At 32.5% G+C, this 144,179-nt stretch overlaps 6 protein-coding genes across 7 annotated transcripts; 1 reads left to right on the top strand and 5 right to left on the bottom strand.

Annotated features, from left to right (window-relative positions):
* Nucleotides 1–2,297: 2,297 nt before the first annotated feature.
* Nucleotides 2,298–19,904, bottom strand: LOC132725476 (uncharacterized; the record flags this gene model as incomplete). Its single annotated transcript, XM_060710615.1, is given in 4 exon segments — nt 2,298–2,502; nt 3,620–3,780; nt 14,818–15,259; nt 19,596–19,904. Coding segments are annotated over 2 exon segments (358 nt in total), but the record flags the coding sequence as incomplete, so codon positions are not given.
* A 2,988-nt stretch (nt 19,905–22,892) lies between these two features.
* Nucleotides 22,893–34,942, bottom strand: LOC132725467 (uncharacterized). Its single transcript, XM_060710598.1, has 7 exons — nt 34,102–34,942; nt 29,811–29,951; nt 28,879–29,010; nt 27,956–28,288; nt 26,918–27,727; nt 26,171–26,426; nt 22,893–24,292 (listed from the first exon to the last, which is right to left on the bottom strand). Exons 1-7 carry the CDS (start codon nt 34,385–34,387, stop codon nt 24,100–24,102), a joined length of 2,151 nt encoding a protein of 716 aa, XP_060566581.1. The 5' UTR covers nt 34,388–34,942; the 3' UTR covers nt 22,893–24,099.
* A 1,011-nt stretch (nt 34,943–35,953) lies between these two features.
* LOC132725468 (calmodulin-beta-like) lies at nt 35,954–54,084 on the bottom strand. Of its 2 annotated transcripts, XM_060710599.1 has the most exons (6): nt 53,924–54,084; nt 45,324–45,648; nt 42,146–42,289; nt 41,672–41,847; nt 37,753–37,816; nt 35,954–37,478 (listed from the first exon to the last, which is right to left on the bottom strand). In XM_060710599.1, exons 1-6 carry the CDS (start codon nt 53,924–53,926, stop codon nt 37,450–37,452), a joined length of 741 nt encoding a protein of 246 aa, XP_060566582.1. In that variant the 5' UTR covers nt 53,927–54,084; the 3' UTR covers nt 35,954–37,449. The 2 variants fall into 2 exon arrangements, with proteins under 2 accessions (XP_060566582.1, XP_060566583.1); XM_060710600.1 differs by lacking the exons at nt 45,324–45,648; nt 53,924–54,084 and adding an exon at nt 44,527–44,675.
* Nucleotides 54,085–63,421: 9,337 nt separating this feature from the next.
* On the bottom strand, nt 63,422–103,130 carry LOC132725469 (large neutral amino acids transporter small subunit 2-like). The gene is made up of 12 exons (XM_060710602.1): nt 102,859–103,130; nt 88,669–88,827; nt 83,116–83,251; nt 71,320–71,445; nt 70,153–70,261; nt 69,027–69,071; nt 68,048–68,171; nt 67,232–67,335; nt 66,601–66,697; nt 65,754–65,903; nt 65,130–65,307; nt 63,422–64,646 (listed from the first exon to the last, which is right to left on the bottom strand). Exons 1-12 carry the CDS (start codon nt 103,051–103,053, stop codon nt 64,588–64,590), a joined length of 1,482 nt encoding a protein of 493 aa, XP_060566585.1. The 5' UTR covers nt 103,054–103,130; the 3' UTR covers nt 63,422–64,587.
* A 3,403-nt stretch (nt 103,131–106,533) lies between these two features.
* LOC132725471 (Y+L amino acid transporter 2-like) lies at nt 106,534–133,315 on the top strand. The gene is made up of 10 exons (XM_060710604.1): nt 106,534–107,291; nt 116,327–116,452; nt 118,101–118,203; nt 121,458–121,502; nt 125,022–125,145; nt 126,911–127,014; nt 127,779–127,875; nt 129,127–129,276; nt 131,892–132,069; nt 133,145–133,315. The coding sequence occupies exons 1-10, from the start codon at nt 106,829–106,831 to the stop codon at nt 133,207–133,209; spliced, it is 1,455 nt and encodes a 484-aa protein (XP_060566587.1). The 5' UTR covers nt 106,534–106,828; the 3' UTR covers nt 133,210–133,315.
* LOC132725470 (zinc finger protein 862-like) lies at nt 112,183–116,161 on the bottom strand. Its single transcript, XM_060710603.1, has 2 exons — nt 116,051–116,161; nt 112,183–115,126 (listed from the first exon to the last, which is right to left on the bottom strand). Exons 1-2 carry the CDS (start codon nt 116,082–116,084, stop codon nt 113,337–113,339), a joined length of 1,824 nt encoding a protein of 607 aa, XP_060566586.1. The 5' UTR covers nt 116,085–116,161; the 3' UTR covers nt 112,183–113,336.
* Nucleotides 133,316–144,179: the final 10,864 nt, after the last annotated feature.

Here is a 144,179-nt window from a genome sequence, read left to right on the forward strand (position 1 = left end):
CAAAAAAATAACACTGAGCCGTGTAATATCAAATCCCATCAAAAGTTCATTTGATATATTATAATAACAACCAATTCAGCATTCGTCCTGTAGACAAAAAAAGTGAAATATTTGATCTTGAAATAATTGAATACAAAATAAGTATTTTCTATCTCTTAACATATGAACTTTAACTTTCTTTTAATGTATATGTATGCTAATGGAAACTGTGCGTGAAACTTACTATTTTGTTTTCGTGTAACTTACTATCCAGAAATTGTTCGTTTTACTTACTATACATTTGCAAAGAACATTTGTAGGATACAGACCTTCGAAAATATATTTTATATGAACTTCTACGATAACAGATGTCAATAAAATGATTGATTTTGTGTCTTAAGTGCAGAAAGTAAGTTTATTTTCATTTATTTTGGTACCAAATTATATCGCTTCGTGCGAATTACTATCGCTAAATGTGCAATTTTCACACAATTCAAACAATGTTCTCAAAAACCACAAAACGTAGGATAATGCACTTTGTATTGTCATTTGAAGAAAATTAACGCGCATATGATACCCTAGGTTTTGTTTTGATTTAAGAAACGTTTGTCACCTTAATTTAACATAAAAAGGTACTTACCGGGGCTCAGCAGTCGCCATTTTCTCGTGGGTATTACTATACAAAGTCACGTGATTCCCCCCCCCCGTGTGCATTGTAGCGTAGCGAGTGCAGCAATAAGTTTTATATTTTTTAAAACATGAATTGTAACTGGCATACTCACGTATGCAGTATCGAAATTAATAAGAGTCTAGTATAATACATGTTATGATAATACACGTTTAAATAAAAAAAATTCTTCAAAGCGGCTTAGTTTACGGTTTTTTATATATATGCTGGGATTCACAAATATTCATTTCATTTGGAATTTAAAAACGGTTACAATTCAACTTGATACTCCGCGCACCGGTTACGCTACGGCCATCACACAAATCACGTGATGATGGTCTTATCACAGGATTGTTTCAAGATGGCGGATATGCCAAAGAAATCGTTGAACAATTGTTTTATCAATATTATATCTTGAGCTTTGGTGTCTAGTCGATATGATTAGAAAAAAAGTCATTCTTGTTAAGTGTAGAACCGTAATTATTAATTACGTAAATTATTTCTTTTCGAAATTTGGAAATAAATGGTGCGATATAAAGACTATTTACATAATATTTATGTTTCCGGAATAAGTTTTTGTTTAAGTTCACATCTGACACATTACGGTCTTGACACATAAGCAAATCTGTGATTGCTTTTTAAAAAAAAATCAAACTTTGAAACAAAATCATATCGTCAAATTCTTGACTGCCTGAGATCTAATTCTGTTAGGGGAGATCAGTGTGTGGAGGTTGATATCGTGTCAGAATCGAAACAACGCACTTTCGACCCCACCCCCTCTTTTAGGCCTCAAATGGTGAAAAAATGTCCTATTTGGGGCCAAAACATATGCTTTCGTTTGAAAAATGTTGCTAAAAAGTGAGCATTTTTTTCGGCGCCGCCCCCATCCAAAAGATACATCAGCGGGTTGCCAGAAGGGAGAGGTGCCCCCTTCTGTTTTGGGGGGCCTGAAGGGGGGCGGTAGTTCCCCTCATCGCCAAGAAAATTTCGGACTTGTGAGAGGCTAAAAATTACCCCAGATCGATCATAAGGTAACGTGTAACCAACACTGAAAAGCCTTTGACTCTATCACAATCCCTTGAGAAGTTGCAGCACTTAAAAATAAATTTTGATGGAAAAATCAGGGCAAAATAGTGATTTTTGGCAATTTTGAGATGTCCCCTCGTTGCCTTGGTAACAGGAAATTTAAGATTGAGAATGTCGTTACAAAGGCAATGGTCCAGTCAACATTTGTGCCAAGTTTGATTAGCATTGAAGCATTTTTCATAGTTTCATAGCAGTTTGAACTTGTAACAGGAGGCTTTTCAATGAAAACGGCCATATTTCACAATATGCTCATGAGAGAAATGGTTAAATAGATAATATATGATGACTTTGAGTTTAATACCATTAAATCATTAGTGACCGACATTTCCAGCTAGATAATTTATATTTCACAATCAAAAAACATGTCAAGGTAGGAGGCATTTATCAACAGCGAAAAATATTGTAATAGCCTACTTTAACCCATTTATGTAAAAGTTGATATTAATCGATAATTATGCGTGGAGATGTTGTTTAAAGACATATATTCACGACGAATGATGGGCAACTAACAACAGACAGATTGCAGTCACAGAAGTGCTCGGGTGAGCTGAACACATTGACTTACCACGTTTATGCTTGATATACCATAGCTCTGCAAGCCGACCCTCCATCTCGTTTGTGTCCTGTCCATTCTCTGAACAAACGATCAGTTCTAGCAGTTCAGTCTGCCAAGTCTTTCTTAGACGCTCCTTAAAATCCGTGTAACCTTTAGCACCTTTGGATATAACTATTTTCAATAGTGTGTCATTCTTATCAGTAAGGTCCTTATCCTGCAATATATGTTCATTACATTATCAATACGTTTGGAAAGTCAACGTTTAATGTCAAAATTGTGGTGTACTGAAGAAGAAAAAACAAGAGCGAACGGCATTTCAGAGATTTAAACGGCTTATTGCAAGTATCGTTTATGATTTGTCTTCTTTTTTATTTAAGTTCTAATTTAGAAAATCGATCTATATAGTTCCGTGTTCAGCTGAATAAGGATAATAATAGAGTGACGCACCGGTCCAAATGTTACAGTGTAAAAGGTATCATATTGGAGAAGTTATCATTAGCCAGTCAGATTTGCGGTATACTTTTCAAATATCAAACAATATAACAACTGTCAGCGTAACGCACTTGATAAGGATCTTATCAGTCTAATTGTTTCTGGTTAAGATGCAACATTACGGCCGGTATATATTTCGCATAATCAAAATCTTATTTAAACTTGTTTTTCCTTGCATTACATTTAAATGCCTGCCTTTGTTACACGTTGAAGAATTTATAAAGTAACTTCGTCGTAATGCTGGTTGTTAATGCATTGTTTTACCTTTCCAATCGATTGTTAAAAACTGTTTGTGTACGCATAAAATGAAACATCTCTTCCACATTATCATGGGCAAAAGTAGGAGTGTTAGAGACTTGCAGTGATCTAAGCTGTTGAGAAAACTTTATTAAATCCGGTTAATTCCCCCCCCCCCCACAAAGTGAACGACGATTTGTTGAATATGCATCATGGTTTAAAAAGGAACAACAAATAAATAAACAAACAAACAAACAAAAACACTTAAATGAATAAGAACATAAAACTTACGGGCGTAAGATTGTCTTACAAAGCCCTTTATTTGTCAAAGCAGAAATGGTAAAAAATAATAACGAATGTAATAAATGTAACGCGACATGATTAGCAAAGAAAGCTGTATCTAGAAAATTTCGCAATCATTTGAGATGGTTTTGCAGTGATACCAAAATCGTCATATTTTCCAGTGATATATTATATTAGTTGTAGGCATGAAATAAGATTATTCCTCGAATGCCTGCCTCAGTTATTATACTACAATCAATAATTCAAGTAAAGAATTATTGTCACCCAAACATCTGCTTTCAAACTACTTAATATCGTACCTTGATACTATTTCTTTCTGTGTCGGTGAGTAATACAAAGTCTGTTTTACAATCAATTACGGGATCAGGATGCATATACTTCCTGAGTGCATCGTAATTTCTATTTATGACTTGACGTCCTATATGCATTTCAATATCAGAAGACTCTGCCATCTCCAGTCCTTAAATAAAGATAAATAATTCATTTATTAAATACTCTACATAATCATAATACAGTATGTGTTAATTTTAACAGTATACGTGTATAGGAAATATATCGCATTAAAAATGATCCAAATTACGGTACAAAATATATTCTTATCTTTCTTATCTATCTTTAATCTATACCTGACTCGATATAAAAGATAAGATAATACAAGACAATTTGTTTATTTGGGTCTTTTGTACAAACGTTTAAAAATATAACGAAGTTATGAAAGAAAAAACGTAAACAATACAAATGTTAAATTGTTTCGAGAGACTAAGAAAATGTTCATAAACAAGAGGGCCGTGATGGCCCTAGATCGCTCACCTGACCCATCAAACTCATCAGAACAATTACCTAGACAAGCATTCTGACCAAGTTTCATGACAGGTGAGTCAAAAAATGTGACCACTAAGAGTGTTAACAAAGATTATCCATATTTGAGCAGTGTGACCTAGTTTTTTACCCAGGTGACCCATATTCGAACTTGACATAGAAATCATCAAAACAAACTTTCAGATCAAATTATCAGGATACTTGGATCAAAACAGTAGCCACTAGTGTGTTAACAAGATTTTTCTATTTTTAGCTCAGGTGACCTAGTTTTTCATCCGACATGACCCATGTTCGAACTCATCCGAGCAATGACCTAGAAAAGCATCCTGACCAAGTTTGATGATAATTTAGTCAAAAATGTGACCACTAGAATGTTAACAAGGTTTTTCCATATTTGGGCAATGTGACCTAGTTTTTCATTTGAGATAACCCATGTTCGAACTCATCCAAGCTATCAACGAGATAAGCATCCTGGCAAAGTTTGATGATGATTGAGGCATAAATGTGACCGCTAGAGTGTTAACGAACAAGTGTGGACGGACGACAGACGACGGACATTCAACGATCCTAAAAGCTCACCCTGAGCAAGCTCAAATCATCGTAGACATGTTTCCTCTATTTCATTTTGGCAATATAACAGTTAAAGTGATTAAGTATTTTGTATGGAAGTCAAACGACCGCATACTCGTTGTTTGCTACTTTTATGACACTTTCAAAATAAGAGCTACTTTTTCAGGTCACAATCTCTTAAATTATTATGTTATCGTAATAATACTCATATTTCCCTTTTTCTTAAATTAATATTCGTATCGTAGGCATAATGTGCCTTTGAATTCACATAAAAATATGAACATTTCTAGTCCATGCCCTAGTATTAGGCTTTAGAATCTTTACCTGTGCGTCCTTGGACAATGAATCAATCAATATTCAATATGTTTCAATGACCATACACTTTGAGATAAAAAAACGATCGGCAATATTATCACACTATATCATTACACCATTATATCATTTGTGCTTTTTTGGAAAACCTGTGAAACTATTTCACGCACTGTCCTTGGATTATTTATGTGTAGTGGTATAAAATAGAATAGTATGAAAAGTAACTAGAAGAATATGAGTCTCTGATTGTAGCTGCAGTGATTCTTCTTATATTCTAAATCATCTTTTGATACTTCTTTCAACATTTCTACAGAAAGAAATATTCTTAATTTTTGTTATGAAAACAATCCATTCAATATGATATTAAATTATGAACCAAAAGAAATCTTCCCGGGTTGTAATTGTGAGGCGTTTATAAACATTCAAAAGTTATAGATTACAGTGATCTATAAAAAATAACAAATTTCTATAACAAGTACATGTACTTATTTTAATTTACTTCTTTTGAAATAATTTCATTTATATTTATAGTTTATGTGGTTGTAGAGGGGGGGAGGCTTAGGTAACGGGTACTTGTTATACGAGGAAGCTAAGGATCCTACACATCTGGTTAAATCCAGTTGCTTTTCTGTTTTCTGTTTGGTTTTTAATATTATTTTAACTGTCCTTGGAGTCATAATTCTATAGGCAATAAAATTCAAACATGTCTAGACTTCTCTATTTATATACTAAACATACAAGCCAAAACGTCAATCAACGAGGATATTATATTTCTGTTTTGCTTAACTACTAGTACTTTATAAGATATTATGATTTTAAAGTCAGTTATTCAATATGAGTGGTTAAATATTACGACATTAATCATTCAGAAGGAGTTCTTTGTATACGTTGCTTCATTTGGAAACTGCTTTTTGAAAATCGATGTTTAATGCTTGTATATTTTATATTTCATTTTTATTTTTTTATATTATTTTACAGTACTAGGAGTCGACCTGCTGCAAATTAATTGTCGTATGGTCCTTTCACATGTAGGGATTTGCTGTTTATGCATGTAAGGACATAAAACATGCGCCATGATAAATAAATAAACAAGATAAACAATTTCTGGCGCAAGCCAAGAGAAATATTTATATCAAAGTGCGCATGCGTGAGGTGATTTTTCCGGGAAGTTGGTAAAAACGGAGGCCCGGCATGCAAATTATGTCGAAATGAAATATAAGAAATTAGTTGTTATAATGAGATGATGAAATGGAATGATATAGAAATGATATAATACATAAAAACGATATTAAGGATATTAAGAAAACACGAATATCGACCACATGACATACTTCCCCACTTTGAGGAATGTCGCCCCGACATTCATAAAATATTAAAGAGGAAGGGCTTGAATCAGACATTGCAAGTAGTAAGCTTAAATCATAAAGTAACTAAACTACTAGGTATTACATAACTAAATCTAAATACTGAAGGCAATTACAACCTGTGTGCAAATATATAATACCCGGGCAAAAAACCTTAAACTCAAGCATGCTCCACGAAAATACCGTATGCCGTGAATCGAGAAAAATATATGTCACACGGAAACAAAATTTTAATTTATCAGTAGAACTGTGAATTCATTGAAGAGGTGCATTCTAAACAATAAATCCTTTATTTTTAAAGTACTGTAAAGTATATTTATAAATTATCAAGGTAAAATATATGGTACATAGTATAAAACATAAAACGGAACACATCAGGTACCGAACAAAGCCCAACTTCAAAGCCTAGCGTTTAGGGCACACACTTTTTATTACTTGGGGGCCATATGCCGCTTTTCATGGAATGGCACGGAAGTGTCACATTGAAGGTTCCATGATAATCGCCGAATTAACACATCTGCGGATGTTTCTAAATTCAAATTTTTACTATATCATGTTTAAATGTTGAATTCTGCTTAAGCCGGTGCTAGGGGGCGTGGACGATAACTTGCACTTTCCAGTACCGTCCATGAACAGGCTCAATCAAACCGAGCCTGCAACATTTTCAATTTTGTTGTGTTGGACTTTCTTTAGGGATTCTGTTTTTCTCTATTTTTTGAGTGCTTCAATCTTCTCAGGATCTGTCTTCACACCATCAGCACTAACAATGTGACCCAAATACTGGACTTGCAGCTTAAAGAATTCACACTTGGACCCTTAAAGTTTAACATTGTGCATCTCAAGACGTTGAAAGACAGACTGAAGGCGACGGAAATGAGAATCAATAGAATCAGAAAAGATGATAATGTCATCGAGATAAGTCAAACAGTCACGAAGGTGAAGTTCGCCCATACAACGGTCCATTAGACGCTGAAACGTTGCAGGGGCATTGGTCAGACCAAAGCCATTCTGTTGCACTCATAGAATCCGAGAGGCCCAACACTAAAGGCAGTCTTTTGCTTATCAGATTCTTTGACTGGGACCTGCCAATAACCTGAGTGAAGGTCGAGTTTAGAGAAGATAGTAGAATCAATGAGAGAATCAATAGTTTCGTCGAAGCGAGGAAGGGCATAAGCATCCTTGATTGTACGGTTGATCAGTTTCCGGTAATCGATACAAAAACGCAAAGACCCGTCCTTTTTTTCCTTGCTAACACAACATTAGAAGAAAAAGGGACTCTTGGACTCACGGATCGCTCCTGCCCGAAATCATGTCTCGTAAATGCTCACGTACCTCCTTAAACATCCCTGGTGGTATTCGGCGATACGGGTCTTTAGAAGGTGTGGGATCAGACAGATTGATTTCATGTTCGACCAAGTCAGTAGAACCAAGATCAGTAGGCCCAGAGGAGAAAATATGTTCCCACTGACTGAAGAAGGAAGTCACCTTAAACTTCTGTTCAGAAGTTAAAGTTTCAGTGGGAATAGAAATACCAAGGTCATTAAGAGTCTTGTCTGAATTGTGGGATTTATCAGCAACGCCCTCTGAAGGATCAATGGTGCGAACAACAGACACATCATGTAAATTACAAAGAGTCATTCTTGGATAAATGGCGATAGATCTAGCAGTCAAGTTACAAACACGTACTGGAACCCTGCAAAAAGAACTACCAGGTTGTAATTTAACCAATCTAGGGCACACATTCAACATAAGAGGATCAGTAGACTCTGTAACACCAGAAGACATTTTGCCAATATGTCTCACCTTTCCCTCAAGTGTTGTTGTTTCGAAAGGCTTAACAATGATAGTCTAATGATGAAGAAGAGTAACAGGTTTGGTGACAATGTCAGGCAAGGAAGATATGATGTCAGAAAGTGGAGATGATGTTGACTCTGTTCCTGATGACTTCAAAACGTTCAAAATGTTGGTGCCTATTATCAAAGGGACTCTGCAGGAGTATTCTGTGTCTGGAACAATCAGAATAGGACTGAAAAAGATTGTGATGAAAGACAAATATCAAGAACTGAATATCCAAGATATGGTACCTTAGACTCATTAGCAGAAGAAATATCCAACATAAAATCGAACAACTGTGACATGACAGGCTGGGGCTTTAAAGATTTGAAGAATGAAATTCCAATAGATGAAATCATAGAGCCAGTATCTATCAAAGCTATAGTAGAAGTACCATTTATAAGAATTTCAGATTCATAAGAAGAGCCAACAAGAGGAAATGAAGAAGCAGGGTCATTAGAAGGGGAAGTATGACCTCTCATCTGCCCTGCGATGGAGGTCGACTAGTTTAAAGGACTGGCAGAGGTTTTGACTTACTGAGTGGAAGATCTCTCTTGTTTTAAACCCTTGAGTTCTCGATACTAGACAGCCTGGATTCCATGCCTTCCATCTGCTTAGAAAGGGCCCTTATTACCTGAAGAAGTTTACTATCTAGAGTAGTGACACACTGCTGTGCAGGAACAGACTCATTAGGAGTATTAGAAGTAGTAACAGAAATATTGGCCTGAGGTTGCCTGCCTAGAGGAAAGATGGACAGCTAACAAGGAAAAGCGTAAGTCTTCCTCAATGGCTGTCAACTCTTTACGAAGATTATTGAAGTTGAGGTCCTTCCGAAAAAGAAATCTAGAGGCATTCTTAAGCTGTATATCACGAAGGCCTGACCACAACCTACCCCGCAACATCTCATCCTTGGACATGCTATCAAGATTGCAAGGTATCCTGCTTAGCAACCTCTCCAGACGCAAACTATAATCAGCAACAGACTTATCCACCTTCTGCTGTTCATTATAAAACTGTTTCTTCAACATTTCAGTTGAATGAACATTACCATAAATGCCATCTAACTCATTCAAGATCTCATGAACAGTGGCATTTTCACCTAAAGAACACCTCCGTCACTGCCTTTCAATGATTTACGAATGGCCTCCCTGATGGTAAATGGTGGATAATTACCCTTATTTATGTCACAATTGACATCATAGCGCCATATCTCAAACATTGACGAGTTGTATTTCCCATCTCCTGAAAAAGAAGGTAACTCAGGGATACGGCTAAGTACCAAATCCCTATTTGTCACAAAAGACAAGTATGGTTGAGGGTTAGGCATGGATGGAGGAATGCTATAAACAGGTGGAGGAAAGTGGACCTGATGTGTATTCTATATGTTCTGCTGATATGTTCCCGGATAGGAGTAGGTGTAACATCAAATGTATGACTTGAGTGTATTGTATGAGGTGTACTTGCCATCACATTTACTTGAAACTTACCAGATTTCTGTAACTGTTTAGCAAAAAATTCCAGATTTGCATCTGAATAGTCTATGGACTGAGTTGTACCATCTTCCATGATGAAGTGAAAAAAATTGATTGGGCAAAATACAAAATGAATGTTACTTGAAATTAAAGATTTGAAATGGCCCCAAAATGTACGCCATACACTATAAAAAGTGATTTACATCAGTAACCAGTTTAGGTCTATATCGATGTAATAAAAAACAAACAATAGAAATAAAACAATTTTATTTCAAGAGAAAAACACAAAGACTAGAAAATAATCATTCAACTTTATTCAAATTATGGCCCACACAGTGTACCATACATTACACACAAAATTCCAAAGTCACATGAACAGTATATTTATCTTAAAGTAGATTAGATCAAAGTTTGTCAAACAATAGATCTAATAAAACTGATATTCAGTCTCTATTATAAAGCAGTAATAAATTCAACTGAATAATATTCAGTGCTTAACTTACTTAATAAATAACTTATTACAGACACGCTACAGGTAACAAGTCTATAAAATTCTATTCATGTGAGGTGCACAGACCCTTGTTAAGTGACTTGCTATAGTGTATAAATTTCAACTAATTTATGGTAATTGCAAGAGACACACAGGCTTGTGAAATTATATGCAGGAATTCTGTATAACAAACAATGTTCAGTCCAGTACTCTATACAATATCAGAAAAAAAAAATCCCAAAGACCTTACTTACATAGATTATTTATAAATTTACCTGCTCAGGCACAGACTCAACTTAATAGAAGTACACACAAAGCTAACCGAATAAATAAATGTGTAAAGTTTCCTATCTCCTGATTAAGACAATTATTTAAATGCTAAATGTTTAATTTTTAGCTCATAAAGTAAAATAATATACCTATCAACAGACTTTTTATAATGACTAAATGAGAAGAACCCAAATTATCAACTTTTCAACTGTGATACTGAATAAATATTTCAAACCTACCTGTATACTTTATTTATATTTAGCATTATTTACTCACAAGTCAACTACAATATTCTGTTCCTACAATAAATGCTAAACTATCCAATCTACATGCTTACTTCAGGCAAAGTTCTGGTTCAAGCCCTGGTTTTAATAAATAATAATACTATTATTATTATTATAGGTACAATAAGTAATCAGGTACAATAAGTTATCAGGATAGGATATGAAATAATTCAGCTGTTGGATATATAATATCTAGGGTAATATTGGATTTATTGCAGTAAATGAACAATACCAGACTGGATGGAAATAATTTCAAATAGGGACAGGTGTAATATACTAGTTATTCAGACCTAGATGAAAGATAAAAGAGACAGAGTGTTAGCTCACCAACCACCTGATAGTTAAATGCTGTGTCTACATGTCTGTGAACTGTATCAATCTTCAAAATGCCAGCAACAGGATAAAAATCAATGTCACAGAAGCCTGAAGTACAAGGCTTTGTGGAATTCGACGTAAAATATACAAAGTCAAATATAAATATACATGTATATCTATGGTTCAAAACAAAAATTGATTTTCACATGTAGATCTTGATCAAGATTTTACACCGCTCAAAAAAGATAAATGAAAAAATCAACCTAGATCTACATTTTTCAATATCTATAAAGGCACTATAAATTAAAATTAATAAGACACTTTATCCAAAATATAAGGAATGGTAGCCGTACGGGTAGTAAGGCTAGCCAAAAATTTTACCGTACGTGAGTCACGACGACTACAGGGCCCCAAATGTATTGGCTAAATCGAAGCATTTTTAAAATTTATTGGAAGTGAAAAGATTTTTTTTAGTCTTTAAGCGAGGATTTTAACCAAGAAACAGCAATTGTCTTCGTATGTTTTAGAGATAAATCGCCTTGTTGGCTACAGTAAAAAAGTACTTTGTCATCTCAAGACGTTGGGGAAAAAAAGCGTTTGGTCGCAGTTATATAACATCAATTGAAATAGTTTTTTGTCATCTCAAGGCGTTGGGAAAAAATAGCGTTTGGTCGCAGTTAAATAACATCAATTGAAATAGCTTACAAAATTCGATGATAATCCTTTTTTGTTTCATTAACTTTAAATTATTGACACCTTTAAAATGAAACAAAAAAAACGAAAATTATTGTTGTTAGGCTCTGATAATTGCGTCAATTACCGACGGTATAGAAGTTTGTTAATATAAGGAAAGTTTACATGTTCCGTGAAACGCACTTTAAAATTATATTGTCAGTCCCTGGGTAGACTTTAAGTATGGCTAATTAATTGATTGTGCTTTTATGTTCGATATTTATCTTGTGTATTTAAAAATTATACAATTATTTTGCTTTTCATCGTTTTTTTTTTTTTTTTTTTTTTTTCAATGTTCTTCTTATTTAATCCACTCTGATCATTATTTATTATAAAAAATTCATCTTTCATACAAATAAAACAACAAATCATAATCATGAGGCACAAAATAACATATGCATGTTCGACTTCCATATAATGTTGAAAAGTGCCGTACGGCTATACAATACAGCGAGTCCTGGCTAGTCAAACGCTAGAACTTTTAAATCTGGTTCCTTTTGAAGTTAGCGTTTTAAATATATCTAGAACGCCTGCCTTAAAAGGAACCAGATTTGGCTGCAGACATTTTCAGCAATTGCGACATGAAATATCTAGAACGCCTATCTCCAACGGCACTAGATTTGACTGGAGACATTATCAAAGATTGCCACATTTAATATCTAGAAGGCCTGCTTCAAAAGAAACCAAATCTAGAACTCATTTTTCTAGAGGCAACATATTTGACTGGAGACATTGTCAAAATGAATGCCACATTTAATATCAAGAATGCATATCTCTATATGTTCCAGATTTGGTATGATATCTTATCATAGATTGCTCATGAAATATGTAGAACGACTATATCCACTGGCACCAGATTTGGATGGAGACATTGTAAAAGATTGCCACATGTTATATCTTAAACGCCAGTCCATATAGGTACCATATTTGGCTGGAGACACTGTCATAAATTGCCACAGGAAATATCAGGAAGGGAAATCTCAAAATGTACCAGATTACACTGGAGAAAGTGTGAAAGAGTGGCACGTGTTATATCTAAATTGCCAGTCTCTACATGTACCGGATTTGGCTTCAGACAATTTCAGAGATTGCCATAGAAAATATCTGGAACGCCTATCTCTTAAGGCACTAGGGTTGACTGGAGAAAGTGTCAAAAATTGCCACATTTATTATCAAGAACGCATATCTCTACATATACCAGATTTGGCTCGAGACATTATCATAGATTGCTCATGAAATATAGAGAACGTCTATCTCTACAGGTACCAGATAGGACTGGAGATATTGTCAAAGACTGTCACATTCAGTATCGGGGACGCATATCTATATATATATCTACCAGATTTGACTGGAAACATTGTCGAAGATTGCTACATGAAATATCTAAAACGCCTGTCTCAAAAGGTACCAGATAAGTCTATTTCCACTAATTCAAGGGCAATAATTCTGTCAATACTGATATGACATTATGCTAGTAAATAATTCTATTATTTATAATGAAAACATGACAATACAAAGATGAATTTATAGTTTATTGAAACCATCTAATCGGCATACATGTATATTTTGCAAAACCTGAAAAAGTAGTTTGCGACACAAACTTACACTGCAGCTATATTTGCGACACATACACTGCAGCTATATTTGAGACACAAACTTTCACTGCAGCTATATTTGCGACACAAACTAACATTGCAGCTTTATTTGCGACACAAACTTACAAGGCAGCTATATCAAGTTATATAGAAAACGGAAATACTAGAACGTGTATTACAAACAGAGCAACATCTCTTGCACATCTTCAAAACATCTATCAAGGCACAAACTGAAAATGATTTCTGAAAACAAGTAGGAGTAGTTGACGACACAAACATCAATTTCCGTTTTTATTATGTTATATGCTACCGGAAATAGCGTAACGTTAATAACAAAACAGATTTTAAAAAATGAGTCTTAAATAAAAAAACAGATTAAAAATGAGTCTTGAATAAAAAAAAACAAATTAACAAAACGAGTTTGTTTGTTTGTTTTTTTCATTTTACGCCTTTTTCCAACAGTATTTCAGTCATATAGGCGGGTAGTTTCCTAACCATCGTTCCTGGAGAGTTACACCAGTACTAGACTACCTTCCTCCGCGCTAAACTACCAAAGCATCTCCCGGGGATCAAACCCACGCCAGAGAGGTAACTGGATTAGAAGTCATCGACTCTAACCCCTCGACCACGGAGGCGGCAACAAAATTAGTACTAATGATAACTAAGCTATCATATCCCACATGCTATGATGACCTAGGGTGTGAAAAGACTAGAGCAGAAACGTTCAGGAGCTGAAAGTTCCAGATACCGGTAACTAACAGAGCGGGATACTTGCAAACAGGACTTTTCGGCCCCTTAACCCTTTTAAAATATAATTAAAGGTGTTTTTTTCTTCTTATTTTATAAAATGAAAATAATACGTTTTCATATTTCAAACAAAAAAGCAATAATTTTTTTTAAAAATAAACTGCGTGGGTAATTTGATATATATTGATATAGATCAGTTTGATCAATATGCATACCACTTACTGTGGTATTTGACACTGACACACGTATCAAATAACACTATTAAAAATAACATAATAATTAAGGTGCTATTCAATAATGTTGTGATTGCACAGACCTGTACGATTTAATTACTTCGAAATCAATACCATTATAACAATTTTGAGATTGATAAGGAACTATAGATAAATTATAGTACATAACATAACTCTTAAATGATTAATCGAACATAGTCATCGAACAGTACAATCTTTATTGTATATTACAAAATATATCTTCCATTAAGTTAATAGTTATGATTTGTTATTATCATGTATTTGTCATATTGTAGTATTATGACACTATCCACTTATTTTAAGAGTTAACGAGTCCAGTTATGATAGAAAACATTATAATAAGTTTAAGTGGGCCGATGTGTTAAAGGGCTCATTTCATTGGGCATGAAATGTCTTGGTACCAAAATGACTAGAAATCGGATATTTTAGTGGTGCCATACCTTTGCAAGGAATGCCGTCGTTTTGGCTAGCCGTACTTCCAATTTGTAAACACTGAATTATTCTAAAGAATTTACACTGTTTGTTTACAAATGTTCAAAGTCCACAAATATATTGTTGTCGTCTAAATGGTCCGAAGAAGTGAATAATCCAACGTTGATATATAAATAAGAATATGTATCTTTAATTAATTAAATGTTAGAGCTCTTTAAAATATAGAAAATTAACTAGCTAGTTGAACGGAGACCCGGTCACCGGAAGTAAATAAGAAATATAAAAGCCGTTCTGATTGGCTGTAGTTGGGAAATCCCTACGTCACCTCTGTGTTCGTTGTTTCGCCCCAAATAAATTCGTACCATTGAAAAATACCATCCAAACATAAAAATCCACACTGTCCACCAATGTCGTATGGTCCTTTCACATGTAGGGAATGGCTGTTTATGCCTGTGAGGACATAAAACATACGCCTTAATAAATAAATAAACAAGATAAACTATTTCTGGCGCAAACCAAGAAAAATATTTATATCAAAGTGCGCATGCATGAGGTGGTTTTTCCGGGACGTTTGTAAAAACGAAGGCCCGGCATGCAAATTATGTCGAAATGAAATATAAGAAATTAGTTGTTATAATGAGATTATGAAATGGAATGATATAGGAATGATATGGGATAATGGATTGTATATCGGACTGTAAAGAAACATAGATAACAGACAAATACAAGATACATATACATGTATATACAAATACAAGGACAAAATGATACATAAAAACGATATTCAAAAACACGAATATCGACCTCATGACATAATCTTATAATAGAAATAACACGAGTAGACACATCAGTACAGATATCATATTTCTGTTTTGCTTCGCTACCAGTAGTTTTATATATATATATATATATATAGAAATGAGAGAATATATACACACATACCACCACATCGATATGCCAGTCCAATTACGGCACAGCGCCTAGCAGAACAGTCATGAAAGCATAGCCACTGCTCATCCACCATCACAAAAATGATGGTTTCAGAACAGCTTTATATACAGTCACAAACTGCACTACACATTGAAACAAGCTCAACATTCACAGATATAGAGTTTGTTCTCTGTTATCATATCTCACAAATCAACGATGACATTTTTATTGTCTTCTTCACTGATTGGGACCAGAGAACTATATATCTATTTCCGACAGTCAACTGGATCACGTAAGATCAAGAAGATCCGTAGGATACAATGAATTTAGACAGATAAAGTATATATAAAGGGAGATAATTAAATTCAATACAGTTATACTTTCCCCTGCGTGGGATCACTTAAGATACAAGTGTGCAGATAAATTGATAGAAATGAGAGAATATATACACACATACCACCACATCGATATGCCAGTCCAATATATATATATATATAAAAGGCCATTCAGACTGAGTGAATAAAACAATGTAATGTTCATATTAACGTGTTATGAACTAATATAAAAAGTATTCTAATTGGCAATGCTTTTTTTCTCACATGAATATTTCGGTTTTCATAAAACGTTGTTGAAACAGTTTGTTTTTATCTTTAAATAAATATTTTAAAAGACATATAAGTCTTTTCTCCAAACTTAGAGAACCGCAATTCTATTCAACACACTTCTATCTTCTGACATGAATGATATCTGTAGAAAAAATTGCTCCCTTAAAAATATAATGTAGGGATCGTGAGATTTAGCGCGTTAATAATTTTATGTTTAAGACGTCTTTTTATAAAACATTAAATTGGTAAAACGGATCAAAACAAAAATTCGTATTTTGTTATCACATTTACACTTGTATGAAGCTTGTTGGTATTTATCATGTAAATAAAACACTGAACAATGTAACTGAAACGATTGTTTTGAAAGGACACACATCGGGTAATCATTAACAAAGAATTTGAGCGCACAAATAATTAATTAAAATCAAATCAAAATTTATTTATTGTCGGTATACAGTCATATATAACATTTTACAAAACATAAGCTATGTATAGCTTTTGGCCGACATACATGCATATAAACATAAAACTCATAAAAGAAGCACATTATGATAAACTTTGAAAGACAAATGGTAAAAGACAAGTTAAATTACTATAATGTGGGATGTAGACACTAAATGTAATAGTTTAAAGTAAAATAATAATAATTAATAAAAAATAATGATATGCTAAGGATAACATTTAATTACTGTATCATAAGTGAATAAAATAATATATATCTAGATAAAAATGCGGAACATATTAGCACATACATAAAATAAGATTACATTAAAAGTTGGGTGGATTCTGCTGATCTTGACCCAGGTCTAGCCTGGACTGTTATAAAAGAAAGGAAACAAGATATTGAAAATGAAAAGGATCATAAAAATGTGACAACTAATTAGGTTTTAAAAATAAAAAATCCCCAATTCAAAATTGGCAAGAAGTGATCAGCAACCTCCTCAATAAGCAAACTTCGCAATAAGCTGACAATAAGCAAACAAAAATTCAAGCATACTGGAAAAATAATACATGTACATAAACATTTATGTTGAGAATATTAACAAAATGTAAGCCAAATAAGAATTAACAACTTTAGAGATACATGTAAGTAAGCAGTAAAACAAAAGAAAGCAGGTAAGAAACAAAACTAAAGATGGAGCTAAACTATAATGCAGGTTTATTGGCAGAAAGTACATGAGCAACTCTCTCCATTCCATGCACCAATTAAACTTTTAGATTGGTCATAATTCACTTCCAGTCTGAGGTGTTGGGGAAGTGAATTCCATAGTTTAGGTGCATTGAAACGAAAAGAGTTGCTGGTGGTTCTTACTTGAGGGATAATGGCTACATTTGTATACCTAAAATTAAAAGAATGAGTTTTTATATTAACAAGATCATGTAAGTATGTTGGTCCTTGTTTATGAATAATTTTATGAATTTCGACGGCTATAGTTCTGATTCGTCTTAATTTTAAATTTGGTAGCTTAGATTTTATTATTTATTAACATGATAAATGCAAATTATGGGGTTGGTTAATGTCAAATAATAATGACGGTCTATGGACAATCGCATAATGAATTAAACGACTTAAATACCATGCAAATGTACCAGATTATTGTTCGAATGTTCGTTCAAAGAACTACGGGACAGCTTCAGCGCGAGCATGTGTCACTGATTCTAATACCTTTCGTTTAAAGTTATAATGCTATATGAGCCTTTGCTTCGATTCTACATATTTGCTTCTTTGGCGTATAGTGTACAAACTAAATCAAAATTATGTATTGCTCCTTGACCAAATAAATAAAACGAACTTATCAATTTGATATAATTTGGTAAATAATGTTATGATAATAAACTACTACTTTTAGAATTATATATGTTATTGCTTCACATGCTCCTGATATTACTTTCATTATGTAATGTCCAGTGCTTATTTTCTAATCATAAATATGATAATACCGCTATAAAAGTCACACTATCTTATGTCTCTACCTATACATTCTAAAGACAGATATATTCATTAAATGAATGATAACAACTCTTATAATTAGCCAGGTTTTGGGTAGTTCAAGAACCTAAAAAAAGAACAAACCGAACAAAGTAAACAATATAAAGTTTGCTTAAAAACGTTAATGCTTTATCATAGTTATATGATAACATAAAGGGAACATCAATCATTTCATTGTTTATTGATTCCGTACGTTCATGATTATCACTTCATGCACACAAGATCAAACGGCAATTTATGTATTCGTACATGTAGGACAGCAAGCACATCTGTGTTTCAACTTTAACTCTTTTTTTAAAACAAGCAAATAATTTTATTCAGGATTCTCATTTGGCATATTGAACGCCTTTACATTTTTACAACTCTTAAGGAATATTTCAAGACCACTACAAGTCGAGCTCAGAAATCAATACATGTAAACATCTCGCCGATCACCACAATCAATAGGTTTTCGTTGGGGTTTTTTTTTTTTTTTTTTTGCCTTTTTTTGTGTTTTTTTTTTTTTTTTTTTTTTTTTTTTTTTTTTTGTTGTTGTTGTTGTTCTTTTTGTGTTTTTTTTTTTGTATTACGAGTATCCTTTTGATTGCAATCAAAAATATTATTCATATTTATGATAGCGTATCAATAATTTCGGCGTCATGCTCGTATATTTGTTTATTTAGTACATTGTTTCTTAATAGCAATATACGAGGGGAAGTCAGAAAATATCCGGACTTTTGACTCGTTCTCACAAACCATTCAACATTTGAAAAAAAAATCTTTCTACTCTTTTTCAAAATATTCTCCACCTACGTCTACGCACTTTTGCCATCTTCGTGGGAGCTTTTGTATTCCCGCTGTGAACCATGACCAGCAGATATTAAAGCCGCCCTGGTCTTATATTTCTTTCCAGCACGCATTTTTTTCAGTTCTGGAAACAAATAAAAGTCACAGGGGGCAAGGTCTGGGCTATAAGGAGTGTGAGCGGCGTCGTCTTTTATGGAAGTCTTTTTAAAAGGTCCCTTCTTCGATTTCATTTAAAAGGGGAATAATTTGGTGGAATTTTATACATGGAAACAGGGAGTTATCATTCATGGCTAGGAAATATGGCCGACTACAATCATGCGTGTGTGTGCGTGTGCGCGCGCGCGTGCGTGCGTGCGTGTGTGTGTGTGTCTGCTTTTGCCTTTGTAAAGAAATTGCACCTTGACCGGCAATTCTTTAACCGTCCAATTGGTAAGTGGAAATTGGAAAGAACTTAAAGTAAAATAAATGTACTTACACCAATAATGTCGTGCTGAACGATCTGTAAGTTATTATTTTCTTAGAAAAATGATTTGTAATAACATTGTTATCGTATAAGTTGTTATCGTATAAGGTTCAACTTTTGTCCATTGTCAGTATTGTTTTTTGTTTTTTAATTAATCTTCCGGAATCATGTTTCAAATGCTTCAACTTCAAGTCCACATATCACAATGACCACAGATAACTCAGATATGCCTCACAAATAAGTGCAATATATTCCCTTATCGGATTTGAATTTAATATGTTATGAAACATAAATGTAATTGCATTATATTCACTTCACGGTTAAAGAAGCCGCTAACCTGTTAGCCAATGAAAATTAAAAATCAAACAACTTAAAAACTACAATATCAAATTGTCTATTTATATATAGTTTGCATATCATTGGATAATCTAAGAAAAACAATCGTCCTTCAAAGACGAATACCGTGTTTTGTTTTGCTTTGGGAAAACACAAAAAAAAACTTAATGTGCACACTCAATTGATCATAAATGTCTACCGTCTTTCTTTTGTTTGAGCTTGCCGTTCTGTCATATATTTGAAAGATTATTTTTCAAATGAGCATTAAGGCCCTTCTTTGTTTCCAAATGTTTTTTTTTTTAAATTTCATGCCTATAGAAGTTCCGCACAGTGGTTTTTAGTTTATGTTGACTTGTAGAGAAGAACAGTTAAAATCATGTGGAAAACTACAATATACATGCTTAGATGTTTCATATGAATCATATCTTGCATATCTTATTCTGTTTTATTTTCCATTTACTATACATTTTATGAATTTATCTATTTATTAATCTATCTTTACATTTTATCTTTATTTTTGATTTCTTGGTAAAACAATGCCAGTCTTAAATATCTAACTAATGTTCTGTTCCGTTAATGTTAATACAATCTCATTTGTTCGATCCTTGTCAACTTAGCAGAACTGCTCTGCAACACAATCTTAATTCAGGAATAAAACTAAAGTATTACTCTGTACCGTTTAAGGGGGCGTAATGCAACGATGATATCAAATTTACATTTGAAGAAATGTAAATTCTAAAAAGGAGTAACAGATTTACATACATGTATATGTATTAATGATATATCTTTATAACAGTTTTTTAACGAACATCAATAAATACGACCCTTTCAACTTGATTAAACAATCTAGATTTACCTTTTGTATTTGGTCGCTATTGTCGAACCGTTAAAGTTGTCCTTTTCTTTCTATTGTAACTAAATATTTAGTTGTAACTTTATATAACCTGTCATATGATCTTTGTCTTTTAGAGACGTTTCAATGAAATTAAGAAAATTCTACAATCAAATTAACAAAACAAGTCCTGAGTAATTTCTTCATCTCAAAAATGTTATTGATTTGTTTGTTTTATTAAGTTTTTGAAACCAAAACTATTAACACACAACTCTATCCAAATCATCTAAAAAAAAAACTTGAAAGATAAAACTGTTTTGCATTTGGATCAAACGTTTCGGTGTAAGAGCTATTGCATAACAGTGTCATAAAACATCTGTATCTGTCCAGATATCCATATTTTTGGCGTTTAAAACTTGGGAAACAAGTTTATTTTGAAGACATTTATCTTTCAAGTTTTGTTTTTTAGATGATTTGGATAGAGTTGTGTGTTAATAGTGTTGGTTTCAAAAACTTAAATAGCCGCCTTTTATATAGTAAAGCGATGTCACTCGCGTGCTGTTTTATTTTGGTTAAATTTAGTAACGTGTCTGATGTCCTTAATGTCTTAAATACTACATTTTTGCTCAAATACGATGTTTTATCGTTGGTCAATTGTTTAATAAAAGTTTATATATCGTTTAATCGGGATATAATTAATTAATGTTCATGACAATATGGGCAACACTGTATATATATATAAATAAGATACATTGTGTCGGATGCATGGCAAATAACGACATTTACTGAAGCGTACCCGTCATGTCACAGTATAAGAAGAGTACATGTACTACTAGTACGACGTAATATAATTTTCGTGTGTTACCCCTTTACTTTCAACAACTGTGCAGATCTAGACAGACATTCGTCTATGTAGCATTTAATTTGGCTCCTAAAAAGGTATGCAGCGCACAGCGCAGCTATTTACGCATGCGTAAAACCTCTCGTGTATTATTGGTGACGCCTGTGAGCGGCGTCGTCTCTTATGGAATGCTTTTTATTTTGGCCTATGGAAGGAGCTGTTATTATTAGCAGTTAATGTTATGTTGTGTTAATTAGTTTTATTTTTATTCGTAAAAATCAAGTAAACAAATATGTTGTTATTTTTTGTATTTAATAACTTTATGTAAAAAGCATGTGCATTGTGATATTATTTTTACAAAATTGCAGTCTCAGTGTAACAGTTTGTCCCGTACCTTTATTGGCAATATTAAAACCCGGATTCCCATTATCGTTGTGGTGTACATTGTTGCCGCATTCTTTTTCATTCATTTATATATTTTCAAAATTTTCCTACAAGATTTGTTTGAAAATTTAGTGCAAAACCATTCAAATAAACGTTCATGTCGCAAAATTAAATTTCGTTTAGTTTTTTTATATAGAAGAAAGCTTGGAATTTACAAATCTCAACCTTTCTTTTAATTTTTTTTATTTAAATACGTTTACTGTAAAAATTATATGACACATAACAGCATGTTACAACAAAACATATCAAAGCCACCATCAAATTAGACCAACTACTTGAGAACTGAGTAACTCTCAGGTACACTGTATGATATGATAAGATGATAAATCTTGGAGAGTGGAAGTCCCCTCACCAACCATGCTGGCAAACAATCGAAACCAAAACAATAATAAATAAAAAAAAAGCATAAAAACTGCGGACTCGTTTTAATAAAGCCTGTTCATGGAAGATTCTGGTAAGTGCAAGTTACCGTTCATGCCCCCTATCACCGGTTTAAGCAGTTAAGTCATATTATTATTATTTAGGCATGTTGTCCTGTTTCAATAGGATATTCATACGGTTTTCTTATGAAAGTAAAACATTCAACAAATAATAAAAACTTTAACAACGTCTTGACCAGTACATGCATTTTAAGTAACATAGTATTATGCAAGCGGCGAAGAATCAACATAATAATAGTGTCATAAGCTTTTAGCATCAATCAGTAACTTTCTTCAAAGTCCTTACCTCCGCACGCAGTACAAAGTTGGGGTCTGTGAATCCATCGGGTGAATATGTTCTTATGAGAGTATTTTTATTTGACAATACCAAGTGTCGTTTGATTGTGGGGGAAATCAAAGTGTTAAAGGCATAAAACAACTTTTAAAATTGATTTTATTTTATTTTTCAGATTAGAAATATGCATGATAAAATAAAATGTTAGATAATGACAAAACAATCAAATAAAAATAAACTTACTACACTGTAGTAGTCTGTGTTTACCGTGCGTGCCTAAGTTTTCCAAGATTTGTAAGAATATGCTTTCTTTGATACAAAGAATTATTCTCACTTAGAGTAATGGATAGATGGAATTTATCTAAGTTTAACTTTAAACATGGTAATGTACTTACCATATGGCTAAACAATCTTTTGCTTTTTGGTCAATTTGACCATAAGTGAATATATAATTATAAGCATTGTGTACAAAAGACAAAATATATTTTCATGCCCTAAGTGCATATACTTATTTTAAAAGGTTTGCCATTTCTTTAGAGCGGAAATGATATTCATATTAACAGAAGCGTAATGTGCTTTTAACGTTTCTAAAATTTACTATGGTAGCTGAATTTCCAGGCGCTTTACTGACAACGCTTTCATATAAACCATTTTAATAATTGATTTCACAAGAATCGAAAGCTCAAATGACATAAAATTAAAGTACGCTTTGTATTTCACGTACTATTTCTGTACAGGGCAGTTCCAAAGCTTTCGTCCAATATCTCATTCAAATGGATGGGTTCGCCGAAACACTGACTATGCCATGATTGTAGATGCAGCATAATCGGTATTGGGCTCGACTAGACGAAACAAATGAAATGTCTGTATATGAAAAAAAACGCGTGCTTCTTCCGATTTTGTAACTAGGGTTTACACTTCGGATATTTAAACAATAAACCTACAATTGCCTTAAAATAGTCTTATTGTTATTTGATGAAAGTTTTACTATCATAATAGTGTAGTCATACTGTTATTTAATAGGATAAATACACTGCAGTCAAAGTTCACATAAAAATCTGGAAAAGTGTGATCCCTCGCAAGCATTAATCACAACAAAATTACATGAAAATTGATTGAGTCTGTACATGAGGGATAAAGTAAAAGTGCAACATCCCTTACGTTCCCTAGCACCGGCTTGAGCGTTACTAAATTTTCAACACCGTTTTCTCCATTTCTAACAATATCTGCTATGGAATTCCAAAGTGGACGCATCAATCTGTGTTTCTTTCATTACACAGAGATTAATTTATTTGCGCATATCACAATTGTCCACCAACACCTCAATTACAATCACATTATAATCACATTCATGAAGCGGATGACTCAATCACACATTTATCGTCATCTTTGAAGGTGTCACACAATGCCTGGTGAAATTGTTTTGTTGTTTGAGAGAAAAGGTCTACAAGATACACATGTCTTACACTGCTGTATTGCTCCTCGCGGAAAAAGTTCCTCACAGCTCCAACAATCAGAGGAGCCGCTGTCTTAGCAGGCCATCTACAATAGCAAATAAGAAATGATTTTTTTAAACATATACATTTGGTCGATGTATACGAAGTTTAAATAGATTGCATCATTTCTAAGTCAGTTTTGGCATTTTTTTTAATTGCTTAAACTTTGATCGTGTTTATTTGAGCTTACGTGCAAAGTCCATTAAAAGTAAGACTTACTTTAAGTAATCTTTAATTCACAAATACAATTAGTTTTGTATTTTTTAAATTTGTCCATAAGCTTATGTAAAAACATATCTCTCCTAAAGACATGGGTTCGACCAATTTGTTTCTCTTTAAATAACAGCGACAGGATCAAATAAAAATAACATTACTTTTAACGCATGTGGAAGCTGTACATTTTTAAAATACAATTTGAGACGCTTAAGAAATGTACTTGTTAACTACTTATATTACGTTATGAAAATATTAAGTTTAGAAGTAGCAGAAATGTACAAAAACCAATTCCTCAAGGAATGTAAAAATTAGGAGGAATTGTGCACTAAAAGGCTTAACAAGCAACATGTTCAATTAATGGGTAAAAATATATTGTATATTAGATAAAAATGGAAATATATGAATAATGTTTACGACTCCTAATACATTATACCTCAACCAGCAATGATGAATATTTCCAGGAAAGTGCTTGGTTTTTTAAGATCAACCGGATATATTGGTCCGTTTTTCTTACCGCGTTGATCGTTTCGGCCATATATTGAACTTCTTAGGGTCTATTTAAAATCATAACATAACATAGCCATAGCATAGTATAAGTGGTATCTTTGTATTACTCAAATTTTATCGACAAACGTGGATTTCAAAGTGACTTTGATCATGGAAATGACCATTGGGAAAGACTACTAAGATGGCCGCAATCGTTGTTTGTCGTACATATTATGATCAATATACAAATTACAGTCAGTTAAGAATAAAATTTGCCCGAGAAAAAGTTTAGTTGAAGTAAAGGGAAATAAATGCCACTGGAATGAAACCAGAACCTTATTTGATGCAATACATTTTTGACTGCTAGATGCTTGTCAAATTTTTACGTCGGGAAACTCCATCCACCGTGTTGTGCTCAAGTAGACTCTTTAAATTGATAAATCTGTTGTGATAAACTGTTGGCTAAATATACCCAATGGCACAACAAGGATTATGAACATGCGTTCCTCAACCTCAGTTCTGATATGACTTGATTGTCTAACTGAGAAGCTTACCACCTCCTAGTGGACAACAACATTGATACCTCAATTCTGGGGCTCAAATTTTCTGAACAGTAATTTGGATTTGACTCCATAAACTTTTTTAATAAAACACTGCGGACCCAATTACACCTTCAATAATACTAATGTGCTTCCTATACTTTACAATAAGCTTTATTTCTTGTGATTTGATTGCATGAATTGAATGACCACACGGAGGAGCCGATATAAATTTGACTCCATGTTCTTAGACACTGGTACCTTTTCATATTCTAAGATAAGTGATGACCTATACTCGCCAATAGCAACATATCTTCTTTGTCGGAAGATGTGCCATCACAGAAAATGTACACGTATCGCAAGGCAATTGCCTCATACTGATTTCAAGCATTTTATTTTCATGTGGCAGCTTTAACTCGATGTTATGGGAGTCAATGTAAATTGTTCTTTGGCATACCAATGAATACTCAAGATACCACGATACCGCGTGTAATATAAAATTACTCTTTCATTCACAATATCTCACATACAGTCATGTCCATGAGCTAATTGTACAGATAAAGAAAAGGAAACTCAATAGATAGTGTGGAACATAATAGGTTTTAATGATACTGAAGCGGTTTCTTAAAGCGTCAAAGGAGATATAATATAAAATAACGATTAAAAACATAAAATAAATTTACCCAGAATATCCACATCCTATTGCTGGTATTGCAATGGTGCGAGCTTGTTTCCTTGACGCCTCCATTAGCACACGCCCGACCGTTTTCTTCAGTAGTGTTTCCTCCTCGGAATCCCTTTTGTCGCACACAGGACTATTCACGTGAATAACGTACTTTGCTTGTAAATCTCCGGCCTCACTTACAAACGTATCACCTTCGTCAATACTGCGCTGTGTTTGCAGAAACTGGTGACACGCTGCTTGAATGCTAGATCCACCTGTAAAACGGGTACACAGCATTTATTCCAAATAGTTATGGAACATTTATTTCAACTGTAGAACAAACAATTACTTCTGCATTACTTGAATGTGAAAATAAGCGTAATTATACATTTACAGTTTAATGTTGCTCGATTTCTCTAATTTTATTTGTTTGTTGATATACAGACATACAAACTTTGATTAGCAATTAAGTGTTTCTACTGTTATATATACAAATGAAGGAATATTATCAGACGTTTTTTGTGATAAGTTCAGTTTGCTTTCAGTTTCTATTTATAAGCATGGAATATTTTCAAACAGCAATATATTCAACAAGGTATGTGTACCGAAAATACTAAACAAAATGTTCAACCTGCCAAACAAATGACTCCCAGTCGAATGCATCCTTAAGCAGTAAAAAGCCCTGTCAAGTATTATGAGAAAGAAATAGCCCATAAAGAAAATAGTCACAATTCGGTTTTAATTACTATAGAAATGATATGTTTACCCTTATCCCTAATTGTTTTTGATATTCCGGTTTCGAAAGAAAGGCATTTGTTCGTGGTGTTGACAACAGCCTCTGCCTCAATGTCAACTAGTGACCCTTTCATGATAAAAATTCGCCTGCCACAAGCCATTAAACACTCTGCTATCTTTTCAGTATCTTTTGAGTTGACTATTTCCGGTTCTGATTCAGTTTCTTTATCTTCCTCTTGTTTTTGACAGCTTTCTTTTGAACTTCTTGCCCCCGTATCTTCATCTTGGTTTTCATTTGGACAAAATGAACGTGTTGGCGTGTACACTTTTTTAAATCTTCGACCATATAAGCAATCTTTATGACTGGGTGAACTGTTATCTTTCCGGCTCATGATCTTACTCAGGTTTGGTTTTGCACATCTATTTCGTGAAACTTTAACCTGACCGAAAAGGTCTTGAAATATTTTCAGAGCGTTTCGTTTCCACATTTTTCGTTTTCGTGACCATATGCAAGCGTCTCTATATTCTTCTTTCGACAAGGATCTTAATAAAATACGTTGTTTTTCACCTTGTTTTCTCTCCGGCCAAAGTATCTTTGCGTCAATATAGATCATTGTTTCTTCAAGTTTCTCTCTTTCTTTCTGATTACCAAGGACATACTCTAATTCCTCCTCATTAAACTCTGTATATTCTATTTCATCTTCACTGTCATCGTCTTTGTCTCTAGAGGGAATAAACTTTGGCTTTGGTTTAATTTTGGGTTTTTGTTTTTGGGCGTTACTTGAGTGTTTGATTGAACCAATACCATGATGTTGTGCTCTTTCTCGCTCTTGCGTGATTGCTGAAATTAAGAATTCGTAAAGGCATATTAAGAAGACAATTTGTTTAACTTCTTAGCATAACTTTAAATGGAAAAGCATGGAATACGCATACAATTGCCTATTTTCCGATCAGAATTCAAATGCATAATATTAATTGCATCATGAGCAACTGATAAGGTGCTTATTTGTGTATTTACGCAATAAATTGTACAAAAATCTTCACCACAATGTTAACGTAAAAGACCTACCGATATAAAAGTCCGGATCAAGCATTTTGGCAGTATCTTCTAGTTTACAGTCAATCAAAATATTTAGGAAAGACCTGTACCAGTCCATTACGCGTCGTGGAAGATACATTAACAAAATGCAAGCAGCTCTAAGTGCACCATGATTGTTCTCTTCAGATGTTATCTCTTGTACATCCTCTTGCGTGAACACTCCTTTGCTTAAAAGATGAGGCAAAAGCTCTGATGGTCTTATTAAACCTATAAGTTCTGGGGCAAAGAGTTCGACAATTCGTACAAAGTTCCTGTCCTCAGGGTCATATTCGCCATCGAGGATTCTCACAATTTTAGGGTAGCCTAAAACAAGAATGCTTCATATATTTAGCTCAAATTGAATCATATCTGACAATATCATTATTCAAAATGATCTTCAAATATCTTTAACAGATGTCAAACAATTCAATCACCATTAATTAATCACTTATCATTCTGTTAATCTTTTAAAATATCTTGGATTTGTCACAATTTCGATAACAAATTATTATATTTCACGACTGATGTATATAAAACTTGTAGCTTTTAGTGAATGAAAACAAATATAGCTGGTTGTGTTATATGTGTGAATTGAATACAGAGACCAATATTTAAGGTATAAGTGAAACGCAAGGACATTCTTGGTGTAAATATTTAATAACAAAATGTCTGTTCTTGCCGAGACGCTTAACATCGTCAATATCAATGGGTTGATTCTTTTATGTATAAGAAATCCCTTTGAACCTACGAACCTATCAAGTTTGAGAAAGACACTGTATCTACATAAGGGTTCCTAAAATTTTAACACTTTTAACACTTTTAAGTCTCTTTTCGTTATAAGAACTGGAAATTTGGCAATTGTTATTTCTTATCTAATCAGCGACATATCAGATATATATTTGTGTAAAAAGTACCTCCATTTTGTTCCAAAGCATCCCTTAATGCTGCAAATCTCCCTGGATCCTCTACACTGTCTAATAACATATCTAAAGCTTTTCTAGATGCTCTGATGGGACTTTTTTCCGCCAAAATGTCTGATTTTTGGTCTGAAAGAGTACAGTTTTAGTACATTTAGGAATATAACGAGTTAGTTAATTAGCATAAAGAAGGTGTGAGAGACATAATTTATGTAAACGCGTCTTTTATTTAATCTAGAATTAGTGAACTCAAGACCCATAGGGGCCTCAACTTCCTGAAAATTTTAAAGACACCAAGAAAAGTCAATTTTAGTGAATAATGAAGTTGTATTATTGAATATTGAACTTGTATTTGTGAATAATGAAGCTGTGATAGCTGTATCAGAGAATACTAAAGTTGTACTAGTGAATAATGAAGTTTTATTAGTAAAAATGAAGTTAAAATAGTAAGTAAGGAAGTTATAATCGTAAATAATAAAATTATAATAGTGAATAATAAAGTTGTATTAGTGCATAATGAAGTAATAATAGCGAATACTGAAGTTGTAACAGTGAATGAATAATGAAGTTATAAAAGTGAATAATGAAGGTGTATTAATGAAACGTGAATAATGTAGTGAAAAATTAAGTTGTATTAGTGAATAATTAAGCTGTAATAGGGAATAATGAAGCTTTATTGGGGAATATACTGTACAGTTATATGCTATTCTTCAAAATTCAAACATTTTAATAATTTTCACACAGAATAAAGCAGAATTACGTGCCACTTTGTAAACGTTAGATTTAAGTTTTATTTTAAATCATAACACAATTCATCAAAATATTTCAGCACCATTGCCAAAACAACTAAAACATTGAAGAGAGAAAGGGGGACAGAGGGGGAAGAGGAAGAGAGAGAGAGAGAGAAAAGAGCATGATCACAATTTTACCTGGGGTATAACATTGCAAGTATTGGATGAGAACATCTGGTTTTATACAATGGCTGATGTAGATCAAATGCTTTCTCAGGTTCTTTTCAATTATTTCATCTCTCGAATAGTTTGTATCTTCTGCCTCTTCTTGTTCTTCTTCTTCATGTTAAAAGAGATAGAATTGAATAAAATATTTTCTTTTTTTACAATTTACATATCAATCTATAATTTTTTATTAAAACCATAAAATCCTATTAAAGATAGAAATAAAGACATAAATTTTTGTATTAGCTTGACTTCAAGGGCATGGTAATTTATTATTTTAATCTTTTATATATTATTTATTTATTTATTTCATTTATTTATTTATTTACTATCTAAATTATAAATTGATTAATTTATTAATTTTTTATTTAATTATTTATCTTTTTAAACTTATTATTTATTGTAACTTACACACTCATTCATTCATTCATTCATTTATTTATTTATTTATTTATTTATTTATTTATTTATTTATTTAACTAATACATTGATTAATTTGTTTATCAAATTATTTATTGTTTAAAGCTTTATTAATTAATTAATTTATTTATTTATTTATTTATTTATTTATTTATTTATTTATTTATTCATTCATTCATTCATTTATTTTATTTATTTTATTATTATTTAACTAAACATTGATTAATTTATTCATTTGTTTATTTAATTATTTATTGTTTTAAGCTATATTTATTCATCAATTAATTAATTGATTCATTCATTCATTCTTTCATTCATTCATTCATTCATTCATTCATTCATTCATTCATTTATTTATTTATTTATTTAACTAATACATTGATTAATTTATTCATTTGTTTATCAAATCATTTATTGTTTAAAGCTTTATTAATAAATTAATTAATTAATTTATTTATTTATTTATTCATTCATTCATTTATTTTATTTATTTATTTATTATTTAACTAAAACATTGATTAATTTATTCATTTGTTTATCTAATTATTTATTGTTTAAAGCTATTTTTATTCATCAATTAACTAATTAATTCATTCATTCATTCATTCATTCACTCACTCATTCATTCATTTATGTTTTAAAACTTTATGTATTTATTAATAAATAATTCGTTAATTTATTTATCTATTTATTCATTCATTTATTCATTCCTAAATTTATTTATTTATTTATTTATTTATTGACATAATCTTAAATAGCTTTTAAATTACCCTTTCAAATACTCATTTAACACTTATTATGATGGGCCTTAAGCCCGTCTCACACAAAACACGGTTGGACACACGATTCCCATACGGTATACTCGGTTATACACGGGTTGACTGGTACGAGTTTTGAGCTTCAATCGTGCTTGTGGATTAGTTGGCACGAATTAGACTCGAATATAGCACGAGTATGTACGAATTGAGCACGGATATACTCGGTCAAGCAAGGTTTGAACACGATTTGCATACGAATATATACGACTGCTGTACGGTTCCAAGTACGGTCTAGTACGGTCTGGTACGATTAAACACGACTTTTACTCGATTTACTCGACTTTCACAGGGTTTACATAGGGTCCCGCCGACTTTTGTTCGAGTAAAACTCGAAATATCAAACATTTGTGTATGTTTTGATATAAATTAACCCGTTTTGATGTCTTGGCTTTCGAAATTTCAACAAAGAACACCTGTATATAGATCATTATAAAACTGCACGTTCGTAACGTCGCTTTTCATTGGATAATCGTGACGTTTAAATAGTTTTATATACACGGCTGTTGTCGATTTATAAAGAAATCTCGCTTTATTCCTCTAAAAATGATGCTTGCTGGGTTATATTTTACAAACAGCCGTTTATATAAGGCCATATAACCTGTCAACAATCTTTTTAACTAATATTAACATCAATAAATGAATAAAAAGGTGAAGCAATGTAAAATGAATGTGTCTTTTTTCTGTTGTGCAGCGGTTGCTGGAGGGTCCACCGAGCTGGCATTGGAGTCTGAATCCCTGGGAGACACGGTTATTGCCGGTTGGTCCTCCACCTTATCAGGGTCAATAAGTTTGAGTGGTCGGTGGGCCTGGATGGTTCTTCTTGTATTCCTTCTATGCGTCCAAGACTTCTTCTTTGGATACATTCTAGTGTGATGCAGCAAGCACTATTGGTAGGGTGGCAGCAGTTAGTTGTGTTTTTTGTACCGTTCTTGCTGAGCCGTGTTAGACCGTACGAGGCAGTGTGAGACCGTGTATACCCGTACTTTACCGTGTCGGCCATGTATGTTTCGTATATGAACCGTATTGGTCATATGGCGATCGTATGAAACCGTGTGTGCACTGTTTTGAATTACCTATCTTGTGCAATTTGGTGTTAATCGGTGTATGTAGGACTTGGGGAGGCCCCTCGAAGTTCCCAACGATTTAATACGACCTTTGAAGGGTTTGGGGCCCCCACTCGGGGAAAATGGACTTCACATTTACGGGTATAAGGCCCCCTCATACGGTCTCCAACGGCCCCTTTACGGTTTGACGGGTGCTTATACGGTTGATAAACGGACAGGGCATCCGTACCATTTTTTTTTAAAATTTTTAAAAATCATACACGGCTTACACGGATACACTCGAATTGCCCGAGTGTAACTCGGATAACGCTACGGTTAGTTCGGTTGAATGTACGGTTTACACGGGTGGCCAACCGTGTAAGCCGTGTGTCCTGTGTGAGATGGGCTTTATCGCTTGTTCAAGGAAAAGGGATTGGGTATAGTAAGAGGGATTGCAGTATTGTGACGTAATTTTATCGTGGTACTTCCTTCATCTCATTGACAATGAAGTGTGATAAAATGAATACACTTCGAAATATAAAGTCAAGTGTCAAATTATTATTCAAACACATGCAGATATTTTAAATACAATACATATACTATACTAGGCAACATAACCTTATTAACTGAAATAGTACGGACACCTTTTTTAATCTACGATAGTACATAAACCTACTTATTTCAAACCTGGAATAGTTACTTTAACTAATGAATATCCAGCATTTGCACTAAGTGATGTCATAATGTAAATCATTTACGGCTCCAAACATCAATTTAGCTTCGATTTGTGTTGTTGTTTTTTTTCTTCTTTTTTTCTTCTTTTTTGTTGTTGTTGTTTTTTTTTTTCTTTTTTTTTTCTTTTTCTAAATAAAAAATACAAATATTAAATGAACATTTTACTCTATTTATCTTCGATCCAAGTCAAAACATCCATATAGACTCCATAGTGTACGCTTGCATTCTAGCCTCGTTTTTATTTTTCAGGTCCAAAAGTTCCATATCAAAAGAATATTGTACTTGTAGAAACTGTACCATTAATACAAAAAATAGGTTAAGTATGTTTTTTTCCTAGGAATATGGTTGTGCAATACATGTATGTAGCAATTTATTGAGTATCGCAATATTTATCTTGCAATATGTATTGTAAGATGTTTTCAGATATCGCAATATATTAAAGCTATAAAATTTAAATAAAAACATAAAATTCTTTTAAAGATAGAAGTGTAATCACATTGCATTACCTTGACTTCAAATGACATTTACAATTTTACATTAACTTATTTAAACTTTTTCATTTACAATGCCATTTTAACACATTGTGCAATCTTTCATTAAAGGCAGTGCCTCTGACATACCATATATTGGGACATAATATTAAATGATAAACTCTTTAATTAAGTCATTTAATATAGTTAACAATATATCGCAATAAAGTTCAATATGCCTGTAAATATTGCAATATATCGCAATATGATTTTTCTTTGCAATATCCACCCCTACTTTAGAATCTGCGGTGTGAAATAAAAAAAGTCCTTTACACAGGGTTTGTGTACAAACTGATTCTTTTTGGATTTGTACACTTTGCAAAGCCATAACGGGTGGGTTACCCCCCTCGTTCAAATAAAATTTCAATATAGGTTTAAATAATTTCAGTAGCGCAACGAGTAAAAAACCTAGTTTATATATTACAGTATAGCTGTTCTACGTACCTGAAGTATTTAAAAGTAGTAATTTTGTAAAACTAAATTTAGAATGTATAGCCTGATTTTTTGGTGACCTGTTGAAAATGTGTTTACAAGTACACATACATACCCAGTGCGTTAAGTACTACATACCATGCTCATTGATTGCTTCATTTTTTTCATTTATCACAACTTTATCATCTTAATTAACTGTAATGCTTTATTACTACAGTACTCAACAATAAATTAAAGCGCTTTCTTTACATGTGATTTTTTTAAGTAAGTGAATTTGCATATTTACCCGACACTTTTGGTAATTTGCCAGTTGTATCAACGGCAAAGTCCGTCTGCGTGTTCGTAGAAGCGCGTGCAGGTGTATGTAGGTGTACGTCAGACTGTGAGCCTTGATCTTTTGTATTACATTTCGTGATTGACGAACATTTTAAATGATTACGACAGAAGACATAATCATCTGGTGACATATTTGCAAATTTTAGCTGCAAAGACACGACAGGATCCTCGTAACTTGCCTCGGCTGACTGTTCATCAAGCTCTAACTTACACGGCCTTTTGTTTTCTTGGCTCATTTTTAAGAATATAAACAGATAATAAACACTCCTTAGTATGTAAATTGCATCCTCAACAAATACTTTGCATTCAACGTATTCAGTGATATATATAACCTAATTATAAACTATTTGCGTAAAATATGATCCGTTTCTCCAGCTGTTAAAGATATAATGTATCATACGCCAAAAATTTGCACATTTAGCCGGGCATAAAGCAATGTTATTATATAATTTTTATGCATATTTGCAAGTCATTTTACTCCACACAATATTAAACCTTTTTTATTTGATTAACATAGTTTATAACACAGGATACTAGATATAACGCTGTCACTTAAACACATATTATGACAATATAGATCCAGGTTAAATATATAGATTTTATGCACTACCTAACAAGAAGGTAAAGCTAGTGTTTTGTTTACGATTAAATATGAATGAACAAATACTCGTTTCGTGGAATTGAAATTGAAATAGATTTCCATTTAAAGGTAGCTATCCGATTTAAAGTCCTATATCTTCATTCAACCATGAAACGACGTAAAAATGGTGACCTTAACTTTTACACATTTATTATAAACTTAAAGCGGCTATTTCCTTAAGCTCTTTAAAACAGTATATAGCCTCTGTAATTAGGGTCATAAGTCTACATTTTACATATGTTATAAAACGATTATAATCTTCAGTTATGTTTTAACATAATTGTAATAGGATATACAGGTAAACTGTCTGACATTTTAGTAAATACTTCAATCTGGTCCTATAATGTGCGTTTATCATTATCATATCATAGATGAGATAATAATAATGAAAGACTGTGTTGTAAGAGTATCTTTAAATGATAAATTACTTTATCTTTGTCTCTCTTGAATTTTACTAGAACGCCGCTCATCGGCGGCTCTAGAAAAATCCACTAACATTAGATCAACCTACACTTACCACATAAGTAAGTATATTAATCAACAAGGAAATAATACAACAGTGTCTGTGTGGTTAGTCTGTATATTTAAGAATCACTTAGTCAGCTCATTCACAATGCGGCAGTAAATTGTTGTACAAGAGTTCACATTAGTTAGTCATAATTTATAAAACCCTTTCCGTTTGTGACGAAAAATCTAATTTGACGGTCTTGAAGTTTATATAACATTTATATTCTTATGAATTGAATTATTAATAATTATGTTATTTTCCACAGATTTTCACTCCAGATTTTCGATTGTTTTTCCCATATGATCAGCCCGTATTTTTTCGACCCCAAACGTCTATCGTTTTTTTTAAAAAGGGCCGAATGCGGGGCAATTTTAAAATTGCTTTTTAATCAAAATTATCAGCATGTGTTGACAAACCAATTTACCCCATATGTATAGAGCCGCTCAAACCCAGCCGCGCACCCCCACCCCGATCAGGATAAAACCCTTTCGCTTACCAACTCTATAACAAGAAGAGAAACTGATAGCGAACGGCATGGATCCTGATCAGACAGCGCGGATGCGCAGGCTGGACTGGATTCATGCTGGTCGCAAACGCACTATGTTGGTTTTGTCGCGACGCGGTTCATATCTTTGTTCATAAAACAGACACAGATTTTAGCATATTGTATAATTCTATCACTTTTTTCACAACAGAAATATATCCATGAATCAAATTTACAACTTACAATACAAGTTCAAAATATAATTAAATCAAATATACAATATTCCATAATGAAAATGACAAATTATGTAAAACTTTTTTTTACAAGCAATGCATTATTGATTATGATTTATAAAATTTCGATATACCACACGTGACTTTTACTTCTGCTAGGTAATTTTTACTTATGATGGGGAATACATCTAATACGTCGAGTAAAATTACAAAAAAAAATACATTTGCAATTGTTGTTGTTGTTGTTGTCATATAGATATAAAGCTATAATACCATATTTTGGGTCTACTACAATTAATTTTGTAAAATGTTCACATTTCTTTGATTGTCCGTGTATTCCAAACAAATAGTGGGCTTGCTTGCTTGCTCTTTTTTTTCTTTTTTTTTTTTGCCTTAAACGCGGCCTTCATTTGTCTTTGAATGTAAAATTCGAGGGGATTCGAAATTTTAACCACAGAAAATTAACTAAATTTATGCGTCGGGTATATTTTACCCACGCTAGCAAACTAGATTTCACATGAAAACTTGTGCTAAATTGTAAAATTGCGTGTATATTTTAAATTATATTTTAAGATTTTATTTAGCTTAAGATTTCACACGGATGAATAACTTGTGTCTGCCGTAGTATATCAAATATATGTAAGGTCACGTGGTCTTAGATACAATATATGATACATTAATATAATGTAATTGATATTTTAAGGGGAATAAAAATATGTACGATTCACACCTGGCTGCACAAACAAAATATATTTCAAAAGCGTTTGCATACAATGTTGTACTTTTAAAGAAATACTTTTATTATTGATACGAAGAAGTTTCAAATATAGATAAAAAAACAGTAGCATCAGCTCTTAAAAACGCTAAGTATTTTGAAAGTAGCATCAGCTCTTAAAACGCTAAGTATTTTGAAAAATGTTAGATCTTTAAACATTGATCAGATTTGAGAAAATGCGAGGTATCGAACGAACGTTTATATATACATGTACATACCTTGCAATACTTTTGTAATACTCTGAAAGTAGTTGCCTAAAAGCATCTTTCAAAACAAGTTGATTTTTGTTTATTTGTTTTTTTTCCCTCGGTCCTCAGGGATTGAGATAAATATAGCAGACTGGTAAACATTAAATCCCCATATAATAGCAGCAATGTATAATGGAGACATTTTTAAAATTAACCCTAGAAAAACAACGTTTTTCGAGCTTTTCTTACTTTTTGCATTTATCGTATGGTGCACTTTCGTCTTTTCGCTTATAATGGAAAGGCGAAACTGACACAAAACAAAAACCACAGAATATCAACACAAAGTCACAAGTTTAACAGTAAGAAATATGTTTTGGCATTATTTTATGAAAGCGTCTATATCACTTATGCGCACAACAAACAAGCGTCTGTTTGAAAAGGCTCGCCCATATCAGGCACTATTCGGGTCGCTATCTCGCATTTAGAATGGCTTTAAATTCTGAAATTTAAAAACAAAAGAACTTTTGCATATTATGATATAGGAAAATACTATGCTAATCTTTGGGTTAAATATTTTTATTGCAGAAATTTATTGAAATCTAGTAAATTCTTCTTGAATTGCGAAATGGGATGCAGTATTCCCTATTACTTGTCAAATTCATTTGGTCAATTTTAATAAAAACTCCCAGATTTTTAATGACGCGATGTGATTATATGTACCGAATTACATTAAAACATATATGTTATTGTTTAGGTATAAGGAAGAATAATACCTCTGTAGTCCACTTTGCCATCACGGTTAAGGTCAGCCTCGTTAATCATCTTTTGAGCCTCATGCTGTCAAAACAGAACAACAATAATGTATAGTACATGAGATCAAATCCTGCTGTAAGATATGTTAGTAGTCGTTATTAAAGGATTTAACCCTTTTACAAATAATGTTGAATTTAAAGCTGCGCGCCCCCGCAAAATATATTTAAAAATCGAATTTGAAGAAATAACTAAGATATTCAAGTAATAATTTACATGTAACGTAAGACTGAATTTTGCAGTATTTATCACTCTATTTCAACTGTGTGACTAACGCAGTAAATGCTTCTTTTGCATGTTTTGAACTCTTTTTGGTCATTTGCTTGTATTGTAAGTGCCGATTGCAATATGTAAATTACTTAGATTGTTCACCTCACAGTAGTTTACTTTTAAATACAAACTTTTATGAAAATGAGCATGAATCTGAAGGCGTGCTGTTTTAAATATGTTATGCCCCGAATAGCCTGGTTTTCTGATTTTGTTAAATAATTTATAAAAAAATGGGGTCGGCATAAGACGTTGACGTAAGGTGCGTCACCAATTGTCTTATTAATTAAACGTTTGTAGCGTCGATATAATCGAACCATTGCCACTAAATATCGCACTATTGCCGCTAAATGTCGCACCATTGCCGCTAAATGTCGCATAATCTTCTGCCGTTAAATGTCACATAATCTTCTGCCGTTAAATGTTGCAATTCTAACGTTAAATATCGCACGATTTTCCATTGCTGTCAAATTTCGCAACACTGCCGTTTAATGTCGTAATATGCATGATAAAATTAAGTAAGATGGTGGTATTTGATTACAATAAACATTGAGTAAATGTTTGTATATATTTAGAAACTTTTGGACAGAAAGGAATGTCCCGTTCCATCTGCCGACACAAGATGAAAAATCTTTTTTAAAGTGGATTTGTCTACAATTGGTACATTTTCAAGAAATATTTCAAATATTGATAAAACAATAGAAACGTGTCATTTTGTATTCTTACATAATATTTTAGAACAAAAAATGTTTATCTAGTTCTACATGATTTAATATGACAAATACATTGTATATGTTGAATTAGTAACATTTATTTCTAGTCCATTTTATTACATTTTATTATCAGCAACCACAAAAATAATCATTTTATGGTTTGTTGTCACACATGATGCTTAAAAATATTAACATAAATATTTACGGCATTACATATTTTCCATCATAGACCAATTCACTTTAAATGGCCTTTTTGTGTAAAAACCATTGAATTACGCCGGTATATGTTAGATGCGTGTAATACTCATCTTATAAGTGTATTGCAGTGCGTACTTTTGCAAATTAATAACTAGACTAGTGTCCGTCTACTTGCCCATCCCCACCCCCAACCGCTGTGGGTTCGAATCCTGCTAAATCCTGCTAAGACTTGGGATTCTTTCATGTGATGAAGCTTTACAGGTAGCTTACGGAACGTCGGTGGTTCTACTTAGCTTCCCGATTGTGCACGCAGGGGCACTCCAACAGTAAAGATGGAAAGTCGCTATATGACTTTTAGTGTGACGTTTTAATGTCTAAAAACTAATTAAGTCTTTGCATCTCCTAATTAGAAGTTTTAAAAACTGATAATGAGAAATAATTTCTTATTTGTTCTTTGAATAAAAGCCAGGTTAGTAGTTACAAAGGTCAAATTAGATTATTATCCCCTCTTTAGGGCTTACAAAGACCTAAGTAAGATTTTATTTGTTAACTCCCTATGATATTAAATATTATTTATGAGTAAAGATTCCTAGTTATTTAGTTGAAACTTGGAGTATCAAAGCTAAAGTAAGATTTATCTTCTATTAAGATTTATAAACTTCTTATTATGTTAAACTTAAATTTCTTAAAAATATTTAGATTTTGCAACAGACGGTACCTTAACAGATGTTCGACCATGCGACCACATACATGCATCGAGGACATGTTGGAAGGAAATGACCGTGCGACCACATACACGCATCACAGGATTCCCCTAAACAGTTGTCCGCTCTTTTATTAAAGGGCAGACCTAAAAACGTGCCATTTCCTTTTCGTAATTTATAAGGAGGCTATTTTTCACAGATATGTCTTGAATTGGTTTATATACAACAATAATAATGCAAATCAAGTGGGGAATCAGTTTTCGTCCTTTAAGTCCGCTTTGAAATTTTAAAAAGATCATATCTAATTTCTTGGAAAAGTTTGAATTTAGAGTTTTTTCTACTTTTCATTTTGTGTATATAATAGAATTATTTCATTTTTGCAAAACATGAACGTTTCAGAAACGTTTTATATGCATTGAATATCTATTTCACACTTTGTTTGCAAAATATTAACCTGGGGGCATTTTTGTCAAAATACGCATTTAATTTCTGCATTCGACTTACGCTATTTGTAATAGAAAATTTAATGTGATGGGCTGCACGAAAAAAAAAGATTACACTTAAGCAGCCGACAATTCTGACATCATATTTACAAGCCTTGTAAAATGCACTTTCAAGCTTCCATTTTTTTAGAACTGATCAATCTTGGAATATCAAGATAGAAATTTCTAAAGTTAGCCAGCCATATGTTCAGAACCGGTTCAGTATACTGGTGAATTCATTTCAGTTCCAGCAGTGTCATATTTACACAACTGCTTTTGATCTAAGCGCTAAGTTTAAAAAAAATCTATTGACAGTTTTAAATCTTTATGTTTATCTTACTGTAGCATATGCCTTTATACTTTCATTTGTTATATTTTCTCAAGATGAAAAAATTACAAAGCGAAGTAACACTTTTCAATGACACAAATTTCAAATTGCAATTGTAATTTCAAATCAAATCAAATCCATCCATGCAATGCCATTTTACATTACATGGAATAATTCTACGTCTATGAACTCAACAGAGATGTGGCAAAATAATAATACATAATATTATACTATATTACCTGTTATACTCATAAAACCGTAGGCTGATTGTAGGTGAAAAGCAAACACAAAATATAAATGAATTTTCTGTTTAATTGAATTTTTGTAGAATAAATTTCTCGGTGTGTTAGATCCATCTTAAGCTGTTGTTCTAGCTCAAATCCATGACATCTTGGCTGCTAAAGAAACCGTATACAAATGTGTTTTATCACCAAGGAGGTCTTTGACATAAATTACAGTTATCAATTTATAATACCGACTAAGATGACTGGAGTTTCAACCACTTATTTTGTACATCATAGGAAATTCTTCCCTATCTGATAGATAGCAAGTCCCCAGATTGACATAATACCATTTTGTGACATAAATTTATATATTTCGACATTTAACGTTAGTGTTATGACATATAACGGTAAGGGGAAATGGTGCGACATTTAGCGTCATGATTGCGACATTTAATGGCAAAATATTTTGAGACATTTAGCGGCGGTTGCGATATTAAGCGGCAATATCGCGAAGTGCGGCATTTAGCGGAGAGTGCGACATTTGGCGGCGCCACAACGTCAAACCCCAAACTAAAGTTTGGCATATAATATAAGAAACACTCATTAAAATGAAAAGTTTGTTCAAGTTATATTTCCTTTCGTTTTTTTCCTGTTTATTTTGTTGTTCGGTGCCCCTTTTGAACGGTTTGTCCATGACGTAACCCGATATCACTATCTGTAGTGCGACCTTGCAATACAATAGTCTGAGCCTTAAAACAATGGGCGTTCATATATATATTTTTTTTTTTACTTTTAATAAAATACTTTTACCTTTTTAAAAAACTCAATTAGTGTATTGACTAAACTAGCTAGTGGCAGATTTAATACCGTTTGACTTGTACGGATAGAAGACACATATATACCCCATTACGCTTTAGTTACTGTAACAATATCCAATTCTGGGCGATTTTTACGGCCGCAACTTACTTTTGTTATATGTTCACCGAGCTTGTGTAACATCGAATAGAGTTCATCGGAGGATATAAACCCATCACCATTTTCATCAAATATACAGAACACCTCGTGCAGTTCTTTTTCCGGGTCGATTGACAACTTCGTTGAAAAAATCTTGACAAACTCCTCAAAGTCTATCGTACCGGACTCTGGAAAGGAAATATTTATTTGTGTATAACATTTTAAAAGATTTTGACAGGACATTAACACAGCGTGAAATTATGAAATCGTGTCATCGAGTTTACGAACGATATCTAAAAACATATCATAATTATCATGGATAAACTAGTACAATGTATTTTATTATCATTATACAAACAAATTGTTGACATATTTTGTCAATTACGCTACATTAAATAAACATTAATCATGCGATTAAATGCATTTAGATAAATTTTTATTTGAACTTTATCCTTATAATAAATAGATAAAAAAAAATAAACTTACTATCTAGATCAACCGAATGAATAAGTGCTTGAACCTCGGAAACGGTTGGCCGCTGTCCGAGGGCGTGTAGGACCGCCCCTAACTCCTCCTTCGTTATCATACCATCCTGATTCTTGTCAAACAAGACAAACGCCTCTTGTAACTCTGTGGGAATATTCAAAGTTTAGATGTTAATTAATATAATTATTATGGTGTTCTAAATTTAAGCTGTATTTAGTTGTTTGTCGTTGTTGTTGTTTTTTTTTTTGTTTTTTGGTTGGTTGGTTGGGTTGGGTTGGTTGGTCGGTTAGTTGGTTTTGTTTGTTTGTTTGTTTGTTTGTTTTTGGTGGGGGTGCTTTTTCTGTTTTAAGCAACATCAACACTGTTGTAATCAAATGGCGTTACTGACGCAGGAAAAATCTCCTTACATTATTTCAGCTGGGGTTCAGTAAGATGGTTCCGTAGACTCCTTTCACGAAAGAATTCAAAGTCCCTATCGGATTCAAACCCACAGCGGTAAGGGGCAAGTGGTTTGAAACCCCTCGGCTACGGACGCCCCCATCTACCTGGATGAGCATGGATCAAATCAGGTATTTTTGGATAGTATTCAGTGTCAAATCTTCGGCTAATTTCGACTTCAACTGTATAAAGCTGAATATCAGGGGAGATAAATAGAGTAAAGATTTTGGACTAGTCTGTGATGAGTTGTCTTACGTAAATCAACCCAATATAAATTATATAAAACATATCTGAAAAATTATCTTCTTAAAACTCCGGATTATCTCGGTTTGACAGAAGATATGATAGGTTTAAGATACCGTTTGATTTTAAAATGTTTTTATAAGAAGATAATGTGAATTTGACCTATTTTTTCTTAAATTATTTCAAGATAGAAATTTCGAGTAATTTGTCAAAAACTGTGAGTGTTAACTCACATATTAATAAGAATTTGTTACAAACAACAATAAAAAACATTACAAAATAACAACAACAACAACAACAGCAACTATCAATATATGTTATATACATTAAAGGCACATAACGAACAAATTGTTACTTCTTAAGAAAATTCAAACATGATTTTAAAACATTTAGATAATGGTTTTAGAGCATGTAAGTTGCTTGTTACCTGAAGAAAATAGCTGTTAATCATAAAAGTAAAAAAATGAAAGCATAGTAGTATTTTGACTTCCATACAAAACACTAAATCACTGTAACTAGTTTACTGCCAAAAAGCAACAGAAGAAAAAGAAAGGTCAGGTAATTTGCATTTGCCAATGCATATCTTTTTGGAAACTTGAAAAGTAAAGCGTTTTTGAAATAGAAATAAAAACATTCGTGGGGCATAATGGGCCTTTATGCACGTTATTGAGTATTTTAATTGTTAAAATCTCATTTTGTTAAAGAATCACATAGGACTATGGGTTTTGTGGCCAGATTGTTAAATTTGTTGACTTCAGACCACTTACTCTTCCCCGCTGTATGTTCGAATCCCAGAGGATCTTTCGACTCTTTAAGTTGAGGAAGTTATCCTGCTAGCTTCAGAACGTCTGTGGTTCTACTAAGGTACCTGTTCGTGATAGCATAAAGCAAGAAGGGCACCTACGTTCGTCATACACCAGCAAAGATGTAAAGTCGCCATATGACCTTTTCTGTGTTGATAAATCCGACCAAAAAAGACCAAAGAACTAAGTCAACCCTTAGCCTTTTAGTGACAATGGGTGGATTTAGCCCATGTGACCAGTGCACATGCAGGTCAAGATCAGGCTGCATGCCCGTGCCTTGATCAATGTCTGCACTGATCGCCTTTAAGTCAGTTCATATCTTGAAATTTTGAAATGTTATCTATAATAATCGTTTTGTTCAGATTAAAAGATGACGAGTTCGTGTAAGATATTAAACGTATTTAAAGGTTGAAAATAAATGTAATCACTAAAGTCATAGATTTGATGTCTAAAAGAGCAAATGATAAAAGTAAAACTGTCATAATCATATGAATAGAAATTCATAGATTTGATACCTATGAAAGAAAAGTTAAAATAATCAAAAAATAATAATTCTATGAATAAACTTAATCAAAAATTCATAGTTTTGATATACATATATTTCTGAAAGCAAATTAAACAAGAAAGTTAAACATCACAAAATCAATGCATAAAATTCATAGATTTGATATAACAGCATACATATTTAATATATGTAAACAAAATGGAACCAAAACAGTACTTTACTGCGAATGATTAAAAAATTATAGATTTAATAGATATTTACGTGAAAAAATCAAAATGTTACACCTTTATGAATAATGTATGTACGTAATGAAAATGTTACATCTTTAAAGAAACGTGTTTAAAAAGCAACAACAACAACAATAATAATAACAATAACAACAACAAACTAACCTGTTCTGTCGTAATCTCCAGCCATGATTTCTCAAGGAGTGTAACAACTAACATACAAGATTGTTCTAAATCAATGCACTTGTATATGTGATACAAGTAATCTTGCGATGATAAGTTTACCGAGGATGTGGTGATAATGTGTAGTGTTATGTCTTGTAATATCAATGGAATACCGATTATATGTAAGCTTTCTATTTATATGTAATGTCGGTAAGGTATTTATATAAAACAACTTGACATAGTCAAAACAAAAGACAGAACATAAATTCATATACAGGTACAGTACAAAAATGTAGATATTTATTGAAGTTTCATGGCCTAATCTAAATGGTAGTAAGCATTTTATAACCAGAGCTGGTAGGAAAACGGTTATAAAATAACAAACAAACTTACATACACGACCATATCAAAAGGCTTTATAACGAATTCATTTTAAGCACAATTGCTTAAATTGATTGAAACAGATAATTCATCATTTTTTGCAGCAGACGTGTTTATAGATAACTTAAATGTCACGATTATCTTATGAAAATAGACGTAGCAAAGGTGCAACTTATTAAGCATTTACGAAGGCTGATCACTTCCGGTGTCAGAAAATTAAGGATTAAAGATGTACATGTATCCTGAATAATAATCTAATGGATATATAAAGACCAAGACATGACCCGCGAAAGAAGACAAAATATATAGGGCATAATGATGTGCTGTTGTTGTTGTTGTGGTGTTGGTTGTTGTTGTTGTTGTTTTTGAAGTATATGTATTGTCATATTTCAAAATTTCTTTTTCTAAATTGTTACCTTGTAATTTTTCCTCAGGAAGACTGGATTTTCTATCAGATGCCGATTTCGGTGTTGGTGTCAAAGTTGCCTTTTCTTCGGTCACGTGAATTCTTTTCTTTTCCACTACAGGATGTTTAAGATTTACTAAATCCTTGTGCACTGGATTATCTTTCGGTTTACCCTTTGTATCTGTGCCAGTGGCGCCTTTACTTGCAGCCGGTTTTGGCACATTGTCAATTTTTGGTTTTGGTGCTACTTTGGGTCCTTTTTGAATCTTTGACTCAGTTGTCGTCCCTTCACTACTTTGTTGTGAAAACTTCTTGCGCAATAGTTTGAAAGCGTCCTGTAACAGAAAGAAGGGATGTAATGATAACTTGTGTTTATATGTATTTAGTAAGGGTGTGTTACTAAAAACAATAATATAAAAAATAATAAGATGTCGTTAAAAAGCAGTTTAGAAAAATGTCTTTGTGTGAAAAAGCCGTAGAAATTGTTTTTGCAGAATAAAGTGGCGAATTCTTGTACATATTTGCGTTCTGTCTTTGTTAACGTGCAAATGGAACTTCCGCTGCCATACGGGAATAATAAAAGAATATAAGCAAAAACATTATACATGATTGTGTCGTGATAATTACTAAATCCTTAGGCAGATGAATAAATTTTTAGAACATGTGCAAGTAAAAATACAGTCTCTTTCAACACTAATTAGACTGAACAGAATGAACTCTAAGCAAAAGATGTGCATATTTCATGATTACATATTACATTGTATGTACATAAAGATACTATCTCGGCAACAGATGTTACACTGTCACAGAATACAGATGTTTTGTACTCGCGGAATATACATTCAAGATGCTGATTAACCATGCTACTGTTTGTTTTGTGTACTTTCCCAAGAACTTATCAATTCAAGAAAAATTACCGACAAGTCTATTGTTTTTCTTCCGTTATTTACCAAGAAAATATCAGTTCATAGAAAGGAGAACATATAAAGAGGTTGATGCACCAAATCGCCTCCTAGGCCTAACTATATCATGAATATCGTATTATGGTACCTGCATTGAGCGAGGTCAGCACTGTTCGTCATCTTGTCAGTATATTTATTTTCAAAATCATTTCAAATGATGATTGGTTATTGACCAGAATGTAAGATGGACATGTCCGTTTAACTTTAAGATATTTAGCAAGGTAAGGAAATATAAACAAAGAAGCAACATTGGTCGTCTGTAAGGAATAGTGTTTTGCAGTGTTTTAATCATAAGACAAATACCTTTTTAAATTGATCCGAGAGTAACGATTTTTAAGATTAATAAATTAATTAATTTATTTATTTATTTATTTATTTATTTATTTATTTATTTATTTATTTATTTATTTATTTATTTATTCATTCATTCATTCATTCATGATGAATGGGGGGGGATCCACACCCACTTTGTTTACATAATGACGTAATCATGTGTACACTTAAACAATAGAATGGGTGACACAAATGTTTTAATCCCGCCAAAAAAAAAAAATGGATGCCTTTATGAATAAAAAATGGCGCTGAATAACAATAGAAAGCTTAGCACACAAATTAAACCCGCCAAAAAAAATAAAAATGGTTGCCTTATTAGATTTGAATAAAAAATGGCGCACTGTTCTTCCATAACAAAAGAAAACGAAACATAATTGTAGGGGTCACATAAATATGGTCTAAAGTACACAATAGAAAAATGTTACCATAACTAATTCGGTCAAAATATACAAAGGAAAACTATAATCAAATTATTGGTTTAAACTATGAAAAGAAAATTAGGACAAAATATTATTAATAAGTCTAGACCAGCTGTGGTCAACTCATCTAATAAGCTACTTTAGTATCTAGTATTTCTTCTTCTTGATATTGTATTTTACTATCATCAGAAAAATGTAAAGTTTAATCAATTGTTTACATAATGACTTAAGAGTGTGTACTTTATAACAATAGAACAGGTAACACTCCAAAAAAGTCAATCTTATACATGTAAATGCAAAATTACATTTATTGTTTTCTTATAATATAATGAGGCCTGTTTTGTTATTTTTCCAAAAATTGACATGTCATATTTTTGCACATGTTGACAAGAAACAAACCTATGCCACTTGTTTTGTATATAATTCTCTTCATTAAAGTTACTATGCATCACATCCAAGGCCAGCAATTCAACCTCTCATTGAAGGCAAGTACTTTCTCTGTGGTTCATACAATGCTTGATCTAATTAATTTACTGTGTATTTCTAAAGCAGTAAATTTGATAAAACTTGATAGTCAGGTGGGATACATACAAAACAAGTTACCTTTTATTTAGAATTCATACCCAATTATTGTTTTCTTATAAGATAATGAGGCCTGTTTTGTCAATGGTTTCAACACCTACATGTATCTTTAGAACTCATTAGAGTAAAACAAAACAATAATTGTCAATGAATAATCCTTAATAAGAAAATAAATCTTTCTTTACCAGCTAGTAAATCTTGCTTTTATCATATTTATGGTTTAAACTCTTAACCAGACAATGTGGTTACCTGATAAAACAAACAATCCTTTAAGTATGTATGACCAGTATGACCCCAGATGTAACATATATTTCAACCAGGTAATAAATCCACAAAGGGACGCCTTTCTGTGTCGATGTTTCGGATCAGTTATGAACATTCATTTATTCAATGGAGAAATTTTAAATGATTTGATTTACCACTTTTAAGCGAGGATAGGAATTACAACCTAAAATTATATACATTGTACTGAAACTTTTTTTTATTCACATTCTTATTTTTTATATTTTGATCTAGCAAAGATTAAACATTTTCTGCTGTTAATTGCCAGAACGAAGAAACCAATTAAATCTTACATTTCAACACTGAAGTGATAATGTCATCACCTTGGAATTTGTATAGCAATGAACCGTCAGATTTTTAACATCTGTGAAATTGATGTCAGCGCCAAGATAAACATTGGTCCTTTTATGACTTGATAACAGAAAGAAACAATAATTAAAAGTTTTTATTTCATGTCAATAAGTAAGCCCTTTGTATACAGGTGTGTCCCTAAATTACTCACTTCTTGTCCACTATTAAAAACGAGTTCTTCCTTATAGTTGCCACAGTATAACTATTTTCCTGACATGCTTGAAGTGGTAATATGGATTTTACTTAATATTCAAAAATATCATCAGAGCAAAAACAGCTATTTGGTGATAGATTTTTATGTCATGTTTTCACATACCCATGACTAGATTTCTCTCTCCAGATAACTTTTTTTTGCATTTCAACTATATACACCCAGGCGCAACATGGATTAGTTGGACGATTTAAGAAAAGGATATACATAAATTTATAAACAAAATAAAACAAAGATCTAATAATACAGTTTAATTTATTTATTACAGACTGCATTTACAAAAAGAAATATTTAAAATAAAACGCATTTGGCATATGATAAAAAAAAATGTTCCAATCATAATGTACCACACTAACATTTGTCCTTTTGTCTTTCCAAAATATGAATAAATAATATAAACTTTCACATGTCTTTAATAATTTGTTCATTTATTGATAAAATGTCAGTATTTATCACTACTAGTTTCTTTTTCACTGTCATCATCATCATCATCATCATAATCATCATCATCATCATCAAATGTTTCTTCAAGTTCTGGTAATGGGTACTTGTCCATAACACGTTCTAACATAAATTTTCTTTTTTTAACAGCATACTGTATAGCTTCATCAGTTTCGAAATTATCTTCCTCTCTCAATCTTTTAACAGTTCCCATGATCTTTTTATGTGTAGGATTGCGCTGAAGTGCATACATTTTTCCAATAAAATCCAAATAAACTTCTCTGAATGCTTTATGATACACGGAGCGTAATTTTTCAAAAGCTTTATTTCTTATTTCTTCAAGAGAGCTATCAGGGTCTTCATTACGCATTTTACTGGCTGTTTCATTTAAAACGTCATCTCCTTGTTCATATGTGAGCTCTGTAAAATACTTCCAGATGTCAATATGTTTGTTCTTGTTAACATCATCATATTGTTTGCCATTGTCATTCCCTATAGTAGAAGATTCATCGTCATAATCTTGTTCACTGTTATCGTCTTCTTCGTAATGATGAGATTTGGATCTATTAGGTCTCAACCGATCGAAAATGTTTCTATATAGATAAGGTTTACGATTTGGTTCCTCATCTGATGTATTTCCATCGCTGATATTATTTTCAGACATACTGTTCTTATGTTTGAGATGCGAATGCCTATTTAAATTGTACTTTTTATTGAATTTTTTATAACACAAAAGACATGTGAATACCATTATTTTAAGCGATCAAATGGCAAAATTAATGCCAATTCTCCTTTTTATACTCCCAACTAATTTATTTCGTTTCTCATTTTCTCGTTTTGCTTGCTAAGTGGCTCAATTGGGTGTTCATTAACTCATTTTGCTTGCTCAGTCGCTCATTTTATTTGCTCATTTGCTTATTTTGCTTGCTCATTTGCTCATTTGGTTGCTCTTTTGCTCATTTTGGTTGCTCATTTGCTCATTTCACTTGCTCATTTGCTCATTTGCTTGCTCATTTGCTCATTTCACTTGATCATTTGCTCATTTCACTTGCTCATTTGCTCATTTGGTTGCTCATTTGCTCATTTTACTTGCTCATTTGCTCATTTGGTTGCTCATTTGCTCATTTTGGTTGCTCATTTGCTCATTTTGGTTGCTCATTTGCTCATTTCACTTGCTCATTTGCTCATTTGCTTGCTCATTTGCTCATTTTGGTTGCTCATTTGTTGCTCATTTGCTCATTTTGGTTGCTCATTTGCTCATTTGGTCGCTCATTTGCTCTTTTGGTTGCTCATTTGCTCATTTTGGTTGCTCATTTGCTCATTTGGTTGCTCATTTGCTCATTTTGGGTGCTCATTTGGTTGCACATTTGCTCATTTTGTTTGCTAATTTGCTAATTTAGTTGCTCATTTGCTCATTTCACTTGCTCATTTTCTCATTTGGTTGCTCATCTGCTCATTTCATTTGCTCATTTGCTCTTTTTGGTTGCTCATTTGCTCATTTAATTGCTCATTTGCTCATTTTGGTTGCTCATTTTACTTGCTCATTTGCTCTTTTTGGTTGCTCATTTGCTCATTTAACTTGCTCATTTAACTTGCTCACTTACTCATTTGGTTCCTCATTGCTCATTTTACTTGCACATTTGGTTTCTCATTTGCTCGTTTTGGGTGCTCATTTGCTCATTTGATTGCTCATTTACTCATTTTTCCTTGCTCAGTCGCTCATTTTAGTTGCTCATATGCTCATTTTGGTTGCTCATTTGCTCTTTTTGGAGTGTTACCTGTTCTATTGTTATAAAGTACACACTCTTAAGTCATTATGTAAACAATTGATTAAACTTTACATTTTTCTGATGATAGTAAAATACAATATCAAGAAGAAGAAATACTAGATACTAAAGTAGCTTATTAGATGAGTTGACCACAGCTGGTCTAGACTTATTAATAATATTTTGTCCTAATTTTCTTTCAATAGTTTAAACCAATAATTTGATTATAGTTTTCCTTTGTATATTTTGACCGAATTAGTTTATGGTAACATTTTTCTATTGTGTACTTTAGACCATATTTATGTGACCCCTACAATTATGTTTTCGTTTTCTTTTGTTTATGGAAGAACAGTGCGCCATTTTTTTATTCAAATCTAATAAGGCAACCATTTTTATTTTTTTGGCGGGTTTAATTTGTGTGCTAAGCTTTCTATTGTTATTCAGCGCCATTTTTTATTCATAAAGGCATCCATTTTTTTTTTTTTTTTTTGGCGGGATTAAAACATTTGTGTCACCCATTCTATTGTTTAAGTGTACACATGATTACGTCATTATGTAAACAAAGTGGGTGTGGATCCCCCCCCATTCATCACATTCATTCATTCATTCATTCATTCATTTATTTATTTATTTATTTATTTATCTGCTGTTTGGCCAATGAGTGACTTTGGAAATTGTAACAGAACACTTTAGTATAAATAAGCTTTGGAAAAAACAGCAAGTTTTAGTATTAATCGGCCTGGTTATTACCAGCAAACAAGTCTGGAAATATGCAAATCAAACACTCATTACACAAAAAAAGAGAAAATATTTGATATAAGAGCTTAGCAAATACATGAAATGTGTATACATGTAATCGTCTGCGTCTTTTGGGTTTCAGCAAGGAGGAAATTTAAAGAGCTTTAGTACCATCTTATTTTCAAAAGATTCATCAGAAAATTATAAAGATCTTTTAACACATTTTAGACATCAAAAGGCGGGTGAAAAGATTTTAATTATTTTCCGATGAAAATATTTAACGTATTTGATAAATGGGACTTTAAATAATTTTCATAACTTTTTATACAGTGGTGTATTCTTCAGAACAAAATCTTGTTGTGAAGTTTGAAAATACCTTGCTCTTAATATCTTAAAAATCTCGAATACCACAAACGCTGCATTGTTCTTTGTATATTATACTTCTCGGTGCTTTAAATACAGGTCATGATAACGGAGGCTGGCACCATGCCGTAAATACCTACAGCTCTGGAAATCTGCCTAAAACTTTTACCTTTACTCTAAATGTTTATTCCGGTTTAATGGCTAAATGAAACATGAAATATACAATTGAAATAAATACTTAAAGCACTAAAAACGTGCAAAAACATTTTTGGCTGAGAAACAACAAGGTAAAAAATATGTATTTATTGCATTTTATTGGTGTTCATTTTCACTAAATCTTTTACTACATCTGTATAGGATTTTCTTCCCGTATGCAAGTTTATATTATGGTTGTTTCCAGGAATACCGTGCTTAAATAAAATTGATTCCATTCTTTTAGAAATTTTTGAGGAGGGGGGGGGATTATTAATTATCATTTTTGTGTTTAAACAATTTTTGTTTCGCGTTACTCTTCCAACATAAAACTATGGAAAACGTGCATGTGAAAAATTTAATAAAATCTGAAGACAAAATGATTTTTCGTCTGTGTCGTGTACAAACATTTGTTGATTTGTTGATATAAAATTTCGACGTGTACAATCATTTGTTGATATGAATTTACGTCGTGTACAATCATTTAGTGATTTGATTATTTTTGTCGTGTACAATCATATTTTGTTGGTGATATGACTTTTCGTCGTGTACAACCATATGTTGATTTTTTTATATAGAATTTCATCGTGTACAATCATTTCTTGATTTGTTGATATGAGTTTTCATCGTGTACACTCATTTGGTGATTTGATTATTTTTGTCGTGTACAATCACATGTTAATTTGTTGATATAAAATTTCGTCGTGTACAATCATTTGGTGATATGTATTTTTGGCGTGTACAATCATATTTTGGTGATATGATTTTTCGTCGGGTACAGTCATTTGTTGATATGAGTTTTCGTCGTGTACTCTCATTTGGGGAATGATTATATTTGTCGTGTAAAATTAATAGGTGATATGATTTTTCGTCGTGTACAATTGTTAGTGATCTAATTGTTCGTCGTGTATAATGTATCGATATAATATTAGCCGTTTTCTCTTGATAAGTTCAGAACTTGATAGTCCTTTTTGATCGTACACGGCGTAGCTTATTTTCATCTTATTTATAACAACAACAAAAACGTGTTAATGTTACACACCTTATAATATAAAAATGAACTGTCAAACGGTGATTTTGTATTTTTTTCAGCTCTATAATTGATATATGATATGATTACAAGTATCTAATGTAACATCACGCTTACGGAGTCGTTTTGTATTAGTCCATCAAATAGGAGACTCTGGCCAATGTAAGGTAAATATTCATGTAAATTCCTATAAATTTGTATTTGTTAATTAATTATGATATTTTATATATTTCTCTAACGCATGGACTCTGTCTGCAATCCCATTTGTTTTTGATTTATACAAGAATTAATGATATTTTCGTTTCTCGTTGATGTAACACATTTATAAATTATTACAGATGTGGTCTTTCATACAATTGCCGATCCCTCAAAATTACAATTTCCCCGAATTACTTCTGCAAATAAACATCCGTCTTCTGAATAGAGCACTCAGTGACCTCTGTGATTATTTATCTTGATTGTCTCTTTTTTAATTTAAAAGAGTATGTTTTAAAGATATATGAACAATTATAATATTTTAAAATATTGAAAATCGGTACATTGTCTCTTTGTATATAAAGACAAAGTCAACATGTTTCAACACAGAGTATTAAACACCTTACACACTATGGGATACCACAATATGAATACTAGCAGTTTTGTTGTTGTTGTTGTTGTTGCTGCTGCTGTTGTTGTTGTTGTTTTAGAAAGGACAAACTTTACTTGACCTGTTATAGGGAATGCAGCTTCACGTAAATAGTTTTTACATTTTTGTCTGATTCAAATTAGTCATATCCAGTAAGAATTTCATAAATTACAATAAACTTCGATCTGCAATAAAATTATTTTACCCAAAGATGGGCTTAGTATATCTGTAATAGAAGATGAATAAAATTGTTATTTCAAGATTATTCATCAATTTTGTCCTGTTCAGTACACAATAAAAGTATCCGTGACTCACCATTTCTTTTGTGGAGTTCTAACATCCAGTTCTCTTCATCTCATTTTTTATCAATTTCTTCACGTTCTTCACTTCTCCAGTTTAGAAAAATCAAATACTAAATATAAGCACTTTCAAATCCTTCTCAACAAATTCCTTGATGAAATTTCTTATGAAAAATAACAGATAGTGAAATGGGGGTTTTCTCCGTTATATTTTCATAAGTCTACATGAAACATGTGTTACTCTCAGAGTTTACAGAAAGAGGGTTGTTACAAAAGTTCGCTAATTATAGGCTTAGGTAGAATTCGTTCTCCATTTCACTCAAGTGTTAGCATGTTGTTGTTGTTTTTTTGTTGTTGTTGTGGTTTTCGTTTTGTTGTTGTTGTGTTTTTTTTAACTGATGTTCATTATTATATGAATTTAGAAATGTTTTAATTTGAATATTATATGAAATGTATTAATATTTGCTAGTGTCTTAACTTTGTCACCTTTTTGTATGAAAATGAGTAACTATTCGCTAAATAGAGCTAGCCTTTGGGTGGTGCTTAACAAAATAAAACCCATGAGATGTACATGCTAAGTACTGAAGAAGACGGAAAAGTATGATGAGGTTCAAATCTGGAAAATTAAAATATTACTTAGTATGTGCGACTTAAACCGGGCACAAATTATAAACAGTGTAAAAAATGGCGGGAAAAGAAGACGCTGAGTCTCGCGATAACTTGACGAGAAAAAATAAGAAAATAAATAACATGTTATGCTCTCCATCACTGGATTATCTACTTTTCTTTACAGGCCCATTATGCCTAAGCATTGCTTTTCTGTTGATTTTTCAAAAGCTTTTTAAGGTGATAAGAATCTAACATGCTCTAAAACTATAATTCAACATTATAAAAAAAAATCATAGGTTTGTCCTGGAACATACGATACATTATAGTACATCCCAGGTTTGTCATTTCTAAATAAGAAAAGAAATTGTTTTTAAGGCACAATGTGCCTTTAATATATTGATGTTATATTGCATGACTAACAAGATTAAACATGGTTAAGGTAAAATCAAGACTACTAGCACCTTTGCACATGCCGATCGGTAAGCTTAACTTCTAGAATAAACATTTTGAACGACCCTCGTATTTGTTTATATACCTGTACAGAGTTTCTCGTGCCAAGCGAATCGAGATAAGGCTCATCAGCGAAACAGAGAGAACTACTCAGTGTTTTAATTATTCTTGATGCTATCTTATAATCAGTTTCACCAGTTTCAGGCCAAGTATAAATAAGTGAACAAATAAATTAAAACATTTACGTACAGATAGCGGCTTTTAGCGTTTCTCATGTTTAAAAACATAGTTTACGTCTCGGGTACCTTAAAGGAACTTCAATTAGGTCCAATAGCCTTAATTCATAAAATTTGAAATTATTTCCACTGAGGTCCAAAAGATTTGAAATTCTTTCCACTGAGGTCCAATAGATTTGATATTCTTTCCACTGAGGTCCAATAGCCTATAATCATAAAATTTGAAATTCTTTCATAACTGAACTGGTATACATAAAATTTTGTACTTAAAATGAAAAACTATGCAATAGATGATATATGCAGGTAGTAAATCAAAAATCGATTTTTATGAGATATTTTGGAAACGCAACGCTTTTCATTTTGGGGTCAATTTGTATAATGCAATTGATTGAGTAAGCGAATGACCTTAAATTTTGTACACGATTCTTTGGTCAAGACCTACATCCAGTTATACAAAAACATTAAAAAAAAATATTTCCGGTCATTTCATGTAAAAAAAGTTAAAAAACTCAATTGTCTGTCCCTTGAAACATCTCGGACAGGAACCATGTAGTTGTTTGTCATGGAATGGAATTGGAACAAACTAAATAATTCGTAGCACATGTATTTTTATTTGAACACATGAGAATCCATTGTCAACCGTATAGTATTTTTATATCTGATCACATCCTTATAAAACTAACACTAATATAATTTCAGCATTCATCATATTTTCTGAAATAATGCCTTTGCCTACGGTTCCTGTCCGGAAAATACCGGGGATAGAATTAGATATGTGGGCTCCGAGACCTGTCTCGAATATCAGGATTTTCATTGGTCAGTCAACATTCTGTGTCGATTACTGACCAATCAAATTCTTGTGACTTGAGTTTGAGGCGAGAATATTTTTTACCTCGAACACAGGTCTGAACAACTTCATATTTCATATAGTTTGCGTTTCCTGTGCTTCGTTAAGTAGTTCGTCTGCTAATTATTCCATTCATCTTCATACATAACAGGTAAGTTATCTGGTTGTTGTTGGTTTTTACAAGAAGTGCAGTATTTGGATTGCACAATTGTATAGGTAAATTGAGATCTTGTTTGATAAGATATAAATCTCAAGGAGTAGGGTTGCGTCTTATTTATCAGGTTGTAAATCATCTGATTAGTTTAGTTTAATCATATTTTATTGCCATTTTTCTTTCTATACGAAACAGATACAGTGTCACATGCAAACATTATCGAATAAATACGGTATTTATACATGGATGCTGTAGATGTTCATAAAAAGCAAAGGGGTCGTACCACAACTTTTATAACAACATTTGAGAGTTGGCCTCAATAAAAGTAAAAAAAGATGTACATAAAGTCTGTTGTATACGAAATACAATAAATGGTACATATTAGCAATGCTTATCCATTCTTTATTTCGCTATTTCTGTCTCTCTTTATTACTTTTTCTAATTCAAGTTTTGTCGGTATTTGATCTTTTTTTGTAAAATCAAATTATATCTATGCAAAACAGATTGGCGCATCGTGACAGTGTCATCCATGGAACACATTTTCTATTTACAAAAAATAAAATGTTTATACCGAAAGAGTGAAAACTTTGTCGGCGTCCTCACCGTGCTGTCCAGCCTTTTACTGTTCTACAATTGTTTTGTAATTAAAAAAAATGATCACGGATAGTTATTTGTTTGGGTCGTCAGACCAAACAAATAATGGTTTAGTGAAATTTCAGACTCTAATGCTGTTAATTGCAAGTGCCGAAAGTAGTCCGCTTTTTTGAAGCGGTTACTTCCCTTTATATGTTACACTTAGGCCGAAAAATTTAGGGGAGATCACTGCATAAATACGGTCACATGACAGGCGGATTAATTTTCAAGCAAAACAATTCCCGAATAGTCGAAGATTTCAAATATTGTTTTATTCTTCAGATATACATGCTTATAGTAAGCGCCATGATTATTTACACAAGTGTTAAACAACAGTTAGCGTCGTTACAAACCCTAACAAGAATAATATGGTTTTCTTCAGGCCGCTAAAAGTAAATTTAACCGTGGCCGAGGCGTATGCGCGCTCGCTTAGGAAGCGAGAGGTCTGGAGTTCAAAACCCAGTTAAGGCACCTCATTTTTTTTTCAAATTGTTTAAGTCAAATAAACATTGGATCGAATATCAGTGTTGCAATTAGTCTTATAGCCAATCTACTACAATTAAAACGCTGGAAAGCATTGGTGGCACTATACAAAAACAAATTGTTTTATAATCTCACAACCTTCACCTTTCTGACATTCTGAGACCAAAACAAATTCAGCGCCTTCTGTGCTTTGATTTTTATATTACAGTAGTTATCTTTTATTTACAGTAGCCCAATACAGTTCATGTATGGCGAAAGCGTTAGGACAAATTTCAGATTTTTGAGCCGATGCGAGTGGTACATGTATGCTTGACAAATAATTACAGTCCTTGTGTTTCTTACTAAATGGGTTTGAGGGCAGCTTGCTGTCCAATCTCTTGACCGTCTGTCTTTCGTTGTCTAATATTCAGTGGCAAAAACAACTGTAAGTTAACGTCAAAGTGCCATTGACAAGGCGCAAAGACAACTTAAAACATACAAGTTTTACGACATCTTTTAAACTTAAGAGGCAGTTCGAACTCTGGTTTTGCATTGTAATCGGCTTTTCGATAAATGACACCTAGATTACGATAAAAGACACCTCAGTTTTCATTACCCTAATGTTATCAACGAAAAGTTAATACCTTATTCAGTCTCATTTGTATTCAATGCCGGCACTGGTAGAGCAAATGCAACTTCTTAATTCTTTGTTACAAGGGAGTCATTATGGCCCTGGATTGCTCAACTGAAAACTTTTGCAGAAGAATATTAAGCAAAAGGACTTATTTTCAGTCCAGATTCTGAAACCTCTGCTTGAAGGTTTTCTTACAAATGTAGCACTAGCAGCTCATAAATTACTTTTATATACTTTTATAAGAAAACAAACAGCAAAATTTCATTTCAATGTCATTTATTTTCTTTATAAGCAATTTATTTTACACCACAGCAAATAAACAACAAAATCTACATTCTATTTTATAGTTGACAACATAAACAGATATAAATAGATCATGACGTCATAAACCTAAATATAGAATCTTCAGATGATAAAACAAATCACCAACAAAATGAGGAGAAAATTCTACATGTATATAAATAACAAAAAGAACATTAAAACCCCCCTTTGTCATTAAAAATTTGAATAAAATAATGAAAATATGAGTAAAAGTTTAATAATGAGTAACTCTGAATTTCTGTTTTTTTCTTTTTTTCTCATCGTTTTCTAGTCACCATATGAATACAAATATAAATGCAAATAATACTTGAATTGTTTTAATGTAAAACCAAACAATAAAGAAGTGTCCATCATAAAATAGTGTTTCTTCCTCATAAAAGTAATGTTCAGCATACAAAGCCTAAAAAAATAATACATAAACTGGGGATAAATGAGATTTATTATTAAAAGGATATTCAAGTGTACATGTATAATATCAATTCTATATATATCTGATAATCTTATAGTCATTCAAGACCTATGGTCAAAATGGCTAAAAATAGAAACATATAATTTCATAAAACTATTATAAATAAATAAAATAGTCACTGGTATAAAGTGGACATTTATATAAGTTTTACATTTAACATGAGAAGTAATAAAAATCTATAAATATTGTTCAATGATTTTGTCTTGGTTTTTGAGATTCTCAAAAAGTAAATTGATTGTTAACAAATAAAAATTGGAAACCAGTCAAAAGAGATCCAATTGGTCAATTTCAAAACCATATTAACCAATCATATGCTAGAATTTTTGACTGGTTTCAAAATTACATTTTCAAAACAAATTAACCAATCAGATTGCTAGAAAGTCTGACTGGTTCACAATCTAATTATTTTACAGCTTTTAAAAAACAAATCTTTCACATCAAATCAAATTTTCATTCATCAACTGATTAATGTAAAGTTGAATTTCATTCAAACATACATTTTTTCAGAAATAAACATCAAAATAACAAAAACAAATGAACACAGAAATAAATCTAATTTGTAAGTAACTAAAAACAAAACCTAAGAGATTCTAAAGTAAAACCCTGAACCCGAAATTGTAGCAATGTCAAACAAAGCTTAAAATATTACATATTATACATACAATTATTATACACATAGCAGGTTCAATACAAAACAGTTTTGCTGCTCTTACTCTGGATTCAAACATTTTCCATGCCTCAAGTTGAGCCAAAATATTTCAAAAAAATCAAACTTGAGGAAAATTTACTGAGATTTTAAGAAAAAGTAAAGCGATTAATGACTTATCACCATATTCCTCAGCCATCCAGTAAGGGATGTTTTGGTTTATATTGGACCTTTTTTGAAAACAAGTGTCTTTTGCAAGATCTTAATTACCTTTTGTTCACTTCACAATATTTTAGTTATAAATACATTTTCAAAATTTTCATGAGAATTTGCAAGAATCAGGAGGCATGCTGCTTTAAAATCTGCCTTACCTTCTTCTATACATTATACAGACATAACAAGCTAGCACTCCTATTCAGCCAGATGAAACGCTGAAACTATTGGTTGCATAAATATTACCATTTTCAAACTGAAAACCCCTTTAATCAGTAATGGAAGGCTCCAAATTCAAAAGCAGGGCAATCCCATTATAATGTACAAGGGTAAAAGTTGAAACATTTTTTTAACAAATTTTGCAATGAACCCACATAAGTTACAAAAACATACAATATACCAACTCCCACCACATACATCTCAATTGTTATTCAAACAAGACAAGTCATAAAATTACAAAAAGAAAACATAGATAAAGAGGTGATATGATAAAGTAATGAAATAAAATAATGGTGATGTTATAAATACAAGGTGCAATAAAAATATATGATACTAAACACAATATATGATACTAAATACATAATGTGAGGGAAATTGTGCACCATAATTACTGACTCAAATAGTATACTGGAGACAATTTTATTTCCCCAAAAAGGTGGGGGTATAACAGGGGGAGGGGACTGGAATGGAATAAACCTTATATTTAGATGAAATGGAATAAGCCTAATATTCAGTTAAATGGATTAAAGCTTATATTCGGATAATTTGTATAACTAAATGAAATTAACCAAATATTCAATTCATAACAACTATTCCAAGAAGCTGACATTGGGATACTGGTCTCAGGACAATTTTGACTTGCATGTTATTTTATCTTGCCATATCAAAATTAAGGCTCCTTTAATTACAAAAGTATGGTTTTAAAAATAGTAAAACATACATTTAAATTTATTACTATATAACAGCAAAAGGAGGACTAAGTTTGGAGATAAAAAAATCAAATTTATATTCAACCAATGGATGGCCTGTTTGATTTTACATGTAGTAATAATGATAAATGTATTTTTTACATAAATATTGGTTATTTACAATATTTATTTGACACTTAAATGTAACATTATGCTTTTATGGAAAGTAAGTCAAACAAAATAAAGATATTAAATATATCAGCATTGTTTATGAAAACCTATTTCAACAAAACATTTAATATAGGAAAGAGCATTTGCTATTTATTTCATACTCCCAGCAATATTTCAAATATTATTGTGTCTTGACAGTTTAAACTACGTAGAATAGCTAATCATTTTCATATAAATTGAGTTACAATTATCAAATTTGGGGAAAACTTTTTTCCTCAATAATGCCTCACTTTGATAATGAAATGTAATGATTATCAGTATAGAAAATGCATATTACACAACTTAACTGTATGGAATACACAAAAATGTACACATAATGCAATAATTTGTGTACTAAATGAGTGTTACACAACGCAAAAATGCATATTGTACCCCAAATTTTATACTATAAAAATTTATGTAGGAAATTAGTGTAGCACTACAAAACTATATGTAATACCTAAATTAAATTTTTCAGCGTATTGCAATAATTTGTGCATAAAAGGAGTGTTACACAACGTAAAATGTATATTGTACCCCAAATTTTATACCATGTTATTATTTATGTAGAAAATATGTGTTACACAACAATTTCTATGAAATATCTCAATATTTTGCAAACTTATACCTGATAATTCATGTAGATAAATGCATGTTACACATCAAAAACATTAACAATACAATGCATTTTTCTATATAGACAAGAGCTGTCAGTAGGACAGTGTGCTCAACTATTCTCAGTGTTTGATAGTAAAACAAGAGCCTGGATAATGTATAATTCAATTTTCTTAGTTCAAAAAAGGGTCATAATTCTGTCTAAATCCCTGTTAAGAGTTATGGACCTTGGATAGTGACATACTGTTATGCCTTCAAATAAATGTGTGATTATCAGAAGTTCCAACCCATTTCCTTCAGAAGTTTTGGGGAAATCAACTTGCATGCAAAAATTTAACCAAAGTGTGATGGCGACAACAACGCCTAGGTGTGTACAATAGCTCTCCATCTTCTTTGAATAGTCAAACTGAAAATACATGCAACACTAACACCAATGCATGTAGTATATTACATATACATATAATAAATTATATATCAGCACATTTTTGTTTGTATTATGTACACAACTTACGTAAGATATAAATGGTTTTAAATTGAAAGACGCACTATTCATAAATCAGGTTGTCTGTGATGTGATTGTTTCCATGTAAACAAGTTATATACAAACAATGGTATAACGTGAAACAATGGTATAACAGGAAGATAAGAAAAGGTATAACATGAAAGCAATGGATATAAACATTGGTATAACGTGAAAACAATGGTATAATATGAAACAATGGATATTACCATTGGCATAACATAAAACAATGAATATAAACAGTTATAAAAGTCATTGGTATGACATGACATAAATGCAATGAGCATACCTGATATTTTCATTTTTTTACAACATAACTTGTACAACAAACAAGAATATTTGTAACTCCGAAGAAAGCTCCCAGATGTTGCTTTAACAAAACAACAAACATGACTTTACAATAAATAGTTGGAAAATCTATTTATAGCAACAGTGACCTTGACTTTTGATCCAATCAACCTTAAAAACACTACTAGAGTAGTAACTGTCTTTGAAAGGTACCTACACTTTAAATTTACTAACATATCAGTCAATAAATGAAGTTTTATACAAAATTTTTATTGGTATGTCACACATGGGGACATATTGGGGCAAGAACCAACCAGCAAATATAATGCCCCCAATCAAAAAAGATTTATGAAAATATTTATGAAACATTGTATAAAAATGCCCAAATTTCCAAATTTGATTCTGAGGCTTCATATAAACATCATGGCAAAAAGTAAACAAAATTACTAGTAATTTTAGTCATCAATAATTAAATAACAGTGTGTCACCTTAAAAATAAATTTTCATTTGATTCATGGCATTTAGAGCATTTCAAACATTTATGGTTTTTAGACTTTTTAAAAAGCATTTTTAAAGGTTCTTGCTAAAGAAACATTTTTAAGTTCATGTTACTCAAGGAGCCCCACCCATCAGAATATGCAATACTGCAGCAAAGACGTTGGTACCCAGCTAAATAAACTGACGATGTTGTAGACAAGTACCTGGGAACCATAGTTTCATAAATAAAGATAATTTAAAATAAATGTAAAGGTGTATGTTAGATACCCAGAGATTTTTAAGTTGTGTTTTCAATCATTCATATAACAGTTGATCCTCAAAAAAAGCAGAACAATTAGATCTAGAAATAAATAAATAAATACATTGTAAAAGTTAAAACTGAAAATTTCATTCTAATAAGTAAAGAGGTCTATTAAAAATTAATATCTTAAACCTATAACAAATGCATAAATATAATTTCAACAATTTCAAGTAAAAACGTTGTAAGTAAAAAATGAAGGCATTTCTGAATATGTCACATTTATAACGACACATTACGTTAACACTACAACAACGAAAGCTGCCTTTGGTTAGGAAGGACATCGTGTATTCTATTAATTGTATACACGATAAGTTTAGCGAGTATAAATGCAGTTAACACGCGAATCAAATATTCCATTCACAACAAAAAAATAATGGTTTTGATTTCAATTAATGTTCACACTTGTTTTTATCAATTGGTCGAGAAAGATGAAAATCTGTTAAAGAATTCCAGATTATCGAAGCCCTGTAGAAAATAGGAACACCCTAGAACAGCCTGTTCTACGGTGTTCCTATTTATAGAAAAAAAAATATTAACGAAGGTAGGTGGTCATTGCGACTAGAGATTCTGTATTTTGTAACTGAATTATGCATGTCAGTGTCTTTGGTACGTGAATAATGTGACAATTGATACTTGGTCAAGTCACCTTGCAAATTTCAAGGATAAAAATTTATCTATATTAAGAGAAATGGTCTTAGAGATGATTTCTAACTCGGGTTTTAGTGTGATTGATGGAGTTTTACATCACACCGACACAGTATGGGTTATATGGCGATGTTCCAGCTTTACTGGTGGAGGAAGACCTCAGGTGCCTTGCCATGCATTATTTCAGGCACAAACTGGCACCAGAGTAGAACCATCCGTGTTCCATAAACTAGCTGGATAGCTTCCTCACATGAAAGAATCCAAAGTCCCTGGAAGGGTTCTAGTGTACAGGTGTTTTTATATGGATATCAATATATAAACAATACTGAATGCCAATACTCCCTGATTTTGTTCTAAATGCTCGAAAAAAATACAACCAAAAAAATCTACTATATAAAACTTAAATTTTGTTCCTACAATGTAAAGGACATTCTAGTGTTGAAACTGGCCTTTTAAGGTGCTATGAAATCAATGATAGGCAAGTTTTTTTACATATCAATTAGTTTTAAAATCTACATCAATAAATGTAGTAAAAATAATGGCAGCTTTTTGCTCTTTCATGTTTCACCATGTCTAACATGTAACTTACATTGTACAAACATCTGGATCACCCTGTATAACAGTATAATTGCGCTGTCATGTTCAATAGTTCACCCTGTATAACAGTTAGTATGCAGTTGCAGCATATGAAGTTCACCATGTACAACAGTTTGCACTTAAAGCATATGAGGTTCACTACATCTACAACAGTTAACTAGCGCTGTAATATGGGCATTCTTCACCTTTATGGTTCTTTCTGACATCTGTAGTCATCTTAATCCCTTCACTAAAATCTTTCTACCCAGCATACTTGGCACCCGTTCTATCTAGGCACTGTTTATATGTATATATTTACATTAACCAAAACATTCATTGTAAAACAACAAGCGAGGCTAGAGGTCAAGGCTTCACAATGAAACGGTTCACCATTCTTCTATTCCGGACTTGTAAAAGTTTGTATAAACACTGCGACACAGTCTGATCATGATGCTTCCTCTGACACCACATGACATATCTTCTGGCTAGTGTAAGTTAAAGATCCTGTAATAAAAAGTAGGAACAAAAATACAATAACAAAACTATTCTAAATACAGGCTCGGCCTTTACAAAATTACGATATAACATATTTCAAAATAAGGTATATATATTGACACTATTTTGTCAACTTCTCTTTTTATTTCTGAGAAAAGCTTTCTTAGAGGCTTGCTTTCTCTTTCAGAGCCTTGTTTCATTTGAGTCTATTAAGACGTAATAAAACAACTTTTAAGGTACAACTTTTTTATTTTAGCTCCTTAAAAAAGATTTCTATTTGAATTCAAAAAGACCTAATTTATATTTCTATATATATTTCTCTCATTAATCCATTAGCTTTGTTCCTTGCTTACTACATTTGTTCCGTGCATACTAGATTCCCAGTGGATTAAAAAGATTTTCGTATCTGATATAAATATTGACACATCTTTCTTAAGACCAATGTTTCAATAAAAGTATAATTCCATATAATTCATGTACCCAGATACTTACTGACAAAATTAGTAAAAGCCTGGGGCTTATTTTTCCAGCGTACTCCTAAAATGTAGACAGGTACGCCAGTCAGTACCAACAACAGACCCATACCCGTATCTTTGGGCGCAGCAAAAAGTGGCACAATTAACAAGAATAGCACGGCAATGAGGAAAGTAATTGGTATGGCAATATTAAACTGTAAAGAAAAGAAATAAGATATGTTATTTATAAGCCGAACAAATTCATCAATCATGCATCATGTGTTCATGAAAAGGGCCGTAACTCTTACACACAAAAGTAGGTGTGGATAATATGTTCTTGTCTATTTTATTTTCACTGAAACATATACAAATATGTAAGTATATTGACAGCTATATTAACTCATGTTTATGATATCACCAACAAGTATATAATACACATACATATCACATACATGTAGTATGTCATGTATACTATATATATAATAACCTCAGTTTATACAGAATTTATTGAAGTTCAACTGCATAGGTATCTAATAGCTTATAGACACACTCCCAAATTCATTTATGGAACCAACCAGTACTAAGCAAAATAAGTGCGAAGTTTCTTGCTCCTATGGGTTTTAAACCCATGCAGCTTGAGATACTGAGATTACATTATTACCTTAATAGGTCTGTCCCATTCTGGGTGTTTGTAGCGAAGATACAGCAAACCTGTGACCGACATACCCACAGACAACCACTGTACAAAACTCATATAGTTGATGAGAGCATACATGTCATCTGAGATCAACATAATAATTGATAAACCTCCCTGAAAAACATGACAAGATCAATATTAAATCAAAATATGAGATACAAGTATGTACTATTATTTGTAATGAGTTTAACATAATAATTGATTAGCCTCCCTGAAAAACATGATGAGATAATACATATTTAATCAAATATGAGATACAAGTATTTACTATTATTTGTATTGAGAACAAAATAATTGATTAGCCTCCCTGAAAAACACAGTGAGATCATAATTTAATCAAATATGAGATACAAGTATCTACAATTATTTATAATGTGATCAACATAATTATTGATAAACCTCCCTGAAAAATGAAAGGAGATCAATATTTAATCAAAATATGAGATAGAAGTATCTTCCATTATTTGTAATGAGATCATAATGAGATCAACATGACAAGATCTATGACAAGTAGCAGAAACGCATACTGAGATCAACATTAAAATTTCATAAGCTTTCCAGAAATCAATAATTGTGAGATCAACATGAGATCACATAACATACAATGATAAAAGTTGAGATCAACATAAAAACAATAAACTATATTAGCAGTCAGTTCTCCTGCACAGGCTGGTGAGGATCCATGCTGGTCGCAAACACATTATATTGGTATTGTCATAAGCAGCTCACTTATTGAAGGTTCATAAGCAGCTCATTTATTGAAGGTTTTTATATATTTAAGATAGTAAAAATGAATTAAATGTTGTCTTACAGTGAAGAGCATGGCTGGCATAGGTGTGTAACGTTTAACATTGATCATAGACATCAGTTGTGGTAAATGACCTTCTCGTGCTCCCACAAAAAATAATCTGAAATAAGATTTAATAAATAAACATGACACTTGTCTTTTTTATATTTACAGCACAGACATTCATTTTTATATGTGACTATTCTATAATGTATTTAATGGGAATATTTAAAGTTGAAATTACTGTTTATTTCCCATGCAATATAACCATTATGTAATTCTTTTTTGTTTGTTTGGTTTAACAACCCACCAACACAATTTAGGTCATATTGCACCAAAACATGAAAGATTATCTTGGCCAACCTTCTGTTTCAAACTTAATGCAACACCAAGAGTCAAAACCTGCTCACCAACTTGAGCTAAGAGATTCATAGACTTCAGTAATTTGAACCCATTTAGTCGCCTCTAACGATCTTGCCGGGAAAAACAGTGGCTGCAATTCTGATGCCTCAACCCTTTAAAGCAATCTCTCAAACAACCAGAGTGAAGGCGGGGCTAAATTTTTCAATGCCAAAAACAGGAAAGGTTCATAATGAAACAAAATTGACTGGATGCGAGTAAAGTTGTGTTTCAAATAAAAACTCTTCAAACTTACCTCCCTGAGGTAAAGAGTAGACCATTTACACCTCCAAATGTGGAGAGTGATACAAACACTGGTATGATCCATGCCATTACACCGTATACTTTCTCCGCAAATGTCTGTGAAAATAAAAAAGTTTATATTTAATCTGACTCAACGATTCATTTACAAAACAATGTCACTAACATCCCTATGTCTTACCAAGTTATTTCTAAACAAAGGGAAAAAAAATCAGAACACATAAGGAGATAATAACATCTAGTCATTTACACTTTCACCCTCTTTCACTGTTACAAAAAACCTTAACAAATATGATGCTTACATAGCCATAAAAAAAGCAAATCTATTCAATTTAAGCCACTTTAAATAAGTACACTAAGTAGTCTAATTTGAACCTAACTCCACTAAAATCTTAAATGGAATCGTCCATCTTTCCGATCGTTTTTTGGGTAAAATTTGTATAAAAGGTGCTGACTGAATAGCAAACAGTGCAGACCATGATCAGATGGCAAGGATTTCCTGCTGATCTTGGTCAGCACTGGTGGCATGGGTAGCTTCAGTCGCTGCCAGCAGGCTAAGGTTAAATTAACATTTGTACTTCAGGCAGTCATACTACACTCAAAGTACACATTTTCTGTTCCAAATTTGGTATTTAGAAAATCAATGAAACCATTAATGGTAAATTTCAATACTGGACGTATACAAAATTCATCACATAAAATCTTCAAGAATATGATTTCAATAAAAATATAACAAAATTCACAGAACTTTTTTTTCTATATTTCCCTGAATAAATCAATATGATACGATAATGTTTATTGTATAACTTACAACAGCTACTGCATTAGACTCCATCATCTCTCTAGGTGAAACCAGTGTGAAATAAGCCACATTTGAAAACACATATACAAACGTTACAATTGGAATTGATATGTAGATAGCACGCGGTAAATTCCTGAAAAAAAAACAAAGAAAAACTCTAGTGTTTTAATATGACAATATCACATTGAACGAAATTTAACTCATATAATTATCATTTCTATGAGCTTATATTCATTACACTCGGTTTAAGCATAATTTTTAAGGCAGACTGCAAAACAAGTTCTTTAAACTAAAATTAATCACTTTCGAGTCCGCTTCCTGGAACCAACCAGTACTGTAGTATAATGAAGGAACATGGCCGTGACCTGATTAGGGCTTCAACCCATAATCCATGGGTTGAAAGGCAGATACTTTAACCACTTGGCCACCGCTCCCCTTCTTTACACTCAATGCTTTGCAGACGGTGGTCGTACCAAGCTAGCATTATTTATCAAAATCATGCTTATTTTAATGAAATCTTTACGTTTTGCGAACTGCATTTCATGGTATTTGTATATGATGACCATTATATACTGGCTCTATAACCCCCTTTGTTTAAGTCTATATAAATCAAGTAACCCACAAGGTGGAGACACTTTTGATCTCAAGAACCCCGTACCAGTGTTCTGCACATTGTCTAATTATAAGTAATATTTCTGCAAAAAAGTTTTAATTTTTTTTTCAATTGGTTCAAATGATACAGAGCTGACACAATTCTGAACTTGATGCAAAATGAATGTGACCTTGACCTGAGAAAGGTCAAACATGTGCTTTCCACAGCATCATCTTATTAAAGTTAACATTTCTGTCAAGTAGTTTCAATTTCCTTCTGAACAGACCTGACACGAAAACTGATAAATGACGCACGGACAGATGACCATGTGCATTACATTATATGCCAAATTTTTTTGGGGCATATAATACATTGATAAAACAGGTAGGTACTCACCTGTAAGGATCTATCAATTCTTCTGTTACAAAATTAAGAAAATTCCTGAAAAAAAAGAAATTACAAAATACATGCAATGTATGTATTTTCATTTTCAGAAAATAATCATTTTTTTATTCAGTCAAAATATATCAACATTCCCATTCAACTTTACAACAACTTTTATGTATATGTAAGAGAATATTGCATTTAACATAATCTTTGCTTTTACCTGTACATTGTCATTAACATAAAACATTACATTAATTTTCTCAATTTGGATGTTAACTGATCCCAAATTGTAGCATTATAGCCAATTATATCATTTCACATACTAGCTTTTTATGTTAAGAAATAAGACAAACAAATGTTTTTATCTGTATTTTTTTTCCTTTTTCAGTATTGTATGCAAAGATTAAAACATAACAAATGCTTCTTTAACATAATATTTATCTTATGACATTATGATATTCCCAAATATGATAATTTGCAATATACATAAAAGGGTATTATCTGAAGATGGAATAATCATTAAAGGGGTTCAGTTGATCTAAGGGTGTTAGGGTATGCGACATCAGCTAAGGGGGGCCAGTTCCACAAACTCACCCCCTAAGATCAACTAAACTCCTGTAGCAGTTCTTGTACGTGAATCCCAGATTTAATAATTATTCCATTGTCAGATAATACCCTGTTCTTTTCCCAATTATTTACCCCATACTTATTCTAGTAGTACAAAAGTCACCTAAATATGGCACCACACATATAGTGGATGCAAAACTTAGAGGATTATCAGCAGCTGTGTCCATTTATACACAAAGATCCAAGTGATAACCTTTGACCTTATCAACTGAAAGATCAGACCCCCAGCTGCCAATCAAGCCTAGGACTTTATCTGATTGTTGTCCGATTATGCTAACAAGTTAACAAGTTTCATACTGTATGTACTTGCAATTGACCATTACCACATTATTTTACAAACAGATAATGGAATATTTTTTCCAGACCTTTTATTGATAAAGAATCAAGAAAGGTAGTGTTTAAGCTGTCTCCTTAAACAAAATTAAATCGGAGTTGCTTCCCTTTCACTACATAATAACAATAAACCTATTCAAATCAGAGTTTTCTCCCTTACATCACACTAACTTACCATCCAGCATAAGCAAAGAGTCCACTGTAGAATGCCAGAGACACTGAGCCTACCCCTACATTAGCACCGTCTATATTATCCCATGCATTCACTATATGTTCATGCTCCCCTGAAAAGTGAAATTAAAAATTAAGTTTGTGCAAAAAACAAAAACGACTGGAAACAAGGCTTGACAAAAGTTGATATATAAATTAAACTCCACTTGTTACAATATCAACATAATGGGTTTGCGACCAGCATGGATCCAGACCAGTCTGCGCATCGGCGCAGTCTGATCAGGATCCATGCTGTTCGCTTACAAACCCTATTACAAGTAGAGAAACTGATAGCGAACAGCATGGATCCTGATCAGACTGCGTCGATGCGCAGGCTGGTCTGGATCCATGCTGGTCGCAAACCTATTACGTTGGTTTTGTCATGACACGGCTCAAATGTTATCTGGATACAATGACATAAATTTGGAAGTCCCCTGAATATCGTTATAAATGGAGTTTACTGTATACATCATCAACAGCTCCAGAACTTTCTACTTAAATGGGAACCAGTCTGTTCTTTCAATTGTTCTGTCAATTTCATCAAAGAAATAAATTTCATAAAAGAACGGTATTATTATGTACTAAACTATACATTGTTCCTTGTCAAATATTTGTTAGATTGTCTTTTATGTTGATTTTAACACATATTTTGGTCATACTTCAGCAGTTGATCCACCAGACTGACTTTCCAGGATAACTAACAAGTAAAATTATCAATTTATCTGCAAGTCACCTACATGATTTCCTTCCCAAATAAAGAACCATTTGTAATAGCACTAGTAATCAACTATTTATCATTACCACTACAGTTATTAAAGACCATTTGGACTACAAAAGAAAATATAGATAAAAAATCTGAATCCTTGCATTCTTCAATTATTAAACAATGCATATTTTCAATCATTTATAATAAAGATGTGATAAACTAATCATCAACTCGTCACCTAACTGCAGTAATGGTTTAACTCCTTACATAATTAAATAGGAGTTAACCCATTTCTGCACTAAGGTGACAAACTTTTGAATGATTTTTAAAATTCTACCCCAAACAAGAAAGACAATCAGTACAATATACAAATTACCAGAAACACAGTTACCTCCCTTTATCAAACTAAATCATATTTCTACCTACCCATAGCTATCATAGCAGCCCCAGTAAAGATAATCAGCAGTAAGGCAAGTAATTTTGCGACTGTAAATATATCCTGGATTTTTGTGGCTGCCTTCACGCTGACAATATTCACAAATGTTAAAATACCTGAAAATAGAAACAGTTTTTTATATTTCAAGTATTTTTTTACAAATTATTTCAATATTGAATTAAACAGGCTTCTATCTGATGAAATTGATATATTTTATGAGAATTCACATGAAAATGATAAATTTTACGAGAATTTACATGTTTTTTCATCGAAGTACAAATATATCATATGAATTATATGATTTTCCATGGTTTTCTTGTTATATAACATATGAGCCATGTCACGACAAAACCAACATAATAGGTTTGCGACCAGCATGGATCCAGACCAGCCTGCGCATCCACGCAGTCTGATCAGGATCCATGCTGTTCGCTTACCAACCCTGTAACAAGTAGAGAAACTGATAGCGAACAGCATGGATCCTGATCAGACTGCGCGGATGCGCAGGCTGGTCTGGATCCATGCTGGTCGTAAACCCATTATGTTGGTTTTGTCATGACACGGCTCAAATGTTATCAACATAACAATAATGCCTCATCTATAGACATAATGAATATTTGTATTTGAACATTTTCATTAAATATTTACGCATCATAAAAGGATGGTTATATTATTGCCTTGTGTATAACTCAAAGATCATGTGACTGCTCTGACATCTTAATGACCCATTGCCAAAATTGTTCAATTTGTCACACACCCTCAGGTACTATTTTCTCTCTGAGTGCTTTCATCGAAAATTATGAAAGAATCTAAAATGATGGGGGAAGGGGTGGTGGTGGGGAGGGGGTAATAATTTATAGTCATAACATTTGGGCAAATATCTTTATTATTAAAACACCAATTATGACCAGGTTCCCTAACTCGTGGAGTAATGCGGATGGAAAGTTCTGTACTTGAGCTGGGTTTCACATTTGACCTGTCAAACTCTGCAGTGTAAATACAAAAGGGTTATTTGGTGCTAAAAAAGCAGAGGATCATGCCCAACTCATAATGTTGGGATTTTTATTATTGAATTTATTATCTGATTGACCCCACAGATTTAGGTAAGTAAATCCAAAAGGCAAGGTAATTGTTTCCTATAGACAAGTTTCCAGGGTTGCACATGAATGACTATACTACATAATATCAACAGGAATGTTTTTATATCTATCCTGAACTACCTCCTAAATATAAATGGTTTGGATGAATCGTTTTTTAATAATTTTGTACCCTATTAAACAAACAACAATCATAACATGACTAATGCCAAGATTTTTGTATTCTTTTAGAGATATAAATCAAGTTATTCTTTTATTAATGTCAGATTTGGGTGTCCTTGATTGCTAAAAATACTAGAACAATGTTCTAGAATGTAAACAAGCTGGTGTTCAACTAATGTGACAGCATACTGAATGTGAGCCAGTTTATTCCAGTTTGTGACTGGTTCCCAGTAAATTTGTGCTAAGAAAAGACACAGGTATATAATTAAATAATAGACACATTATTTAAAAGTCTGACATGCTAACTATTTCAAATAAATAAATTTTTTTACTGTCTGCACAAGTATGGCCGTGTCTTATAAGAGGGTCAATGCAATGGTCTGAACTATAAGTGTGTTTTATTAACCTTTTAAGTCTTATATGCAGGTATATAGGGTACTTAAGAATTGAAGTAACAGCTTTGTTTTTAATACGACTTAAGAAACCATTGAAAAGGTATTTCAGAGTCAGATAATCAGATTTAACTTATACTTTTTTTGTATACTTTTTTAATTAGTCAAACTATTTGTTCCCCAATTAACATCTTCACACGTATGTCTTAAAATTAAGTCAGGTTAGAGTAAGAGAATTATAAGTTGCAGTACAGTTTTTGTTGTTTCTAACATAATTATCATTAAAAAAGAGAAAAATCAACATTTTTGATTCACCAAAACACAGCAATTAATAAAGTAAAAACTATTTACACATCTAGATCCAAGCTGCAGTAAAAGAATGCTTTTTTCGTGTCAAGAAAAGCCATAAAAATGAATGACATTATTGCACTGCTCTGCTGCAATATTTATATCTATAAGCATTGTCTTGTAAATGCAAGTAGAAACAAAATGAATGAACAAACTAGCAAGCAAGTGAATGAATGAATGAATCAATCAATCAATCAATCAAATAAATCAATCAATCAATTAATCAATCAATCAAAGGGCTGAAAGCTCTGTGGTATTTTCTGATCTTTGCAATCTAAATCGTACTGTACAGTACATCTGTATGTATTTTCCTGTATAAGTATATTTTTATATACTATAAATTAATTCGTCTTACAGGGCACCGAGATGCAGCGACTGCGTATAGATTTTTTACTATAACAGTTTGAGTTTGATACATATGGAATTTTCAAAAAAATAATTAATGTTCATTTTTTATGACAGCCACACATTATCATTGCATATCGTGTCTACTTTCTTAAAAAAGACACTTAAGAAATAGTTGCTTCGAATGGGATTGGAACCCCTGACCTCTCACACCCTAAACGAGCGTGTTACCCCTGTACCACGGGGAAGTTACACGAAGAAAGCCTGAATGAAATCAAACAATTCTGAATTTAGTATTTCCATTTCGGGTTTGTAATCTTTAAAATTATTAGTTTTGATGTATTTAGTTTACGATAAACCTGTTGTTTAACACTGATGTAAATAATTTAGCGAAAATCTTCTCGCCAAAACAGCCCGACATGTATATATTTCACTACTAGACAGTCAGATTTATTTGCAATCTCCTACGCAGTGATCTCCCATTACAGGCCGTAGCGTAACCGGTGCACGGAGTTTGATTTATTTGTGTACTACGCTATGAAGAATTCGGTTATCGACATCGCTAAAAATAGCATTTTCATTGATTAAAATTATTCATCTGCGTAATTTGTGATTGTGCATTTATTGTCTATTCTATAAGCCACCACTACTTTTAAATTTTGAATGCGTTGTAATTTGTTGGATACTTGTGACAAATAAACATATTTCTTTCTTTTACATAGCTAGTTTTAAACTGTTCTGAGAACTACTTGTTGTTAGGTCTGTCGCGATGTCAGCATTGTATTTCCTGACTGCGTCAAAAAATACAAAAACGGTCTGACAAACAAATTAATAATAATTTTTAGAAGCGGGTCTTAATCGAGTGAAACCGAGCCTGTAACATTTTTTAAATTTTGCTGTTTTGGCATTCTGTGGGGATTTTGTTTTTATATATTTTAAAATATTCTGAATTTTACTTTTCATTAATATTGCAAAAATTGGCATATTCATTTTTGCTATAAAAAGTTTCCTGCAACATACGCAATTAATGTCAAATCATAAAAATTTAAATAATTAATTAACACAGCACTAAAAAAACTTAAAATTTCCAAAGTCTGTAAACTGTCATCCAAATGAGCAACATTCCTAAATTAACAGGCGATTTGTTTACTGTTTGTGATGGATGGTGTACTGTAAAAACAGACATATATACAAACATGCAAAATGCACTGATATACACCATTTCCACATGTAACTTTCGTCCTTGGCTTAATTTGCGTATTAACAGACCAATAGAAAATTGAATAAGGAACACTACATTGTTAGTTAATTTACTATTTCTGAAAATATTACCTCTAGTAGAGTGTGGTCACACCGTGCTAAAGTATGTGAGCCGACCTGGCTTAAATATTACTTCCAGTTATATAAGACGTTTATATGGCCCAGTGAAAACAGTTGTTTTGCTTTATATAACCAAAGCCACAGAGCAAAACGACCGTTTATACACATTAAACATATACAATGTCGGGTAACTTCTAAAAAAATCTTTATAATGAATAGATTATATGGCCAAAATTCTTTATTTAACCCTTATTTAACTCTTATTTAACCGGCTGGAACCTAAAGTGCTGAGCAACAACCTCAAGTAAAGAGCCAGGCCAGCCTGAATGTCTGTACACACTGGCTTTACACTGTATTAAGTTGGTAGTTCTATCATATATATTTTTTTATATTTTCATATTTACATCCCTTAAACTATAAATGAACTGTTTCAAGTTAAATGTAAGGTAAAGCCATTTTATAATGATATTCTGCAGGTTTGGGCTTCACAGGGAAAAAGGAAAACACGATCAAAGCTGCAGCCATGTATTATAAAATATGATAAAATTACAACGTGAAACACATTTATCATAACATATAAACATGTCAGTATCTCAGATGCTATCGGTAAATAAAAATTTGAAAAAAGACATTAACATGAAAAATTTCATCATATGACTTGTACATAACAAAGGATCTTGAGTAATAAAATAAAATTCTTCCTAGTTTATGTGCTAGTAAATTAACCCACATGATTTCATTTTTAACAGCACATGATTTCATATGCCCATTAACATTGAATTTGGTGGGTGCAAATGCTGTATTTTTATGAAAGCAGTCAATTTATCACCTCTTTAAAAGTATAACATTTCCTTTCCCTGCTCCATTCAGAAATATTGTAAAATACAAACAAATCCTTTGAAGTCCCTCCACAATATTGGTTTTTCCAAGCATCAGCAATATGTTGCTTTCAAATTTGATATTTAAGACAGTGCAATGCAAAAGTGCTCTTTTAAATTGTGAACTTAAGGAAGAAATCAGCATGTCACAAGCAAGTTGCAATAAAAATTCTAAATGATTTACAATTATCAAATCAATTTTTCACTGATTTTGAATAGGAAACTGATCTTAGATTTGACAGATTTGACTGATTTAAAGAAAAATTGAATGAATGTGAATTATCATATAATTATTGGTTTTTTTTTTGCATAAATGAAATCTACTAATACAATCATGAATATAATGCTGATCTTGAATATATTTTTTATACACTTCAATGTTTTTTTGTCATTAACTTTCTGTGTTTCTTACACAAAGAACTCTACATTAACCCACACCCCTAGCTCATCTCTTTTTTATTTCTTTTCAAAATGTTATTTCCTTGTTTGGATAATTAATCTCTATCTTAACCACTATTAACCTGCTAGTGGCCACTGATTCTACCCATGCCACCAATGCAGACCAAGATCAGCCAGCACACCTGTGACTTATGATCAGGGTCTACACTGGAAAAGCTATTCAGTCAGCACATCGAAATTTTTCATAAAAAATGATTAATAATTTTGTCTAGATCAAAAAACCTTAATCAAGTCAATTTGAAATATTGAATAATTTAGTGTGTTAATATTTTTACTTATGGATTTATATCTATTTCAGGCCTATCCTAATGATCTGGAAAAAAAACCACATAACACCTCATAACATATTTTCGAGCATTGTACTGTCGACCTAAATAATGATGAAAAAAACAACACAACAAAATAGCCTGTAGTATTATAATTTATCATAAAAAAGATCCTCATAAATCACCATCTGATTGTACATTAAAAAATATCATTATATCATAATTTATAGTCCTTTTTTTTTTTTTTCTTAAAAAATAATCACTCACAGAAGCCTGGGTATCAATGAACCTGAGTGACAAAAAACTTTTAAAATTAACTCATCTCCGAACTACGTGACCATGAAAGCTTAAGTTACAAAAGATATGCATCTATCCATTGAAGGTCCATATCGTACAGATATCCCCATATCATACAGTCATGTCCATAGTGAATCGTTTACCTTCGCTTGACTTATATTGTTAAAGTTCATGGGTGGTTACTAAGATAATATAGTAACCTTAGCAAACTTCAGTAGTTAAAAAATACCCAAGACCTTGTTCCCAATCTGATATATGGTGTAATTTAATCAACCCTTTCTAATGATTTGTTGAGCTTTTTTTACTGTAAAATTCCATAGTAACCCAAAAATACCATGGGTAGTAACAAACTACATGTTTACTATATTTCTAGCTTTATTAATTTAGCAGAATAGTAACATAATTCCAAAAATCTAATTTTCTCTTTTCACATAAGGCTCCTTTCGTTTAGGAAAAAATACTACATGTATATTTTAAGCTTATTTGGCAAGCAAAACAATAACATAATTTCTAAATCTAAATTTCTTCTTTTTCACATAAAGATCCTTAAGTTAAGAAATTTATAATACCAGTAACAGTTAAAGGCTTAAATTTTAAATTTTCTTGAACATGTTTGATAAAATTCCATAATACAAGACAATGAATGCGAGATCCTGGCATGTACAATGGTATATAGAAATGTTACATAATCATTATTCTATTATATATATTCCTACATTAATTTAATTCATTTCGTTGGGTTTAGGGTCATAGAGCAAACAATTTTGGCACTGAAAACGTATTTTGTGACAAAAATGAAACATGCATAGTTATGTCCCGGACAGTAATAAATATCATTAAACATGCTCTTGTATTAGTACTTTTTCTCACAAAAAAGGTAATTATTCTGGAACTTATATTAACTGATTATTTTCTCTTTGATCTTGGGACACATTAATATTGCTGTGACTAGCTTCCAATATATTTCCTTAAAGCAGCTTGTCTCCAGATCCATGCTAATTTTTGTGAAAATTTTTAAAATGTATTATCAAAGAGCAAAACTATTGTCAAGTAAATAAAGAAAGCAATTAACCGCATTGCAAACGTCAATTATAATCTACGAAAATTACCATAAATACTTTAAATCGCTCAAAATATGCAGTAGAAATATGGTGATAATACTGCAAAAGTCTGAAATTAATTGCATATAACATGTAAATTATTTCTTGAATAGTGAATATTTTTACTTTGTTTAAAATCTTTGTACATTTTTCTTAAGGTTGCAGATTATCTGATTATCTTAAAATATTTTGGCTCATCTGTAGGCATGCATCTATAATCCGGGATTATTCAATCACTGTATAATCACTATATAAATATCAGCCTCCTGCTCGCCACAAAAATATTCCAATTTTAATTTATGTGCATATTTACTCTTAAATTTTAATTGCACAATTGGCAGGCAGTCAATATCTCCGATGTAAAAGAGCTTTAAAAGATTGACAAATTGCCATAGCAATAAAATTTGCAAAAAAACATGAGAAACCATTTATGTTTTCATAATCTGTAACCATATTTATTTCCAATAAATTTTATTGTTTTTGAAGTCCTTATACTGAAAGCTTATTTTTTCAATACTTCCCTAACCAGAAAATGCGCATTTGTGAAAATGATCCCTTATCCAAGCATTTGTGAAAATGGTCCATTATCAAAGCATTTGTGAAAATGGTCCCTTATCAAAGCATTTGTGAAAATGGTCCCTTATCACATTTTTTGTGAAAATGGTCCCTTATCCAAGCAATTGTTTAAATTATCCCTTATCTAAGCATTTGTGAAAATGGTCCCTTATCTAAGCATTTGTCAAAATCGTCCCTTATCCAAGCTTTAGTGAAAATTGTCCATTATCAAAGCATTAAATTTTGTGAAAATTGTCCCTAAAATATCCAAGCATTTGTGAAAATTGTCTATAATCTGAGCATTTGTGAAAATGGTCCCCTATCCAAGTTTTGGTGCATAATGAAGGGCATTATTGGGATAAAGCCTGAGACAGAGCATGTATATTTTCTCTTCCTTTTAATAAATTTTTTTTCATATACCAGTAACAAAAACATTCTCTTTAAATTCAAAGACTAAGATTTCCCGCACATGTGCAAGTGCGACAGTGTTTAAATTCGGTTAAAATGCCTTCACACTGTATGCATTTGGAACAAGAGCTGTCGGTAGGACAGCAACGCTCGACTATTCTTAGTGCTTGATAGTAAAAAAAATGCTTGATACAGTTACCTCCTCCTGTTTACAGGTTGGGGTCATGATGGTGAACAAGTGTGCAAAGTTTCAAAGCCATATGTCAATGGACTTTGAAAATATTTGAACTATTACAAAAACTTTAACGTAAATTCTAAGTCGAAAAAGGGGCATAATTCTGTCAAAATGCTTGATAGAGTTACCTCCTCCTGTTTACAGGTTGGGGTCATGATGTTGAACAAGTGTGCAAAGTTTCAAAGCCATATGTCAATGGACTTTGAAAATATTTGAACTATTACAAAAACTTTTAACGTAAATTCTAAGTCGAAAAAGGGGCATAATTCTGTCAAAATGCTTGATAGAGTTACCTTCTCCTGTTTACAGGTTGGGTCATGATGTTGAACAAGTGTGCAAAGTTTCAAAGCCATATGTCAATGGACTTTGAAAATATTTGAACTATTACAAAAACTTTTAACGTAAATTCTAAGTCGAAAAAGGGGCATAATTCTGTCAAAATGCTTGATAGAGTTACCTCCTCCTGTCTACAGGTTGGGGTCATGATGGTAAAACAAGTGTGCAAAGTTTCAAAGCCATATGTCAATGGACTTTGAAAATATTTGAACTATTACAAAAACTTTAACGTAAATTCTAAGTCGAAAAAGGGGCATAATTCTGTCAAAATACTTGATAGAGTTACCTCCTCCTGTCTACAGGTTGGGGTCATGATGGTGAACAAGTGTGCAAAGTTTCAAAGCCATATGTCAATGGACTTTGAAAATATTTGAACTATTACAAAAACTTTAACGTAAATTCTAAGTCGAAAAAGGGGCATAATTCTGTCAAAATGCTTGATAGAGTTACCTCCTCCTGTCTACAGGTTGGGGTCATGATGGTGAACAAGTGTGCAAAGTTTCAAAGCCATATGTCAATGGACTTTGAAAATATTTGAACTATTACAAAAACTTTAACATAAGTGGTTACGCCGACGCTCGGGTGACTGCAATAGCTCTACTTATTCTTATCGAATAGTCGAGCTAAAAAGGGGCATAATTCTGTCAAAATGCTTGATAGAGTTACCTCCTCCTGTCTACAGGTTGGGGTCATGATGGTGAACAAGTGTGCAAAGTTTCAAAGCCATATGTCAATGGACTTTGAAAATATTTGAACTATTACAAAAACTTTAACATAAGTGGTTACGCCGACGCTCGGGTGACTGCAATAGCTCTACTTATTCTTATCGAATAGTCGAGCTAAAAATGCAGTATACTGATACTGTAGGCTTTATGAAAATAATGACATCATATTATGCAGTTAAATTTGTTAAAATTTTAAAAATATATCAATATGGTATTGCTTAAATAGTCTAGATGCTGGTTATATTTTCATGAATACAGACAAGTCAGTCCAGCTTTTATATTTAGAACTGTCCATAATCAATTTGGGGGATTTCAAGAGATGTAAAATTTGTCATTCAACAGTATAGAGCCTGGTCACACTGCAAGGATATGCAGGCAGGCTTTGGCTCTGAACTGGTGGCAAGACTCCAACACAAGGAAGTAAATTACTGATGGCATATAAATGTTATCATCACTGCTAATTTATTCTTTTACTTTTATTGTGTGATATGCATTTTTATCACACACCAGTGCCGACTTTGAGACTCCATAATGGTACTGCACGGCCGTGCATATATTTTGACTTGACATCATTAATGTTATACAAATATATCTTAAAGACAAGCTAAATGTTAGCATTATACTACAGGCGCGTCAGTGAAAAATGACTCTTGTTTCACTTTAAACGGTACTTATTTTGGGTATGTGATCAACAGAATATGAAATTTCTGTAAGTTCCATACTGAATTTATTGAACTTGTTGAATAAAATAATATTAGGCTCGACAGAGGCTTGTATAATTATATAATTTTATTCAACTTGTGCAATAAATTCAGTATGGAACTTACACTCATTCAATATCCTCTATATATAATCATTGTTGAAATGACAATGCAGGGACTGAATTAAAAGATGTCAGACTACTGAACAAGTGTTAGTGAATCCCTCATTAAATTCTTTTTAAAAAGGATACCTGATATAGTGTACTTTCTTTCATACTGGATGATCACATAACACTTCTTTACTTACATGTATAAATATATACTTTTGTCACATAATTAAAGATCATAGGCCATATGTTGTATTCATATACCACTGATAATACATGTATATATATATATCAATCTGTTTCTTACTTTCAATGATAACAGAAAAATCAATTCTCTTAATGCCTTTGTCATGTTTCACATTGACACACAGCTTCCATTCATCCTAACTTACAATCTTGTATACTTTTGTGAAAAGGTGAAAAGATCGGCTTTTAGTAATTAGAGCTTAATTGTCAACACTTCCATCGAAAACCTATGCTAATTTGTTTTTCTGATGCACTCATTGTATGCTTGCAATTATTTCATTTCATTCAAAGCCTTGTGAAGAATGCATTCAGGTTGGGTAACGTTTTGATTGGATAGTTTTTATTTTATAAATGGAAAGTGTCACTTTATGAATTATGACATTATCATATGATGCAATAATGTGCAATGAAGGTTGGAACATAAAATTTTCATGAGTCTTATTCAAAAATTGATCATGTGTTATAATGTAGACTGTGCTCTTTCTCTGAATAACTTCCTTTTCATATATTGCTACACAGGAAGTTGAAACAGTAAACCAGACAAACAAACAAAATATCACCTTCCAGTCTGTACAAATCTAAATTTAAATTATGTTAAACAGTTTAGACTTGATAAGATTGAATAGTCCCACTTGTCAAAATATTCCATCAATGAATAAAAATGTTTATGTTTTTTTCCAAAATGATTATCATCGTTCCCCTATTGCCAACAATGTATAAAGATGACAAAACAACATTTAACGAGGAATCAAGATTGTCATAAATTAGGACTATAACGACAATAACCTTTGTGAAAAGACATGCTGATTAGTATATTTTCTTGTGATAAAATCATCAAACTTTATCCCCTGCCAAAACTGAACAAGTTGCCTTAATCCAGGGCACTGTGCCACGATTATTGGTAATTGTTATGATCTGTATGTACTTATGAAAGAATAAAAACAATGATACATACAAAAGCTTGAAATTTTGAAAATTGGTATAGTATCATTTATACACGTTGCTGACGCAATATATGGGAGAATATAGCCTGAATGAGATAAATATGACCTCAGAGGCTCTAGCAAATTGTTATTGTTCATAAGGAAACCCAGCAACTTTTGACTGTTTGCAAAAAAGCATTGTAAAAAGACACACATAATCAGCGGCTATGCCTAACGTTGCATTACAAAAAAAGTAATTCCAGTTAAGTCATCATTGCCAAGTAACTTTTAATTAGAGTTCTGAAGTAATGACATTTGAATAAAGAAATAATGAAAAATACTATAAAAACAAAATGCAATAAAAATGTTATGCACGCAGATAGTTAACTGTCTACAATATAGAAATACATTGTTATTTGTGCGGGCAATTTGGTTCTTCACGGTATTTACAGCAAAGTATACAAATCGTTTAAGCCAATCGGATTCAATAAATTTATTCGCATTATCATGATTTATAAAAAGTGCTCTTGATCAGATATTCGGCCTTCATGCATTTCCCTGCAATCCTCAACATCCTGTGCATAAAACAGAATAAACTGTTCGTAAACAAATTTTTAAGCTATTACTTTTAAGTAGGATAATTTAACTGTTTAGCAATGATTCCGCCCATGATTGGGATCATCTCCACTTAGTGAAATATATAAACATATTTCTTTCATACAGGTATTCTGGGAATTTTTTTTTTTTCAAAATTCATATAATAATTTCGAAACATATATAGCTTTATACAATTTACACAATTCATCTTTCTTGTGTTTAAGTAAGTTTGACCGAACTCTGAGATTTATTATCACTTTGATTTTAAGCCTGATATACATGTACTTACTGATACATAGTGCAGCTAACAGTCTTGTGGCGGCCTCTGGTGGATCGCAGGAAGGGAAGAATGGTTGAAGAGCATAATAAGCAAAAGTGAGAGCAACAATAGCTTGAGCTGTCGGCCGAATGATAATCAAATTCACCTGAAATACACAAATACTCATCAGCATTATTCTCATAATCATCATCATTATACTAATTATGCTACTCGTCATAATCATCCTTATTACATTGTTAACTCATCATCATCATTATTATCATCATAATCATCATTATTACCATAGCAATCCTTATTGTACTAATCATTATCATAATCATTATCATCATCATCATCATCATTATACTAATCATACTACTCATCATAATCATCCTTATTAAACTCATTATCATCATCATCATAAAATAGATAAAATATAAAATAATGCATTGGATATGTAAGGGTCTAATAAGCTTCATATCAAGAAGCACAAATTATTTTGATTTAATTTTTTTTGTCGTTGTTTTTCATTCTTTTCATTTCTTTTTTAATGTTTAAACAGATCTATAAATCTTAAACCACAGTACCTTTCATTTATCTCTTACAATATTGTTATTGGTACATATTTGATCTTTATTAAACTAATCTCCTTAATCTCTGACTGATATATATCTATACAAAGAGACCAAGTAAACGAAGAAATTAAAATGACCATAATATTTATAATTCAGAATTTCACAAATGCTAGATTAAAACAAGATATGTTTGTAAAACATGTATGCCCCCTATCAGCAGCCAATTATTCATGTGATAAGGTAATTATGCATGACTTCTGACCCTGTGATCAAACAATTAATAAGGGTTATCAAGTATCTACTGGTCATGACCTTGACCTTTGACCCCTTGACCAAAACTCCAATAGGGGTCATCTGCTGGTCAAGACAAATCATCATACAAAGTTTGAAGTTCCTAGGCCTAAGCGTTTTTACTTAATTTGATCAGAAACCGTTTTTACTTACAAGGTCAATGTGACCTTTGACCTTTGACCCCTTGACCCCAAAATTCAATAGGGGTCATTTGCTGGTCATGACTAATCACCATGCCAAGTTTGAAGTTTCCTAGGCCTAAGGTTCTTTTATATTGATCCGAAACCGTTTTAACATACAAGGTCAATGTGACCTTGACCTTTTGACCCCAAAATCAATAGGGGTCATCTGCTCGATCCATGGGGGACCAAATCACCTATGCCAAGTTTGAAGTTCCTAGGCCGAAGTGTTTCTTTAGTTATTGATCAAACCGTTTTTACTTACAAGGTCAATGTGAACCTTGACCTTTGACCCCTGATCCCAAAATCGAAAGGGTAAATCTGCTGGTCATTGAAAAATTCACCATACCAAGTTTGAAGTTCCTAGGCCTAAGGGTTCTTAAGTTATTGATCAGAAACCGTTTTTACCCCTTACAAGGTCAATGTGAACCCTTGACCTTTGAACCCCTTGACCCCAAAACTCAATAGGGGTCATCTGCATGGTCACCACCCCAATCATCATACAAAGTTGAAAAGTTCCTAGGCCTAAGCCGTTTTTAGTTAATTGATCGGCAACCGTTTTTTTTACCTACAAGGTCCAATGTTACATGACCTTTGACCCCTTGACCCTAAAAACAATAGGTCATCTGCTGGTCATGACCAAATCCCCATACCAAGTTTGAAGTTCCTAGGCCTAAGGTTTCTTAAGTTATTGATCGGAAAGCAATTTTTACCTACAAGGTCAATGTGACCTTTCCCTTTGACCCCTTAACCCCCAAAATCAGTAGGGGTCATCTGCTGCTCACTGACCCAATACCATCCACCAAGTTTCGAAGTCCTACGGCCTAAGGTTTCCCCTTTAGTTATTGATGCGGAACTGCTTTTTACCTAAGAGGTCAATGTTACCTTGACCTTTGACCCCTTGACCCCAAAATTCCAATAGGGGTCATCTACTGATCTACATGACCAATCACCATACCCCAAGTTTTGAAGTTCCTAGGCCTAAGGGTTTCTTTAATTATTGATCCGAAACTGTTTTTACCTAAGGGAGGTCAATGTGACCTTGACCTTTTACCCCTTGACCCCAAAATCAATAGGGGTCATCTACTGATCATGACCAATCACCATATCAAGTTTGTAGTCCCTAGGCCTAAGGTCTTTCGTTATGATCGGCAAAACCGTTTTTACCTAACAAGGTCAATGTAGACCTTGACCTTGACCCCTTAACTCCAAAATCAATAGGGGTCATCTCTACTGATCATGACCAATCACCATATCAAGTTTTGAAGTCCCTAGGCCCTCAGGGTTCTTTCGTTATTGATCGGAAACCGTTTTTACCTACAAGGTCAATGTGACCTTGACCTTTGACCACTAAACCCCAAAATCAAATAGGGGTCAATCTGCTGGTCATAACCAATCACCATACCAAGTTTGAAGTTCCTAGGCCTAAGGGTTCTTTTGTTATTGATCGGAAACCGTTTTTTTTTACCCAAGAGGTCAATGTGACCTTGACCTTTGACCCCTTGACCCCAAAATTGTTAGGGGTCATCTACTGATCATGACCAATCACCATACCAAGTTTGAAGTTCCTAGGCCTTAAGGTTCTTTACTTATTGATCGGAAACCGTTTTTTGCTTACAAGGTCAATGTGACCTTGACCTTTGACCCCTTGACCCAAAATCAATAGGGGTCATCTACTGATCATGACAAAATCACCATTACCAAGTTTGAAGTTCCTAGGCCTTTAGGTTCTTTAGTTATTGATCGGAAACCGTTTTTGCTTACAAGGTCAATGTGACCTTGACCTTTGACCCCTTGACCCCAAAATCAATAGGGGTCATCTACTGATCATGACAATCACCATACCAAGTTTTGAAGTTCCTAGGCCTTAAGGTTCTTTAGTTATTGATCGGAAACCGTTTTTGCTTTACAAGGTCAATGTGACCTTGACCTTTGACCCCTTGACCCCAAAATCAATAGGGGTCATCTACTTGTCATGACCAATCACCATACCAAGTTTGAAGTTCCTAGGCCTAAGGGTTCTTTAGTTATCACTCGGAAACCATTTGGTCTACGGACCGACGGACCGACAAGTGCAAAGCAATATACCCCCTTTTTTTCAAAAGGGGGCATAATAATCATGTCATAATGATTACTAACATAATGGGGATTTTCGTTTCAACAGGGTATTATTAGTAATAATATATTGAAATTAAATGATTACAAGTTTATAAATACTGTTTCACAGTAAAAATATTTTATTTTTAAGAGACGATAACAAAATCAACTGAAGAGATGTCACAAAAACAGCATGCTTGACTTTTCTTGAAATGTGATGGTAAACAAAATCCAGATAGGGAAAATAATTCAGTAAACATTTATGCTAGAGTTAAGGGGTCTTGGTCTGTGGTTTACAGTTACAGTCCAAAAGACATTAATGTTTATATTTCAAGTGAATACCTTTAGCTTGTATAATGATGAATTTTTCATGCTAGTTCTTAACCAAAGGGGTATAATTTAGAAAAAGTACATGCTAGAGTTATGGGTCTTGGACAGAACAGGAAATCGTGGCTGCATACAATAGGTGTTAACCGGAAGCCAGCAAATACAAGTTTTCCATATCTAATCTTGGGCTACATAAATACTATTACTGTTATAACTTCACAGTGCACTGCTATTATCAATAGCATGGTCAATGTGTTGCAGTAATTACATGTATCAATATATCTAGTAAAAGTTTGTTTGTACGCCATAACCTAGACCGGAAAAATCCACATTTGCCGAGTTTCAATCTTTATGCCATGTGTGCACGAACCCAAATAACTTCAGTGGTTGATAAAATGTAGTATCATCCATAACATAAACAAGTGATGCAATAGTAAGTGAGCTGAACTTTTTTATTTGAATACTCTACTATAAACTAAAAATAACATTTAAGTATCATCCACAGCTGTTATACATCCATCTGCTAACATTATTTAAAGCGCACAAAGATTTTAAAATTAAAATTCACAAGGTCATATTGTTTTTCGACTAGGGCATACAAGACATTCATGTTTTGCAGTTATAACTAGAACTGCCACTATCATGGCGTGAATACCCCCGCATACCACTTTGTCTGAATCAACAGTGGCCATTTAGAACTCAAGGACAACCACCCTGCCAAATCTGAGGTGACTAAGCCAATGCATTGCTAAGTTATGTATTCTACATGCTTCAAATGTCAAAATCAATACACTCTGGACAGGCATTGGGGAAAAGCTTTATTTTGACAAGGTCCCTGTGACCTTGACCTTTGACCCAGTGACCTCAAAATCAATACGGATCATTTACTAATCATGACTAACCTCCATGCCAAATATGAAGACTGTGGGTCATAGGAACCTTAAGTTTTTGGGCGGACAAGCTTTTTGAAGTCAAGGCCCCTGTGACATTGACCTTTGACTTCAAAATCAATAGGGGTCATCTACTAATCACGACTAACCTCCATGCCAAATATGAAGACTGTGGGTCAAAGGAATCTTAAGTTATTGGGCGGACAAGCTTTTTGAAGTCAAGGCCCCTGTGACCTTGACCTTTGACCTCAAAATCGATAGGGGTCATCTACTTATCATGACTAACCTCCATGCCAAATATGAAGACTGTGGGTCAAAGGAATCTTAAGTTATTGGGCGGACAAGCTTTTTGAAGTCAAGGCCCCTGTGACCTTGACCTTTGACCTGGTGACCTCAAAATCGATAGGGGTCATCTACTTATCATGACTAACCTCCATGCCAAATATGAAGACTGTGGGTCAAAGGAATCTTAAGTTATTGGGCGGACAAGCTTTTTGAAGTCAAGGCCCCTGTGACCTTGACCTTTGACCTGGTGACCTCAAAATCAATAGGGGTCATCTACTTATCATGACTAACCTCCATGCCAAATATGAAGACTGTGGGTCAAAGGAATCTTAAGTTATTGGGCGGACAAGCTTTTTGAAGTCAAGGCCCCTGTGACCTTGACCTTTGACCTGGTGACCTCAAAATCGATAGGGGTCATCTACTTATCATGACTAACCTCCATGCCAAATATGAAGACTGTGGGTCAAAGGAATCTTAAGTTATTGGGCGGACAAGAAAAAACCGACGGACGCCGGACGGCCAGACGGCCGGACGGACAATCTGATTCCAGTATACCCCCCTTACAACTTTGTTGTGCGGGGGTATAAAAATTGTTTTCAATACCAAATCAGACAGCTGAATGTTTATACTTTTTAAGTAATATTTTGGTAGTCCATCCACCTGACTTGTTTTCCTGGATAACCAACAAATAACATTACCAACTTATTAGCAAGTGTCCGGCAGATAAGCAGTGAGAGACAAATTGAGGGATTGGTGCAAAACAGCTGTAACTCGTATTATATAATGAAGGAGTTACGTCTGTTTGTCACCAATCCATGAAAATGACTTTGACTCAATGTCTGAGATCAATTGTCATGAAGAAATTTTGCCTCCGACACCTGAGGATTGATCCAACTGGATCGTCACTTACAAATACCATTGAGGTAATTTCAAACTTACCCATAGCTGCAGGAAAGCCAAGCATGGTCCAAAGGCTTCAAGAATGTAGGCATAATCCCCTCCTGACCTTGTGATTGTGGTTCCAAGCTCCGCGTAACACAGTGCACCAATAAGTGACAACAACCCGCAACCTGCCCACACGATAATTGCAACACCAACCTGAAATAACACAAACATTAAATATTTATTATTCACTCATATGACATCTTAAATGATTTCGTTCACTTGTATAACCCTTTGTCAGGTCTATTGCCATAAAATAAAGAACTTCAATCACGGCTTCAGTGCGACTCTTTGTAGATTCTGTACAATCCCTAAAATTAACTAGAACTATCACTAAATGTGATTAATACCCCCACAAGTCTGCTTCGGAAATGAGGATGTTACTAGTAACAGAATACCTTGTAAAAGAATTGAAACATAGAGTAATGGTTGTGGGCAATTAAAGATAATTGTTGTTCATATATGTTGCATTTCCTTTGAATGTGGTTGGCCATTGATGAAGTTTAATTGAATTACTATGTAATAAGTCCAGAAAGACAAAGAAAAAGAACAAAGGGCAATAACTCTATAAATACTGAAGATAGAGTTATAGTTCTTGTGCACTGCACTTCCTCTTATTGTGCTTGACCATTGTATGAAGTTGTTTTGAATTTCAACCAGTACGTTTTAAGTTATGCTCCGGACAAGGAAAAGTATCAAAGGGCAGTAACTCTGTATTTTGTCAAAATGGAGTTATGGCTCTTGTGCACTGCATTTCCTTTTAATGTCCTTGACAACTGTATGAAGTTGTACTGAATTCCAAACATTAGTTTTCAAGTTATGCTCTGGACAAGGAAAAGTAACAAAGGGCAATAACTCTGTAATTAGTCAATATGGAGTTATGGTTCTTGTGCACTGCACTTCCCCTTATTGTGCTTGACCATTGTATGAAGTTGTTTTGAATTCCAACCAGTAGTTTTCAAGTCATGCTGTGGACAAGGAAAAGTAACAAAGGGCAGTAACTCTGTAATAAGTCAAGATGGAGTTATGGTTCATATGCACAGCACTTCCTCTCAATGTGCTTGACCATTGTATGAAGTTATAATGAATTCCAACAATAAGTCTTCAAGTTATGGTCCGGACAAAAGAAAGCAATGGAAAAGAAACAAAGGGCAATAACTCTGTAATTAGTCAAGATGGAGTTATGGTTCTTGTGCACAGCACTTCCTCTCAATGTGCTTGACCATTGTATGAAGTTATAATGAATTCCAACAATAAGTCTTCAAGTTATGGTCCGGACAAAAGAAAGCAATGGAAAAGAAACAAAGGGCAATAACTCTGTAATTAGTCAAGATGGAGTTATGGTTCTTGTGCACTGCACTTCCCCTTATTGTGCTTGACCATTGTATGAAGTTGTTTTGAATTCCAACCAGTAGTTTTAAAGTTATGCTCTGGACAAGGAAAAGAAACAAAGGGCAGTAACTCTGTAATAAATCAAGATGGAGTTATGGTTCTTGTGCACTGCACTTCCTCTCAATGTGCTGGACCATTGTATGAAGTTATAATGAATTGCAACAATTAGTCTTCAAGTTATGGTCCGGACAAAAGAAAGCAATGGAAAAGTAATAAAGGGCAATAACTCTGTAATTACTTTAGATAGAGTTATGGTTCTTATGCACTGCACTTCCTCTCAATGTGCTTGACCATTGTATGTAGTTATATTGAATTCCAACCATTAGTCTTCAAGTTATGGTCCGGACAAAAAAAGAAGGCAATGGAAAAGCAACAAAGGGCAATAACTCTGTAATTACTTATGATATAGTTATGGTTCTTGTGCACTGCACTTCCGCTTATTGTGTTTGACAATTGTATGAACTTGTTTTGAATTCCACCCAGTAGTTTTCAAGTTATGCCACGGACAAGGAAAAGTAACAAAGGGCAATAACTCTGTAATTAGTCAAGATAGAGTTATGTTTCTTACGCACTGCACTTCCTCTCAATGTGCTTGACCATTGTATGTTGTTATATTGAATTCCAACAATTAGTCTACAAGTTATGCTCCGGACAAGGAAAATGCAACGGACAAAAAAAAGCAATGGAAAAGCAACAAAGGGCAATAACTCTGTAATTACTTTAGATAGAGTTATGGTTCTTGTGCACTGCACTTCCCCTTATTGTGTTTGACAATTGTATGAAGTTGTTTTGAATTCCAACCAGTAGTTTTCAAGTTATGCCCCGGACAAGGAAAAGTAACAAAGGGCAATAATTCTGTAATTAGTCAAGATAGAGTTATGGTTCTTGTGCACTGCACTTCCTCTCAATGTGCTTGACCATTGTATGTAGTTATATTGAATTCCAACTATTAGTTTTCAAGTTATGCTCCGGACAAGGAAAATGCAACGGAAGTCTGGACCGACCGACCGACCGACCGCCCGACCGACCGACCGACCACCGAGTGACTCCTATATACCCCCCCAAACTTCGTTTTTGGGGGTATAATAATGGACTGGTCAAAATTCAAAGGAGAACAAGTTCATTTCATTACTTTTGTGGAGTACATCAATAAAACCTCAAATCTTGTTAATACTATCAATATGTATGAATTTCCTACAAGATATTGGCTTAAACGAGATACTGACTTCAAGGCATTAGAGACTGATCGCATTTGCTACAATTTGGACAGACAAAACTTAAATCTGAAACTTCTTGGTTACAAAAATAGACAGACAGGACCAAATCTGATACTTCTTAAGAAGGAAATAAAGCTCTATGTCATTAAAAGCTTACATTCAACAAACATCTTTCTTACAAGGAGTAGGTGTATAAGTAAAGTTTCAGTAGATTTATGGTCGAATAGTCCGATATGTAGCAATTAAAGCATTTAAACAACAATGTTTAAGTAGCAATTTAGCCTGACACAACATTTTTCAACTTCTCTGCCCACAATGCCTCTCTCTTTCCCACAAAGGTCGTAAACTTTGGCAGTACTCAGGACATTGGCTCGTAAACATCAAGTGAGACCTTTCTTTATGTATAAAATACTCATTTATCAACATGGAAATCCATTCATTTTACTTTAGTGTATACATCTACAGGAACATAAATTCATGCTATAAATGTAGGACAAACATTCAATATACTGGACCAACAGGGTATTGCTTTGATTGTCAAGCCTTTTGAGTATAGTGAGGTAGCTAACTTTAATTTCTCATACTTTCCCAAAGCTCAATACATTTATTATCAGTGAAAAAGGCAACAGCACAATTTGCCTATTCAAACGTTATCACAAAGCGTCTGTACATCACAACTGGGCTTAAGCCCTTTTTGGGTGTTATCTGTTTGTTCTCAAAAAACAAGGGGGATAATCAAGATTAAAATTTGAAGATGGTGAAATGCACAAGTTTGCCTGCCTCTATTATAACAAGCAGCACTTTTGGTTTTAGCATTCAGAAGGGGTTTGCACCACTTTTCAAAAATAATTATATTTCACATATTACAATGTGCCAAATAAACATATTTAACACTTAATTGATGGCCAAAACACCTAAAATATAAGCTTTCCACAGCGTTATAAATTTTTCGTGCCCCAAAAGAGGCGACACTTTAAAATTCTCATTAATGGCTATATGCAGGATTTTATGAATATTCATATCTTTCGTAAACATATATACTTTTATAAAGTTGTTTTCTATATGTTCATTACTTCCGGCTACATTATCTCCTAAAAGCCAGCTTCGTACGGGCAAGTGACTTTCTATTGACCGAACCAATCCAAATTAACATTTCTTGCATGCCATTATTCATTGTCCTTCCATCAGCAGAATAAATATTATTCCAGACAAACAAAACATTGCCTAATATCTAATATCTATAATTGAATATCTGTTGACAAAAGCAGACGAGACAATAGCAAGACGACAATAGCAGATGACAGGGACAATCTGTTGAAGTACCCTCTATCTTAATGTCTAAATCTCTGTTAATAATAGACAGCATTCAAGCAAAATGACAATAGAATCTTGAATAATATACATATACAGTATAATGTACATAGTTTAAATACATAAACATGCATAACTTCATATTTCATAATATCATTTCTGTTTCAAGTTAGAATTAAACACATTTTATGCTTCAAATTTTATGCATAATTATTTCAAGTGATAAATCAAAAATATGTACATATATAGTGATATTTTTATAAATTTAAAATATAAATTCCAGAACATGAAATTTTATGCCATATAATCAACAAAAAATCTAGAACATGAATATCCATGCCATATAACCAACAATAATTCTAGAATAAGAAGATCCATGCCATATAACCAATAATAATTCTAGAGGTTTATGTCATATAGTCAACAAAAATTCAAGAACATGAAAGTTCATGCCATATAACCAAGATAAATTACTGGAACATGAAAGCTCATTATGCCACATAACCAACATAAAAATTTCAAACATGAAATATCATGCCATATAACCAACAAAAATTCCAGAACTTGAAATGATAAACTAAGACTGTTTTCCTAAAACAATCAATGATTCAGATAGATTCATAGAATGAAAGAATAATCCCCGTATTAAAAGGAAACAACACCATTTGCATATATATAGCCGAGACGGCTATTTCGGAACTAATGCATTTCATTAATGCTAAAAAAAGCCGACATTAATATATCAGAATAAATGGAGGCTTTCTCTTGAGTACACTCCTTCTATTTCATGCACAGACACTCCCAGTCCCTTCTACAACACCATGCATTTTGTAATTATTATATCATTGTAATCAAATGACAATCTGCTTTTGTTCTAAATATCAATACAGATGTTGTCACTTTGTCAAAGTTAAGCTTTGACCTTTTCAGAAAAGGTTAAGTGTCCAACTTTCCATGAGAAAAGAATACTTGTTTTCCATTACAAAAAATATAGAAAGTCAAATTTAAATCTCTGCAGGGGGAAAACTGGACAGATATGCACAGTAAAATTTCTTAAGTTTTAAGTCGGAAAACAACAAAAATGTTTAACTTAATGCCTATATAGCATACTTTTCATCAGTTTTTATTTTAGCTACATTTGTATTTTAGCTCAACTAAAAGCTTCAACTAAAGCCACATCTTCCAGGAATCTATAATCAGTACTGGCATAATATAAACAAATATACAATCATGGTGGTGTCCCCGAGTTTGGCTCAAACCCATAATCCCTAGGTTGCGAGGATTTAGCAATGCCGTATCTTAACCACTGCAGGTCACCAGGTTCCCCTATTTAATACAGAATCTTTTTTTTTTTCCTACGTGTTTTTTAATCATGTTACGTAACATAGCAACAGAAAGAATGCTGTGAGTGCCGAAGCTCATTCTACTTTCTTTATTTTATAATCCACAGACAATAAAAACATTGCGCACAAAGCTTAAAAGTTCATTGATGACTTGTTACTAATAGGTGTTAAATACCTCAGATAACATAAACTAACATTAATGTATGATTTATTTCATATTTTATGGGTAAAAGTTCATGTTTAATGAATACCATATGTCACAAATTACTTGCACCACCATGTGTATTTTTTTATAATCTTACATGGTATGTAAAGTATAATTTATATTTTGTTAAAGGCCCATCCCTAAGAAATGCTATCATTTTATTTCATAAACTTGCTATTTTTCAGGTATCTTGCTACAGTTTTCAAAAAAATACTCAATTGACATATAGATGAACTATCTTTTACTTATTTTGCTCTGTTGGCAATGGGTATATTCATAAGTGAATGAGTATTATTTGTATGGAAGTTAAAATACTACTTTGTTTACATTTTGCTACCTTTACCATAAATTACTACCCATTCAGCTAAACTTTCTTCAGTTGTTTAACATCTATATATGCTCTTAATCGATTATTAAGAGATTACATTTATTAAACACATGTTTGACATTTCTAAAGAATTACAAAAATATGGATTTTTGAGGTATAATGTGCCTTTAAATAAGCCATAACTATCAGAGTTTAATAAACATGTAAAAGCAATTGCATTTTTGCAAAATGCAATTCTATGAAAATTTCTAAAAATTTACAGATTGAATAGCCTTAGGGAACTATGCAGACATTATGATCAGACGGCACAGATGTACCTGTGGACGCTCATGGTCTGTACTGGTCACAACAGTGGGTCCTATAAATCAGTTGCAATCAGCAATACAAGAGCTAAATCAATTCATATTCATCATACAAATTCAGTATGGCAAGAGTAACGAACATATAAATGAATTGAACAGCACAAAGCCTGACCTCAACAAACTTTAATAACAATGTACGAAAGTGTTGCATTGAAGTGTATATAATAATAAAGCTTAAAATCTGAGGGCTTAATTGAATAGTCAAAAAAAATGTCAACATTTCAAGTCCGCTACATTTGAATTCATAACAATTTTTTTATCCGTCCATCAAGACATTGAATGGATCAATTGTTTTGTTTCTTCTGAATTCATTTTGAAAAAAAACATAATATTTAGATAGGACAAAGTTTCCCTTCCGGTGCACATTACCAAACTATACAAATATCCCGAAGGCGAGACCGTGGTAGCTATATGTGTCTTTTTATTTAAAGCTTGGTCAGGCGGACAAGTACAGATTAACAAATAAAGCCGCTTTTAATTCTCCGCTTTTAATTCTCCAACTCTATTTATTCATGTATATTGATCTTTTTCAAAAATAGATTTTAATGTACAACAATGTTTCATTGATTTGCACGCCTCTTCAAAACCGAGTACCAGGAACTGATGATGATGTAACATTGCATCACACACTTGTGCTAATGTGCATCACAAAAACAAGAGAGGCAAATAATGAGTCACTTTGCTTCCAAGAAAAAAAAAACATTTCCAAAAAAAAGGAGGATATGAACTGTTGTTCAAGCTGTCCGACAATCTGATTGGTTAATAGAAAAATACAAACCACAAATTCTAAAACTAACAGTACATTATTAAAGCAGCCTTTAGATTTTTATTTTTTTCGTAGGAAAAACAATCCTGTGTTATTTTAAACTACCAGTAAGTGTTCCAGTAATTTCATCTTGAAAAAGTACATCAGTTCTGTGTACTGTTTAAGTCCTCTTCAACATTGCATCCCGAGAGCTATTTATAGTATGGAGTGACTTTGGTTTCTAAAAATAGAAGATCGTGTCCACCTTACTAATTTACATATAGAGAGGCTCAGAGTGGACAGTAGATTAGGGGTATCGAGAGGTTTCTTTATTGTTTAAGTTTTCCATCCATGGCAAATTTCATCTTCCATCTTAATTCTTTAGATTTGAAAATTATATGAATAATAATATCTGTCATATTTTGCGGTTCGGATCGGAATATCCGTCCCGAGGTGACCCGCCCATGGGCGGGTGACCGAGGGACGGATATTACGATCCGAACCGCAAACATATGTCAGATATTTTTTCTTGCATATTCTAGCATATTCCATTACATGTATATTTTAAATTCTTTATCTTTATTTTCAATGAAAATTTATATCATTACAACCGTATAACTACTTTCATTCAACAGCGTATGAATTACAAAATCATTCATAACGGTAAAATGACGTCATATTTATCGTGCCATTGTACAGCACGCGACTCATCTGGAACCCCCCATGCCAGATGAAATTTCCGGCATGGGTAAAACTAACGGAAACGCCAGTCTGATATGCAAGAAACGATTTACCTACAAATAACAAATTTAACATAGTCACTTAAAGTGCTTCCAGGAAGTAGAAGTCTACACTAAGTGACCATACCAAGAAATACAAATGTATTTTAGGTAATAAACGATGACGATAATTTAGCAATAAACAAATCCCTTACCATTCAAAATATCTTAAATGAACCATTGTGAAACAAAACTTTTCCGGGAAAATCTCAAAATATGTAGGGAGCAGCGAACAATGCAGACTTTGTTTAGACTGCAAGGATGTGGTGGCTGATTCTTGGCTCGCACTTATAATACAAGTATGGTCACCAATAGTCTAAGTGTTAAGATTTAGTCACAAACTTTTTGAATGCTCTTTTCAGTTTTTATATAACAAAATGTCAATAAGATGTACCATTTTTCACAAAAAAATGTTCTTTATTTGAAGTATTACAGATTTATGTTTTCAACTTATAAGTATTACAGATTTACAGATTTTTGTAAACTTGAAGCTGGCTTCTAAAAAGTAAAATTAAAGTAAAATTTAAAAAAAAATTAAATTTTGGTCATGAACTTTTTTGTTTAAGAATCAGTGGAGTCCAACCTTGGAGTAATGTAAACTGATTAAAATAACATGTTAAATATGTATAAATCTTGCAGCAATAAAGACCTACGTAAAATAATATTAATCTGAATTTTAATCTAAATCTTCCGACATGACCCACAAAAGTTTTGAAACAGTGGACTCTTGGCAGATACTCAAAACAATATTATAAATAAAACAAGTAGGCTACAAGCGGCCAATAGCACACAGTCTTACATTCAGAACAAATTCTGAATTTTGACAAAAATCTACTTTGAAATTTGTTTACTTGGTTAAATAATTTGTTGTTGTTTTTTTTTGTAAAAGAATGAATCAAGTTCTTAATTACGATTATAACAACCTCTTTACTATATAATAAGCTGATGATGAAAAGTTTTTTTTTTGACTCAAGTACTTAGTGCAGGGAATTAACAAATCATTTTCCAAGAACTACTTTTATGATTTTACAGATTATTTTTTTGTATCACTTAACTCATAAATTAAGACTCCTTTCTGTGTTACAGATTGCCTTAAATTTTTCTTAGCACTGAAACAAAAGCATATAACTAAAGTATCTAAAATTCAAATTTTTATGCCAGACCTGAATGTACTTTTATTTTTATGTACTATTAGCTAATGCTAACAAGGAAATTTAAGTTTCATCTCTACCAATTATTTGCCTAGGGTCTTAATTAAAATCATAAATTGAATGTTGCATGTTGAGTATACTATAAGTATAGGCGATAATTATACACATCTTTATTGGATATATGATTCGTTTTTCTACACAACCACACTGATGGAACGGCTCAGTTTGGCAACATCTAATACAACGCAATACAAAAATTCTCAAACACAACTCATTTTAAAGGTATTTGGACACTGATTAGATAACTATGGAACAAGACTATTAACAAAAGCATAATTTTGTGGAAGTTAAAGCATAACAAAGTGCGGTACAATTTTATGTGAACTTTTTTCTTTTATATTAAACAGTCATCAAAGACTGATGTCACTGGTGCAAAACAGTATAATTCTACATAATTTCATTACCAAGATGACTGATGTGGTTTTCTTTGATTAGTTATTCTTACTGAACAGGTCCAATCAAACGCCCTCGCGATTAATTGTATCAGACGCTCAACCATAAAATTTACTTTCTGTTTCATCTATATTCTTTCCTTGATTATAATAACCATTATAAATATAAGAAAGTACCAAAAATGCAGGTGTAACCTGGTATAAAATTATTTTGCATATAAAAACTAATGCTTTACATGAGGATAACAAACATTTATGTAGACTAAATACGTATAAAACATAACAATTAGCTACCTGTATAGTAGGTAAGAAACAACAAAATTTGCTTTATCGCGCGATCATAAATTATTGCAGAGAAAACATTATAACGTTCCGAACATGGTTTTCATGTTTGATGTATGGTCCAAAAGACATGATGCAATATTGCAACATGTCATACGTTCCGCACATCAAAGGAAAAGACTGCATTACGAACATGTCGGTATGATTTGCACAGACTAAATACATCATGACTACACAAGTACATATACGCTTTAACATCATGTCGTAATGTTCTACTTTCTAAAACAGTTTACGAGGTCGATTCAAAACTGCTCGCTGACATAATTCGACCAGAGAAAAAAAAGAAGCTCACATCTTGTCCAGCCAGGACTTGAACATGACACACAAACATTATGGCCATAAAATTTCAAAAGAAGACCAGGCAGCATATCTAGGAGCGGCCTTCGCCATTGGTCAGATTCAAATTACTAGTGACCATACTACTGTAAATCACTTTATATTCGCGTGATCTTTATTTCGCGAAAACCCCACCCCCGGATTATTTCGCGTATTCATGAATTCGCGATGGCAGGGACAGAAATTTATATTCGCGATTATTTGGAATTCATTTCCGCAATATAACAAGAGTAGATTGAAGTTAATTCCTATACTATGTCGCTCTTATGCAAGGTAAATGTTAATGGTGTTAATAATAAACAGTTTTTATTTATTTATTTTATATGCAAAATGTACCTACATACAGGTAATTGACTTATTATGAACGGATTTTCTAATCATTTGTCAAATTTGTTTTTTGTTTGCAAATAGCGTGTTTGATAAAACGTTAAATGTTTGTAAGAAGGTGTTATATACTTGTTATAATTCTTAATATACCGTGTGAAAATTGTCCGTTGATCACTGTTTTACCGTAAATCTATCTAAACAATTTGTGTTCACATTTGTCTGTAAAGTGCAAAATTTGTGGATATTGTCTCTTTTTGTGTTTTACATGCATGCATTCATGAGGAAAATGGAATGGGAAAAATCTTTAACCTTCAAATCTTTATTATTATGTAAATAAAACATTGCACATATTAATTATTTGCATTCAGTTATTGTATTCATTATAAAATATGATCACAATTCGAAAAAAGTGTCATCAGATTTATTTTTTATAATGTATGTTATGTTATAAAATTTACGCGGCATCATGAATTCGCGACGCGGCCGATTCGCGAATAATAGCGAAAATTAAAACATCGCGAAAAATACCGGATTTACAGTAGTTACTAGTAATCAGATGGATAAAAAATATTATAGACGGATGCTCTCGACTACATTTTTATCATCATAGCTATCTACATCATTTGTCATTCTTCATTGTTCCCTCATATGGAATATGCCTATCTTAGTTATGGACATATAATCTTTTAGGACGTAAAAAATGGCTTCATACTTATATTGTGAAGAACACACACAAATGCCACATCCACCAAAAATGTGTTAACAAAGCACTTAAGATTCTCTGAAATCAGAGGTTCAAAGGTTAAATGAGTGCAAATATATGTTCTGCTAAATGAACCCAAAAAGCTTCAACAAGCCAAAGGAAAATTAATGACCCATCAATTTTCATTCTTCCATGACATTACAAACCAAATTTCTGGCAAATATTACAAAGGTAACTTGAAAGAAAAACAATCATATAAACAGTAAAAACATGACTGTAGTGATACCTACTTTATCAGCATTTTGTCAAAATATTACTGGGCAATGCCAGGAATTTTTTCTTTCTATGCTTCATAGAGAAAGATCAAAGTTGACTTAGTATGCAGTTAAAGTAACAAAAAACAAAAATAAAATATTAATGCCAACACAACAGTATTTTTTAGAAAGACAAAAAAACAATCATAATAAAGCATCATGATTCTACATTTAACATATCCATTTGATTCTGTTTGGCTCGGCAGTTAAAGGCAGATATGCCATGAAATATGCATGGCCACAGAAGACCCACCGCAAATATTCATAAGTAATCAATATTAATCATAAAATATAACACCCGGTATATCTATGATATAAGTATTCCTACCATCAGGTAAGGGAAAAAATACAAAACAACTTAAATTAATTGAAAAAAAAAAACCATGGTTTATGGCAATTTGGGATTTGAGAAATTAGTTTGCCGAGAGCTAATCCGACACACAACTTTATTGGGGTTGAAGTAATAGGTGCATAATGTGCCTGTCAGAATTATGACCTAAGAACTTTGCTGAGGTTAGAACTTACTAAGCTGTCGCGTGACCTAAAACTTTGCTAATTTCATATAATTTTGAAGTTGAAACTAAGCTGTCACATGCAGTTAATCTTTGCTGCTGTTACAAAATAATACGCAGTTACATGACCAATTACCTGACCAATTACAGTTACTAAATTTGCATATTGTTTACTGTTTGATACTATTTTCATCCTAAAATATGGCTTTATATTTACTTTTATATCTTTTCTTTTACTAATTATTTACATACAATCTAGACAAACTTTAGTCTAGATATGTTAGGAGTAATAGATGACAACTGTCTTGTAAAGTAAAATTATAACAACAAGAATTTGCATGATTTATGTAGTGTTACACCCTGTACTGGCATTTGAATAATATATAGTATCAAGTAACACTGGCATACTTTTGTAATAATTATATTGTAATTTTTAATAGACATAACTTTGTAAAGTGCAAAATTTTACAACACAAAAAAATAAAAATTTTCACCAAAAAAAAATGGAGTTGATTTTACGTCGCACCAACATAGTAGAGTTCATACAGCAAATTTTCAGCTTTACTGGTTGAGGCAGGCCCCAAGTGCCCTTCTGTGCATTATTTCAGGCACAAGCGGGGACTTGAGTAGAACCACCAATGTTTCGTAAGCTGGCTGGATAGGTCCCACACATGAAAGAATCTAAAATCCCTGGCAGCCATTTGAACCCACAGCGGTAAAGGGCAAGTAGTTTGAAGTCACCGACCATAACCACTTGGCCAGGTACGCCCCATAAAATGTAGTTAATGACCTAAGAAATATGACATGCAAAAAGTGTTGGGGGAGGGCAAATATTTTAAGTGACCATAATAATCATTAATTAATTCAATGGTAGACTCAGTAGACAATACGATTTATCTTCCTTTTTAGCTTTGACATGTAGGTTGTGTCAAGGCTTTACTTTCTTCATAAATTCTTTTGTTAATTGTTAGTTATGAGTTGTGTTTTCATATTAATGTTGAACTGTTGAATTTGACATTTTTTCAGACACTATGTACATTAAATTTTGTACATTTACAGAGTTTTCACCCCCCCCCCCCCCCCCAAAAAAAAAAGACTTGTAATAAAACTGAACAGTGAACAAATTTACAATATCCTGTTATATAACCTGAATTCTCGAAAAACAGAATCCGGTTTCAAACATAAACAAGGTTATCTTTTAAATACGGTATGCTTATTTAGAACAACAAATTCTGAGGCAGTTACATATATAATTTACTTTTCTTAATGCATGGGTAACTGGTAACCTTCTACAAATTATGCTTGATACATTTGTTTAATGTTTCTTGTAAGGTTAGGTCATGATCATTTCTATCACTGCACACATTTCATACTATGGGAACCAGAATAAACTTAACAGGACTTTGTCATATAGACAAAAATCAACTTCAGTTAATATAAAAATTATAATAAAATGGTTGATGATAAATTTCCAACTTAAGAATAGTTGGTTTAATTAGTAATTTATATCAATATTTTTAGAGCTTTATTGTAAAACAACTTCTTGCAACATTTACAACATTTCCATATCAATATAATGTAATCCTCACCATGAAACTAACCGGAACTGGCCATTGGTGTCATATGTAGAAACATGGTCAAAACCCTAGTAGGTCTAAAACGGCTATGTGGCAAATGCATTTTGAATGCATTTCAAGTAAAGAGACTGATACTTTATTCTTTTTCTAGATGAATTTAATTGTATTTACTGCAAATTTATGTGGTATGTGGAAAGTTATTTAATCATGAAAAAAATGTTAGTTTTTGCTGTTTAATTGTCAACTAAATTTTCTCACATAAACTATTCTGGAAGAGAATTAGTTTTCTAAAAATTGAATAATTTAGGATGTAGAATAAAGTTATCTCCAAAATAATAACTGATATATCTTACACAGATTTTAAACATATACATTAATATTCAATAAGGTGTGAATTTATGCAGACTTAATAATTAATGAAAGATCTGCTTCAGCCTTATTTATAGTTACAAAGAAACTAAATATTGCATCATCAAATTTTTAACAATAAAAGTTACAAGTACAGTGTATATTTCCCATGCCCCTTTCACAACACCTTTATAGTTAGCAGCTGAAAGGGCAAACACCTGCGCCACTAACAAATTTAGCAATTATTACCTGATGTTACAATAGACTATAATTTATAAAACACTTATCAATACTTAAAATAAATGTAAACAATACTAAAAGATGTGTCATTCAAATTCAAGGAAGTTGACATAAATATCATTTCATTAGACATATAAATCTGCTACCTGTTATTTTTTCTACATACATTTAATTCTGAATAAACATAAAAAACAACAACTTACAGAACCGGCTCCTTCCAACACCCCCCTGGGTGAGACAAAAATCCCAGATCCAATTATAGACCCAACTATGATTCCAACCCCGTTGAACAGCGTTATGGTCCGTTTTAATTTCACTGTCCCATCCTGGTCATCGCTTGGAGTCTCTGAAGAATCATGTCCACTACTGTTTCGATTTTTAACTTCTGTCGAAGTCATTTTGTCGTGTGATGAACCGCTAACTGGTTCGAAATCTGTGGAACTACTGACTGAAAACACATGCACGTTGTTTTGGTATCAATTACGCATGCGCACAACTTCGGGGGCTGTACCATTTTCCAGTAGAGGTAGGTAAACAATGTACTATTAAATTTGGCGCTACTATTTGTTTATGTAAACAGGCGAGTAAGCAAGGCATCTGCATCAACTTTTCAATAAAACTGAGACAATGTTCTAAACACTGATGAGAAAGAATGTATTTTTAAATCAGTACTTCTTCTAAAAAGTGTAGTGTAGGTATGTTGCTATAGCAGCTAACAAATACTATATTCCATTGATATATTTGCTGACGCAATATTTTCCCACGCTGTATGATTTTTGATAAAAGTAACACGGAGTGGCCTTGACCAGAAAGATTTCACTATGATGAGTCCTGATTCTAATTTTGTTTTAATAAGTAGCCATTATTATTATTTTATTTCACATATGACCTCAAATGTAATACGTTTATAACTGTTATTGTTATTTGTTGTTCAAAATTTTAAGCTTTGCATGGTTCCTCTTGCATAGGCCTATGCCTTAATTACACTGAAACTGCTTATAATTAGTTCCGCGTTATGACTGGATAAAAACATAGAATGATATTAATGATTTAATAAAAACAACATTGTCAACGCAAAAAATATAAAGGAAAATATTAAACTATAATTTGAAAGAACTTAGAAAAATAATTCTTGTGTTTGTTTGTGTTTTTAGTCTTCACATTGTTTTTAATGATTTCAGAAATGCTTTAATTGTTCTCAATAAGAACAGTTTGAATTTTAATCATTACTAATTTATTAACACAATTTTGAACTATTGCATTTAAGGCAGCTCGAGTTGTCCACATTTAAGTCCGTATATTAATTATTAAGAGGTTAATACACGGCAGGAGAGGGCCGGAAGGTGATAATCGGCCCGCAAAATGAATAATGGACCCGAGGGCTTTAGCCCGAGGGCCATTATTCATTCAGGGCCGATTATCACCTTCCGGCCCTACTTTGCCGTGTATTAATGTCTTTAATACACTTGGTAGATCAAATAGTAGCATTAAAAATACTTTGAAGTTCTTTCGTTGAAATTCTTGTCTACACTTCTACTGTTCTGTAGAGATGTTTACTGTTTGTGTGTTCAAAGTAGTAGAATCGAGAAGCAAGTTTTATTTTCATTTTTTTCGGAATTAATTTGTCGTATTATTTATTCAAATTTCAATAGTTACAAAAATGTGTTTGTACGAAATACGCTTAAGCTCTCATAATAAAATAAAGCGATTCGTGCGGACAACCTACTTTCACTTTTACAGTTAACTGTTTGATGACGTGAAATATGACGTCATTGTTCCAGTTTGTGCACGTGCACATGTTCTGCGGGCTGATAACTAGTTCTCGGCCCCGGGCCGCAAACTCATAATAGGTCACGTGACACTCATAATCAGTTGAAATCATAGGCAATTTTGTTACTATATATAGTAACAAGTGTATTAATTCGTATTATCAAGGATATGACGTACGCAGAGTAAGATTTAAAGGAAGTCTCTTTATACTAGTACAAAGGGTTGTCTCTTATCTCTAATCAAATATGTTTATAATGCTTATAAACATTATGCATAAGAAATACTTTCATTTATATTTTTCAACAGCGTTTGGTTTTCTGGTGTCACTTGTAGTTTCATTATCCATATACCATGCAAAATCATCTTTCTCTTCTGTTGCCTTTTGGCAATTAGTACTGCTGTTGTCACGTGATAAGCATGTTACATGCTCTAAAACATTATTTAAACATTACAAAACTCATGTTTGCCTTTTTTAAAACGAAAAAATAGTGCCTGAGACATAGTGTGCCTTTAATATTATGTATCGGCAACAGGTTTCAAACGGATGTGTAATGACATTATGATCTATAATGGTGAACGTATACTTTTCTACTTTTATAGGAGAGGGGTGTTTGTAGGGTTTGGGAATATTTTTTAATTCTTCCTATGTAGAATATTGACGTCTTTGTTACATGTATTAGTATTACTAAACAACTAATCAACGGCCTATAATCCTAAGCGTAAAGCGATATTACTTTGGATAGAGTTGAGCCCCTTTGACAGTTGATAAAATATTTGAAATTTCCAGCCTTCCGAAACAGAAAGGTAAAGTTTTTTATTCCTTCTTATGTACTTGACATTTTCATACTGTTTTTTTTTTTTAAATGAGAATGATAAATAAGATGAAATTGAGCCTGGTCCCGTTGAAACTAATGCACGGAGGAGCTTACGTCGATGTTCATCGTCTGCATAGCTGGAAAGACACCACTAAATCATGATTTCAGTCCAGCCACATTAATTGAAGATTAAAAGAACTATATAGCAAAAAGAATCTAATTGAGCGGCCATTTGAGGTATTTAAGTGACGTATTAAAATATGCAAGGTAGCATTTGAGGTCCATGGGAGCAAAATAGAAATAACGGAAAGTAATAAATTAAAATGGAGATTTCATGCTGTTTCTCACGTGAAATGTATTTAATTTGTATGGTGGCTGTTTTATATTATGTTGAATCTAAAAAAAGCAAATGTTGTATCTAGAAAAAAGAAAGAAAAAAACTCCAAACTCCAAAATACGACAAAGTCAAAATGTGCACATTGCATTTGAATCAATCTTGGTGTTACATTCCCGCAAAATAAAATATTGAACAAAAATATGTTATATGTTTAATCTCAGGTCAGTCAGGATACCTTGTAATTATAGATATAATTACGACACGTTCCGTGAAAATCGTTTATTTTCAAAATAAGAACTTCATTGACATTTTATAATGATAGAACAAACAAGTCATAAGAAAAATGATTGTGTGAAACTTTCACAATAAAATGCAAACGAAACAAATTTTCTCATGAAATTTGAAACTTTGATGGTTATAACTTCATTTCTTAAAAAAAGAAATGTTATCGGCTGTCAATCCTTGCTGGGTCATTTCATTTAGAGTTGTTGTTTTTTTAATTATCTTTTTACAAAAATGTTGTTCATTTTACTATATAATTAACAAATAGAAAAACACAGTATAGATATTTAGATACATAAGAAATACTGAAATACTGAAGTTGAGTGCTCAGTGTCAGAAGTTTTCTAGTGCCATCATTTGTATTTAGACCTGCATGGTTGCTGATACCTGATACTTTGGATTGATAGAAAAGCGTTTGAAAAGACTGATTCAATTGTTTTATTTATATATTTCTTCCAACGGTCTACATATGTATTGAAATTAATTTTAAACTTTGGAATTGTTTACTGTATACATTATTTATACAATACGTCTACACAACAGTTTGCTAGGATTTAGTATAATACAAGGCATAAAGCACCCAGGGTGAGATATAATCTGACCAGTAACGCGGAGTTATATTTTGATTGACAGATCCCATATTCCCGCCTCTGTATTTTCATTGGTTGACCTACATAAATTCGACCGGATGTTGATTACTGCTGCCATTGTGAAGTTCCACGCGCGTAAGTTAGGAAGTAACAAAATTGACCATTAGCGAATTAACTAAATACCCATACGGCTGTCCGGAGCTAGATATAGTGCCACTGATAAAATAAACTCTGTCAACATTTACGAGCTGTTTGAATTTGTGCGAATTACCAAGAGGAATCGTTTTGTGGAACACGTGGGTTTCACTTCTCAGTTAATTTGTTATTTATGATAAGATAGTCGGATTTTTTAATATATATTGAAGAAAACACTAAGAAAATGGGTGAAGATTTTAAGGTTGTGAATGCTGACGGTGATAGTGATTCTGGAAGAATAAAGTTGAAGAAGGAAATAGGACTTCACAATGCTGTGGCTATCATAGTGGGGGTTATTGTGGGGAGTGGAATTTTCATTAGCCCTAAAGGAGTTCTTATGGAAGCGGGCTCTGTGGGACTGTCACTTTCAGTATGGGGAATGTGCGGAATTATTTCACTTGTAGGGGCTTTATGCTATGCTGAACTGGGAACATGTATTCTGAAATCAGGGGCAGATTATGCGTACATTGGAGAAGCATTTGGACATTTACCTGCATTTTTGTACTTATGGGTTGCTTTAGTTATTATTATGCCAACAGGGAATGCAATTACAGCTTTGACATTTGCTAAATATGTGCTACAGCCAATATTTCCAGACTGTGAGGTTCCATCAAGTGCAGCAAGTTTACTGGCGGCCTTATGCATTAGTAAGTATTTAATTTTAGTTATTGATTTCCCTCTATGGGCCCCTTGTAGTAAATTTACTATATAGTAACACCATGCATTGAACACATGGGTTTCATCATCAAATAGTTTCGGTGATACACATGGTTGCATCATTAGGAAGGTTCCATTTTCAATTCATGAATGATTGATGGGGTTAGATTTGAAATCAATAATATCTTAAAAATTGATTTTAAAGTTGAAAATAACTTGAATCACATATAGGCTGGCATACATGTATATTGGGCTAACATGTATTTTTATATATAACACAAATTTTAATATTAAAATATAACTCAAAATGGCATACACTATGTTCATTTACACTGTATTATATTACTTTGTGCTGTTGATGAAAATAATAAATAATAAAATACTTCCTGACACAGTCTACTATAATATATTCATATAAATATAAATATGTTCACTTAAACAAATGAGCTCTTCTTTCTCAAATAGGAAAAAAAATAACAAATTTCAAATTGAGAGGAGTCTCAGAGGAATCAACAAATCTACTGGTGTGAGATGGAAAGGGATTTAAAACTTTTCCCACTACACCCTTACCCTCATATCTATACTTACCCTGGCTGCTGAATTTCATAAATGGGCTTGTCCAGCATCTGTTTTTTTTAACTGACCATTATCTATTTTGGGGATGTCAAGATGAAAATTAAAAGTTACTCTGCCAGCAGATGTACTGGTTGCAATCGCTTTACAGGTACTCTCAGTTCCAACCGGCTAAGCCAGTTTAACAAATAAATCCTTGAGAAATGTAAAAGGTGACTTGTATCAAATATAAATTTGTCTTGGTCTGTATTTCCTGTGTTGAGTAAACACTTTTGTTTACATATTTGTCAATGTTAATCAGAGCCCAAGGTAGGCTCCTCTTAAGACCTACTCTATAGAAAAAGCATCTGTTTAATTAAAGTGACATTATGTCCAAAAAGCATCTGTTTAATTAAAGTGACATTTTGCCAATAAGAGCAAATAGTGAGTGTTCAAGTAAAATTAAAATACAAATGTTACTACATTTAATGATTTTTTTCATATTAATGTTTTCAATTTTATAATATTAAGCATCACTGAGTAATCATTAACCCCTGTGACGACCCTGAGACTCATATAGATATCCTTCAGGAATTAGCGGTTATGTCCAATTTATGAAGAGTGGGACAGTCTTTTTATATTTTAGACAAGTTTTTATATTGTATCCTTTAGTTTACAATAATTGTAATTATTAATTATTGTTTACTCGCCATTATAATAGTCATTCTTTTGGAATATACATCTAATTTACCTCAACTTGACCCTAAAAAAATAGCATAATGTCACTTTAAGCAACAACCTATTTTCTCAAAAGTAGTATGTAATTTCTTACTATGATAACATTTATATCAACAAAAAATAGACTTATCCCCAAGGTGTAACTGTTAATTAATTAACCTTTAACATAGTGAACCATTGTTCGTTCTTTCTGATGTTTTCTTTTTTTTTAACTGACATAGATAAATGTCAGTTATGTTAAGTGTTATTTGTACATAAGTATTTTTGTACAAATGTACCAACTTGGACACATACTGGCAAATTTATTACTGTTGAATTTTGATCCATTTGCTTCATTGTATGGTATTAAACCATTTTCATGCTCTCACTTGGAGGAAGGGGGAGTTGTTGCTTATGTCTGTCTTGCTTTCAAGGTGTGGGACTCGCTGACAAACTAGTAGAACGTGGGCCAGGGGGCATCTGTATACTGTGGACACACTTCTTTAGTTTAATCGTATTGTTGCAAAAAAGTCTCTAAATTTCAACATATTGTGTTCATGATTAAATTAATTTTCTGGACAAAACTACATAAATCATATCATTTGAAGCTAATAATTCAATTCTAAATTTGCAGTTAAAATATTAAATATATAATATTGAATATTCAAAGTCTGTCTAAATATAAATTGGGAAAAAAGATTTCCAGCTATATTAGTCTAAGTCTATACAAATGTATATTAATTTGGGAAAATATTTCGATGAGAATTAAGGGAATGATTTTAGATTAGCAGCAACATATGGCCATATTTATTACTAGTGTAATAAATAACTTATAATTATGATCACATGCCTGAAGTCAAGAGCTTTATACACATCAGTTCAGCTGCTCTATAAAAAGGGAAGGGATACTGATAAGGATCAGCAAGCGCAGTGGTCAGCCTCTGTGGTGTTAATTAATTCATGGGGTTATAACATGTTATTAATTGGCACTTGGTTAATTGATCTTATCCCTTTTGGCTTTATATCTTCTGAATCTGTGTTATAGTCCAAGGTCAACAATATAGAGACTGGTCAGATTGCATGGATGTGCATGCTGTCATGCCTCTCAGTATGTACAGTACGTCTTGGCATTATTTCAGTAAATTATTTCAGTTTCATTATCTAATGATATTGATCATCTACCATGCAATGATGCATGGCCTGGCTTTGTTGCAGATCTGCAGATACATTGTATATGTAATTTTCCCAAGTTTAATTTTTTAATTGTAACCAATTTTCTGTTGAAAATGTGCAATTTTCTGTTGAAAATGTGCAATTTTCTGTTGAAAATGTGCAATTTTCTTATAACTTTCAATAAAGACTCTAAACATGAAAAAAAAAAAGGGTTTACAATTAGAGTGGTTTGTTGGTGCATAAACGTCAACCTGGGACATAAGAGTCACTGGTTCATTATATATAAAAATCAAGGGTATTGCCCACGTCTGATGCATGTATATACATACAGAAATGTCACATGACAAATGGGTCGAAGCTGGAACTCTAACCATGGGTATGCAGGTTGATGACCAGTATGACGTGGCCTTTGCAAATATGAATCTTAGTTGTTATACTATTTACAACTGAAATAGACCACATTAAGAAACATTGCATAAACAAAGTTTTTCTAACCTTTAACATGCTTAAGTCCATGTTTATTCCTTAAATGTTCTCTAATACCTGATACAGAATTGTATGACTTATCACACTGATCACATATATAAGTTTTTCTTTTATCCTCTGTAGATTTTACACTTATCTTATCCTCATCCTCAGAATTTTCAAATTCACTAGCTGTAAATTCACCAAGAAAAAAATCTAAATCAATATCCTCAAAGTGAACAAAGTCCAATTTTCCATAAGCCATATTGCAGTGTATCAGTGTGTATAAATTTCATTTTTTTTTTTATTTTTTTTAATGCGTTTATTTAAGGTCGCTGCCGGAAAGCCCATATGGGCGACCGTACACTCAAGTCGGGCCATCCTAGAGCGTCCCGCCGAGATTTTTCGTCAATTTTTTTTCAGCTTTATTGGTGGAGGTAGACCCCAGGTGCCCCTCCGGGCATTATTTCAGGCACGAGTGGGCACCTGGGTAGAACATCCGACCTTCCGTAAGCCAGCTGGGTGGCTTCCTCACGTGAAAGATTTCGACCCGAGTGAGGATCGAACCTACAGCGGTGAGGGACCTGTGATCTCAAGTCAGCGACCTCGGCCACGGAGGCCCCCACTGTAAAATTTCATATATGAACATTGCATCTTAAATGTTTACTTTTTATGAACAAAATTGAGTTTAAACTGTCAGTCAGTTTTAAGTTTATTTATACTCGGCGCCGGAATAACCATATGTCCGAGAATTCAGCATCCGTGCTTGTCCACTAAGGTAGTCGCATCGGGGACGTCTTTGTCAAGCTGAGTCTTCCTGATATTTCCATTCTTCGTTCATTGGTGGTAGAGGAGATGACAATATTGGCCAGGCATCATGTTCCATACTGACGATAACAAAAACGGCTCTCATTAGCGCCAACCCTCCAGAGTTAGTCACGACAGGTCAACCAATTTCCTCTGGTACCTTAGATCTATGACTTGACCTGCTGTGTGCCTTCTCCGCGACGTGCACGCCTCTGGAGGGATTTGGAGAAGAGTTAAAACTGTCATTCAATAGCATCTTTTAAAAGGGCATTATTGTGTGTAGTAAGAAATCAATCTATTCAAAAATGAAGATTAAAGCTAAATAAGAACATAATTACAAATATATGTGAAAAATAAGTTTAAACATCAAAGATTATCAAAGGCCATGTCACAAACAAACATGAATAAAACAAAGGTCAGACATTTCATTAAACCAGAAATTATTACATGTTATAAACATGTTTATAGCAGCTGTACACTTTAATTACATAATATATATATTCTATAATTAATTTGACATAATTATATTCTATAATTAATATAAACCATGTAATTAAAGCTATAATTGAAATTTAATGATTAAGTTATTTCTGAACATATTTTAATTACAAAACGTAAATTTTCTATCATAATTAAATACGGTAAAATATTTATCTGTATCTGATTCATATTTATTCATATTTTCAAAATTGATTCAATGAAAAAAGTATTTAAAAAACCAACAACCTTTTTTTAACTATTATTTTGATTGCCCACCTCCCGAAATCACCGGAAAATTTATGCACGGAATATATCAACCCGGCATGTACCGTGATTACGGCGTTTAAAAATGGCGCTTATCGATCGATCGATCTCGATTGGACACCAACATTGGCCGTGATAAGAAAGCGCGAGTTGCTTGTCCCGTTATCTTATGTCCCAGCGACATATTCACATTTGGTTGAATAGTTAAAAGTTGCCATCCTAGACCTTTTTTTCACTGCTCCGCACCACAGTGGGTTTGAATCTGGCTTGAATGATGTTAAGTGTTTAACATAATTTATAGTATATATAATCAGTTCAATAAAAAACAAACGCTTTCCTTAGCTTTCGACATTTTGTCTTTTTCTGAAAATAAAATAGATTATAAAAAACGTTTTTACATTTTTGATAGGATATAATCAGGGCTTCCACTAGGAATTTTTTTTAGGAAGTCAGGACTTCCTTTCAAGGAATTTTGGAAGTCATGAGGAAAATTTCTGGAAGTCAGTTGTTCTTTCGTGTTTCAATGTTTGATTTATAGTATGGGATGATACCGGTAACAGCAATTATTTTAAGTATTAAGTTCAAGGTACCTTCACATGATTGTTGGGTAAATAACTAGGAACATTTCCCTGAAAAGGACTGTATTGTTGTTATTTAAGGACAGCAGTAACCATGTAGAACCTTTCAGTGATATCATTCAAACATTTGCTAATTGGTATAACAAAAAAAAAATCCAAAAATAAGAACTTTATTCTTTATCAATCATGGTACAAGTACATATAAACATAGCATACAACTTACAAATTTAACAATCATAAATGAGAAGTACTACATGATCAAACATTTTTCAAACATTATAGTAAATGCATAACATAATGTTGTCTTAAGTGAATTTAAGGGTATGAATATATTAATAACAGAAAAAATTATCAATACATGCACAGTATCATTATCAATAATAAGAAAATGCAGAGTACAAAATGTACCATCATTTCTTTGTCTATTTTACAGAAATATGTACAGGCACAATAAAAAAATCTTACTTGATTTATATTCTAGCTTATATTGTTAAAATAAATATTAATAAATAGTATAATTTGGTGATATTTGATAAATAATATTTACAAAAAAGGACAGGCAAAGATAAAAAATAGTCAACAATCCTTACTAAGTAAACCTATCTTATGTTTTATTATATAGTATATTTAATTGATTACTTTGATATTGCCATTTGATTGGAATAAACTTAAAAAATCAATGAGGATACTTCTAAAAGATATTTACAAAAATATATACAGGCAAAGAGAAAATTAGTAAACAATAATCTCAGTAAATGTGGCTGATATTGTTCAATATTTGTTAAAATATATACTAAATCCATGTTTAATGTGACATGATTAATGAGATTATGACATCATTTGCTTGCTATTAATTTAGTGCATAACACTATTAACAAAATTAGTGTGAATAAAAAGCAATCCTTATTGCATAATTCTGAGGTACTTTCACACAGTCACAACTTTTCAATACTCAGATTATCATTATTGAACTTTTCACTGAACATTATCATTGTAAAGTCACTTGCTTGGTTTGTAAAGTTGAGCCAATCTCCTTTTCTTTTCAAGGCGCCAGTGTTTAATTGCTTTGTCATAAGGGAAGTTATGTACACTTGGGCCAGATGATAATTTCATCAAAATGTCAAGGTTATCTGGGGTAAGGGAAGTTCTGGCTTTGATTTTGATTCTGTTTTGCAGACTGAAGCCGCGTTCACAAGCAACACTAGTGACTGGGATACACATGGCTATAGTTACCAACAGTGAAGTCAGAGGATATTCCTCTTGGTGTCGCCTCAACAAGACCTTATGAAATTCACTTAGAGTCAGTTGTTTGTAAGAACCATGCATTAATGTTTCTATTCCACTGAATTCCCTTTTAAGTTCCATTTCACTTATTTTGTAGAACTCAGCAAGTTCCTTCAAGTTGTCGGATGTCTCACATGCTGAGAGAAGGTCGAGACTACGGGGCTCAAGAACACTGAAGGCTTTCAGTATTGAAGTAGAGTCATTTGACAGTCTTTGTTCTAGGTGATGGCATACACTACCAATGTAATCGTTTTTCAATTTGTCCATTTGAGACTTCTCATTGGCATGTGTAAGTTGTATTCCCTTGAAGAATAATTTGCTTCCATTAGCACTGATATTGTCTTTAAATTCAGCAGTTCTTGTCCCTGTCACATTTTTAAGACCATTCAAACGTCCTAGAGCACTATCACGTAATATGTCCAGCTGACTTACATCTAAAGATTCAGCTTGAAGCTGTTTGCTTAAAATTCCAATAACTGACAGCACGTCACTTAATACAGCCGTAAAGGCAGGAAACTTATAATGTAACACATCCTTGAGTAGCCCTTCTGCGATGTTGTCACCTATTGTGTTTTTTCCCTCATTTGATTGTAGATAGGCCACAATTGAACCATAACACTTGTGAACAGTTGTAACAGCATTTTCCATCGCCAACCAGCGAATATTTATTGGATCCTTGAGTTTGAGTTGTGGTTCTTGCATGATATCTTGCATTGCCTCAAGTTTAAATGTCCTGATACCTGAACCTGACACATGAACATACAAATTTTTCAAAGTATCCCTATAATGTTTCAAGTACGGAACCTCCTTTGATGCGTCTGAACAGGCTAAAGCAAGTCTATGGGCCATACAATGGACATGAGTCAACAGAGGGGCGTCATTTCTTAACAACTGTCCTACACCACCTTTTCTCCCAAACATGACAGAGGCACCATCACTACCAAATCCAACTAAATTCACCATGTTAAGTCCAAGTGATTTCACTTTGTTCCTCAGTTCATTAGCTATTGTTAGCGCAGTCCCATCAGCAATTCGTATATCTCCAACTAATTGAGTCTTCAAATCACCAGTGTTTTTACACACATACCTTATATACATTATCAATTTCTTGTGAATAGACAAGTCTGTGCTCTCATCAGTAATAATTCCATAGTACTTAGCACTTTGTAGTTCACTTTTCATTTGTTCATCTAACACATGAATCAAACTTTTCTGCACACCAATGATAGTGTCACTATGCAAGTCTTTCATTTCTGGATCAACACCACTTAATCTTAAAAAATCCAGCTGCGTGTTCACGAAAGAATTTGGAAGATTTTGTTTTGCTACAAAGTATGTTGTGCGAAATAGGTGTTTTTCAGATTCTGAGATGTGTATGATGGGTTCTTCTTTTTCTACCTCTGGATCAGTACCATACAGCTGTTGTCTCATGTGATCAGCCTGCACAGCATGTTTGTGGTCCTTGGATTCATTGTGTTTTACAAGTGTGGATCTCTGTAGATTTCCTGAAATAAAAAAAACATGACAATTGTTAGCATTGTTAAATTTCATATTTGTAAAATAAAAAATATTGATTAAATATCTTTTGTGTTTACAATTATTTCTACCCAATACAATTTCAGTGTATCAAATGAATCATAACACATTAACAAATTTAATCAGGCTTGCAAATTAAAAGTTTTATGAAAATAATATGAACACCTTTCTCGACCAAATTATTTTTGTAAATGCTTACTGATAAAATAAAAGCTAACATATATTTAGTAATATTTACAATAAAAAATCAAAATATCATAAATTATTTTATTTCCTCACTATGTGCCGAGCATTTTATTTTTCAACAGTTAGCATGTTCATTTTTTTAATCAATAAGATAAATTTAATAGTTTAATTACCAGCCCCTTCCTTTGTGAAAGAATTTTGAATTTTTGCAGCACGACATACTTTACAGTACATCTTCTTGGAGTCTGAATTATATTCAAGCCAGTCAAATTGTTTGAGCCAATTATCTTGGAATATGCGTACAACAGGTTTTGAATTTTGATCACTTTTTGTTTTTTTGGAAAGTTGCTTTGGAGCAACATTCTCAGACTCATCATTTTTACGTTTTTGAGATATGCCAAATTGCAAAAGTGACCGTTGAGACATTTTGAGAATGTGATGAAAGTTTGGGTAGGGAATTAGGTTTTTAAATGTAACTTTGCTTCTCATAATTAGCGAGTGGAAAAAATTATATACAATCAAATCATGATCAATAGAATGTGTGAAAATTAAACGTCTTTAACTTCAAAAAGGAAAAAAAAATCAAAAGACAAAAAGTTGAAACACACTTCGCCGACTCGGCAAACTTTCGGATATCAATCAAAACTTGCCGATGCACACAATTGAATAAATCATTTTATCTAATTAAAGTAGAAACAGGTACCTACCTCGGTTTATGACAATTAACTGTCGATTATCCATACAAAATAAACAATTAATCCAATCACTTTGTTTTCACGCTTATCAAGGTCATAAATCAACACTCGCTAATTCGTCACATTACAGTTAGTCTTAATTGCTGATGATTATAATTGGTTCTTCCAAAGTGCCCAAACTTGCCTATATATGAATATAAAGACTTGGCATTGACCAGAGGTACACCTAGGTCTTTATCATCTCCTGCTGGTAGTAACCATATTCTATTTGAATTTTCTTTTTTTCAGCTATACTGACATTTGTTAACTGTTACAATGTGAAGTGGGCAACTCGAGTTCAAGATGTTTTCACTGTGGCCAAAATCATCGCCTTGGTAATGATTATCATCACAGGGATTGTGAAATTTGTAACAAGTAAGTAAATTATTTGTTATTCAGTATTTGTTTATGAATTATATTTGTATCCATTTAGGATTCTTCGTTTGATGAATTTTCATTCTAACCCATGGTGACTTGGTCAGTGCTGCAGGACTTAAAAGATACCATAACCTTACAGTTTTAGCAGTGTCTTTTTGGTACATATATTACACAGTACATATATAAACAGTTATAAACAAAACTTACCAGTAACTACATATTTCTGCGCCAAAAATTACTCAGTGGTCATTGCAATTCTTTGTATAAAATTAAGTATTTTTCAAATGTGTCTATTGTATTAGCTAGGCTTGAAAAATGGCAAACAATAAATTTTATTCAGTTAATAATTTATTTGGATTTTTAAATAGTCAATTTACAATAATTAAAATGAGTGTATCTTGGGGAAATAATTTTTTCTAAAGTTACTTTGCATTGTCAGGTTTTGTCTAATAATCCCAAATATATGAGGTTTTTTTTGGCACAATAGTCTCTCAGTATTGTGCTGAGCGCTGATAATTGGAATGCTTGGTTAGGGGGGAGAGGTAGACTTCTGATTGGGAACCCCCTACCCCCCGAATTAACTGGGAAAAACCAGAATATTTTTTGTTCTGGAGTAAGTCTATTGAACTATTTGTTTATCACATTAAGAAACACAGCCTATTCTGCTAAGCATAAAATTTTGTTTTTGTATTATCTCAAAGCCTTTGTTCTTTCATCTGTGCCAAGATCCTACCATTAGGTTAGATTTCGGACAAAGTTGATTCTCAAATTAAAAAATGTTTTATAGAATATATTGAAAACTTATCCCGAATAAAGCCATGACCTTTTATCTTTAACCCAAACAAAGTTGTTTATTTACATTTAGTATTATTGAAAATAATTGTTGGTCCCAAAAAGCTATAAAAATATTATTGGTCTTAAGGACTTTATGTATATTAGGTTTCATTAAATAGTATCAATATTTACAAATAAACTATTGTAGCGTATTTGTAACACATTGTTATAATGTGGAGAATTGTGCCGTGTAGACTACGAATTATATAATACAAAGTTTAATTGAAAAGAAAAAGAATGCTTAATAGAAAACAGCTTATTTTGAAATAAATTCTTATGTGGCTTTACCTATTTGTTGTACAGTAAAAAAAAATTAAGAAAATTTCGAGGAGTTTTTAGACAAAAGTATTATGAAAATATACATGTACATGTACCCAGGTCTTTAACATATGTGTATTTCTCTATTAAATTTAGATGTTTATGAAGTCAGCTGTGCAAAAAATTTTGTAAGATTTAAAATATTTTAATATTTTTTATGTCCCATTAAAATTATTGATGTTTGATAACCATTCATTCCCCTTAGAAAATGAAATTTTATTCAGACCATTGGCATGTAGATTATTTGATGAATTAATTTGATCAAATTGAAGTAAAAAAAACTCCCTATTATCATCCGATTTGTATCTTGTATGTGTCAATTAAGAAAAAAACTATCTTGTCTACCAATGCATAATGCATTTAAAGTTAATTTACAATGAACCTGAGTTTTTTGTATGTGTGAATTAAGAAGAAAAAAAACATCCTGTCCTATAAATTAATGCAAGTTCAAATTGATTTACAATGTACTGAGTGTTCATGTTTTTTTTGACAGATGATCAAGTTGAAAGTTTTGAGGAGCCTTGGGAAGGTACAACAACAAATCTTGGCAGCATTGCTTTCTCGTTCTACTCCGGTCTCTTTTCATATGCAGGATGGTAAGTGTCCATAACCCCTTTGCCTCCTGACGGCAACATATTTAATAACCTGTTCAAACAGTGCAGACCAAGATCAAGCCGACACCTTTGTGCAGATCATTGTTTTCACTGTTCACTAATAAGTTAGTAGTGTGAAAAGGATTTAAATCACTACAGTGTTTGAGCAGTGCCTCTAAATGCTTTCAGAAGTTGTGGTTACAATGTTGAAAAATATTGCTCTTTTCACAGATTCTTACATTTTTCATTTATTATCATAAATAAATATGTGTTAAGAGAATGAACTCTAGATGTCTGAAAGTTCATTTCTTAGAGTAAAAAGGTGAGATTTTAACATTATTGGAACATCACAGAACAACACAGTGGCAACAAACACAAATTGAATGGCAACAAAGCTGTTGCTTCTGGAAGTTTGACGCTGCCACTAAACAACGCCATCCCATAACACGAGAAACATCAATGTTGCTATAAAATTTTGTCATTGAAAGAAAAGTAGAAATCTATATAAAGACAAGTGCAGAAATACAATTATAACTATTGATAACTAGCACCTGTGGATTCATTTAAAGCTTCACACATTTTTCAGAATCATTTTCAGACATTCTAACACAACCCGCATTTTGCCCTATTGAACATAGAAGAACAGAAAGTGTGTGTTATTATGCAACAGATGCACAGTTTGACGTTCTATATTTAGACGTGTGACGTAATCATTTTACACGTGACGTAACCACTAAAATCCGATGCGCTGAAAATAAGTACGAAAACAAATCAGGCGCAATTTTGCTTAACTAACAAGTACGGCAACATTTATTTGTTGATGTGTTAGAATCGAAATAATATATCCAAATCAGTGATTTTATCGCTTGATAACATCACTGTTTGTCGGTCGGATGCGCATCATTATATCACTCGGGCTACGCCCTCGTGAAATAATTCCTTGCATCTGAACTCCAAACAGTGATGTTATTGAGCGATAAAATCACTGTTTGGGATATATTATTTCTTAAATAGTTTTGAACCAAGGGCCATAACTAGTATGAATTTTCACTAAATTATTTCCCTTTTTGAGCTTCAAGGCCTAAGTATAATGTTGTAGTACAGTTTCATTATCATGAACCAAGAAAATATTCAATTGACCTATCTGTAGACTGGGGTTGTTATTTTAACTTTAAACTTGTCATAATAGAAAATGGGTTTTTTCGCAAAATGTTAATTTATTGAATAAAATTTTTTGACCAATTTGTCAATGTGATGGCAACCCACTGTTTCAAAAGAATAAATGGACAGTATTTTTATAAAGAAAGAAATTCAAGATATCAACTGCACAGTTTGATATCGGTCCTGACATGTTCGGTTAAGATTTTGTTATTGGTTCAGTTGCATCGACACTGAGTGTTAAACTCATGTGGTTACTTTGCAGGATTGAAGTTAGCAACTGTCCGCAGCTTTGATCACTAAATTCTCATGGAACTGAAATTTGAAAGACAAAATGAAGAGTTTTACATTACATTATCTTTATTACATTATGTCATCAGGGCGTAATAACGCCTATTAACAGGTTAACTCATTATATAAGCTAATAGGAGTTAAACCGTTTTTGCACTAAGGTGATGATTAGTTCTTTAGTTGTGGTCTACATTTTAGTCAACTGTCAGTTTATTTGAATATCCTTAGGAAATTTTATTTATATTTAGAAGCTTACTAGGTTTAGGCAAAAGTTATAGATGTAATTAAAACATTTTAAATGCTTCATATATGAGATCATTTTAATGTGGATATTTTGTAAATATTTTGTTGATGAAGCAAATATTTTAAATGGTCTGACATAAAGTGAAATGATTTTAATGTTATTTTAATGTATAAGTTAACTTTAAAGGGAATAAATCCCTGCAAATTTTGTTTCATTTTGTATGAGTGCACATTTACATGTAACCTTTGTTATTATAAATATAAGTAAACAAGTAATTATAGGTAATTATTGATAAATCGGTGCATCATTGATATTTATCATCCGATATCAAGCTATTTTTGTCTTGATATGCTTTGCGCTGAATCAATGATCTAGCACAACCATACTATAATTTTAACTGATAAATATTAAATAAATTTTAATATTAAACAATGCACACAGTTCATAATTTGAAGTACATGTAGGCTAGGTCCATTTTAAGTTAAGATATATTTAAGTTCAATGGGTTAACTGTCAATGGGTTGTGGGGCAAAATAAGAGTTATAGCCTAATTTTGAATGGCCCGGTTGTCCTTTGATGACTGAAACAAAAATGTCCTGATTTATTTCCACTAGGACATTGAAGCCGTCACTGATCTGTCTGGTCAACGAGTTTAATGTAAAAGATCTATAGAAAATTTGAGTTTTTTATGACGATAAGATGTGGCTTGGGTGACAGGTTTTAAGGTTTTATATTTCAAGACGTAAATAATTGCGGACAGACAGTAATGTCTGACAGCAGGTATAGTGACTTTTGTAAATGTACAATTATAAAGCCACAGGTATTTTCTTTTCTGAACAAATGACTTCAAAATTGTTTATTTTATGTTCAACAACAAACATAGGGTCATGTTCGCAAGTTGTGAAAGGTAATCCCAAGTGTTAGAATGCTAGGTTATTTAGATACCTTATCAACATCTTAAAACATTCTTTTACTTTGGTAAAATACAAAACAAACAAGATCTGGGTGTTGAAATGGGACCTATATTGACAATTATCGTGCAGTCAAAATAGTTTGTTTACATGCTATTCTCTAATGAACTTGTTACTTTAACCATGGCCTTTTCAAAAGATAGGAACAATAAGATTTTTTTCTACATTTGTGTGTGTGTATGATGAAATCAGGAAAATTTTGTCAACTGCACCTTTGAAATGTAATTTTTTTTACATATATAAATGAAACATTAAGTAGCATACTACCTAACCAACATAAATTTAGTAAAATACCAAGTCAAGATAGCACATTAAAGACACCTCAAAATATTAAAGGTCAGTCACACAAACCCTCTCTGGACTTAGATTTTGCTTTACTCTTTCCATGCTATTTTTTTTTAGTAACTTGTCCTTCTTTCAATCTGAACAATAAAGGAAAATATTAACTCACTTATGAATTTCATGAAATATTTTGGCACATCTGGAGGCATGTAGCTTTAAAGCCTTGAGTCAGGAATGCATTAACCATTATTTATTATTGAAACACATACAATTCAATTCAGTTAAACAACTTTTATCGTTTTTATTTTCAGGAACTACCTCAATTTTGTGACGGAGGAACTTAAAGATCCATACAGGTATTGCAATTATTTTATATTCTGGCTAAATGTTGCAATGTATGTGGGCTTAGATTGTTGGTGTGTAGGTTCCTTCCATAGAACTTTACCCTTTAAGCTAAATGTTGCACTTTACCTTTATTTTAGGCTAAATGTTCCAAAGGCTACTGTGATAGCTTTCTTAGATTTTACAAAAATGACAGTATAAGGTTCTGGGCTGCAATTACTTTATTGTAACACTATTTCTTATTTGGTAAAGCGCCATCTGGTTTCCAAGTACAAGTACTCTGGTATAACACTGTGTGACATATGAGTTTAATTTATGATTTGATTATTACATGTATTTGTTACTTTCTAATTAATTCCAAGTGCTTATAAATATCTTTAGTTATATTCAAGTTAAACTATTGCCAATCAAAATTGTTCTCTTGTTTGGTTTGGCATTATGACACTGTAAGAAAATACGGCTGTAGACAGGATGAAAATTGTTATAAAAAGGTAAGGGCTCTTCAGTTATAAGTCTTTTTACTATTGCCAATCAAAACTGTTCTGTTGTTTACAAATACTCCTGTTTGGCATCAATATGGCACTTAGAGGAATACGACTGTAGACAGGTTGAAAATTGTAATATAAAAATGTAACGGCTCTTACAAGATATTTATTATCCTGATGAAGGTCTTGCAAGACTAAAACCGGTAGATCCTAGAATAAACCAGTTACAAACCATCCTGATGTTTGATGTGTGTTCTCTCCTTCTCTTGATTTACTTGTTAAGATATTTATTAGATCGTTTATATGGCTTTTTACTGTTGTCAGGTAGGGATAGGAAAAAAAAATGTCTGCTTGTCATAGAGTGAAGTAAAAGGTCGGCACTAAATATTTAATTTAAAGGAACTCCACTGAGGTCAAAGGCCTAAAAAATGAAATTTGAATTTCTTACATAGATCAACTGGCTTACTCACAGTGGAGAAACTTAAACAAGAGGATATCAAAAGATGATTACGAAATATATATTAACCCATTACTTCATATACACGCCTTTTAACACCTTTTTCACCCCCCCCCCTTTTTTTGTTGTCTCAAATGATACAAAATGCCTTATTTAGACCCCAAACACTTGTTTTTGTTTGAGAAATGTTGTTAAAAAAGTGACCTCTTTTTCGGCGCGGCACCCCAACCAAAAGATACATCAGGGGGTTGCCAGAAGGGGGATGTGCCCAAGAAAATTTTGGACTTGTGAGAGGCTGTAAATGACCCAAGAATGATCATAAGGTAACGTGTAACCAACGCTGAAAAGCATTTGACTCTATCTCAATCCATTGAGAAGTTGCAGCACTTTGAAATAAATTTTGATGGAAAAAATCAACGCAAAATAGTGATTTCTGGCAATTTTGAGATGTCCCCTCGTTGCCAAGGTAACAGAAAATTTAAGCCTGAGCATGTTGTTGCAAGGGCAATGGTCCAGTCAACATTTGTGCCAAGTTTGATTAGTGTTGAAGCAGTTTTTATAGTATTATAGCAATTTGAACTTGTAACGGGAGACTTTTCAATAAAAACAGCCATTTTTCACAAAATGGTCATGAAGTAATGGGTTAAGAAAAAAGTGAAAACTTATATTTTTATGCTAGTCTGATCTAAAAGAAGGTAGTTTTTGTGAAATTAAATAAATGCACTTGGAAAAGTAGCTATTCCTTAATATTCATATTTAATAATACAGTAGCATTAAGTAAAGGTCAGAAAGTAATTATTGCTGTCGTTGATTACTGTAATAAATATGCCAGCTGCATCCATAAATGTTAGGCAAAAAAAAAATGTTATATTTTACGTCCCGTACCTACCCTCTTATTTTTGGACTGCAGGCCTTAGTATTTTTATTAACATTTTTTCAATAAGTTTTCCTGACTATATGTCAAATTATATTTAAAGAATATAAATATAAGTGAAGACCTATCGAGAATTTTTTATTAGAGGACCAGAAACAGAACTTTGTATCTTTTGGCCTAAGTACATGTAGGTTTTTTTATAAACATATATATTATGCTTATATTTAGACAAGAAATTAATGCTACCAGTGAGTTCATGTACATGTATGTTTTGGATAATTACATGTGTTAAGTTTACATAGAACATATAAAAATTGTCAATTACCTGTTGTCCAATAAATTTAACAAATATATACAGAAAAATTATATAAGAAAATGTTTTACCAAATAGTTATGTGAGCTGTATGGAGGTCTGACATATAGGTTGTATTTTTCACAGGTTTTGAACAAAATTGTATAAATTTATGTATGCAATTGAATACCATATGTTATGCAAATATACTGGCTATTAAAAATACATCTGTAACAATTTGGTGAATTATGATTTGTCAATTTATTATACATTAGCATTTAATCTTTAGCATTATTGGGACTATAGAATTACTTTAAAAAATCCATGACAAAATATACATTTTTGTTTACATCTGTCTGTTGGTGCAGTATAGAACTCTTTATTCCAAATCAATGTTCATAGATCATATAACCCTCCCAGTGAACATACATTTTTTTTCGATATTCAGTAAATGATAACAGTTAAAAATTGTAGAAGTATTTGTTTGCTAATTTTGAACAAAAAAAAATCTATTTGTAAACTGAATGAATGCCACTGTAATTAAAGCCATGTGCTTAGCCATTTAGCTTTTTATGTGTAGAGTATATTTTGATATATAGAGCATTGTAGAGCGTTGGATATGTAAAGCATAAGATATGTAAAACATTAGATATATAGGGCATTAAATATGAAGACATTAGATATTTTTGGAGCATTTTTTATCATTAGATATTACAGTATTTGGGTATCATTTTTATATGTGAGTATTTATATGTAAAGCTTGGAATGTAGACATGAGATATTAAAGGCATTTATATAAGAGCATTGGGTGAGCATGAGATATAGATCATTAGATATGCAGATCATTAGATATGTAGAGCATTAGATATATAGAGCATTGGATATGTAGAGCATTGGATATATAGAGCATTAGATATGTAGAGCATTGGATATGTAGAGCATTGGATATATAGAGCATTGGATATATAGAGCATTGGATATATAGAGCATTGGATATATAGAGCATTGGATATATAGAGCATTGGATATGTAGAGCATTAGATATATAGAGCATTAGATATAAAGCGTTGGATGTATAGAGCATTGGATGTACAAATCCTAGATTTGAGAGTTTGTGTCATGAGTGCAGCACATGTGACAATTTGAATGTACAGAGTGCCATTAATTATCCAGCAGTGTTTCAAATGACTGATAAACTTGTTACTTTCTTGTTTAAAGAAAGGTTGTCTATCAGAAACTCTGACTGTCCAATTTTGGGAATTGCTTGCTAATTTAGTAAGTGCTTGCTTATTTGGTAAGTGCTTTCTGGTTTCTGAAAGAAATGCTGTCAATAAAGTACTGGTGAACTAGCAGAGGAAAAACTAAAAAGTTGAGTATTTGTATAGATTATTGAATGATTGATTTAATGAATGATTTACATTTCAGAAATTTACCTCGAGCAATCTGGATATCCATTCCATTAGTGACAATCATTTATGTGCTGGCAAACATTGCATACTTTACTGTCCTTACACCACATGAAATGCTGATGTCAGATGCTGTAGCTGTTGTAAGTATAACTCTTTATCTTTAAATCATTTAATACTGGCTTGAGTGGCAGTAATGGAGAGACAATGATGCCAGGGTAGACTCAGGTAGTTCTGCAAATAGCGCTGTGCAGTCGGGCCTAACTCGACTGTTAGATAGTTGTAATTTATGTTTGGATTTTGAAATCCTGAAACCTTGAGTCTGCTATCAGGATATTACCTCCTATGTTACCAGTTTAGACCAAGATCAGGTGATACATCCTGCCGTCTGATCATGGTCTGTAATGTTAACTTTTCAATCGGTTCATATTTTTAAATTTTCCTAAAAAATAATGAATGGTTTTGTCCAGATTGTAAGATGGACAAGTCCATTTAAGATATTTAGTGTGTTTAGGATTAAATAAAAAATGGATTATTCTATGCAGCAGCAGCATATATGTCAGTAGTCACAGTTGGAAGTGAAAATTCTTGTGTCATTTAGTTACAGGAGCATATTTTTAATACATATGGTACATTTCAAATTTTGTCAAATTGATATTTTTAAGTTAAAAAAAAGGTTAACTTTTAAAGGTAGTCAATATATATGTCTTAGAGGTCTCTTTTTGCAGTTTAAAAATGAAATATTGAATGTCTGAACTTAAGCTTTTTAAGTGTTCATTATTTATGTCAATAAATGAAATCTATTTTTCACTGGCTAGTACTGGTTTTTGGCCGAGTTATTTATATACAGAAGCTATTAAGTGTCAACATTCATTTAATAGATTTTAATACTTGTAAAGTTGAGAGGGAAAAAATGTACTGCCACTTATTGTTGGCAGAATCACTTAAACTGGAAAACATTTATTATTATATTTACTAATATCGAGTGATTATCAATATAGTAAAAATAATTCTTAAGTGTCGAGGGTTAGAGTTGATGACTTCTACTCCAGTTACCTCTCTGGCGTGGGTTCGATCCACGGGAGATGCTTTGGTAGTTTAGCATGGAGGAAGGTAGTCTAGTACTGGTGTAACTCTCCAGGAACGATGGTTAGGAAACTACCCGCCTATATGACTGAAATACTGTTGGAAAAAGGCGTAAAATGAAACAAACAAACAAACAAAAGTGTGTTTTGTTTGCCGATAATATTGAGATTAATGATATACAAATAGAAATGATATTTAATGAACTGTTTAGGAATGGTTTAATGAGAAACTGTCTGTGATATCAAGTTATTTACTGTGTAATTTGCTGTCATTGGGATTTTTCCTAACATGTTCTTTTGGGTTGTCATAGTCATACAATGATTTTGCTTACAAAATTACCCAGTATTGGCTGTTGACTCACTAACAATGTATGGTTACTCGTAAAGTTTTAATGACTCTTTAGCAGTTTATCATGTGAAATTATGAGCACCTGTTCCACAAGACTAATCTTTACAAAAAGTCATTACTTATATTGATTGTTGCAACTAGTATATCCATTATTTTACGTAAAGAAATATGAAGAAAAATGATATATCCATTATTTTATGAAAGAAATATGAAGAAAATCCACATGTTTGAGTTATGGAAGTGTTATCCCCTGTCATTCCAATTGAGCAACGGAAATGTTACCCCAGCCATAAGTGCTTATGGACTACCCTGGATCATAGGCTCCTTGCAACAAACAAACAGTCCTGATTTATAATTACATATGTATAACAAATTATTGCATGTGTATAACAGAATGAAATTGATAAAACTATACTTATAGTTTTAATCTGAGATAAAATATTATTATAATTTTACATATTCCTATGTTTGCAGACATTTGCAGATCGTACATACGGTGTTATGAAATGGATCATGCCAGTTTTTGTAGCTTGTTCAACATTCGGTGGTGTAAATGGGGCCATTTTTACATCAGCTAGGTTTGTTGAATAAAATTTACTTTTAACTTGGATTGAACATAACAACATGCACGCAAGTTTTCATGCATTTGCACGAAGTTCAGGTTTTAATATACACCTAAATAAAACTTATTAAAATTATGCTTAATTGAGAGTTTTCATGTTTTCTAATCCCATGTTAAGTATTACTGAAAACTTTTAAAAGTCTTTAAAAAGAGTGCTGGAACTTATGTATTAAATTAAGGTGTATTATTATTAGAACTTATTACGATAATAGAATTTATAGTGTAACCTTTGCAGAACAGCTCTCAGTAGAGCAATTACCTTTTTACAATATTTTGTAATTTAACCTGTCTAGAGCATGTGTGTTCCGTGGCCGAGTGGTTAAAGGTTGTTGACTTCAGACCTTTTGCCTCTCACCACTGTGGATTTAGAGCTGTGCATGTGTTGTCAGATTCTACATGTGAGAAAGCTATTCAGCTAGCTTACGGAACATTGGTGGTTCTCCTCAGGTGCCCATTTCTGCCTGAACTAATGTACAGAGGTTGTACCTAGGGTTTTCCTCCAGTAAAAGCTAGAAAGTTGCCATATGACCTATACTGTGTTGGTGTGACTTAAAACCCAACCCCACAAAAAAAGAAAGAGCAACACCCCGCAACAACCAAAAATTGAATATATTTGTCACCAAAATGATGCTTCTGTGCAGAGTTTGTACTGAATGATGTTATTTGCAATAACTTTTTGATAAAATCTAAATATTACATATTGTTATTTTTGTTTTGTAGGTTGTATTTTGTGGGAGCACGGCAGGGACATTTACCAGGTTTCCTAGCAACCATCAGTACAAACAGATTCACACCTATGCCTTCTTTAATATTTGGAGTAAGTTCAGTTTTTTTCTGAGGGTTTTTTGTTGGTTTTATTTATTAGATAATTTGCCTAATGATATGGCTACACCCACTTTGAACTTTACCTTATAGGATTGAAGGTGCCGGACCCCAGCATAGGGCCAGGCCAGTCTGAATTGCCGGGAGTATGACAAGGCACTATACTGAATAAAGTTAAATTTTCACCTAAATATCCCAAAACTCCTTAAACTCTAGGCCACCTCTTTCCTTACCATTGATGAAGTGAACCGGATTTCATCAAGTTGATATGATCATAAATGTAACATTAGTGAACAAATTGTTTCATATGTGATTTTATTTCAGGCTTAAATCTTGTGTAACATTGTTTTCAACAAGTTGACTTAATTACAAATGTAAAACTAAAATTTTGAATTTGGACAATCTTAAATCATTTGTTCAGGTTTTTTTCTCACTAAATAATGGCGCGTTAAATGATATTTCAGTGTATTGTATCACTAATAATGTTGAGTTACGATGACTTGTTTGCGTTAATCAACTACAGTAGTTACGTCACCTCGGCATTTATGGCGGTGTCTATTGCCGCACTCTTGTATTTACGAATTACCCAACCTCATTTGGAACGTCCAATTAAGGTAAGTATATGTCCCTGGTCCCTGTATGTGTAATAATTTCGGAGGTGCCCGGGAAATTACTTGGGGACAAAACCTCTCGCATCAAATGTTTCAGAACTTCAATCATATTTCGGACCAATTTATGTTTGACCTGCCAGTTATAGGAACAAAGATGGTGGAATTCTGATGGATTCAAAGGGATTGGATATAAGATTTAAAGGGATTATATAAAAGGTTTTGTCCCTAACCAGAATCAGACAAAAGAAGCCAAAAGTCAATGTCCTTTTTCTGGTTTCATCTTCCAAAGTATTGAGCTGACTAAGGGTTATTGTTGGGAGTTTTAAGTAACAAATCCAGAAACAGACATTTATGTTTTAGGCCTTAATAAAATATGTTGGTGACGGGGTCATTGCCGGTATATGTGTAATAATTAACGAACGAGGTATTATTTCTACTTTCAGTGTGTTCTGTCATTGCCGGTATATGTGTAATAATTAACAAACGAGGTATTGTTTCTACTTTCAGTGTGTTCTGTCATTGCCGGTTTTTGTGTAATAATTAACGAACGAGGTATTGTTTCTACTTTCAGTGTGTTCTGTCATTGCCGGTATTTGTGTAATAATTAACGAATGAGGTATTGTTTCTACTTTCAGTGTGTTCTGTCATTGATTATGTTGAGCTCAGATGACATATTTGCCTTAATCAACTATGCAAGTTTTGTTGAATCTTCATTTATCGGCCTCAGTATAGCCGGGATGTTATATTTACGATACAGTCGACCCGATATGGAAAGACCCATTAAAGTAAGTATAGATATGAAAAAAACTGCAGAGTCAAAATTACATAAATTATCATTAAAATGCATAGATTTTATGATTATTTACATATTCATTGAAATGAGTAAGTTTTTGTTTGAAAATTTGTAAGTAGCTTAATGGTGTAATGCAAATATGGTCATCTAAGCTTGTGTGACTTATACTAAGACACTCTATTCAACTAAAAATCAGTTTTATTTTATCATGTCTGGATATTTTATGGTATTCATGTTTCTGCTGGAACTACATGTATATCCATTTGTGCTAACAAATGGAGAAAAATATACAGAAATGGATAACAGTGAACTCTCTAGAGTAACTCTACAAATAATGATGAATTCTTAATGTTTGTTATAATATTTTGTGTACTGAAACATTCTAAGTTACAAATAATTGTTTCTTTCTGTGCTGTTGCTAAATTGCTAACACTTATGTTTAATTTTTGAGGGTGAATTGAAAATCTCTCCAAGATACAAATATTTGTTTTAGGAAAAAGTTCTTTTTGACTAAAGAATTGTCATAGAGTTTAGTGCCACAACCATATTTAGCTCACCTGTCACAAAGTGACAGGGTGAGCTTTTGTGATCGCTTTTCGTCCGGCGTCCGTCCGTCCTTCCGTCGTCCGTAAACTTTTTCTTTAAATGACATCTCCTCATAAACCACTAAGCCAATTTCATCCAAACTTCACAGGAATGTTCCTTTGGTGGTCACCTTTAAAAATTGTTTAAAGAATTTAATTCCATGCAGAACTCTGGTTGCCATGGCAACCGAAAGAAAAAACTTTAAATATCTTCTTTTAAAAAACCATAAGAGCTAGAGCTTAGATATTTGGCATGAAACATCTTCTAGTGAGTGTCTACCAAGTTTGTTCAAATAAAAGCTCTGGGGTCAAAATTGGTCCCGCCCCGGGGGTCATTGATTTTCCCTATATGCATATAGTAAAAACTTAAAAAATCTTCTTTTAAAGAACCCAAAGAGCTAGAGCTAAGATATTTAGCATGAAACATGTTCTAATGGGTGTCTACCAAGTTTGTTCAAATAAAAGCCCTGGGGTCAAAATTGGCCCCACCCCGGGGGGTCATTGATTTTCCCTATATGCATATAGTAAAAACTTAAAAAATCTTCTTTTAAAGAACTCAAAGAGCTATGGCTAAGATATTGAGCATCAAACATGTTCTAATAGGTGTCTACCAAGTTTGTTCAAATAAAAGCCCTGGGGTCAAAATTGGCACCGCCCCAGGGGGTCATTGATTTTCCCTATATGCATATAGTAAAAACTTAAAAAATCTTCTTTTAAAGAACCAAAAGAGTTAGAGCTAAGATATGTAGCATGAAACATGTTCTAATAAGTGTCTACCAAGTTTGTTCAAATAAAAGCCCTGGGGTCAAAATTGGCCCCGCCCCGGGGGGTCATTGATTTTCCCTATATGCATATAGTAAAAACTTAAAAAATCTTCTTTTAAAGAACTCAAAGAGCTATGGCTAAGATATTTAGCATCAAACATGTTCTAATAGGTGTCTACCAAGTTTGTTTAAATAAAAGCCCTGGGGTAAAAATTGGCACCGCCCGGGGGTCATTGATTTTCCTTATATGTGTATAGCAAAAACTTAAAAAATCTTCTTTGAAAAAACCCAAATAGCTAGAGTTAAGATATTAAGCATGAAACATCTTTTAGTGAGTGTCTACAAAGTTTGTTTAAATAAAAGACCTGGGGTCAAAATTGGCCCCGCCCCGGGGGTCATTGATTTTCTTTATATGTGTATAGCAAAAACTTAAAATCTTCTTTGAAAAAACTCAAATAGCTAGAGTTTAGATGTTAAGCATGAAACATCTTCTAGTAAGTGTCTACAAAGTTTGTTCAAATAAAAGCCCTGGGGTCAAAACTGGCCCGGCCCCAGGGGTGTCATTGTTTTTAACTATATGTGTATAGTAAAAACTTTAAAAAAATCTTCTTTTAAAAAGCCCAATGAGCTAGAGCTTAGATGTTTAGCATGAAACATCTTCTTATGGGTGTCTACCAAGTTTGTGCAAATAAAAGCCCTTGGGTAAAATTGGCCCTGCAACATTGGGGGGGGGGGCCTATATACAGGTGAGCGACCTCAGGGCCATCATGGCCCTCTTGTATAGATTAAATAGAGCACATATTTTATAATTACTCAATTATTTGATGTTCAAATTTATGTGCTTTTTATTAAGACCAGAGAATAATGATTTAATTAGGTTTATATTGGTCTTCCAAAAATGTTTGATACTCAATAATTATTTGTCTGAATGGCCTGTTTGACGGAAAAGTTAGTCACTGTCTTAAATAGGGTAAAAACCAAAACAATTTTAAATATCAAATTAAATTTCACAAATATCACTAAATATTAAATATCACTGTCTAAAAAGAGCTCTGTTGATGTTCAAAGGTCAGAAGAAAAAAAAACCGATCTACCTTACAAAAAATTGATGGTTCTACTCATGCTTAAATAAGGAACTGTGCAGCAACTCGGGTGTTCTTCTATACGAAAGTCGCCATAATATGGCATTTATAGTGCAACTGTGACTTAATGCTCAAGTTTTTATCATAATATTAATGAAATTTATTTTTCTGTTTCAGGTATTTATTGGTTTTCCGATATTTTTTATGGTGATTTGTCTATTTTTAATGATTACACCATTAACAAACAGTCCGATGGAATGTTTTATGGGTATAATAATGGTATGTACTGGTATACCGGTGTATATTATTGGTGTCAAGTGGAAGTCCAAGCCACAGTTCTTCACAGATTTGTTAGGTAAGTTTGTAACAAATTATAACAAAACAACATATGTATCTCTTTCACAAAGTTATCAGTCTTTGAAGTTTTGAGGGGTTAAGCCCCTCTTTATCAAGGAGTTTGCTGTTTATTTAATGAGTCACATTTAAACCATTTTTTTTCCATAAATACTAAGTTATTTACAAATAACTAAAGGAATTGAAATTGTTGACATCAATAAAATGACACGAACAATAGCAATTATGTCCAAAATTGATGATGGCATTTTGTTTAAAGTTTGTTAATAATAGTGATAATAATTCTAACGTTAATTATTATTATTATTAAATTATTATTAAAACGCCATCTTCAGTTTTATCGGAATTTCTTTTGTTGACGCCAACTACATCATTTCCAGATACTATTTGTAAATAAGTGATTGCTATGAAAAAAGGAAGTTAATAATTTATGTGATTCATAAAAAAACAAAAAACAAAAAACAAACAAAACAGCAAAATTTCTGTTGTAATATATCTATCAGTTTCATGATTTTTTTGCAACTCCCTATTCAGTTTACTCTTTATTGACCTGCTATAACATTAAAAAAAAATTTGAGGAAAATGTTTGAAAAAAAATGGTTTTAAATTCAGTTTTGAGATAAGAAAAACTAAATTTCTTTATCCTCTTTTTGAATTGTTTTTAAAGATAAATTGTTGAGATAAAATACTTCTTCTACATTAGCGGTGATATTATACCTCTTACAAGCTGTTTTTAAGTTTGCTTTTATTTTTAAAATTAAGATTGTTTTGCTTTGTAGCTTAGCTATTTGGTATTAGCCCATAACACTCAATAAAATTTGAATACAAGTTCTTTTCTTAAAAGCTATCAAGGTTATTCACTTTAAACTTCACAGAATTTTTTCGAGTCATGATTTAAGGCCTATGTGGAAAACTTGCGCAACCTTTCTGTAAAACTTCAAGTGCTTAGCAATTCTTGAAACAGCAAATAAAAGTGTGGTCTTTATACAAATGTATAAAGGTAGTGCCTAAAAACATGTGATCTTTCTGTACAAGTTTACATGAATAGAAAAAAAAACTCTATCTTTTTTTTACAGACAAGTTTTCAATTATTACACAGAAGACATGTATGAGTGTAATGGAGGAAATGAAGGAAGATTAGACGATGCAGCACAGACCGGCTGTTCCCATGTTAATATAAGTATTACTGCTATATGTTTGTTGACAGCTGGGCCGAGACATTTTAGTAGTAATTAGTGGTACTGTCCACAGGTTTTTAACCAGGTTTTCCGAAGGAAAAAACTGGTTATTAGATTGAGGTATGTCGGCGGGCGGATGGGCGGGCGGGCGTTAACAATTTCTTCTGTGCGCAACTCCTCCTACATTTCTCAACGGATTTTGACCAAACTTTCACAGAAGCTTTGTCATCAAGTGCCCTGGCGCATATTGTCGGGGTTTTGCCATTGGATAATATTTGACCTAATTATGGCCCTTTGTTGTTTTTTCTTATATAGAATATATAGTGAACAATTTCTTCTGTGCGCAACTCCTCCATCATTTCTCAACGGATTTTGACCAAACTTTCACAGAAGCTTTGTCATCAAGTGCCCTGGCACATATTGTCGGGGTTTTGCGATTGGATAATATTTGACCTAATTATGGCCCTTTGTTGTTTTTTCTTATATAGAATATATAGTGAACAATTTCTTCTGTGCGCAACTCCTCCTATATTTTTCTACGGATTTTGACCAAACTTTTACAGAAGTTTGTCATCAAGTGCCCTGGCACATATTGTCCGGGTTTTGCCATTGGATAATATTTGACCTAATTATGGCCCTTTGTTTTTTTTCCTTATAAAGAATATATAGTGAACAATTTCTTCTGTGCGCAACTCCTCCTACATTTCTCAACGGATTTTGACCAAACTTTCACAGAAGCTTTGTTATCAAGTGCCCTGGCACATATTGTCGGGGTTTTGTGATTGGATAATATTTGATGTAATTATGGCCCTTTGTTTTTTTCCTTATACAGAATATATAGTGAACAAATTCTTCTGTGCTGAACTAGTCCTACATTTCTCAACAGATTTTGTTCAAACTTTCACAGAAGCTTTGTTATCAAGTGCCCTGGCGCATATTGTCAGGGTTTTGTGATTGGATAATATTTGACCTAATTATGCCCCTTTGTTTTTTTTCCTTATACAGAATTATCAATATATAGTGAACAAATTCTTCTGTGCTGAACTAGTCCTACATTTCTCAACGGATTTTGTTCAAACTTTCACAGAAGCTTTGTCATCATGTGCCCTGGCGCATATTGTAGAGGTTTTGTGATTGGATAATTTTTGACCTAATTATGGCCCTTTGTTTTTTTTCCTTATTCAGAATACATTTTTTCCTTATACAGAATATACAGTGAACACTTCTTCTGTGGCAATTCCTCCTACATAATTCATGTTTTACATTGCACATAGTTACATTGTTTATTGCTTGCATTTGTATTACAAATACAACATATTTATCTACAATGGAGATAATTGAAAACCTGGTTTCGTGGCATTGCCATGTTTCTTGTGTTGATATTGTCAACAGTTTTTGATGATGCTGTCAACAGTTTTTGTTGATATTGTCAACAGTTTTTGTTGATATATCGAGAATCAAATAATTCCATGTATGGCATTGACTTATAGAAGGAAACAAGAAAGAAATATGTTCATCCATATCAAAACAGAATTGGCATTTTAGTGGTCATATTTGATGATTATTATATTTTTATAAGGCAATGAACTAAAATAAGTTCTGTGATGATTTACTGAACCATGGAGTAGATGGGAAAGATTAATATATTTGCTATGGGGGGAGGTTTAGATAACATAAACCTACATTAGATCGTTAGATTTTTATAACAGGTTTTCAAGGAAATGATGATTAGAGAGGAAATGAATAATCATGTACAAATATAATAAAATGCGACTCTTTTCTTAAAATATTTTTATAGGTGTTGAATTAGAGTTTTGTTAATGTATAAAATGTGATACTGCAGAAAAAATAATTGCCTTTGTTTTATATTTGATGACTTGCTAGACACTGCCACTGTGGAAGTGACAGCATTAATAAATGGGACTTGACTTGTAAGACAATGTGGGATAAATTGGCTTGACTTGTAAGACACCGTTGTTTTTTTTTCCTGCCTTTTTAACAAATCAGGGCTGATCTAGAAGATAACTGTTTATATTATAGTAGATATTTTATATATTTTTAGGATAATGACCTTTATTTTTGTTTGTATGGTGATGCTCAAGGGAAATGGTTATAGTTTGAAGCAAACTTCTTTTAATAGATGAAAGAATGTAACATTTGCAGATATTTTTAGAAATTTTTGTAAGGAGAATTCTTGCATTTATGTTATTTTAGCTTGTTGTTTTTTTAATGATGTTAAAAAAATGGGCATGCTGGGTCATCATAATTATTAACATCATTAAATGAAGTTAGGATGAATAATCAAAATCTCAGTGTGTATATAAATGTTAATTATTGAAAATTTGGAAATTTAATAATTTAATTAATACATTCTAAAAAATATTACATGTATATCTAAATGGTGTTTTGGAATTGGTTAGACTTAGGGATATGTAAATTGGTGAATAAAAGCCTAACCATGGTTCATATATTGTTAGATGAAACAATTATGTAATAATGATATTAAAAAATACTAATGCATTTTGATCGTCTATTTTGAAACTTGGTGTCATATTTATGTAATATTTTATATTTGTATCTAATTAATCTTTTTTGATAACACTATGTCAAATTAATTTCAAGTAATGTAAACAAATAATTCTATTTGAATTAATCTTCAGGATATTTAATACATTTGTCTCTTAATATATACAAGTCAATATGTTTGAACTAATTACTAACTTTTTACTTGATTAATCGTTAATGTTAAGATTGTTTGAGATTTGTTGTTATGTTTTGTACATAAATCTTTCTTGAGATTTGATATTACATGTATATATTATATTTTACTCTTAACATTGATATGGATAACTTCATTTCTACCACATTTCTTTTTGTGATTCTTACACTGCTTTCAGGTACCGGTAGTCCTGTTTATGCAAATAATTTTCTGTTGTTGTTGTTGTAAAATGCATTTACTGCTTTAAAGGAACTTTACTGAGGTCAAAATCTTAAAATCATAAAATTTGAATTTCTTACATCAACTGCCGCACTTAGAACAGATAGCTATGCAATAGATATTTAAGAAATATACTCAGAATGTATGCTCAGCTTTTCAATTTTGGATCATTTTTTCACAATAAGAATAATTATTCTGGAAAAACAGAGTTAGCGAATGATCTGAAATTTTGCACACAAGTTATTGGTCTAAAACTACATCAAACGGAGCATTAATCTCGAAAAATTATTTTCAGTCCTGTCATGTTAAAAAACCTCAGTGGAGTCCCTTTAAAGTGCCTATTCACATTTGATAATTTTTACGGTTAAATATGGATGATATTTTTAGTAACAGTCATATTCTGTAATGCTATAGCTACAACTGTTGAAAATTGTTTGCAATTTTGTGATATGTGTACATGTATATTGAAATATGCTGTCATGTTTTTCAGAATTTTAGTAAATAGTCCTGTAATGTAGATAGTACCTACACAAGAAATCCTTTCTTCAAGCACCCTTTTGCATACATTTTGATCTAATTTGAATTTTATTGTGTATTTGTGAAATTTAGTCTAAAATTAGTTAAAATAGACATTGTTTTATACAACATACATTCAAACTGAACCTAACGATAACCTCCGAGTAGCTATCATTTTCCTACTACTGTCATTTTGATTTCCCTATGATGAAAATCCTGATATAAATTGCCACAAATACAGTGTGTAGAGTTAAAAAAATAACATATCTACTTTGTGTGATGTCTAAACTTCTTCATATTAGCAAAGACACTGTGTAGTAATTCTCAATATTTTCAGCTATCAAATTTTATCATATATCTTTAAAACATAAAAAAACCCATAAAATTTGAAATTCTTAGATGATCATGTAGGGCATGTTAAAACAGAAAATACTCAAAAATTTGATTTTTAAAGATATTTGCTCAAAATTAAATTGAAAATGAATTTTTTGTGCGATCCTCAGCCAGATTTTAGTTAAAAGCATTTTAAAAAAAGAACATGAAGTAATTACCATCAGTTGCCAAAATATAAATTTGATGTACAAACTGTAAACATTCACTTAAAGTTTTTACTTTGTTTGTAGTTAGGTTTAGAATGATGTAGAATGTTTTATTTTGATTTTAATCTTGAGCAGGAAAGAAAAACCGTCTGGTACTTGAAAGTTGAAATATTCTGAAATCTTCTGTTATGATCAGCATGTTTGTTTAGTCATGGTTTTTTTAAAACAAAATGTCGGTATCATTTTACCTTCATCTTAACAAGACAGGTGATATACATGTATATTTATATATATGTAAAAATAGGTTTAAAATATACCCAGAAAAGTATAAATAATTATATAACATCTTTGTAGTTTTATTTTACGCAGTGGTCAGTAGATAGTGTGTTCATTTTACATTAGTATTCTTTATTTTTCTACGCAGTCTAGCAGTTTAGTTACAACATAAATAATAATCATAAGTTTTAACATCATCATGTGTCCGGCATATTCTTCATGTATTTTGAAATTATTTGGCCGAATATTTATTTGCTATTTTGCCCCTTCCCATTGTTCACAGTTGTCTTATTTTAGAGTTTTATCGCAGCATCTTTATTTATTGACTGATATTTTAGACAATTTGTGTTTGGATAGATTGGTACATGACACACGCCTCTGACTCTTTGGCAGGGATTTAGGTCAAGGTCACTAAGGCTAAAGAAAGAATTGTAAACCTTTTTCATAATAGTAAATTAAGACTGTCTTTTTTAACTTAGTCAAAGTGACAGAATTTGTTTTACGGTTATTTTTTATTGTTTTTTTGCTCATTTTGTACTTGATCATGTTGAATTATTGAAAAAAAAATATATTCTGAAAATCTTGCCAGGTCATTTAAAGATATTAATAGACAACTGTTTTGTCATTAGGATTTATATTTTCCAGATTTAAGGGAATTTTTAATGTAAAAAGGATGAATTTTTTCTTGTTATAAGGAATCATTTTGTAGTGATGAAAATATTTAAATTATTCAATGTGCCGAGTCTAACTGTAAATTCATGTAATTAAATTATGGTATATAGCATTTAAAATAAAGGTTTATCTCTTTAATGGAAACTTTGCAATTATTTATGGATTTATTTTTCTTTAGTTAAATGTGTGTTCTAAACATTGTGCCTTTATGTCTTTTAGTATGTACATTATGATACATGTATTTATTATCACCAAACTAAAATATTATTATGTTGATGATGAGAATTTTATCATTTTCATTTGTTCACGAAAAAGTCAGGTAAACAACATCAAAAATAATGATTATAAAATTATTACCATTTTGTACAGATGATTCCATTATTTCATTGAAAGATGAAGGAAAGTGAATAAATTCCAGAAAATAATCTACCTCAGGTATTGTACTGTTATGAAAAGCTAATTAGATTTGTTAAAAACTAATATTTATCTTTTTAACCGTTGACCTGCGGGAACTGAAAGTGACCAACATTAATTTTGTCATCATTAAAGGGGGCCCCGTGGGAGGGGAGTGGGGTGGAGGGGTTGTTGATGCTTAATGAGGGTCCATCAACCCTTTCAGGCACTGAGAGTACCGACCCCCTATAGCGAGGCCAGTCTACTGGCCAGGTTTTATACTGTTGCTCAAATTTTGATATTTTAATTATGAAATCCCTTTAACTTTAAATGGAATGTTCCAGATTCATGATTTATCTAAATTCATAAAACAAATTCAGCTGGTTAAGGGATAAATAAGCATTATAATCACAGTGTTTTGCCAATGTTTGGGTATATTTTGAGACCAAAATATTCTTCCATTCCAACTTTTATATTTATTAACATTCATATTTTCAGGAGATAAGTTTGTTTTTTTCATGTTCATTCATCAAGTGAAATTAATTCTTTGCAAATTTTTGTAAAAGAATTAGTTTGGGTATGGAAACATCCTTAAAACTGAAAAGAATATCCTTATTATTAAATCCCTGGCATGAATTTAAACAGAACAGTCTTTTTTTACAGGGTTTGAGTAATTGTCAAAAACCAGCAAAATTTGTTGAAAATACAAAATTTGAAAAAAACATGCCATCTTGTTCTTCTGTCTCATTTTGTAGTCTTATTGGAATTGTTTAAAGGCCCATTATTAAATATTTATTTATTTCTGAGACTTAAAGTGCCTTTAATCGTTGTTGTCAACAATTCCAAATGGCATGAACTAGATTATATTAATTGTGTACCATATAAAATATTTATTGATATGAAATTTTTTAAGATATTTTAATGTAAACTATGTTCTGTGAACAGGTTATTTAAAGAAATTGGGGGAAATGTTGAATTTTTATCTAAGCTTTAAAGAAAATATATATAGATTTGTATATTTTTGTAAAAAGCAATATAAGAAGTGATTGTGGAATTTTTGTAGAAATCAGTTTTGTTTGTTTGATATTTTGAGATTGTTTGTAGTGTGTGTGTAGTAGGGAGGGGGGGGGGGGTAGTTTAAAGAGTTTGTTTTGTTTGTATGTTTTAAGTAATATTACTGATTTTTATGCTTCATATATAATAATTATACATGAATTCCTTGATATGTCACAACTAACATAATTATACTAAAGTTGGGATACTCTTTCAGAATAAGGTATCAAATTTTAGTTTCTGTAACTGAAAGATGCATAATCCCAGCCACTGTAGGATTTTTTTCCTAATATGCATCGGGAAGGAAAAAATCCTACAGTGGCTGGGATTCAAACACTGGCATCCGCTCACACCACCCAATCACTATACAGTGAAACTCCAGAGTGCCGAGCTAAAGAATTATTTCACTGATGCAGCTATCAGAAGCTGCATTTATAGTTCTAATAGGTGTGCACTCAAATGCGACAAATGTCAATAATTAATTATTTTTTTTGTATACTATTATGTACAATCATTGTATTTTACTTGTTATACATAGGAGGTGTTCAAAATTTATCTCTACACAATTATTAGCTTGCCTTGATTCACTTTATTTACTTTTATTTCAGGAAAGTTTTTTTTCGTTAAATAAAAAGTACACCAGTTTTCTGTGCCTTTTGTTGTACATATCTTCTGCAGTAATTTTGATGAATATTTTTGTATTTTTAAAAAAAAATAATTTTTTTACTGTTAGAACTGTTTATGTTAATAATATTATAAATTGCTATTTTGTAATTGATCTAGCTAGCGTTTGACAAATAATCATGTTTAATGTTGTATGCACCTTTTGTATATGCAAGAAATTATATTGAACAAATGTGGTAATTTTTATGAAGAAATTTCAATGTTTTAAGATCTGTTTTATTTTTTTTTGTTGAGTTGCTGTAAAATATAGCATGTTTATTTTCATTTGTTAACAACTGTTTAACTATTTTTGTAAGGTATTTTAGTAGAGGTAGAATCTCAAACTTTTAGTTTATATTTTTCAATCCTCTTTACTTTCTTACTGGTAAGTTTAATTTGCATAGTTTCTGTGGTCAAATAATTATAGGGTAATACAAGTTTAAATTCTATTTTAACTGCCTTGTTAACCCTAAAATTAATAAAATGGACTTGTCCGGATTCAAATTCGGATCAAATCCATCGTTAGCAAAAGGGTTATTTGTATCAAAATGTGGATCAATCCATTGTTAGTGAAAGGTATATTGGTTTTAAAATCTGGATCAATTCATTGTAAGTTAAAGGGATATTTGTATCAAAATGAGGATCAATCCATTGTTAGTTAAAGAGATATTGGTTTCAAAATCTGGATCAATTCATTGTAAGTTAAAGGGATATTTGTATCAAAATGAGGATCAATCCATTGTTAGTTAAAGAGATATTGGTTTCAAAATGTGGATCAATCCATTGTTAGTTAAAGAGATATTGGTTTCAAAATGTGGATCAATTCATTGTAAGTTAAAGGGATATTTGTATCAAAATGAGGATCAATCCATTGTTAGTTAAAGAGATATTGGTTTCAAAATGTGGATCAATCCATTGTTAGTTAAAGAGATATTGGTTTCAAAATGTGGATCAATCCATTGTTAGTTAAAGAGATATTGGTTTCAAAATGTGGATCAATCCATTGTTAGTTAAAGGGATATTGGTTGACTTGTCCTTGACGGTTTGAGGCCCTGTGGCTAGCGATCATTAGATTACTAGTTCAGACGCGTTAACCACTTGGCCATGCCGCCACATGGCTGTCTTCTAATGGTATTGGCAAGTGTGTACGACAAATTAGTGTTAAATGTGTTAAAAATAGCTGATACTTCTGCTGGCGTCAAGTTAACTAACTCAACCAATGTGAGCAGTGCAGACTCAGATGTGTCATCACATCCATGCCATCTGAATCATGGTCTCCACTGTTAACTATTCAGTCAGTGCTTATTTCGAAATTAGCCCTAAGAAGTAATGAATGGTTTTGTCTAGATTTAAAGATGGACAAGTCTGTTTTATGATATTTAACATGGTGTGGGTTAAATAAAAACCTTTGGTGATTATTTTTCAATATTTGTTTGCATTTTTACTACCAAGTTGATTATATACATTGAGCAAGTGTTCAGCTTTTTTCTGTTTAGATTAGCAATAATATAATGTTTTCTATATTAGATTCTAATTTGTATTAACAGTTTATTTCTCAAGTTGTACTTACACTGCTTATAACATAATTTATGTAAATTCTTAAAATAAAAACATAAAAAGAATAAAACAGGTTTTACTTGTTTATTTACCCTCACAACTTTCTAAGAGGTGTATTATTTTACGTTTGGACTGACCTTCTTGTTGTACTGTCCTTGATTGTCTAAATATAGTGTGGCTAACCTGAAGATGACATTTGTCCCAAAGTAAGAAAAACAACATTAATTATTATACTTACGAATGAAATATTCAGACATATTGGTAAAATAAAATGCATATTTTCATGTTCCGTATGTCGCAGTCCACTCTTGACGATATGGAAAAGGTGCTGCTAAGAGGTTCTGGGCTTGAGGGTTGCTATAAAAATACAGAAATACGCTCTCAGAAAATATTTATTATCGATGAATAAGAAGTCTGGCTCGCGCCATGAAAATCTTCAGTAGGAGTGCAAAGACAAAATAATGACAAATGACACAAAATCATGAATGGCAAAATGTATTATAACAAGTATGGGATCAATACAGACATTCATATTTACCTATAAAAATACAGAAATACGCTCTCAGAAAAATATTTATTATCGATGAATACGAAGTCTGGCTCACGCCATGAAAATCTTCAGTAGGAGTGCGCATGCGTGAAGGTACTTAGTGCGGAAGATTGAGGCCCTTACCAATGGTTAGTACATACTTGTTAATAAATGAATGAATGAAGAAATGAATGAATGAGTAAATGAATAAAAGGATGAATGTATGGAATATAGGAAAGGACACAAATATAGGACTTCACATAATCTACGGTGTACAATACGGGACATGCATTTACAAATTACATCTAACATTAATCCATCAATATGACCCTGCGACACGTACTTTCAGTGTAAAAATTTATTTTATTGCAGTGAAAAATATTTTCTGTATTTTCACTGGTGTCTTGCCTAAGACTACTTTATTTACTACTATATTTAGCCAATACCCAAAATTTAAGGGGAAGTCTTCAAAAATGAGAAAATATATATATATAATAAAAAGAAAAAGTTTTTTTTTCTATAAATATGATAATAAATATCCTCTATGTAATACCTAACAAACAGAATTGTTTAGTGCCCCATTCCTTCCCCTTTTGGAAAAAAATATTGCAACCACCACAGGGAATGTTTATATGAAACACTTATATGAAACACTTGAGGTTGATTCACTTAATTACTAGGCTTAATGTAAAATTGTGGCTTTAGGTACCATAACCTGAAACATCTTAAATCTTCTGGTGGTAATCATACAGACTGGGGCAAGTGGTTAAATCACTATGGCTGCTGGCCAGTCACAAGTTCAAATCCCCTCTGTGCGCAAGCCATTGTTTCCTTCGCCAAAAAAATGTGTGACTAAAAAGTATTGGAGCACCATACTTAATTAATAATACTGTATTCCAGTATATACCGGACAAGGCGCTTAAATGATTAAATGCTAAAACTACGCCTTTTTACTTAAAGAAGTCTAATACATCTTTTCACACGCATTTATATACGAGGATGAATGAAAAATGTACGAATCGGGGAAAAAGCGATATTTTTCTATCTTTTGATCATGATCTCATGTAAGCGTCTTGAGGTACTACTCCAACACTGTAGCACAGTAGTGAGTTAAATCCTAAAGACTTTACTCTCATTGCTTAGTACTGGTTTATTATCCCCCACCGATGGAATCGGGAGGGGGATATAGTTTTGGCGTTGTCCGTCCGTCCGTCCATCCGTCCGAGCAGACGAGAGCTACATTATGAGGTTTAGGTTTATGTACAGGCACTCTGTATGGGGTTCTTTCCGTAGAGACATGTATTATGTGGTTAAAAATGCTCTTATGGGGTTAAAAAAATTTGCTCTTGTGGGGTTAAGAGATCAAAGGAATAACCCCACAAACATGTCTGCTAAGTAAATCCGTCCATCCGTCCGTCCGAATTTCGTTTCCGGAGTAGTTCTCTGCAACTACTGGCTGGAATTCAACGAAACTTTATGGGAATCATCAATATCAAGAGGAGATGCTCATCTGACCGTCCGTTCGTCCGTCCATCCGAATTTCGTTTCCGGAGTGGTTCTCTGCAACTACTGGCTGGAATTCAACGAAACTTTATGGGAATCATCAATACCAAGAGGAGATGCGCATATCATCGGCTTGTTCCGGTCAGACACTTTAACTCAGAGTTATTGCCCTTGATTAGTTATGTAGTATGCATATAGAGTAAAAATCGTTTCCGCGCTACTTCTCTGCAACTACTGGCTGGAATTCAACGAAACTTTATGGGAATCATCAATACCAAGAGGAGATGCGCATAT

The sequence above is a fragment of the Ruditapes philippinarum genome, unplaced genomic scaffold (assembly GCF_026571515.1).
Source record: "Ruditapes philippinarum isolate M1 unplaced genomic scaffold, ASM2657151v2 ctg552_1_1_1_1, whole genome shotgun sequence".
NCBI classification, from domain to species: domain Eukaryota; kingdom Metazoa; phylum Mollusca; class Bivalvia; order Venerida; family Veneridae; genus Ruditapes; species Ruditapes philippinarum.

What these genes read in the sequence shown, in the direction of transcription:
- LOC132725471 (XM_060710604.1), top strand. Translation starts at nt 106,829, where the DNA reads ATGGGTGAAGATTTTAAGGTTGTGAATGCTGACGGTGATAGTGATTCT. An exon ending in CTCTTTTCATATGCAGGATG is followed by an intron (nt 118,204 to 121,457) that starts GTAAGTGTCCAT and finishes TTTTATTTTCAG; the next exon opens with GAACTACCTCAATTTTGTGA. An exon ending in GAACTTAAAGATCCATACAG is followed by an intron (nt 121,503 to 125,021) that starts GTATTGCAATTA and finishes TTTACATTTCAG; the next exon opens with AAATTTACCTCGAGCAATCT.
- LOC132725469 (XM_060710602.1), bottom strand. Translation starts at nt 103,053, where the DNA reads ATGACTTCGACAGAAGTTAAAAATCGAAACAGTAGTGGACATGATTCT. An exon ending in TGTTGGAAGGAGCCGGTTCT is followed by an intron (nt 88,828 to 102,858) that starts GTAAGTTGTTGT and finishes GTGTTATTTCAG; the next exon opens with GTTGGTGTTGCAATTATCGT. An exon ending in GAATTGATAGATCCTTACAG is followed by an intron (nt 68,172 to 69,026) that starts GTGAGTACCTAC and finishes TTTTTTTTTCAG; the next exon opens with GAATTTACCGCGTGCTATCT.
- LOC132725470 (XM_060710603.1), bottom strand. Translation starts at nt 116,084, where the DNA reads ATGGATAATCGACAGTTAATTGTCATAAACCGAG. An exon ending in GTTAATTGTCATAAACCGAG is followed by an intron (nt 115,127 to 116,050) that starts GTAGGTACCTGT and finishes TTTTTATTTCAG; the next exon opens with GAAATCTACAGAGATCCACA.
- LOC132725467 (XM_060710598.1), bottom strand. Translation starts at nt 34,387, where the DNA reads ATGAGCCAAGAAAACAAAAGGCCGTGTAAGTTAGAGCTTGATGAACAG. An exon ending in CAAATTACCAAAAGTGTCGG is followed by an intron (nt 29,952 to 34,101) that starts GTAAATATGCAA and finishes TTTAACATGAAG; the next exon opens with AAGAAGAACAAGAAGAGGCA. An exon ending in TGCTTTGGAACAAAATGGAG is followed by an intron (nt 28,289 to 28,878) that starts GTACTTTTTACA and finishes TTCTTGTTTTAG; the next exon opens with GCTACCCTAAAATTGTGAGA.
- LOC132725468 (XM_060710599.1), bottom strand. An exon ending in TCCTGAGGAAAAATTACAAG is followed by an intron (nt 42,290 to 45,323) that starts GTAACAATTTAG and finishes ATATTCCCACAG; the next exon opens with AGTTACAAGAGGCGTTTGTC. An exon ending in TCATTCGGTTGATCTAGATA is followed by an intron (nt 41,848 to 42,145) that starts GTAAGTTTATTT and finishes TTTCCTTTCCAG; the next exon opens with AGTCCGGTACGATAGACTTT.